The following is a 133907-nucleotide window of genomic DNA, read 5'->3' as shown; positions in this document are numbered from 1 at the left end:
TCACACACACACTCACACCTCACACACACACACCTCACACACACACACACCTCACACACACACACTCACACCTCACACACACACACACACTCACACCTCACACACACACACACTCACACACACACTCACACCTCACACACACACACACACAATTTCACACACACTCACACCTCACACACTCACACACACCTCACACACACACACTCACACCTCACACACACACACACTCACACACACACACTCACACCTCACACACACACACACACAATTTCACACACACACTCACACCTCACACACACACACACCTCACACACACGCACTCACACCTCACACACACACACTCACACCTCACACACACACACACACACACACACTCACACCTCACACACACACACCTCACAGACACACACACTTCACACATACTTCACACACACACACTCACACCTCACACACACACACACACTCACACTTCACACACACTTCACAGACACACACACACACACCTCACAGACACACACACACTTCACAGACATACACACTCACACCTGACACACACACACACCTCATACACACACACACACTTCACACACACACACACCTCACAGACACACACTCACATTTCACAGACACACACACACTTCACAGACACACACACCTCACACCTCATGCACACCTCACAGACACACACACTCACACACACACACCTCATACACACCTCACAGACATACACACTCACACCTCACACACACACACACACACCTCATACACACCTCACAGACACACACACACACACTCACACACACACACACTCACACACACACACACACACACACTCCACAGAAACACACACACATTCTACAGACACGCCAGGACACCCCTGTTCCCCCGTCTGAGGGAGTGTGGAGGAGTTTCCTGGACCATTTCTAAGAAGCCCAGAGGGCCGCCCTGAAGAGAGAGGTGGAGAGAAGAGCCAGAGGAAAACTCCCCGATGCTGGCTGCACCGCCCTCTGCCCCGCCCCCCCCCCCCCCCCCCCCCCCCCACTCTTCCAGAGCCTGGATCTCCTGGCGCCCTCCACCCCAGGGGCGGGGTGAGCACAGAGCAGAGGACTCGATGAGTTACTGCATGTAACGTGTGTAACCATGCCACGCCTGTGCCGAGTCCTCAAAGACTATTGACTCTTACTGCTATACGGGCCAGTTACTTTCCGAGGGAGGATTCCCAATATCTTGCCACCACAAGCCACAGGCTCTGTGGAATTCCGGAGCCAAGGACAGGACCCCAAGTCTTTCTTCAGCAAACCCACCCTAATCCTTACTGCCAAGAAGCTTTCCTTAGTGGGACCTGGGGCCTGGAGGCTCCAACAAGGCCCTTGGGCTGTGGCAGGACCTCCGTTCACTGCCCTCACCAGTGCTCAGGCCTGGCCTGAGGGCAGTGCTGGGTCCGAGTCTGCAGGTCCCACCATTTCCTGGGCAGTGTGTGAAGTGTGTGTGTGAAGTGTGTGTGTGTGTGTGTGTGAGTGTGCCTCTGGGAGAGGCACGGAGCTGGGAACAGTCCAACGCAGCTGGACCTAGGCCGCCTGTGCCCGAAGGTTTGGGCTTGTCAGGCCAACAAGAGGAGACGACAGGGGTCATTGGACCCAGGGAAGTCCCAAGGGGACGCTGACGTGGGTGGGAGAATGGGTTGCTGGGTGGGAAGAGGAAGGGGGCATCAGTTCAGCCACAAATGGCCCGCGAGCCCCTGAGGGGAGGAAGGTGGCTCTGGCTGCACAGGCCTCCCCTCTGAGGACAGGCACCTCCAGGAGGCGGGGTAAGGGCAAAGGTCAGGGCCTAGTGTGTGTGGGGGGGGGGGGCAGCCCTCCTCCTGTGACCTTGGGCAAGCTACTTGACCTCTGGGCTCCTGCCTCCCCTTCTGCATGGCCCTACCTCAGGTCCGTGTGCGAGGCACAGAACAGGTGCTCAGGACCCTTAGCTCTGCTGTTCCTGCTCTTCTTGGGGGTCAGCTCGAGGGAGGGAGAATAGGGGAGACCCCTGCTCTGGCCCCTGAGACCCTAGTCCTCGGGGGGCTCGGGCTCCCTTCTGGACAGCCCTCTCTGTAGCTGTCCCCCTCCTTTTCCTCATTCAGATTTCTCTCAGATGCTGGCCCCAGCTGGGCTCTGTTTAGTTTAGACCTCGTCCTTCCTCCCCTCCCCATAAGCTCCTCCTTATTCCAGAGGAAGGACCACCCCGGGGGCCAGCAGGGTAGGACCGGAGATTCAGAGTGATCTCGGCAATGTGGCCTCCCCTCCTCTCCCTCCTCCTCCAGGTTCTTGTCCGGGGTCCACTGCTGGCGACAGCGGGAGTCAGTCCCCTGCATTGTAGGTGGGAGGCTGTCCTCGGGAAGGGATGCAAGCAGCTTGTGGTCCCTCTGCGGGAGGCCGTGAGGGCAGGGTGTCCCGGGCCCCCAGCCGCATGGCTGCCTGGGGAGCTGTCAGCCAGCCTGACCTATCCCGTCAGAGACTCAGCCACCCCAGCCCCCGCCTGGACTCCCCCTCCCTGTGAGCAGCCCCTTCCCTCTGCCCTCCTGCCCTCTACCCTCCATTATCTCCACTCTCCTCAAGAGGCAGAGTCTGCTGCAAGGTCTGGAGGTCATTTTTAAAAACCATTCTTATTGATTTTTTTTTTTTTTTTTTTTTTAGAGAGAGGAAGGGAGGAGATGGAGAGGGAGAGAGAAAGAGGAGAGAGAGAGAGAGAGAGAGAGAGAGATCTGAGAGCGAAACATCGATTGGCCGTCTCCTGAACGCCCCCTACTGGGGATCGAGGCCTCAACCTGGGCCTGTGCTTTCAGTGCCCAGGACGATGGCCAACCAACTGAGCCACACCGGCCAGGGCTGGGGATCATGTTTTCAACAGCTTTATTGAAATATGATCCACATGCCATACAGCTCACAAATGTAATGGTTTTCGTACATTTTTGTACCACCATCACCACAATCAATGTTAGAACATTTTCATTCTCCCCCCAGAAGAAGCCCGTACCCTTTAGCCATCCACCCCCAACTCCTCCCTTCTCCTAAGTCCTCAGCAACCCCTCATCGACTTTCTATATAGTTTGGCCTATTCGGGGCACTTTATATTGTTGGAATCGTACAATGTACGATCTTTGTGAATGCTTTCTGCACTGAGCATCATGGTTTCAAGGTTCATCCATGCTGTAGCACGTGTCAATGCTTCATTTATTTTTGTTGCAAAGTAAATGTTGGAAAATATTCCATTGTAGGTATATTCCATACATCCGCTGGTGGGCATGTGGGTTTTTTGCCCCCTGCTTTTTGGCTATTGTAAATATTGCTGCTAGGAACATTTGTGTACAGGGTTTTGAATGGACATGTGTTCTTATTTCATATGAAATTGCTGGGTCCTGTGGGGATTCTATGTTTGACTGCCTGGGGAGCCTCCAGACCAGTGGTTCTCAACCTTCTGGCCCTTTAAATACAGTTCCTCATGTTGTGACCCAACCATAAAATTATTTTCGTTGCTACTTCGTAACTGTCATGTTGCTACTGTTATGAATCGTCATGTAAATATCTGATATGCAGGATGGTTTTAGGCGACCCCTGTGAAAGGGTTGTTCAACCACCAAAGGGGTCGAGACCCACAGGTTGAGAACCGCTGCTTCAGACTGTTTTCCGAAGTGGCAGCACCATTTGTGGCGTTCCGGCCAGCAGTGTACGAGGGCCCCAGTGTCTCCACCTCCTGGCCAACCCTTGTCATTGTCAGCCTTTGTCTACAGCCATCCTCGGGTGTGAGGTGGTCTATCATTGATGTGCATCTGTCTGGTGACTAAAGAGGTTGAGCATTTTTTTTTCATGTGATTATTGGCCATTTATATATCTTCTCCCGAAGAATATCGATGGAGATCTTTTGTCCGTGTTTTTAACGGGGTTATTTGTCTTTCTATGATCAAGTGGATTCGGCGTTCATCAGTAAGGGGATGGCGGCTCACATCAGCCACAACAGACTCAAGGCCACGGGCGTGGGCCAGCACAACAACGCCCACAACTACAGAAACCAGAGCTTTGAGGACCTGCGAGAGCTCTGTCTGAGGAGGGGGGAACTGTTCAAGGACCCCGTATTTCCTGCCGAACCCACCTCTCTGGGCTTCAAGGACCTGGGCCCCAACTCCAAAAACGTGCAGAACATCAGCTGGCGGCGACCCAGTGTGGGCACTGGGAGGGGAGCAGGGGCGCCTGGGGCGGGTGGAGTGCAGTGATGCCCTGTCCCCCCGATCCTCTCCAGTCCCCCCCTGCCCTCTGCTGGCCCTGGCATGAGGCTCCAGCTCCATCAGGGTGGGGACAGTTCTGCACGTGCCTAACCTCTCAGTAACCCCCAGGAAAGTCCTCGCCAACCTTCACCATCGCAACCTACAACTGTGCCAAGCGGGTCCTGTCCCTCCCCGGCCCCTACCCACGTTTCCCCCTAGACCTTGGAGGTGGGGACCCTTCCCCAGGAACGTCGTTGGGAGGGAGGAGGGAGGGGGGTGTCCTGGGCTCCCTGACGCCTTCATTCCTTCACTGCAGGAAATCACAAGCAATCCTCACTTCATTATGAACGGGGTCAGCCCCACGGACATCTGCCAGGGGGTGCTCGGTGAGTGGGGAGCAGGGAGGCTTGTGTCCCCTGGAGGCGGGGATGAACTGGGGAGGAGTGAGGAGGTGGGGGTGCCAAAGTGTCTTTTTAAAAAATATATATTTTTATTGATTTCGGAGAGGAAGGGAGAGGGAGAGAGAAACATCAATGATGAGAGAGAATCATGGATTGGCTGCCTCCTGCACGCCCCCTACTGGGGATCGAGCCCGCAACCCAGGCGTGTGTCTGACTGAGAATCGAACCGTGACCTCCTGGTTCATAGGTCAATGCTCAGCCACTGAGCCACGCTGCCTGGGCCCAAAGTGTCTTTCGAGGCTGGGGAACTGGGAGCCCGTAGGTTCAGACAACACCTTCCGTTTCCCTGTCACCCCCTCTGAGGAGATGGCAGTGAGAGTGCCAGGTGGTCTTCCTGCTGCCCCTCACCTGGGTCCCGCCCTCCCCGCCACCCTCTGGGTCAGGGGGTAGGCTGGGGGGGAGGTGGTATATTTGCTATTGGACACAACACAATGAATCACCTAAGGCTCAGTGACTTACAGCCCACAGATATGCTGTCACCTGAAGTCTCTGTGGGGCAGGAGCTCGAAAGCAGCACCGCTGGGGGGTGGGGGCGGCTGGCGCAGGGTCCTCGGGAGGCTGCTGCAGTCAGCACGCCAGTCGGGGGTGCGGTCACCTGAAGGTTGGACGGGGCTGATGGATCCGCGTCCACGATGGTAGCCAGCTTCCCTGGTGTGAGTGATCCGAGAGAGACAAGGGGGAAGCTGTGATGTCTTACCACCTATTCTCAGGAGAACACACGCGTGCACACACACACACAACACACACACACCACATACACGCGCACACACACACACACACACAACACACACATACACATATACACACACTCACACATACACACACGCACATACACGCGTGCACACATGCACACACACAACACACACATACACATATACACACACTCACACACTCACACACACATACACGCGCACACGCACACACGTACACACACGCACGCACACATACATATAACACACTCACACACAACACACATACACACAACACACACATACACACACACACACACACAGCATGAAGTCCCGCCCACCCTGAAGGGGAGGGGAGGAGGCCCCACCTCCTGAGGGGAGAGGAGTCATATCTTGGAGCCAAGCAGGTGTCAGAGCTTCCCCGTTGGCCTCTCAGGTACAGAGCGTGGCCCCTCGGCCCCTCTCCCTCAGGCTCCCGTGCACAGTCCCGAGAGAGATTGTCCTCCCTAAACCTGGTCCTTTTCCATGGTTTCCTCCAAACGCATCCTTGCATCTTCAGGGATAAGGCCAGGGCGGGTTCCCTCCGGGGCTGAGTTCCCTCCGACCTGTGGCTGCGGGAAGAGCAGGGTGTGGGCAGGGCAGAGGCCAAGGAGTCCTCGGCCCAGTGCTTGCGCTTGCGCTGGAGCAGCCCTGGGCTACTGGAGAAGAAAACTGGAGAAGAAAAAGGGCACCCTCCCTGGGTGCCCTTTGGCAACGGAGGATTGAGGTGTCCTTAACTTCCCTTCCCCACCCTCTGCCTCCCTCCCGGGCACCTCACAGCCTGGAGGCCGTGGGTCATCCCAGACGTGGGCCCAGGGCCCTCAGCCTCCACCTGGCCCAGGTACTCACCACATGGGCACCACCTGCCCCCCAGCCCCAGCCCACGGGGTCTGAGATCCCAGGAGACAGATGGCAATGGATGGCCTCAGCCCGGGCACACTGCCCAACACCTGGCCCCAGAGACCTGGGGTACAGCTGAGCCCCTTGGGTCTCCAATATTATGTGGGTGACATCAGGGAGAGATGTCTGGCTGCAGTGTAACCATGGGGTAGAGGTGGGGGCCCTGGGAGATGATTGGCTCTCTCCCAAAGGAGGCAGGTCCCGGAGGGAGGAGCTACATCCAGGCCAAAAATGCCTCCTCCCCAAATCTCTCGCCTAAAAGAACGGAGGGGGGGTGGGGTGTTCTTACTGGACCCGCACCGCAGAGGCTGTCCCTCCTGCCCTGCTCCCCCGCCTCCCATTAGCTTCCTTAGTGGGAGGGCCGGCTGGGGAGGGGCCACAGAACCAGCTCCTGCTCCTCAGTGGCTCGGATTTGGACCCCCACACTATGGGAGCGCTCAGGGGGAGCCCCTGCCTGTCTTTGCAGGGGACTGCTGGCTGCTGGCTGCCATCGGCTCCCTTACCACGTGCCCCAAGCTGCTGTACCGCGTGGTGCCCAAGGGACAGAGCTTCAAGAAAAACTATGCAGGCATCTTCCATTTTCAGGTGAAGGGCGATGGGCAGGCAGAGCGGCTTTTGGGGGGGGGGGAGTATGGAGGGAGGGAGAGAAAGAATGACTATGTGCTTTGAAGTTTACCTTTTTTCTTCTCTTTTTGAAAAATGACATTTATGCCTCGGCCAGTGTGGAGCATTGTTCCATTCACTGAAAGGTCAAGAGTTTGGTCCCGGTCAGGACTTATACTAGGTTTTGGGTTCAAATCCTGACCCCAGTTCCGGGCATGTGCAGAAGGCAGCCTATTGACGTTTCTCACATCGATGTCTCTCTCCCTCTCTCTCTCTCTCTCTCTCGATCTCTCTCTCTCTCTCTCACACACACACACACACACACACATACATACATATACATATATGTGTGTATGTATGATATTGGGAGTCTCATCACAATTGCTCTTCAAATTTAGCAACATGTGGATAAATTCACCATGTCATAAAAACATATCTGAGAATCACAAGAATTTTTAAGACTTAAGACCTCAGGAATCCTAAAGTCCAGCCAAGGTCAGAAGATGGGCTGGGTACCCCTGGAGGCCATGGCAGGACCTGCGGATGGGGCTGGTGGTGAAATTCAGGCTTCTCATCCTCTTTCAGCCTCTATTCAGCCATTCTGCGGGAGTCACATCTTTGACACTGGCGTGTCACCGAATCTGGCCACCAGGGGGCGCTGGTGTAACAGAGTTTTCCCATGCGCGCGCGCGCGCGCGCGCGTGTGTGTGTGTGTGTGCGCGCGCGCGCGCGCGCAGACCGAAGCCAGATGCCTCAGGCCCACTGAGGCCCACCTTGCTGCCCACAGATCTGGCAGTTTGGGCAGTGGGTCAACGTGGTGGTGGATGACCGGCTACCCACAAAGAACGGCAAGCTGTTGTTTGTGCACTCGGGCGAGCGTGCTGAGTTCTGGAGTGCCCTCCTGGAGAAGGCGTACGCCAAGTGAGTGCCCTGAGCCAAGGAACTGGGCTTGCTCCAAACCTGCCCACCCGCTGGCAGCGATGGGGCAGCTGGAATCAAGGGGAAAGGCAGAGAGAGGGGTGGCCGGGCACCCTCCCCTCCCCTCGCCTTACCCCCTGGTGTCCAAGCTCGCAGCTCTATCCCGGAGCCCACGGCGCCCTCGCTGTGCCCACAGGCTGAGCGGGTCCTACGAGGCCCTGTCGGGGGGCAACACGATGGAGGGCTTTGAGGACTTCACGGGGGGCGTGACCCACAGCTTCGAGCTCCAGCGGCCCCCGAAGAACCTGCTGAGGATGCTCAGGAAGGCCGTCGACCGCTCTTCTCTCATGGGTTGCTCCATCGAAGTAAGTCACGCGTGGTCCTGCCTCGCGACCTTCCCCCAGATACCTGCACAGCTCGCGCCTTCCCGTGCACACTTCAGCTCAAATGCCCCTTCCTCAGGCGAGCCCTCCTGCCTCCCAATCTAGTAGCATCTCCGGCCCCCATTGAAATGACAATACACAATTCTTCTGTGTATTTATTCACAGCCTCGTCTCTTCTCCCGTCAGTTTTCACTTTCCATGAAGGCATTGACTTCTTGGTCCCATTCACTGCCTGATCCTGGGCCTTAGGATGGCACTTGGTATGCAATAGCTACTCAGCAATCACTTGCTCAGCTGAGCGAACGCGCCTGGAGTGCTACCGTATGACTCGGCAATTGCGTTCTGTGCATTTACCCCGGAGAAGTAAAGACATGTTCACACAAAAGCCTGAACACAAATGTGTGTAGAAACTTTATTTATAATAGCCAGACACTGGAAACAACCTAGATGTCCTTCGAAGGGTGGACAGTTAAACAGTGGCGCACATACCACGGAGCACACTGCTCAGCAATAAAAAGGGAAAATGAACTAGCCCTGGCCAGGTGGCTCAGTTGGTTGGAGCATCGTCCCATGTACCAAAAGGTTGTAAGTTTGATTCCTGGTCAGGACACATACCTAGGTTTCAAGTTCAATCCCTGATCGGGGTGCATGGGAGAGGCAACCTATCAATGTTCCTCTCACATTGATGTTTCTCTCCCTTCTTCTCCCTCTAAAAAAAAACAACAAAAAAGATATCCTCAGGTGAGGATTTTAAAAAATGAACTATTGGCATGTGCAACAACTTAGGCAAATTTCAAAGGAGTTATGTTGAATAAAAAAAAAAATCTGCCTGGCCAGCATGGCTCAATGGTTAAGCACCGACCTATGAACCAGAAGGTCAGGGTTTGATTCCTGGTCAGGACACATGCCCGGGCTGTGGGCTCGATTCCCAGTGCGGGAGGCAGCTGATCCATGATTCTATTTTTTTAAATATTTTTTTTATTGATTTCAGAGAGGAAGGGAGAGGGAGAGGGAGATAGAAACATCAATGATGAGAGAGAATCATTGATTGGCTGCCTCTGCATGCCCCACACTGGGGATCGAGCCTGCAACCTGGGCATGTGCCCTGACCCAGAATCAAACCGTGATCTGCTGGTTCATAGGTCAACGCTCAACCACTGAGCTACGCCATTCAGGCTAATCCATGATTCTTTCTCATCATTGATGTTTCTATCTCTCTCTTCCTTTCTGAAATCAATAAAAATATATTTTTAAAAAAACAATCCCAAAAGGTTCCATGCTGTATGATTCTATTATATGACAGTCTTGAAATGACAAATGAAAAATGGAGAACAGATTAGAGCAGTGGTTCTCAACCTGTGGGTCGCGACCCCTTTGGGGTTGAACGACCCGTTCACAGGGGTTGCCTAAGACCATCGGAAAACACATATATAATTACATATTGTTTTTGTGATTAATCACTATGCTTTAACTATGTTCAATTTGTAACAATGAAATTGGGGTCACCACAACATGAGGAACTGTATTAAAGGGTCGCGGCATGAGGAAGGTTGAGAACCACTGGATTAGCAGTTGTCAGAGGTTATGGAGGAGGGTAGCAAGAAGAGGTCATAGAGGACAACAAGAGAGGTTTTTGGGGGACGGAGATCTATCACGACTGGTGGTAGATACACAAAACTACACGTGTGATACAACTCTTTAGAACGCACACATGAAGACTGGTAAAAACGAGGGCGTCTGTATAAAAGTGGTCAATTGCATCCACACCCACATCCTGGCCTTGACATTGAGCAATGGCTCTGTGAGAGGTTCCAAGCCGGGGAAACTGGCTGCGGGCGCACGAGATCTCTCTGAGTTCTGTCTTACAGCTGCATGTGCATCTTCAGTTCTGTGGAAATGCAAAGTATAATCTTCAAGGACCCCTGCCTTCAGCCCCCGATCCCTCTGCCCGGATCCTGAATCCCTTTCCTTCCTCTCTGTGCCGCAGATCACCAGCGAGAGCCAGCTGGAATCCGTGACCCAGAGGATGCTGGTGAGAGGACATGCCTACTCAGTGACCGGCCTGCGGGATGTGAGTCCGTCCACTGCGCCTTACCTGGGGGGCACGTGAGGAGACCACTTCCTCCTGCCCCACGCCCCTGACCTGGACCCACTCCCCCACCCAGGTCTCCTACCGCGGCAACATGGAAACCCTCATTCGGATCCGGAATCCCTGGGGCCGACTGGAGTGGAATGGAGCCTGGAGTGACAAGTAGGTGCCCTGGACCAGTGCTCTCCGGTAAGGGGCAGAGCACACAGCAGGCCATGAGCAAGGCCATGCCACAGAGGGACCCACGGGCCCACCCAGGTGCAACCCTCCCCTCTAGATTCTCCATGTAACTCGGGACCCCCAGTAGGCAGGCACTCAGGGGTGAGGGCATGTCTGGGAGAAAAGGAGGTACCTCCTGCCCCCCTCACTGCCTGTCTCTGCTCCAGTGCCAAGGAGTGGGAAGAGGTGTCCCCAGACACTCAGAAGCAGCTGCTGCACAAGAAGGAGGATGGGGAGTTCTGGTCAGTGCAGTCTGTTGGGCTTTTCCTCCCCCAAGCCCCTGCTTCCTCCCTGGCTCCCACTTGGTGGTGGATGTGGGGGTCCTGGGAAGGGGGGTCCCATGGGTGTGGGTGCGCCGATGATGGGCTCTTGCATCCACCCCTCCACCACAGGATGTCCTACCAAGACTTCATGAGGAATTTCACTTCCCTGGAGATCTGCAGCCTGATGCCGGATGCGCTCTTGGGGGACTACAAGAGCTGTTGGCACACCACCTTCTACGAGGGCAGCTGGCGGCGGGGCAGCACGGCGGGCGGCTGCAGGAACCACCTCGGTGGGTGCAGGGGGCCCGGGAGGGGCCGCCGACTCACCACACAGCCCCCCCTGGGGCCCAGGGGCCCAGGGCCCCAGGGGTCAGGGTCCACCACGAGGCCAGGGGCCCCGTCAGACCTGTTGAGGAGGCGGGCGTGTGGCTGGGAAGCCAGGGCACCCTGGGAAGGGCAGAGCCATCCTGACCTGCTTCCTCCACAGACACATTCTGGACCAACCCCCAGTTTAGGATCTCTCTCCTCAAGGAGGACGACGACCTAGAGGAGGATGAAGTCATCTGCACCTGCCTGGTCGCTCTGATGCAGAAGAACTGGCGGCAGGCGCGGCCCCAGGGGGCCCAGCTGCTCACCATCGGCTTCGTCCTCTACAAGGTGGGCCCCCATCCACTCTGTTCCCCCTCCCGGGCCTCATCCGGGAGGGGCCCCTCCCCCACAGGCTCCGCAGCCCTGCCTCTGTCTGGAGCTGGTGCATTGTGTTTTGAGGCGGGGCCAGCTGTTTCCTTCTGACAGATTATTTTATCTGAAACACTTAGGTAGCACTTCCTCTGTGCCAGGCATCCTTCCAAAGGCCCTTGTGAATAGTAGCGCCTTTTATGAAGAGGAAGGAAGCTATGACGGCCAGAGGAGTGAGGCCACTTGCCCCAGCTCACACCTCCACGCAGCAGCCGCAGAACCTGTGTCCCGGTTCCCAGACACTTGGAGACGTCGGCACAAGCCCCCCAAGCCTCCCCCAGGTGCCCCAGCAGGAGCACTGACTCCAGCGACCAAGAGAAATCCCTGACAAGTGTCTCCCCAAACCACTCTTTGCAAAATCCTAGACACGGCCGTTTATTTGTTCACTCACTCACGGAGTCGGCCAGGCCCCCAGTCCAGCCTCCAGTGGTTCAACCGCGAGGAAAACAGGACACAAGCCAGGGCGTCCTCTAGGCCGAGTCTGTCAGGTTAACAGACTCACCTGGAGTCAAGGCACTTCCAAGGTCAGAGGCAGTCCTCCAGGGGAAAGGCCGTTCCCTCCCACCGCCAGGCTACAGCGCCATCAGCATAGCCAAGTTCTGGCCATCCCAGCTGGAGAGCAGCCTGTCTGTCTTGGTTTATCGCACCTTTTCGCAAACATATCGGGGTGCCACGCTCAGTGTCATGGCCGCACCGGCCTGCTGCAGGACAGCAGGAGCTGCTCGAGGTGAAAAAAATGCTCTCTAGGGCAGCGGTTCTCAACCTGTGGGTCGTGACCCCTTTGGGGGTCGCACGACCCTTTCACAGGGGTCACCTCAGACCATCGGAAAACACATATATAATTACCTATTGTTTTGTGATTAATCACTATGCTTTAATTATGTTCAATTTGTAACAATGGGGGTCACCACAACATGAGGAACTGTATTAAAGGGTCACGGCACGAGGAAGGTTGAGAACCGCTGCTCTAGACTTTCACCCCAGCTCTTCCAAGTCTCAGCAGTGTGCACTGGGCACGTCACCTCACCTCTTGGGGGCTGCTTCCTGTCCACAACCTGCAGTGGTAAAACCCTCCCCTTGGCAAACTGTGTAAACTGTACTCTGCCGGCCGAAGCTGAGTGATTGTAAACGCTAGGACTTTTAACAGAGCCAGGCCTCACCCCATCACCAGTCCCCGGTGCCCTTAACACACCCCTGCCAGCGCGTGCACGCGCGCACACACACCCTGCACACTGTGCACACCTCTCACATGGCTTCCACAGGCTGGAACCCCTTCACCATCCTGGGGACCTGACCCTCCTCTCTCTTCCTTTCCCAGGTGCCAAAGGAGGTACAGAAGACGTGGGCTTGATCCTGGCCAGGACGCGTGTGGATGGGCCAAGGGTGGAATTTGGCAAAGGGCTCTGGGGGCCACTGGGTTAGGATTCCAGCCCCCTCGGGCCCTGGGTGGAAGCCAGGGAGAAAAGAGGTCACACCAGGGTCACTACCAGGTGGGTGGTGTCCAGAACCGGTCAGTCGGTGGGGATGTCTCCCCGAAACCCTGCCCAGCCAGGCTTCTCCTTGGAGGCCCCTCTCTCCCAGGCCCCCGCAGGCCAGCCCTGTACCCACCTCCAGGGCACATATAGTTGCAGGACACCCAGGATATTCACCTGAAGAAGGAGTTCTTCCTGAAGTATCCGGACCATGGCTTCTCAGAGATCTACACCACCTCGCGGGAGGTGAGCAGCCACCTCCAGCTGCCCCCGGGGGAATACATCATCATCCCCTCCACCTTCGAGCAGCACAAGGACGCCGACTTCCTGCTTCGGGTCTTCACGGAGAAGCACAGCGAGTCCTGGTGAGGGGTCTGCCTTGCTGCTCCAAGGCCACCTGCTCAAGAGCTGTGAGATAGCCGCCCTGGCTGGTGCCGCTCAATGGTTAGGGCATTGGCTCGTGAACCAAAGGGTTGCGGGTTTGATCCCTGGCCCCCGTCAGGGCTGGGAGTGGGGAGGGGCAATCAATTGATGTCTCTCTCACATTGATGTCTCTCTCTCTGCTCCCCTTCCCTCCCTTCCTTTCACTCTTTCTAAAGATCAATGAAAAAATATCCTTAAGATTAACCAAAAAGAGAGAGAGAGAGAGAGAGAGAGAGAGAGAGAGAGAGAGAGATGTAAGATCTCAAGCTCAGGGAGCAGTCACCTGGTCCCCCCAACCTTGTCCCTGTTTTACAGTCAGGGAGACTGAGGCACAGGAGGGGAAGCCCCAGTTAGTGGCAGAAGCAGGACCAGAACCCAGCTGCCATGTGCCCATTCCATATTGCTTCAGATGTATGAGCTGCTGCCCTCCCACCGCCCACCCCACAGACATCCCTGTCTCCCTGACCCCTGGTAACCCCGAGCTTCCTTCACTCTTGCCCAGGGAACTGGATGAAGCCAACTGTGCCGAGATACTCCAAGAGGTGAGGGGGAGTAGGATGAGGGGGCGGGGGGGGGGGGGGGGGGGGGGCGCCAGCCGGCGTGGCTCAGTGGTTGAGCATTGACCTATGAACCAGGAAGTCACGGTTCAATTCCTGGTCAGGGCACATGCCCGGGTTTCAGGCTCGACCCCCAGTGGGGGGCGTTCAAGAGGCAACCAATCAATGATTCTCTCTTATCATGAATGCTTCTATCTCTCTCTCCCTTTCCCTTCTTCTCTGAAATCAATAAAAATGTCTTTTTTTTTTAAAAAAAAAAAAGAGAGATGAGGGGGGCTCTGGGGTGGGGGGATCGGAGGAAGCCTCTGGCGGGTATGAAGGAACTTTCTGGACTGGGTTCCTTTCCCGTTCCCCTTCCTCCAGGAGGTCATCTCAGAGAGTGACATAGACCCGGACTTCAAGCGTCTGTTTGAGATAGTGGCAGGAGAGGTGAGGGCTGAGGGCCGGGGGCTCGGGGCTCAGTGGGCTGCTCAGGGGTGACAGTCCCCCTTCCTAGGACAAGGAGATCGGCGCGTACGCGCTCCAAAGGCTGCTCAACAAGGTGGTCTCCAAACGTGAGTCTTCCAGCCCCACCACTCCCGGCCACTCCCCTACGGCCACACCCCTACGGCCACTCCCCTACGGCCACTCCCCTACGGCACGGCCCCACCTGGACCACTGTCTGCGCCCCCACACCCCCCACTCACTCCTTCCCCTCCTGCCCTCCCCCCTCACAGTCAAAAACTTCAAGAGCAAGGGCTTTGGCGTGGACGTGTGCCGCTGCATGATCAACATCATGGACGTATCCTCCTGCCCGGTGGGCGGTCCTGTCCAGTGCTCTCCTGCCCCTGTCCCCCTACCCCTCAGCCTGGTCCCCATGTGGCCGCCTCTCGGGCCAGCCATGCCCTCCCTCCTGATGGGGAGCAGGCTCTGGGGTAGCAAATGACGCCAGCTCTCCTGGCTCTTACCACAGTTACCATTAAGACTCCCCTGGTCTTATGCCTCCCCTACCCCCTGAGTCCCTCCGCTTCCCTGGCCCCAGGATGCCCCCCCAACTCCCTTCTCAGATATCCTTGACCACCCCCCAGAAAGATGGCTCTGGCAAGCTAGGGCTTCTGGAGTTCCAGATCCTGTGGAGAAAAATCAAGAAATGGACGGTAACGGGCATGGAGGGGGCACCTCATGGGGGTGAGAGAGGGAGGGCCTCAAGAGGGATGGGGACTAATAATGATGAAGCGAGAACGGGAGCTTCTGACTAGACACACACATGCACACACGCTCATGCATGGACACACATGCACACTCAACAGGCCAGGCTCTGCCGAAGCGTTGGTGTCAAACATGCAGAGAGCCCTGGCAGGGTGCCAAGCCCCCTGCCAGGCCTGGAATTCACCCCATAGTCACCAGCAGACAGGAATCGTGGGCACTCAGGGGATGAGCCAGGGCAGGGAGCCCCGAGGGTCCCGGGTAGCAGCTGTGAGCCAACCACACCGAAGTAACTATTGCCACCGCCTTGCTGCGCACACGGCCCACCTAATCTGGGGGTCCTTTCAGGACATCTTCCAAGAATGTGACCAGGACAACTCGGGCACCTTGAACTCCTACGAGATGCGCTTGGCAATTGAGAAAGCAGGTGGCCAGGGGCCCAGAGGGGGCTTTGGGGCTGGGAGGAGGGAGGCAGTGGACAGAGGACCGGACTCTCCTCTGCTCCCCTCTCTCGCCCAGGCATCAAGGTGAACAACAAGGTGACGCAGGTGCTGGTGGCCAGGTATGCAAATGACGACATGCTCATGGATTTTGACAGCTTCGTCAGTTGTTTCCTGAGGCTGAAGGCCATGTTCAGTGAGTCAGGCACCTGCCCACTCCCCCTCCGTCCCCGACCCCAGGTGGAACCACTGGCCTTCTCCCACATACTCACATGCGGAAAGCTGTTCCAAAGCCCCAGCCCCTTACAGGGCACAGCCAGTCTGGTTTCAAATCCCAGCTTCCCCTCTGGCTGGCTCTGTGCCTTGAGCGAGTCACTTTCTCTCTGTGCCTCCATTGCCTTTCCTGTAAAATGGGAGTAATAATGGCTCTGCCCTCACAGGATGAGAGTACCGATGAGTTGGTGTATGTATGGAGATCACTCAGAACGGGGCCTGGCTCAGAGCAAGGCACTATGAGCTGCTGTCATGAATCCCCTGCTGGGCTGGGGGTAGGCAGGGACAGCTGCTTGCACCCTCCTTGGTTGGGAGTGGTTTCTCAGATACAGCCACTGACTCCGCTAACCCTCTCCCCACGCCCCCTCCCCCAAACAGCATACTTTCTAACTATGGACCCCAAGAACACTGGCCATATCCATCTGGACCTGGACCAGGTACATGGGAGGGATGTTCCGGCACCCCCGCCCCTGGCTCCCCCTGCCCTCTGCTCTCCCCAGCTGTCCTGCCCCACCTCCACCCTCACACCTGCTTCTTCTCTCGCCACAGTGGCTGCAGATAACCATGTGGGGATAGAGGGACTGCAGGAGCCTGGCTACCTACCACCACCACCACCACCACCACCACCACCAACAACAACAACAACCGCCCAGAGGGGCGGGTACTTTTCACACTCTCAACTCTGCGATCTCTGCTGATGGGATGGGCAGCTGGGTCCCGGAGGCCATGCCTACTCCATCCTCGCACCTCCATCCCCAGCGCCCAGCTCCCAGCTCAGTGTTTCTGTTTTTCCCCAGCCAGGCTCCTGGATTCACCCCACGGCCTCTCCCTCTCAGCACCCTTTATTAAAGGCTAAGTGAGACTTCCCCAGGACTCCTGGTGGGGAGGCTCTCCACACTTTGTCCTGCCCACCCCTGCCCGCTGCCCACCCCTCCTGGCATGGCCTCTCTCTCCCGCTCAGGGGCATTAATATAATAAGCAACACGTGGTTCCCGCTTCCGTGTCTCTGTTTCCACGCCAGGGAAAGACTGGCGGGAGCGGGAGTCACTCCCCCAGTGACTAAAGAGGGGTCCCGGTAGCTTTCAGTTGGGGGGGTACCACCCGCCTCCAGCGAGCATTTGAAATGTGTGGTTGTCACCAAAGCCAGAGGGCGCTGTCAGCATTTATGAGCAATGCCAGGGATGCTTTCCGCGCAGCAGGCCCTGGGAACTGTTTGGAGCCTGTGAGTACCAGGGAGCGTCCGAGCCAGGGGCCAACCAAGCCTCCCACTGGAGCTGCGTGGGGGCCCTGAGCCTCCTCTCTCATCTTAGGGGTCCCCAGGGCCCTGAGCCTCCTCTCACCCCTCAAACTGAGATCTCAGGAGGTGGCATGGCAGGTGCCTCAAAGGTAAAAAAAAAAAATCCAGCAGCTGCAAAAGCCAGCAGGTCAGAAATGAACTGACTCCCTGAGTTGGAGGCTGGAAGGGGTGAGAAGTGTGGCCACAGGTCAGTTCACTCCTGCCCTAAAGGTGCTCAGGTTCGCATCATCATAATTGGTAGAAAACTGCTCCTGCCAGACTAGTGCCCTCACAGGAAGCATCAAGAAATCCTAGTGCTACAGAATTTACCAGGCAACCCAAGAATACGCAGGAGTACCGGAGTTACAGGAAAACCCATTTATTTTCAGATGTGTCGCATGTGCCGGTACAGTGACTCAGGGGAGACGGTTCTCTCCAAACCCTGAGCCAACCAATATGGAGGAAGCTCTCCCTTTATACCCTTTTGGTTTCTTTGTCCCCCAAATATGGATGACACTTCCGGACCTTTCACGGGCTTCCCCGTGTGTTGGTGTTGGGATGGGGACCGTGAGACCAAGCCTAAAGGCCTGGCCTGGCGCCAGCACTGATAACCCTGTCTGGGGGTTGTGTATTGCTCATGGTTTATGGCCTCTATAAAGTGGGAGTAGTACTTAGGTAAACAGGTCTTGCAAGATCAGATCAGTAAGGAAGTGGCAGTGACGAGACTATAGGCTAACAGGAATGTGCATTAGATTACTGGCACACATTCAGATTGCAAGCCCCCCAAACTGTCTTATTTTCCCCCTCACTAGGTCCACCAGTTCTTCACGTTGAAGCCTGCCCTAGATGCCCTACCTCCCCTCCCCACCCCACCCCCACCCCAGCCTCCTCCTGCCGGGAGCCCACAGAGACCGCCCGCTGAAGCCTCCAGGGCACTTCAGTCCTCCATCTCTCCATGGTTCCCGAGTCTGGTCTCTCCAGCCCGGCATGGGGCCTGGGCATGAGGGCTTTGTAGCCACTTGGATAGGGACAGCCTCCAAATTCCCTTCAATCAGGGACCTGTCAACCCCAAATGAGCCCCCCTCCGTCCTGGTGGGTGCTCACTTCCAGCTTCCCGGGTAGCTGGCTTCCTGCTCCACTGGCTCTGACCCACCACCTCTCAGGCTTAGTGGGGTGTGGGGTTCTGATCTCCCTTGATCTGGTGACTGACTAGGCATCAGCCTCCCCCCACCCCTCCGCCCGCTCCCTACCCCCAACTGACTTCAAAGACTAAACCGAATCTGCTGCCCCTCCCACCATTGCCGCCCCCACTGCCTCCCGAAGAATCATTTCCTGCCCTGCCACCCCCACCACTCTCCCTCCCTCTGCCCCCTGCTGTCTTGTCTGAGAGAGAAGGTCACACTCTGTGAAGGAGTCTCTTAAAGACTGATTTCCCCCACCCCTACCTTCTGCCACCCTTTCCCACAGAGCGGCCCTGGTGGAAACAATGATCCTTTGAGCAGGTCCTCTGAGCCCCTGAGAGGCCCCGACAATCCCTGTTGGTTCTGGGGAGCCTGGCGATCGTTCCTGGCCCTAGGCGAGATGCTGGCTGGGTGGCCTTGGACAGGTTCGTTTCCTCATCTGTCAGTTAAGGGTGGCAATGCCTATCTCGGAGGTGGGGGTGGGGTTGAAAGGGCGAGGGCTAGGTTGCCCCAGGGTAGGGGGCCACATCCTACTCTGCTAGCCACACCCAGGCGGCAGAGCACAGTTCTTTCTCCTCCCCTTTCTCCAACCCCCCCCCTATATAACCGGTCTTCGGGCGGGGTTGGGGCGCTCAGCCATTTGGTTTTGCCTTGATATGGATGGGGGGCCCAAGCTAGCTAGCTTGAATACAGATTCTTATGTTTTTACATCGAATTGGCTCCCTGATGTGGTTTCTTGGGAATCTTGAAATCTGGGCACAACATTTGGGGGCTCGCCCGGGGTTCCCAAGACTATGTAGGGACTTCCCCAATTCGTAGAATCTGCATGACCGCGGTAAGTGTCTGTATTATGTTTGTCTGTTCTGTGTGAGCTCACTTCTGAAATCTGTATTCGCCCACATTGACCGTGGACGCACATGGAGGTCAAAGGGCGGGAGGAGTCGGGGGACGCCTCGATCCTCCATCTGTATTGGTAGCTTTGCTCCCGAGGTCGGGGGATCTGTAGGCGAGTAGCTTCGCCATCTGTATTGGTAGCTTTGCTCCCGAGGTCGGGGGATCTGTAGGCGAGTAGCTTCGCCATCTGTATTGGTAGCTTTGCTCCCGAGGTCGAGGGGTCTGTAGAAATCCCAATCTGAAAAGGTTTGGCATAATGCCGCCGTCTGTTTCTTCCATGGAATTGGAAGGCTGTTTCGAGCCCTGTTTGTCTGTCTGTGTTTTTGTTTTCTGTGGACTCTTTTGGGTATTGTGATTGATCATTTCAAGGAGATTGCGGGAGGCTTTAGAGCTCCCTCAGAAATTGGGAAATTGTTAGAAATTGAATGGATTGTTTGAACTCTGAGTAAATATCTGGTGAAAATATGTGAATGTGGAAGCAGGGGAGAGGTCCCTGCCTGCCCGCGCGCCTCCCAGGCAGGGAGGGTGATCGGGTGTCACTGTGCCTGGGGCCCCGGGAGCCGCTTGCTCTGCAGCCGGGGGCAGGCGTGCGGGAGCGGCGCGCGGCTGCCCCGGAGCCCGGCCACGCCGCGGGCCGGGTGGCTCGGCTGCGGCGCCGGCGGCCCTGGAGGCTCGGCCTCCGGCCCGGTCGGCGGCAGGCGCTGGGCCGGAGCCAGAGCCCGAGCGGCGTGGCCTGGAAGAGGCCGGAGGCCGGGAGAGGCGGCGGCAGCCCGGGCAGCCCGAGCCCCGCAGCCTGCGCTCAGCACCTTGAGCGGTGGCGCGCCTTCGGGGGGCGGCCCTGGAGGCTCGGGCCGGGCGCGGACAAGCTCGTGCGGTGGCGGCGGCAGGGTGTTGACCCCTGGGGGCTTGTGTCGAGCGAGTGGAGCTGGGCGGAGCACAGGGGAGCAAGGCCGGCGGGTCGCTTGCGGGATGCCGGAGCAGCGAGGCCCCCGGCAGCGTCGGGTCCGGGGGAAGGTCTGGGAAGGGTCCCCCGCGGAGCCTGAGGGCCGGACACCTAGCGGCGGCGGCGGCCGCGCGAGCTGGCCTCTTCCCATGGAGATCGCCCCAGCTAGAAATGTAAAAGTTTTAAAATGCATCCGGGATTTCTGTGCACGTGTAAAGGGAGAAGGGCCAGTTTAAAAACGAATGAGCATAGTTTTGGGCTGGGCCGGACTTTTGCTGTATGCAGAGTAGAGGCCCAGGACTATTTTGGTCTTGAAGGGATGGTCCTGGGGAATGTAATCAATTTACATCTGAAAGAAGGGAAAAAAAAAAAAGACCAGAGGGGCCAGAGTCTGTTTACGGGACTCGAATGTGGTTTTCCAGAGCCCATTGGAGATAAAGAAATGGTTTGCTCTAGTTTACCTGATGAAAAATCTAAAGAACTGAATGTTTAACTTACCAGCTAAAAGTTTAAAATCTTTTTTAAGTCTGAAGTTACACCTTTTTTTGGTGAAGAGCAGGGCAGACACGCCCTTTCCCTAGCATGCAGGTGGTCCAATTCCGCCTGCAGTCATCTTTAGAAATGTTAATTTGCATTTCAATGGCTACACCTCTTGCCAACCAACATTCAAGCGGCCAAGAGGTGGCTCCTTTGAAATCAGCTTTCTACTAGTATTGCTATCAGAGAACAGTTTAGAAGCTGCATAACTTGGCTGCCGCCATGTTGGCCACATGGATTGCCGTGCCCCTGGGGGCCGCCATCTTGAAACAGCAAAGGCCCCGCCCTCTGATTTAGTCGGGGGTGGAGCTTTAAGGCAAAGTTTTCTAAGGCTGCAAGCGTGCTTGCTTCGCGGATTTATTTTTAAACTAATCTCTTAAATCTAGAAAACCCTGCTTTCCTTAAACTAAAGACAATTAAAGGTTATAGCCAAGTCTTTAAAAGGAACTGATAGCAGTAATCCAATTTCTAAAGTACAATTATTTCAGGTAGAAAAGGTAAATTCTGATAAAATGCTGACATTAGTCCTGGATGTCGATGCGTTTTCCATTCTGAGGCTGCACCAAGTGACCTGGCCTGAGGCAGCCAAGGAGCAACACAAGAGGGTGCTGGTCGGAATAGGAAGCTGGTTGGCTATGTAACCTGGTATATTTTGGATATCAGATGAAATGGGGAAAAAAATGGCAAAAATGGCTCCCAGGCGTTTATTTCCTGGGTACCGCTAATTTCATGGGCATGCCTAACAATGCTAACTGGAGCTTAGGGCTTATTTTCGCTTTATTACAGATGGACTTTATCTTTAAACATTGCATTTTGAAAATTTCTATGTCTCTTACATAAAACCTAAAAATTAAGGCCAAGAGTTCTAACTGGAAGGCATGGCTTTAATATAAATAAATGATAAACCAATGAGCTGGGACTGGTCACTGGTGGATTGTGAGAAGGACTGGACACTGCCTAACTTCTCCTTCCTTGGTACCCCTAAAACATCAGAGGGTACTTCTGGCCTTGATTTTCTTGGTTTTGGATTTGTTTGTTTGTTTGTGATAAATACCATTTCTATCTAAATAAGACATAAGTCAAGAATCCTGTCCTGAGATGTGGGAAAGAGAAGACCCTCACATCTGTTCCTGTCAGGCCCCCAATCAGGGGACTCGGGTGGTGTTCCTGTTATCTGCTCAAGAGCCCAAGGCTGTAAAAATACTTATTCACTAAAAAGGTGTAAGTGTAAATGTTTATTTAATGTTTATAAGCATCTCTGTTGTTTACTGGGAACTTTGATTTTCTATGTGATATTCTGTGCTGGGTTAAGATTTTAGAATTCTGGGGTAATTTAAAAGGTATTTTGTGGCTTTTCTAATAACATTTAAGGATGGAGCTCAGTTCCCCGAGGCAGAGACTTAATGGGCCTTAAAATCTATAAAGATAAGCGGGAATGAAGCTGATAAAAGGTTTGGTCCTAGCGCACTCCCTTGAAAGAGGCCTGGTTGCTGAACCTGGTGAGGGCCATGGAGTAAAACCCTCGCGAGGTCTGAGAGTCACTGGAGCAGCCGGCCACCATGGGGCCCTGGGGAGAACCAGAGCTCCTGGTGTGTCGCCCAGAGGCAGTAGCCTCGGCTCCCCCACTGCCTGTGGGCCTGGAGGTGAAATTAGGGGCCCTGGTGCTCCTGCTGGTGCTCATGCTCATCTGCAGTCTGGTGCCCATCTGTGTGCTGCGCCGACCGGGAGCCAGCCCGGAAGCCTCAGCCTTCTGCCAGAAAGTCCTGAGCCTGGTAAGCTGCTTTGTCAGAGGTGTGTTTCTGGCCACCTGTCTCCTGGACCTGCTGCCTGACTAACTGTCTGCCATAGACGAGGCCCTGGCAGCCCTGCATGTGCGACCTGGGTCCATCACACCCACGTCCGGTCAGCGGACCCATCCATGATCCGGAAAGACTTCATTACCAAATGGAGCATCGATCGAGATCAACGCAACCTGCTATGGCATGCTCGACCTGCCCGATGCTAGTAACATTGAATAGACTTAGATAATGCCTGCATCTTCATGGACATGGCTCCAAAGAGACAAGGACAATTCATAGGAAGGTCAAAAAATAGACTTTAGTATCACATATTTAGTAGCAGAAGATGTGGCTGCCTAAAGCGGCCATGATGCCTATATTATGTTTCATTGTATTGATGTGTTATATTGACCTTTAATTCTCTTGCAGGTTTGAATGTATGTTGGCTGTCCTGGAAGGATACTATGTGGGGTGAACCCCAAAAAGTAAAAGGTGCCTAGCTGCCAAGAGGGCAGGTGCCCACCTGGGCAGGGAACAGTGCCCATCAGGTTTTGGTCTCTGTTGAGAGACAGCTAACAGTTGGCAGCCTGTATACTGCTTGCAGGCCTTTATAACCATGCCCATGTCAGGGGTAGTCTGAAAAACAGCCTGTTTAGAATAGAAGGTCTAAGGCATGGTTACGCATAGAAAGAAAATTTAATGCCAACAATTAAAAGGAATTAGCAAGGAAAGTCAGCAAATCTTAGAGTAGATCATTATGTCTTTCTTCTTATGTAATTCCTCCGAAAGTTGGCAATGCTAACATGGCAATACATTTCTTTGCATAAATTCAATAAGACCGGTTCCTAATAGTGATTTTATTAACGGAAAACTTTGACTGGAGTATCATGTTTTAAAGAGCCCTGTCTGAGCTCTAAAGACTTGAAACCAGTAAGAATGCCACGAAGAAAGCCTGGTATCCTGCTTGGAAGCCCTGAAGATGGCTGGCGCTGGAGTGTCAGGCCAATGCCCTACCATCACTGGCGGTTGGTAAGAAGGGGAGCAGTAGGAATGCCTCTACATTCCTGCAAAACCCCCACACACTCTGGACCGCAATGGGTAGGAGAGCTACTGAAATGGACCTTAAAGCCTGGAGCGTGGGCTCAGGTGGAATACAGGTGAAGAATTCACCTAACTCAGCAGATACTGCAGGCGGGCCTGATGGCAGCTGGATGGCGTGGCTTCCTGGCCCTACGGGGCACATTAAGATTCAACCATGAGATTCCAGCAAAGGTAGTCAATCACCATTCTTGTTGTGTTTATGCAAACATCAGGACAGTAAATAATCTTGATTTGGCTTTTTAATAGCCATGAAGGAATTTTAAGAAGAAAAATCCTATTTCAATAGAAATTGTTAAAGCTAAAATGGTTTCTTTCCCCTCCACCAGACCATTTGTTAAAATATGCCCAGTACGGGCCTCTAGCAACGGTGGAATCAGTCCGTCTCATGATTGAGCCGGAAGTTCCAAGACAAAGGGGGGAATGAAAGGGCGAGGGCTAGGTTGCCCCAGGGTAGGGGGCCACATCCTACTCTGCTAGCCACACCCAGGCGGCAGAGCACAGTTCTTTCTCCTCCCCTTTCTCCAACCCCCCCCTATATAACCGGTCTTCGGGCGGGGTTGGGGCGCTCAGCCATTTGGTTTTGCCTTGATATGGATGGGGGGCCCAAGCTAGCTAGCTTGAATACAGATTCTTATGTTTTTACATCGAATTGGCTCCCTGATGTGGTTTCTTGGGAATCTTGAAATCTGGGCACAACAGGGTGGGAGGAACAACTGAGATAAGGAAAGTGAAGCAGCGTGCTCAGTGCTTGGCACTGAGGATGGGGAAAGGGCCACATGTTAAACCTGACAAGCTCAATGAAGGCCTGCATGGCGCCGAATTCTGCTGGGGGAGGGCACGACACCACTCAGACGGCACCTGGCCCAACTCACGCTGGGGTGACTCAACGGAGGCCACCTGGCAATTCAGATTCCATCTCTGACAAACTGCCATTCTCCACAGCTGCTGCTCCCACTTCCTCCCGGTCCCTCTCCACAGCCTCCAATTTCTCTGCAAAGATGAGGCCACAACAGAGGAACAGCTCAGCGCGCCTTCTCGGTCGGGCAGAATACACCCACAGCTTCATCCTCTGGTCTCTGAGAAAAGTGGGGTCTAAGATGTGCTAAAAATCTTGCCACTTGCAACAACATGGATAAAAGGCAGAGTGAAATAAGTCAGACACAAAAATAAATACCATATGCTCTCCCTTATCTGTGAAATCCAAACAAAAACAACACACACACACACACACACACACAGAACAAACTGGTGGTTGCCAGAGGCAGGGGTGGAGGGAAATGGGTGAATGTGGCCAAAAGATACAAACTCCCAGTTATAAAATAAGTCATGGGAATGTCATGTACAGCGCGGTGACTATAGTTAACAATACTGTACTGCATATTTGAAAGTTGCCAGGGGAATAGATCTTAAAAGCTCTGCGGACGAAAAGGGGCCACAAGCTAACCTGACAAGCTCAGGGAAGGCCTGTGTGGAGGACTTGCAAATTCAGAGACCTACAGTAACCACAAAGGACGGTCTGAAATGAAAACTTTTTAAGCAAAAGCAGTTGATGGTGGGAGTGATGTCCTAGGCCAGCATTTCCCCCGACAAAGGTCGATCTTTACCCTCACTGAGCCTGTCCATTGTCTTTTCGCATCTACGATAACATATCATTAGAATGTCAAAGTAATTTTCCTTTCTCCAGACCCCTCAAAGCACAGGCACCGCTCACTGTTATTGAGTTAATTGCTAACTATCCCATAGCCACCTCAGTAAAAGAAGCATGTGTCTATCATTTCACTTTTTATCCAATCCCAGAGGTCCCCCTCCCCCGCTTTGCTTTCTCCCGCCTCCCTAATCTATCACCAGTGGATTTCATGTAACCCACTTACGCCTCCTCTTTGTATTGTAATGTATAAAGCAAGGTGCAAAACTGCCATTCTCTAAAGCATTATCTCAGAGGTAATGCTTCCTGGCAGTTGTCGACACTTTGGCTCAAATAAACTCACAAAAATTTTTCACAGATTTGAATGTTTCTCCCATTGACAGTTCATATCGAAAGATAAAAAAAAAATGTGACCATGTGTGGTGATGAATGGTAACTAGACTTATTGTGGTGATCATTTCTCAAAACATATAAATACTGAAGCATTCTAGGGCCAACGTATCTTGCTGTGGCCCCAACAGGTTCTCAAACCTCCCACCCGAATATGTGGTCATGCTGACCAAAAGGACTTTGGCATCAGCTTGGCACTCCCTTCCCTTGTTCAATATTAGGTTTTGATTTGCCCCTTGACATTGTTTCCAAAGATCAAGAAATGTCAACAATATTTTAAAGGACTAGCAAGGAACTCTTGTTAAGGAAGCCATGTTTCCTGGCAGCACACTGTTCTACTAAAGGGAAAACCCCTGGGCTCTGTTTTGATGTAATTTGTTTATTGGGCTGACTTGGCTTTTTCCTTTTTTATAGACATACATCCTTCCCTCTCGTGTTACTAAATTTCTATTTTTGAGAAGTTGAGCCTCAACGTGTAAAAACATAAGCCTTCATTCATAAAGTAGATGTTGTAAGCTTGGCAGTGGTTGTGAAAGTGATGTAACTTTTACCATTCTTCATCTAACATCCTTATTTAAAATTTTTTATTTTTATTTTTAGAGAGAGAGGAAGGGAGAGAGCGAGAGAAGCATCAATTTGTTGTTCCACTTATTTATGCATTCATTGGTTAATTCTTGTATGTGCCCTGACTGGGGATCAAACCTGCAACCTTGGTATATCAAGACAACACTCTGACCAACTGAGCTATCTGGCTAGGGTATCATCTTAACCATTTGTAAGTGTATGCTTCCATGACATTAGCACATACACAGTTGTGTAACCACAACCACCACTACTTGAGTAATGCTGCTATGAACATTGGTGTACAAATTTTTGTGGGAACATACAATTTTTATTCTCCTGGTAGATTTGTATACATCTTTCTAGAGTTTTTTGATGCAAATACAAATATATATCTATTGAGTGGCCAGATTATTATGACCACCTGACGTTTGTAGGCAAAGACTTTTGCAAGTTTTTGAAAAGGGGGTAAAATGATTGGGTTGTAAGGTTCAGAATTCAAAACTAGATAAAGTTCAGGCCAGTATTGACTGAACGTAGTGACTCAATATGTGGGCCACAGTCTGGGGCAGAATTGAGAGTATTTAGAAACTTTTAAAGACATTTGACAGAATAATTATATATTTGTTGTATACAAAAATAAAATCTCATAACCTGAAAATCCAATCATTTTACCCCCTTTTCAAAAACTTGCAAAAGTCTTTGGCCTGACTTTCAAAACCTGCCCAAGTGTCCCCAACGTACTTGTATCAAATAGTATTGAGATGTAGTTTATATACAACCAGCTACATACATGTAAGGTGCATCAGAAAAACTAGGCCATATAAAACCTAGATTTATAGTCAAAATATACCCATGCAATGACCACTTACCACTACCTTCAGAGCCAACACTGCAGCCAAGCTACTGTCATCTTTCCCCTGAACCATCCACGGGCTGTAACTGCTTTGCCTGGTGTCCTGTCTTCCTTCTTCTGCAGGCAGAACAAGCCTTTCAAAATCTAAGTCCCATCCTCTCGCACACCCTCCAACAAGTTTGCCTCTCACCGAGGCTAGAAGCCCAAGGTCTTACTCTGTCCTGGCAAGCCCCGTGTGATCCAGCTCCTCCCCTGTGACTTCACCGTCAGCATCTTCCCTCTCACTCAGATCTAGTGGTCCCTCAAACTTCCCACGCACTCTCCTGGCTTTCTGCTTGCTCTTCCTCAGATTTCCATGCTGCTTACTCTCATTTCTTATGGTCTCAACTCTCCTATTGGGCCTTTTCTCACCATCCATCTCTTTTTTTATTTTTAGGATTTTTTTATTGATGTTAAAGAAGAGAGGAAGGGGGAGAAAGTGAACCATCGATGTGAGAAACTTTGATCAGCTGCCTCCTGCACGTCCCCTGCTGGGGATGGAGCCTGCAACCGGGGCATGTGCCCGGGCAGGGAATGGAACCTATACACTTTTAGGACATGAGTCAACGCCCAACCAACTGAGCCACACTGGCCAGGGAGCTCACTACCAACCATCCTAACATAGTAACACCATCACGCTTTATCCCTTATCCTTCTTGATATAGTATTTCGAACAAACTCAAAAAAGGTCTGGAGGCTTTGGCTAGAAATAAATGATAGATATTCAAGGGTCATAGGGTTTGCAAACCTAAAACTTAGCAGGCAAAAACCCAGAAGTGGTCCTAAAAAGAAAGAAAAGTTAAGAGTCCTTCTAGTAACAAACTATAAAACTGGCCCTTGAATATACAGTCTGAAGAGTCCTTATAGCAAAAAGTGCCTTCTTGAATTCTCTGCCCCTGAGTATGGGATACGCACAGTGACCTCCTTCCAAAGAGGACAATATGGAAAGTGGGGGGAACAAGCAACTTTATGGTGGAGAAACATGACAAACACCACTTCAGGAAGGTGATCCAGATCAACCTAAGAGCCCTGGCCAGGTAGATCAGTTGGTTAGAGTGTCATCCCCATATGCCAAGGCCTCGGGTTCAATCCCTGGTCAGGGCACTTATAAGAATAAACCAATGAATGCACAAATAAGTAGAACAACAAATCTCTCTCTCTCTCTCTCTCTCTCTCTCTCTCTCTTTCATCATTCAATAAAAAATCTTTAAAAAGAAATCAACATCAATAGTGATGAGTCATGTCGACAGAATGTGCCCTTGACGTGATGTGGGGAGTACGGCATTTACCTCTATGGTTTCCTTCTCCAAAACCCCAGTCTAATTATGAGGGAAAACATGAGACAGATTTCACTTGAAAAACATTTTACAAAACACCTGGTCAGTACTCAAAACTGACAAGATCCACCAAAAACAAGGAAAGTCCGAGAACGGCCCCAGCCCAGAGGAGCCTGAGGAGATGGAGCGCTAAGTGTGGTGTGTTGTCCAGGGGGAAGCCCTGGGCCAGAAAAGGGACATTACGGGAAAATGAGGGGGATCTGAATGACATATGGACTTTAGTTCACACTAATGGATCAATATTGGTTCCTTAACTGTAACAAATATACTTTACTAAGGCACGGTGCTGATTACAGGGAAAATTGGATATGGGGTATACAGAAATTCTCTGTACTATCGTCACAATTTTTCTGTAAATCTGAAACTATTCTAAAATATAAGTAATTAGAATATATATCTTGAAGATATTTTTCTACTAGTATATAGCGAGCTTCCTTATGATTTTTATAGCTGTATAGTTTTCCACTGTAGTGAAGTTTCATCATTTATTTATTATTTATTGAGGGTTCTTTTTTCTTTTTTTAAATATATGTTTATTGATTTCAGAGAGGAGGGAGAGGGAGAGATGAAAACATCAATGATGACAGGGAATCACCGATCGGCTGCCTTCTGCATGCTCCCCACTGGGGATGGAGCCTGAAATCTGGGCATGTGCCCTTGATCAGAATCGAACCGGGACCCTTCAGTCCGCAGGCTGACACTCTATCCACTGGTCAAAACCAGCTAGGGTTATTGAGGGTTCTTTTAAGTTTTTTCACTACTATAAACAATACTATAATGAATAACACTATGCATGTGTCATTTTATACAGGACAAATATTTCCATAGGATACATTTCTAAAAGTAGGATATTAAGCTAAAGAGTATACAGATAAGTAATTCAGATAAATGTTAAATTTCCCTCCATAAAGGTGGCACCAATTTATTCTCCCCCCGGCAATATCAGAGAGTACAGATTTCCCCACAGTCTCATCAATAGGGTGTGTGGTCAAACTTTTGGATATTTCTATTCTGAGAGAAGGAAAATGCTTTCTCGGTGTCCATATAGTTTGCATTTCTCTTATGGCAAGTGAAATTGAGCAAATATTCATTTTTAATATATTTTTATTGATGTCAGAGAGGAAGAGAGAGGGAGAGAGAGATAGAAACATCAATGATGAGAGAGAATCATTGATCAGCTGCCTCCTGCACACCCCCTACTGGGGATCGAGCCCACAACCCAGGCATGTGCCCTTGACTGGAATCAAACCCGGGACCCTTTGGTCCACAAGCCGACACCCTATCCACTGAGCCAAATTGGCTAGGGCCAAATATTCATGTTTTGCTTACATTTCATTTCCTGTGAACTCTATATTCATGGCCCATTTCTACACAGGCCTTGTGTGTTTTATCCTATAAAATTCTAGGAGCTGTTTATACTTCTTTTTTTTTAAGCTGTTTATACTTTAAGAAAACTTGACCTTTGCATTGAAGCTGCAAATATTTTTGTTTGTCGTTTGTCCTTCCACTAGGTTTTCGATGCCTGCCACGTGGACTCTGCCCCTTCCCTCCAGAGAACTGCCCTCTCCAGGCCTCCTGACCCCTCTTAAAGCCACACTCCGAAGCCCTGCTAGTTCCCCACTCTTCCTGGGGACTCCTCTTGTGTGTAAATAACATTTATTATGACCTCGTCTGATTTTAGGGGTCACACATTCTAATTAGAATGTGGGGTGGGGGGGGGGGACGACAGAAAAGCACACACAAAAAAAGAAATAAAAACAAGCCTCACCCTTTTATTCCACCTCCCAGGACAACCACTTCTTGTTTATCCGTGGCTATGTGTGTTTGCATGTGTGTGTGGTTTTTTTAAAAATAAATTTCTTACTTGTACCCAGTCCCTTTGGAAGTCAAGTCTGTAACTCCACGTTCCCAGCTCTTGGATGGCTCTGTGCTGCTTCTGCCTCCACCAGGAGGTCAACTCACGGTGCTGCTGCGAGCAGGAAGCTTTCCCGCCTGCCCATCCCCCAGCAGCCTCAGCGTCCCTCCAGGACCCTGTCCTCATTTCTCCTGCCACTCCTCCCCCAGCCCCTTTTAAGCCCACACTTCTGCCGGAGACGTCAGACTCACTGTCTCAAGTCTTCAGAGCCACGTTGTTGGAAACCTGGGTTCATCATCTCCCCCCTGCACCCCCGCCCCCATGATCCTGGTTTCCTGCCTTTAGTGACACCAGCCAGGAAGAATGTCCAAGGCTCACCCAGCATTGTTTTTGGCCGGTGCCTACATGCACCACACAGTTCCTGAATTCATTCCCGTTTTTATTCATGCTCTTCCTCATCTGGACTCTGCCCCCCATTCTACAGCAGGTCTCCCCACAGCTGTGTGTCACACAGATGTCTAGCCTCTGCCCCCAGCACATCCTCTTCCTCAGAGTCCTCCTGCCTTCCTGGCCACTCCTCCCTCAGACCTCAGCTTAAGCTCTGCCCTCCAGGAGGCCTTCTCTGACAAGTGCACAGACACAGCCCCCGGGGCCCGTGCCGGCTGGGCACCCGGGGACTCCCCTAGTACCAGGCCCTCTCCCTGGCAGAGCACGTATCTCTGTATTGTCTTTTCCTGTTTGCTCCTAGCTCCCCTACTGACCGTATACCGGCGCTGGGCTTTCTCATTGACGCACATATGAACATTAATTTTGTTGACTGAGGAAATGAATGGCTCTCCCAACTGATGTAAACGCTCCCCGCACTCTGAACCTTTAAAGCTCTCTGACGAGAACACCTCCCCCAGGGCCAAAGTGTCCCTGCTGGAAATGGAACCCTCTTGGGTCCAATATGCAAACTCCTCTACCTCAGCGGTCTTCCTTCCACCCTCTCCGACTGCCACCCAGGTCCTCTCTGAACCTCAGTGTTTTCATCTGTCTAGAGACGAGAACACTCAGGGGGCAGTTATAAGGACCAAATGAGTCATATACTTTGTGTCAGTGGGATAAATGAAGTAGTATTTGGTCTGAGAGCTGCCCTCTTCAATTGATTGATTGATGATCAATTGATGGGGTTGTGTGACCTCTCCCCGCATGATTCTAACTCCAATGGTAATTTTGTAGGTGGATTTTTGTGTAGACAACCATTTATTTATCCCAAGAATGAAGATATGTTCAACATGTAGCTCTTTAGAAAGAACCATGCCCACATTTTCTGCTATTCAACACTTACATTATGAGATTCAAAGAGGATGCTCATCAGTTGAACTAAACAGAGAAGTTTAACAGCATCTGTTTTTTTATAAATTGACAGGGACTTATGGCCAGTGGTCTTGATGGATGTGTGTCCCCCAAACCCACCAGATCCTCCAAACACTCTTAGGATGAGGTGTCCAGTCCCTTCCCTCTCACTTTCAGAATTTCCTCACGAGAGAGAGAGGGGGTGAGGGGAAGGGGAAGAGGACAGCCTGGGTGGGGTCTCCACTTGGGTTCACAAAGGGCAGGAGAAGAGAGATAAGTGGAGGTTTGAAGGGCACCTCCTGGTCTGTGGCTCAGGGAGCAGCCTGTGATCCCCTGTGGCAAAGTCACCTTCACATAGGTAGAGTCCCCTGCCCTCCCATCTTTGCCTGTCCTGTTCCCATATGGGGTGGGAGAAGGGAGGGTGGGCAGAAGGAGGCTAGCTCTGGACACCCAAGGAGAGACTGAGGGTATAAAGGAGGATGTTCCCCAAGAGATAACTAGAAGCAAGGAGCCTGCCTCCCAGCACCACACTCCCTACCTGCCAGACCACACTGCCTTTACTGCTGGGGGTCAGACACTTGTGGGAGGCAGGAAGGAAAAGATGACAGAGTTAGGAAAGTCCGGAGGAAAAGGGTAAGAGGTCAGGGAGACCAACACATATTCAACTATTAAAGAATGATGTGCAGAATAATAATAAAATACAAAGAAAGGCAGGAAATAATATAACAATACTGCCAGGTACTCACCACCAAGATTAAACAGTGTTAATATTTTGCCGTATTTCCTTTAGCTTTCTTCATTTTCTTTAACGGGGTAATACATTACAGACACAGCTATAATCCCTCCCCACTGGTGAACCATCATTTCCTCTGTATTTCTCCCTTACAGGAAGCCATTCTCTGAAGTCACATCTGTGTTTCTTCTTTCACTACGTGGGTAGGCACCCACAGGTATATGTACTATTGTGCATGTGTTTTACATTTGTACATAAAGAGTATCATTTGGCTCATATTCTTTTGCCACTTAATTATATGTTACTCAACATCATGACTTTTTTTTTTTTTTTAAATATATTTTATTGATTTTTTACAGAGAGGAAGGGAGAGAGATAGAGAGCTAGAAACATTGATGAGAGAGAAACATCGATCAGCTGCCTCCTGCACATCTCCTACTGGGGATGTGCCCGCAACCCAGGTACATGCCCTTGACCGGAATCGAACCTGGGACCTTTCAGTCCGCAAGCCGACGCTCTATCCACTGAGCCAAACCGGTTTCGGCAACATCATGACTTTTTAAAAAAAGATGTTTTTATTGATTTGAGAGAGAGGAAGGGAGAGAGAGAGAAACATCAATGACTGAGAACCCTGGATTAGCTGCCTCCTGCACACCCCCTACTAGGGATTGAACCTGCAACTCGGGCATGTGCCCTCACCGGGAATCAAACCTGTGACCTCTTGGTTCCTGGGTCAACACTCAACCCCTGAGCTGCTGAGCCACACCAGCCGGGCAACAGTAGCTCTTTCTAGACATTGTACATACCTCCCCATACGTTAGTGTGGATGACTAACTTTGCACAGTTATGGGCCACTCCTGTATCCTCCTTAAGAGGTAACCTGTTCATATGCTTCATTGATTTTGGGGTGTTTTTGTTGTCCTTATTGATTATAAAAATACGTTATTTATGATTGGTACTATATCTTTTTCAGTTATACGGATTGCAAATATCTTCTCCCAGTCTGTGAGGGACTCTTTTTTCATTTGTAGTATCTTTTGTCAATTGAAAGTTTTTGAGGAATTATTGAAGGTGAGCGATTGATACATGGGGGCTTGTTACACCATGATCTTTATTTTTGGGTAATTTTGAAAATTACCATAACAAAAAGTTGTAAAAATTTATAAAACGAATAATTCTCTACCATCCCACATTCCTAAAGTTCGGCTCCTATATTTCATAGTTTTTCCTTCCAAACTCGGATCTCTAATGCCGCTGGAATTTATTCCTGTAGTTGGCCTGTCAGGATCATATCCTCCCCTCGTGGATGGCCAGCTGTCCCAGCCCCATGTCTCATCCCGGGAGTTCTTCCTCCTCTAACCAGAAATTCCACCCGTGCCCCATATGTTCTTGCATTTGTTTCTAAACTCTATCTTATTCCGTCGTCACTATGTCTATTCTTGCCACACTGCTGTCATTGCCTTATGACCAGACTCACCAGATGGATGTCTGTAGAGCCAGATTCCTGTCCCTCTTCTTTTTCTTCTTCAGACCGACTGAGCCCGTCTTGGTCCTTCTTTTCCTTCCATATAAATTTTGTGCTCAGTTTACCCAATTCCAGAAAGGAAGAAAACCAACCGTTGGGTTCTTAATTGGAATCTCATTGAATTTCCAGATTAATTTGAGGGGAAAACGAACATCTTTATAACATGATGCTTTCCTGACCATTACTTGGGCACATCCGTCCAACATTTAGGTCTTCTTTTCTGTAGACATTGTTTGTTTTCTCCATGAGGGTCTTGCTCAACCTTTGTTAGGTTTATTCCTAGGGCCTGTGGGTTTTGCTGCTCTCCCTCCCCACATCAAATATGCCAGGCATGTCCTTCCTTACTGCCACTCCAGCCCCTCGGCCGGTGCCCCTCCCTCCCACTATCCAGGGAGCAGCTGTCTCACTCCCACAGCTGACCGTCCCTGAGCGGCCTTGCCAGAAGGGTTGGGCACACACTCCCACCTTGTGTCGTGTCAGCTGAGTGTGGGGAGAGGGACAGTTGTTTCATGGGGACAATGGACTACATTCTATACAGCTCCCTCTCTGGCCACAGCAACTGTTTCTATGGATAGGGTCAGCCACCTGTCAGCTCTGTGACGCTTTCAGGCCACATCTAAGTAAGTCCCTGACCCACTTTCTCTGTGTCCTACCAGGTGTCTGATGGGTGTCGTGCTGCCCAGTTGCCTGTTCATGGGCCTATCACGGGGTAGGCAGTTAGATAGACGTGAGCAGAGCAAGGTCACCAGGGTGGAAAGCCCCAGGTGCCTAGCAAAGGACGATTTTAGGGTGGGACCTCACCCCCAACTCTCCCCCCCAGCATATCGATGGTCATGTGGTTTGGACCCCTTACCTTTTCTCCCTAGGGATAACATTTAGGCCTCAGTTGTATTTCAGCTCCAGGCCCTGAAAAGCAGCAAAACCAGACAAGCATGCCACAACGAAGGCTGACCTCAGGACCAGCTGCACTGAATAATGACCCCCTTCCTGCATTAACCAATCGATCGGTAGTGACCTAGACCAGCGGTCACCGACCGGTGGTCTGACCACTGGTGGTCCGTGAGGTCCGAAAGGTTGGTGACTGCTGACCTAGCCACTGAAAGGACACAGCTGGAAAGCCGCTGAATATTCTGCTGAGATCTTCCCTTGGAACGTCCTCCTTAAAACCCTTAGGAGAGAGGACCCAGTGAGCTGTCCCTCCCTGGAGCGGGCCAGCGCCTTTCCTCCCTCCCACCCCCTCCCCACCCCCCCGCCCCACTCCCACGCTCCTAGAGCCCTTCCTTTGCCTCTCTCCGTATTTTGTTTCCTCAGCCCATTTTGTCTGCAAATTAATCCTTCTACCTCTGTGATTTTCGAAATAAATGTTCTCTTGTAGCTTGAGTCTTGGCTCTGAATTCTTTCCTAGCCAGCACTCAAGTACTGATGTTGCGGAACCCAGGTCAGGTCTGACCCCGCGGGTCTAACACCTGGTGCTGGTCCCACCACCCACACCAGGTAGAGGAGCGGTGGTCATGGGTTAAGGGACCATCCCTCCCGCGCACATAACCTCTTACCTTCAGGAGCTGGAGTTCACACAGTGTTCCCGTAGCTGTCACCACATCTGGGCCTCAGATCCTCCCAACAGCCCCACTCAGGTCAATGGTTTCAGAACTACTGTCACAGGCGGGGAAGCGCTGTCGCAGCAGCAGGGCTGACCTCCCAGTCCCGGCTGGTATTTTGCTCTTCTCGACCCTTCATACCTGACCGGCCTCCACACCTCCTCCTGGGCACCTGTGCTTCTCAGCACTCCCTGCCTCCGTGGAGCCTCCCCGCACTTTCCCAGAACTCCTTCTTTGGGGGTCAGCGCTGCCCTCAACCTCCCACAACCAGGAAGGGCTCAGGCCAGTGAGGATGCCCTGGCGGGGACAACAGGACTTGAAACACGGCAGAGCCAGGGGCCAGGCCTCGAGGGGACCCAAGCCTCCGCTGATCCTTCAAGCATTAGCTGAGCCCAGTGTCCACTCTCCGTGGCTCCTCAGGAGGTCAGGATGCCGCCTGGAGGCCTTCAAGGAGCAGCCCCTGGGCTGGCCTCAGACAGAGAATATACTGGGAGGGAACCCCAAAAAGATGGAAGGAAGGAAACGCTTGTTTATTGGACACCTTCTGGGAGCCAAGCTCTGGACCTGCTGTTCTCCCATCCTTGGTGCTGTCCGAGGCAGGTGTTACGATCATTGCCTTTTAGGGAAGAGGACCTCGCACAGCACAGCCCCAGAGGGTCGTTCCCGCATTGGGTTGTGTGGTGTACAGTCTGCTCAGGCAGCCAGAGCAGCCCTGAGACAGGGTCCCAAGCCAGCAGGTGAGTCCAGATCTGAGTGAAAGGCCCATAAGCACCCTCAGCCTCCCAGTGCAGGCGGTAGCAGAGGCGGTGGCCAGCTTGTAGAGTGGTTCGGACCCCTAGATGGGGACCAGCAGGAAGGGGCTAAGAGCGGGAGGCCCAGTACTCCCAGGTCTTGAAAGAACCCATTAGCTCTATCACAACTCTCACCACCCCATCCCGGGTTCCCCCATCGCTGGCTTGTCTCTCTGCTGACTCTGGGTGTGTCTGTGCTGGGCCCTTGGCACCTTGTGCAGGCCTGGCACACAGTAGGCACTCGGTGCTTCTTGTTGACATGAATGACCCAATTAACTGATGTCTATGTACGGCGGGCAGGATGCTTCTAAATGACCCTGCGGATCTGGGGGGGAGGACCAGGGAGGAGGATCCCAGAGGCCAAATTCTCCCAGCCCATGGGCCTCCACTTCACAAGTTGGCACCCAGATACATGTTTTATCCTCATCTGAGGGGATATGCTCATTGATGAGAGAAAGAGAGAGAGAGAGATCAATCGGTTGCCTCCTGCAAGCTCCCTGATCAGGGATCAAACCCACAACCTTTGTATGTGCCCTGACTGAGAATCAAACCTGCAAACCTTTGGTGTATGGGAACGACCTACTTGAGTCACCTGGGGCCGGGGCCTTTTTAATTGACTTGTAAAAACAAGAGGGTTGGTCAATTTCCTCAAAGTTGCCTGGCAGCAGAAGATGAGGGGTAAAGGTCAGGGCAGTGGGGGCCAGACCCATTGCACAGGCAAAATCAGGAACTAGAAGGAGCTGCCTCTGGCCACTTGGTTGTCTTTCCAGGAAAGCTGAGGGGATCTTTAGCAGAGCCCTTGGTTTTCTGTCTTGGAGAAAATGGGGCAGGCTGGGGCCGCGGCTGGGGGGAAGGGTTATCTCAGCTGAGGGTGGAAAGGAGGTGAAAAGGGGAGTTCATCTCAGGAGGGGGTGGGGTGGAGATTAAACTATGACTAGATCCCTGTCATGGACCAGCCGCTGCCCCTCTGCACCTCCCTCCCCACCTCCTCCAGGGCTCCCCGTTGTTACCAGAGACAACATGCTGTTTCCTTTACTTGCCTCACCCTGCCAGGTCCCTGGAGCCCCTCATTCTGCTTACAGGGGGGCAGGGATGGTTCAGGCATCTGGCCCCAGGCCAGGTCCAAGGTTCTCACCACTGGAAGACCTCACAGCTGTGGAGGCGAGGCTGGGAGGGATGGGGTGTGACTTACCCAGGATCACAGCAACTACAGGTGTGGGCTAGCGCTTGGTCAGGTTCCACGGTACCCTGGAAATTACACAATTTGGAGGTTCCCTGAGAGGCTCGAGGCCTGGCTTCCCTTTTTTTGGCTCAGTATGCTCAGTTCCTCCCCTCCAAGCGCTCTCCCCAGCTGTGTGTGGCCTGCAGGGTTCTCACACATATCCTAGACGTATGTTCAGATCAATGTAGCTCTGGGGCTTAGAGGCACAGGCTCTGGGGCAAGCAGGCCTGGATTTGATCCTGTCACAGAACTTTCATTTATTTGTCCTTTTTTAAAATCTTTTTCCCCAAAATATATTTTTATTGATTTCAGAGAGGAAGGGAATGGGAAAGATAGAAACATCAATGATGAGAGAGAATCATTGATTGGCTATCTCCTGCATGCCCCACCCTGAGGATCAAGCCTGCAACCCGGGCAAATGCCCTGACCAAGAATCGAACCACGATCTCCTGGTTTATAGACTGGTGCTCAACCACTGAGCCACATTAGCTGGGCTTATTTATTTATTCTTACATCAAATGTTTACTACCAGGCACTGGGGACACAGCAGCTGACGAAACAGATGTAAGTCCCTACTCTCATGGAGTGTACATCCTAGTGGGGGAGGCAGAGAGCAATAAGATAGGAAGTAAAAGAAAATATATAGCATGTCAGACAATGATTTGTTATGGAGACAGAGGGAGGGATGGAGAGAAGGCAACAGGAGATGGGGAGGAAGGAGTGCACTTTTAAATTGGACGGATAGCCTGACCAGCGTGGTCCAGTGGTTGACCTATGAACCAGGAGGTCATGGTTTGATTTCTCATCAGGGCATGTGCCATGGTTACAGGCTCGATCCCCAGTGTGGGGTCTGCAGGAGGAGGCCAATTGATGATTCTCTCTCATCATTGATGTTTCTATCTCTCTTTCCCATACCCTTCCTCTCTGAAATCAATAAAAATATCTTTAAAAAAAAACACACTAAATAAATGAACAAACAAAAACCTCATAAATACAGAGAACAAACTGATAGTTGCCAGGAGGTTGAGTAGTGGGCAGATGGGCAAAACAGTGAAGGGGATTAAAAGATACAAACTTATAAATAAATAAGTCACAGAGATGTAAAATACAGCAGGAAAAATACAGCCAATATCTCAATACCTTTGTATGGTTACAGATGGTTACCAGACCATCTATCTGGTTAGGAATATAAATGTCAAATCACTATGTTTACACCTGAAATTAATATAATATGGCATGTCAACTATCCTATCTAATAAAAGCCCAGCGATCATAATGGCAGACCACTCACCCGTCACTATGAGGTGCACTGACCACCTCTCAGTCCCTTTTCCCCAGCTGACAGGCTCCCAACGCCTGATGGCAAACAGGGACCTGGGGGATGGGTGGCATGGGATGCGGGTGGTGTCAGGCCAAGGCCTCCGCCCTATCAGTCGCCCTACACACAGAGAGTGACCCACGATGGGGGCAGGGCCACAAGCGGGTAGGACCAGCTCACCTCTTAGTCCTCCCCCTCCCCCCCCCCCCCTGCCCCAAGGCCGTCAGGCTCCGATCGCCCAATGGCAAACTGGGAACCTGGGTTGGGGGCGGTGGGGGGCAGGGCTGGCTGTCAGCAGCTGGGGAAGATGGCTTTGATCACAGGCTAGGCCTAGGGACCATACCTGTGCATGAATTTTGTGCGCCCAGCCTCTAGCACATTAATAAAAAGACCTTTATATTCCAGAATAGAAGAAAGTAGAGCCACCTGGATTTTTGAATGTGGATAGTGAACTGTGACAGGAAGAGAGAAGTTGAGGATTTTGGCCAGGGTAACTAGAAAGGTACAGCTGCCACTTACAGAGATGGGAAAGCCTTAGGGAGGGGCAGGTTTGGGAGGGAGAGCAGCCGTCCATCTGCGGTGTGATTCTAGGTAAGTTGCTTAAGCACGCTGAACCTCAGTTTCCTCATCAATGAGTATAATAATCGCTCCCTTGCAGAGTGGTGGTGAGAATTGAGAGAGATCATGAACTCACAGCTTGGCTCACATGTGTACCCAATACCCATCCCACCCTTGGCCCAGGACTGACACATGGCCATCACAAATCTTCAAGAAGACACTGGAAGGAGAGGAATACAGGCCTATAAAGCTACACTCTAGCTCCTGCTTCCTCCAGATAGAAATGGAACAGGCCCTTGAGATGGTTAAGTTTTCTTTCTTCAAGGTCTTTGAGGATTTTGGAAATGTGGTGCTGCCAGCGGAGGCTGGTGGTGAAGCAATGATAAATGGTCATATTCCCAAGGCTAGGTTAAGGTTTATGAAACACTTTCACAAACTATTATCTCACCTGAGTCCAAGAAGGCAGAAATTATGTCCATTTTATGAAGAGAATGAGGTACACATTTTAAAACAAAACAAACCCAGGCTATCTCTAGATCTTGCTACCATGTGGAATTTAATTTAATCTTGGGGTTGGGGTTGTGGGGGAATAGGTAGAGAAGAGGGTCCTGAAGTGGGTATTCCTCTTCCTGTTCCTCAGCTGGAGTGCCACCCAGCTCTTCCCAACTGGGCCCAGCTGTGAGATGGACGGTGGGCCCAGCTGTGAGATGGACGGTGGGCCCAGCTGTGAGATGGACGGTGACCCATGGGAGGGCCCACAAGTGCCTGCCGAGGTCCTGTTCTAGCCCACCCTGAGCCTGGTGTGTTTGGGCTGCTGCAGTATTACTGCTTCTGAGATTTGGGCAAGTGGGTCTCAGACACAGTCCCGTTCCAGTTACTCCTCCCAGGTCGTCCTCCACCTCCCACCCCCTCAACCCCCGCCCAGGTACTGAGGTAACTGAGGAGGGAGCCGGAAGAATCAGCATGCACACAGCCACATCATTACAAAGTGCAGTCTGGGTTCTGTCTCTGAGGTCTGAACCCAGCCAGGAGAATTCCTGCATCTGTTCCTTCCACTTCTTGCAGGACAGCTGCCCCCTCCCCTCCAGATACCAGGTGCCAGCACACAGCTGTCTCTTCCTTGCTCTCCCCACCCTGGCAAGCTGTCCTGGGTTGGGCTGAGCTGGGTGGGGCAGCCCTGTGTACTGAGTGTCCTGGGAGGCTGTGTCCCCACAAGCAAATTCAGCCAGAGCAGTGGTCCTGACTGGTAAGAGTTGCTGCCCCTGGGGTGGGGGTTTGGGAGGGTAAGGAGTGTCAGGTCGGGCTGGATCAAGGGCCCACAAAAGGAAAGTTAGAATTGCCTGGGGAGGAACTTCTGCTGGATTGAGGGAGAAGGAATGGAGAATGTCCAGAGGGTGTGTGCAAGAGGAGAGGATGACTAGGGAAGGGAGGGGTGCAGGGAACTATGGGAGCCCTGGAGGCTGGGAATGGCAGGCCCTGGTCCCAGCTTTCCCCTACAGGGAGAACCCTCCTGCCCCAGCTACCTCGCCAACAGAAAGGGCTTCAGGAAAGCAAAAGGGACCCATGAACCCATGAACGCATGAATCCATGAATTGAGGTCTGGGGAGTGTGATGGTGGAAACTGGAGGGGGTGGGAATTCTGCCCAGCACCCCATGTCTTTGCAGGTGAGGAGGGAGCAGGAGAGGCAAGCCCAGACTCTGGATTGCCTTCCAAGTCACTGAACCGACCATGCCCGCCCCGCTGCTCCCGCTCCTGCTTCGAATGCTGCTGTCCCGCCTGCTGCTGCCCGCCGCCCGCCTGGCCCGCCAGCACCTCCTGCCCCTGCTGCGTCGATTGGCCCGCCGCCTGGGCTCCCAGGACTTGCGTGAGGCTTTGCTGAGCTGCCTGTTGTTCATCCTCAGCCAGAGACACCAGCCAGACACCGGAGAGGCCTCCAGAGTGGCCCGCCCTGAGAGGAGGGAGAGGCTAGCCCCGCAAAAATGAGGCCCCGAGTCCTGCTAGCATCAGGGACGAACTGCTTTCTTGTGGAATACGACGGTCCTGGCACCATCACTGACCGAGGCCTGCCCAGTGGGCATTAGCCGGGGTTCGGGACTGAGCATGAGAGGGCTCTGAACAAGCCTTGCCTCCCGGCCCCAGCAGGAATGACTGGAACCAGGCCCCGCATCTAGCAGAAAACTGGTCTTCATCTCCTGCCTGCATCCTTCAGGGCCTCTCCTCAACACCGGGGCCTCTGCAGGGCAAGGAACGACTCTCCCCACCTCCTTACCCGAGACAAATGCGGGCGTGGCGTCCGGGCAGGGACACTGTTTAACCAGGGACAACTGACCATTTAGTGGAAAGGCAAGATTTTAACTCAGACTGTCTTCCCGGCTGAGGATTTACCTTAAGAGCATGAGACCTTGATTCCACAGAGACTCAGTCCCGCCCCCAAAGCCCAGCATGCAGCAGGTGCTCAGTAAATATTTTTGAATTCCCGGGGTGCCTTTGACATTCTTATCAGCCACACTCCCGGCCTGTGCCTGTGCTGCTAGACAGTCTCACCTGGCGGGAGGGGGGTGGGGGGTGGCTGAGGGTGAGGAACAGCTCCAGGCTTCCTCCCACCCGACTCCATGGAGCCTGTGGGGCCTCACCTCCCGGAAGCTGTTCCTCTTGTCTCACCGCAGTGGGCCCCAGGCCGGCCGCAGTCCTGGCCTCTCGTGGCGACAGTGTGGTTGTGCAGCTCAGGGTGAGGAGGACAATGTCCTTGACTGCGTTCGGAGCCGCTCTCAGCTCCTGGTGGCGGAAGAGGGAGGTTTGTTGGCTGAGGGGCCCTGTGGGCCGCCGCTGAGGGCAGCAGTGCAGAATGCAGCTCCTGAGGGGCACTGGGCCGGCAGAGGAGGTGCTGCTGGGGCGGGGGTGGGGGGACCCGAGGAACTCACCGCTTCATTTCCTCCTCCCCAAGGGGACGTCGGTCAGCGGTCAAATGAGAGCTGTCAGATGTACTAGTATTTGCATCTCAGCCTCCGGATCATTTGTTTAGGGTCCTCCAGCAAGAATCCTCCCTCCCTCCTCCTTCCACAAGCTCTAGGGCCAGAGGGGCAGAGCAAGGAATAGAGGCATCTTACAGGACCCCCTCGTGTCCCCACACCCGTCAGGAGCCAGGGCCAGGGGAAGGCCTGAGGCCAGCGCTGAGCCTCATTCCTGCCCTGCGGGCTCCCCGCCAGGGCCCTGGGCTTCCTTCTGGCGTCCTCCAAAGCCAGCGCACGTGCTCGCCCCCCTCGGGCAGGCGGCCTGCGGGGAGGAGCGGGGTGCAGGGGGCAAGAGCCCCTTGTCCCCTAACCTGTTCCCCTCCGGGGCCACGGGAGCCTTTTTTTTTTTCTCCTATTTTCTGCGTCGGGCCTTGCTGCCGGCCTCCCCCGAGCGCTCCCGGCTCCCGAGCTGCGCGGGCGGGGACAGAGCCGGGAGCTGGGGCGGCCTCGGATCTCGGGTCGCAGCCCCTGTCCCGCCCGGGCGGAGACCGGTCAGACCCGGCGCGGGCTGCGGTTTCCGGCTGCGGCCCCTCTCCCGAGATGAGGAGGCCAGGAGGGCGACCAGGGTCCTGCGGGCCCAAGGATTTCCTGCCCATCCCTCCGCAACTCCGGACGCCCCTCCCAGGTCCCCGCAGGTGTGCGGGGAGCAGAGGCAGGGCGGGCGGGGTCTGCGCTGGTCCCGGGCCCCGGAGGCGGAGGGTGTGCGTGTAGGTTCCTGGTGGAGGTGGGACAGCCATGGGTGGGAATCTGCGGTGTCTGGCGGAGGGCATACCTTTCTGGGACTTTGCCCCAAACACAGACTGACCACGCAAGGTCAGAAACCCACCCAGGGCAGAGGAAGGGGCAAAGGTGTGAGAAATTAGAAATTAGGCCAGAAGGGCACGCCCAGGCCCCTGTCCACTCTCAAGGAAGGTGAGGCAAGTCGGACCCTGCGAGGGCCAGATCCCGTCTTTATTTTAAATGTTGATGTTTTGTTCATGGATGTTTTTCATTTACTAGGATTTTTAAAAAGTATTTCATGACAATATTATTCATCTTGATTCCTGAATTTTGGGGCAGCACCGCCCCCCCCCCCCCCCTTTAAATTTTGCATCTCAGGCAAGTACCTCCCTGGCCTTGCCCTAGTCCCAGCCCAGCCATGGAGATGTAGTCACAAACACAACTGAGGACGCTCACAGTCATGAGGCATGTGCTGGGGACAGAACGCTGGGCCCAGCCAGCATATTTCCAGCAAACAAGGCTGGAGGGAGGCCGTCTGGGGTGAGGCAGGCTTGGATGGAGTCTGGGACAAGCCACAATTTCAAATAGGGTCCCAACCCACACCTAAACCAGGGACCTGAAGGAGCCCAGAAAGGGGCTTGAAATACTCCAGGCGCAGGCTAGGTGAGGTGGGCTCTGAGGCTGTCCAGCAGAGGGCCTTGGCACCCAGCAATCATCTCTGCCCAGAGAAGTGGCTCTGGAGGGCTACTGGTGCTGGCAGGGGGCCCAGGCAGGGCGAGTGCCAGATGGGCTTGTGTCCAGCAATAACAGCCCTGGCTGTTGCCATCTAAGGAACAGGCCAGGCTTGGAGGGGGCGAGGGGCGTGGGGGGATGAAGAGAGGAACCAGCCCTTCCCGGTCTGGCCTAGAACCCTCACCACTTCCCTCCAATTTCTTTCCAACTCCAGCTTCCTTTGCACACAACTGCAGCCATTGGCCACCAGCCTAGCCATGCCTGGCAGATCTGTCTGACCACTAAGACCTGCCACCCCCACAGGTCCAAAGCTGGTCAACAGAGGTGGGGAAAGAGACAGGGGCCAAGAAAGAGGGGAGAGGCGGGCCTGGAGAGGAAGAGAGAGATGCAGTGTCGATCCCCATTAAGCCATGGTGCAGTGCCTAGAAAAATACCACCAATGCCCCTCTTCCTGCTCTCTGTTTGGTTAAGACTGGGGGATGATGGTGTGTCATGTCTCTGGGACAAGCAGCTCAAAGGCTGGCAACACCCTTCTGGAGTGGTCTGGAAATGTCCACTGATCCTTGAGTGGCAAAGCTACTCCTCCCCTGGGGCCCAGTTTGATCTGGGGAGAGGGTGTGACTCTCCCATCCCTAAGATATCAGTACTCCTAATTGTTAATTAGTGTCTGTGGCTTCTCCAGCAGACAGGCCTCTTGGGTCCAGGGAGCAAGGTTGGGGACTGCATTGGATTTTCTCTCTTCAGCACCTCTCTGCCTTTGGATTGTCCTCCAGCACTGAGAGCTGCTGTAGTGGCAGCGATTCCCCTTCCCCCAGATTTACTAACCTGCAAAACTGGAGGGGACCCCCTGCCCCTCCCTTGGAGGTACTAGGACCGACCACTCCTCAGCACGACCACCCCCTCTTCCTCTGGTGGTGGAGGATGTGGGTCTCAGCAAGCTTCCGCCCCTGCCTCTGTCAGGAAGTAGGATTCCTCAGGATGTAAGGCTGTTCCCGGCTTTTTCTCTCCCCAACCCCTACTGTGCCTCCGTCTTTCCAAAGATCTGAATTTAGAAAGGGTGAATCATGAGGGGGCCGCAGGGCAGCCTCCACCCATCACCGCACACACAGAGCCCACATCCCTCTCCGAGGCAGAGCTGTGGGTGGCGTGTCTGTGTGGATGTGGTCTGCGTGTGTTAGCGGGGGAAACCCACCACGCAGGTCCCTGATTATGCCCATGTTGTCGGAGGCATCCCAGGGCTGAGTGGGGTCGAGGGTGGAAGAGCAAAGACCAGGTCAGGTGTGAAAGGAAGAAAGTGGCGCTGAAAGGAGGGGTCCTGGAAGGAAAAGGGTGCAGTGTGGATGCGAGTGGCTGGGAGGGGCTTGGGGAGCGATAAGGGCACCGCCAGGCGCAAGCAGATAGTGTGGAGCTGGGGGCGCCCGGGCCTGTCTGGCAGGTTTGTCGGTGGGAGAGCCCTGAGGGCAGTTGTGTAGGATGCGTGTAGCCCCAGCACCGGGGAGGTAGGGGACCCCCTGTGGGACTGCACCCTCCAACGCCGCGGGCCCCTGGCTGGGCAGGGTTTGGTGCAGCCGGGCCAGAGAGGTCCTAGCCCCGGAATAAGGCGAGGTGTGGGTCAGCGGCCCTGGGGGCGAAGATCTCCGGGCGGGGGCCCGTTCGGATCGGGAACCTCTGCGGGTCTGGCCGGGGCCGTCCGGGGCGTGGCCGCGCGGAGACCGGGGGCGGGGAGAGCGGCGAGGGGGGCGGAGGGGGCGGGCGGGGCGGGGCGGGGGAGCGCTCGGGGCGGGCGGGGCGGGGCGGGGGAGCGCTCGGGGCGGGCCCAGAGGACGGAGGGTTTGAATGCGTAGCGGCGGGCGCGGGAAGCGGCGACAGAGCGCCGGGATCTCTGCGCGGGAGGACCCCTTAACTGCAGGTGCTGCCGGGGGCCGGGGGCCGGGAACTGGGGGGCCGGGGACCGGCGGAGCGGAAGGCACCGCTGTCCGCCGGCCACGAGGGCAGGTAGGCGGGGGCTGGCAACTCCGCGGCGAGCAGCGGGGATGTCCTGTGGGGCCCCAGGCGCACTGTGTGTCGAGCCGCGCAGCACGTGGCGAGCCAGAGGGGTGCCGGAGGGCAGGAAAGGGGTGCCGCGTGGCAGAGGGACCCGAGCAGGGCGGGGGGACCTGGCTCCTGGGCCTGAAGCCAGCTGTCGCGGAGCTGACCTCCGCAAAGGGCGGGCGGGCCCCGATCATCTCCATGAATCTGGTGGGTAGAGGGGGCCGCCGGGCCGCTGGCACCACCGGATGCGGAGAGAGGGGCTGCGGGCGCGCGGGGCAGAGGCGCGCTCTCTAGCCACCGCCTGTCATTGACCGGCTCGTGTCCCCGGGGTCCCCTTGCGGGATGCGTCCTCATTCACTCCCAGAGAGAGGACCCTTCCTTCCTCGGGGGAAAGACACGGACACGCACCCTCCAGGCCTTCTTCCCAGCGGAGAGCTGGCCCCATCCTGCCCCTCGCCCCTCCTGGGCAGCCCCTCTGCCCATTTCCCTGGTAACCTTTAGAGTCTATGTGGGCAGGGGAGGGGCTGCCCCTGGAGTTGAATGGTACCCAGGACTGGGGTGGGTTTACTGAGAACCGAAAGCAGAGGTGTTGCTGAGGGAGAAGGCAGCGGTTCTCAACCTTCCTCATGCCGCGGCCCTTTAATACAGCTCCTCGTGTGGTGGTGACCCCCAACCATAAAATTATTTTCGTTGCTACTTCATAACTGTAATGTTGCTACTGTTATGAATTTTAATGTAAATATCTGATATGCAGGATGGTCTTAGGCGACCCCTGTGAAAGGGTCGTTCGACCGCCAAAGGGGTGGCGACCCACAGGTTGAGAACCGCTGCTTTAGACCCTCCCTCTACGACAGGATGTGTGTGTAATGGAAGAGGGGTGCCTTACACTTGACACTCATGTCAGCCTGGAGGTGACCTTGGCCGCCACTTTATGTCCCCCCTTATTTGGATGGAGCACCCCCACCTCCCCGTATACAGGGCCAGCTGGGAAGCAGGCTTTATACCTGGAGTTTGAATTCCAGCTCGCCCCTTCACTTGCTCTGTGACTGCAGGCAGGAGACTCAACCTCTTTGAACATTAGCTGCCCCGCTCTGTTCAGAGGAGACCATCTAGAACCAGCTGTGGTGGTGATAAGGGAAAGGGGAGCTGTCTGCAGGCTGGCCCCATACAGGATCCTGGGGAGTGGAGAATTTGATGCCACCACAGAGGTGTGTCTGGAAGCTGGGGTGCATGAGAGGTGCTGGGAACCCGAGTTTGGCGGCTGCTGTCAGGGCCCCATGTGGGCAGGCCACGGCACGGCCAGGGGTACACCAGATGCTCTGAGCTGGTATCAAATCCCTGTTTGCTGCTGGGCAAAGGCAGACAAGAATAGAACACCTGGCCTGGCCTGGCCTGGCCTGCTGAATGTCAGGATGTGGGCAGGGGAGGGGCTGCCCCTGGAGTTGAATTGTACCCAGGACTGGGGTGGGTTTACTGAGAACAGAAAGCAGGGGTGTAGCTGAGGGAGAAGGCAGAAATGAACACTCCTCTGAGCCTAAGGCCCGTTTCACTAAGAACACCGGGCTCTGGCCTGCTTTGAAACTTCACTGCCAGGAATCTTGCCTGGGGGCATGGAGAGGGACAAAGGGTGTGCTGAGGTGAGAAGCTGGGGTTTCCCCTCCCTGGTCCCTACAGAAAACGAGTCCTGAGCCTTCTCTGTCCATTGCCTCCTCCCTCCTCTTGCCCTCATCCCTCTAGAACAGTGACGGCGAACCTTTTGAGCTCAGCGTGTCAGCATTTTGAAAAACCCTAACTTAACTCTGGTGCCGTGTCACATATAGAAATTTTTTTATATTTGCAACCATAGTAAAACAAAGATTTATATTTTTGATATTTATTTTATATATTTAAATGCCATTTAAGAAAAATCAACCAAAAAAATGAGTTCGCGTGTCAGAGGTTCGACATCACTGCTCTAGAAGATGTAAAAAGTTGTTCACCGCTCTGCCCCCAAGGCCTAGAACAGAGCCTGGCTAGCCTGCAAAGCCCTTGGTAAATATTTGTTGAAAGGGTTAACGAAAAAAGCCCTCCGCCTCCAGATGGAGATGTGCCGGTCTGCTCCTCCCCTGCCTGTCCTATGACCCAGGTGCTGGTGACTTCCTGGGATGGGGAGGAAAGCCAGTGGAGAGGATGGGGTCCCTGAGGTGTCTGTCTGGGGCTGGGACCTGGAGCACTGGCTGTACCTGTGAGTGGACCCACTCCCTCCGCCCTCCTGCTGAGACCGTTGGGTGGTTATCTCCCCAGCTGCAGGATGGTTTTTTATCTCCCTGGTTGAGGGGGGGTGAGGCTTCTCAGAACGGGGCAGCTTTCTTTCACAGCAAGACCAGGGGGGTTCTCTCCCCATATGCCCGGGGGCACTGTCTTCATTCTGGACCTTACCCAGGAGCCCATGGACAAGGCCTGCCTGAGCGCCAGCTAGGACCACCTCCCAGGGACGCCCGGCCTCCGCGGCTCTGACCCTTCTGGCAAGCCTGGGCGTCTGGTGAGTGCAGGCCCCGTGGGTGAGGGAAGCCGGTCCTCCTGGCTCTAAAGTGAGGCCCTCCCTTTTGGGGGGCGGGAGGGGGGGGTGTGTGCACCAGCACATTTTATCTGCTGGTGCCAAAGAGGTCCTACCTAAGGAAGTAACACCAGGGGGAGCAGGAGAGGGACACTGAGGGGCGGGTAGGCGCTTTGGGACTATGCAGTTAGTCAGGCCTGTGCCCCCACCCCCCAGTCTTCCCTGCTCTGAGAAAGGGGAAGAGTGCAGGGGCCTGGGAGTGAGAGGAACCAGCGGGGGATGGGGTGACTGGGGCCAGGACTAGGGGGGTCAGGGGAGGGGGTCAGGCTAGGTTGTGGAAACGGCTGTGTCCCACACCCATCGGAAAGGGTTTTCCTGGAAAACTGACCAGGAACTAGGAAGTCCCTGGGCAGTGGCTGGAAAGGAAGGTTCAGGTGCCACCAGCAGAGAGGCTGGAGTCTGGGGCGCCTCCGGGAGGGGACAGGTCCTCCAGAGCCACCCTAGGCGGGAATCTAGGGGCTTCCCGGGAGGGGGGAGGGCAGGCCTCCCTCCCGTTCATCCCGCCGGCTGCTGCTCTTGCAGATGTTAGTTTGGTGCCCCCCTCCCCCTCTCCACTCTGTCTCCTTTCTGTTTCCCTCCTCCTGTGCCTCCTTCCATTGTCGTCACTGTCCCTGACCCCTCTCATCCTCTTCCCTGCCTTTGCCTGTCTTTTCTCTCCCTCTCAATCAGGCGTCCTCCTCCTTCCCTCCTGCTCTCCACCCTCCGGTTTGCCAGCTTACACACGGCTTTGCTGCTGGGTAAAAATAGCGGTGACAGCGGCCAGGCCAGGCCTGCTGCCAGGTGGAGCCTGAGCCGGCAGGGGGGCCCAGCGGGACTGGCCAGAGGGGTCAGACTGAGCAGTCCTGAGAGGCAGGGCCAGGAGGGGATCCTGCTGGGATCTGGGTTTGCAAGCTCTGTCTGCCCTGTCCCCTCTTCTACCCCCAAGAGCCTGAAGAGGCCTGTGGGGAAACAGGACGAGACAAGGCCTCACACTGCTTCTGCCCCAAGCGAGCCTCAGAGGGAGAGAGCAGTCAGCCAGGCAAAACCAAGACCGTCGTCACCATGACAACCAGTCACCAGCCTCAGGACAGGTACTGGGAGACCTGGGCTGGGGACCAAAGGGTGTGGAAATGGGTCTCTAGGGGGCTGGGTGGCGTGACCTTTGGAATTTGGAGTTGTCACTGCTGACTGGCCTTCCAGCCAGGTCACTATGAGACAGGTCTGCGTCAGGGGTGAGGGCCATGCCTGCCCTGGCTGGGTGCTGACAGGGGTGTCTGTGGGAGAGTCACGGTGGGTGAGTGGCAGCTCCTCCCTGGCCTGTCAGTTTTTCCACTGTTGCTCTCCAGCCAGCCAGCAGCTTCCGGCCCTCCCGCCACCAGCAGCACCCCTCATTCCAGACAGAGCACATCTGGCAGAACTGCCCCTTCCTCAGGGCTGCTTCTCTCTCACATGACCTTGATGCACCCGGTCCTTGCTCTGACCTTCCTCTCCCTTCTGCACCTCTGGAGCCTGTGGCTCCCTCAAGTTAGACCCGCATATGTGTTTTGGGGGAAGAGGCTATCGCTTGGCTCAGCTTCTCCAAGGAGTCGGGGACCCAAGAAAGTTGATGAAGTCATGCCTCAGGTCCAAAGCTCTTCACCCCTTCACCTCTCCCGCCCGTTCTGTCTCCCTCCCTGTGCCAAAAGCCACAGAACTAGACTATTTCTGGCTGTGGGTCCTTGGACACTTACCTTCCTGGGACCATTTCCCACCTGTGAAATAGAGGTGAGGTTTATTTGGATGGGCGAGAATTTAAGGAGACAGTAAGTCCAGGCCCCAGGTTGGTGCCCTCCCTCATCCCTACTCCCAGGCTGCTTGCCTGCCCCTTCCCAGCCTCACCACTCCCATCTCCATCACCTGTTGCACTCATCCCCCCACCCCCTTTCCTGTGTGACCTTGACTGGGAGTTTCTCCCTTCATCCTGGGTCTCTGAACCAAGCCCTTGGCTCTCTATTTCAAGGGTATATGAGGGAGTTGGGGGCTGCAGTTATCATGACTCAGACCTGCCCAGTTGGGGCGCTCACCCAGGCCCTCCCTGTGTGAGGCCAGGCACTGTGCTCTGGCCAGACCTGTCTTCGCTGCCTTGGGCTTTGTCCCTGCCATCTCTGTGAAGAGAGCAGCTGTTGGCTGTCGGGAGGGCTTGGCAGCCACATCTGGAGACCGTAGTGGGAGCACCCAGGGCTGCCTGGGGGAAGCTGGCCCATCCCAGACAGGCCCTGAGGTGTAGGACTTGGGGTTGGCCTGGCAAAAGCAGGGGTGGCACTTATTTACACTCCGGGGCCCAGGTGACGTTCAGTGGCCAGATACCTCCTGGCCTACCCTGGGTGGTGTGACCTACAAAGCCGGTTCTGTCCGGGCCTGGAGAAAACAGCTCCCTCATTTCCCGCTGCCCTCAGGCACCTTGCCTGCCCCACGAGGTCCAGAATGGTCTGGGAGTTTCGTGCCCTCAGAATTCTCTTTGGGTAGCCGCATGCTTCCTGGCCAGGCTGCATCGGTCACTTCCAGCAGCTGCGGGAGGGCGGGCGGGGGAGGGAGACACTGCTGTTTGCTTCTCGCTCACCCGCCACCCCCAGCCTGCAGAGCAGGATTTCCTAAACCACCTCCAGATGTGTGGGTCACACTGGTTCCCAAGCCTGGAGGGTCCCCTGAGTCTTCAGGGCTGAGAACCACCGTCCTGTGGCCATGTCCTTCAGCCTTGTGTCCCCCCCTCCATCTCCTCCTCCTCCTCCTCCTCCTCCTCTGGACACAGCTGGGCCCTGCTCCCTATCCCTGGACACCTCCCCCTCCACTTACACTCGTAGGGGGACGCATGTACTTGGGCACAAACACAGATGCCCTGTGCCCTGGGATGGCTGGAGAGACTGAAGGGCAGCAGGGACAGGCTTCCCTGCATTTGATCAGGGAAGGGGGTGGGATGGTGGGTCACTTGGCTCCTCTTTCCTCTCCCATCCCCAGGTACAAAGCCGTCTGGCTTATCTTCTTCATGCTGGGTCTGGGGACCCTGCTCCCCTGGAATTTCTTCATGACAGCCACTCTGGTGAGCCGGGGGGACTGGGCTCCAGGGGGCAAGTCCACAGGGCAGGCAGGGCCTGGACCTGTACTCGTGGGCACAGGGAGAGAGGCGCTAACGCTCCTCCCTGCATCCTCCACAGTATTTCAAAAGCCGCCTGGGCCAGCCCCAGAACGCGTCCTTGGGCACTGCTAACCTGAGCAGGGACATCCAGGCCTCGGCCACCCCCATGGTACCCTCTCCGGATCAGAGTTATCTGAGTGCCATCTTCAACAATGTCATGACCTTGTGTGCCATGCTACCCCTGCTGATCTTCGCCTGCCTCAACTCCTTCTTGCATCAGAGGTGAGCGCCCAGGCACAGCCTGACCCCTGGCTGCCTCCTGCGCACCCTGGGCTGAGCCCCTGCCTTACCCACGCCTCTCCGCCACCTCGGCCTCCCCCGCAGGATCCCCCAGTCCGTTCGGATCTTGGGCAGCCTGGTGGCCATCCTGCTGGTGTTCCTGATCACCGCTATCCTGGTGAGGGTGCCCCTGGACGCCCTGCCCTTCTTCGTCATCACCATGATCAAGATCATGCTCATTAATTGTAAGCGGGGCTGGGAGGGGACCTGGGCAGAGATCTTCCCACGTCTCCCCCCCTTCCTTCAGACCCACAGCCAGCCAGAGAAGAGCTCATTCCGACCCGCAGAGGAAATGGATGCTGTAGGCAGTGAGGGCTCAGATGCCTGAGCAGCAGGGACAGGGCTTCGAGTGAGGGGCGGAGAGAAGGGCCACTGGGCAGCAAGACCCACTGGCAGTAAAGCAGGAGTTACAGGAACCTGTTTCCCCATGAGCCCCAACAGCCCCCAGCGGAAGTGAGCCCCACCCTGCCCGCACCCCTGCTGATGCCCATCCTGTTCCCCCAGCATTCGGTGCCATCCTGCAGGGCAGCCTGTTTGGTCTGGCCGGCCTCCTGCCTGCCCACTACACGGCCCCCATCATGAGTGGCCAGGGCCTGGCAGGCATCTTCGCCGCAGTGGCCATGATCTGCGCCATCGCCAGTAAGTCTTGCTGTCTATCTTATCTGCCCGTCTGTGTGCCATGAGACGGCGGTGGGCCCTGCCTCACTGCTGACACCCTCCACCCCAGGTGGCTCAGAGCTGTCAGAAAGCGCCTTCGGCTATTTTATCACAGCCTGCGGGGTCATCATTTTGACCATCATTTGTTACCTGGGACTGCCCCGGCTGGTGAGCAAAAGGAGAAAGGGCGGGTTTGGGGTCTGGGGAGCCCAGGGCGCTGGACCACGGGTGCTCTGAGGCTGACGCCTGGGGGAGGCGGAGATTCTGGAGATCCCGTTTCTGAGTCCACCTTTGTCTTCCTCACTTGATAGGAATTCTACCGCTACTACCAGCAGCTCAAGCTGGAAGGGCCCGGAGAGCAGGAGACCAAGCTGGACCTCATTAGTAAAGGTCTGCATAGCCCGAGGAAGCCGGGATGGAGGAGGGCCTCCTGGCAGGGGGCAGCTGAGCACAGAGGGCAGGGATGGGTGCCCTGTATTTACTGGCAGAGATGAGGCAGAGGGATCAGGGGTGGGGCGAGGGGACACTGGGAAATAAGAGCTGTGAGAACTACAATAGGGGGAGGTCCTGGGTGACCGTGGGAAGCACTGTGAGGAGGTCTGCGCTAGGTGTTAGGTTGCCGTGGGCACTGTGAAAAGAGGTGCCACCCCTACCTAACCCCAGCCCTTTTGGGGAATGTTTATGTCATTTCCTGTTGCTGTCTTTCCTACAATTTGGAAATCCTTCCACAACCTGTCACCCCAGGAGAGGCGTCAAGAGCAGGCAAAGAGGAGTTTGGAGTTTCAGCCCCCAATTCTCAGCCCACCACCAATAGCCCCTCAATCCGGGCCATCCTCAAAAATGTGAGTGCCCTCTACCCCTCACCCTTTCTCTGCTCACTCCTCACCCACCCACCCACCCTCCCCGACACAGTCCATCCCATCCCTTTCTGGCCACTCTCCTAAATTTGTGTGTGTGTGTGTATGTTTCTGTAATGCATGGCTGCCCTGAAGACTGGGCCTGGGTGTGTGCGTGTGCGTGTGCGTGTGCGTGCGTGTGTGTGCGTGTGTGTGTGTGTCTTTCTGTAATGCATGGCTGCCATGAAGACTGGGCCTAGGTGTGTGTGTGCGTGCGTGCGTGTGCGTGTGTGTGTGTGCGTGTGCGTGTGGTTCTGTAATGCATGGCTGCCATGCAGACTGGACCTGGGTCCTTTCCTCCAGATTTTAGTCCCAGCTCTCTCCGTCTGCTTCATTTTCACGATCACCATTGGGGTGTTTCCTGCTGTTACCGCTGATGCCAAGTCCAGCATTGCAGGCAGTGGCGCCTGGGGTGAGGACACCAGGGGCTCCCAGGATGGGGATGGACGGGCTCTGGCAGGACTGGGAGTGGGGAAAGGAGACCTGGGCTGCGCTCTCCCCGCTAGTCTCTCCTGGTCCACTTGCCCTTCCCTGGGGACACTCAGGCCCAGGGAGGGTCAAGGTGGCTAAGTCTGCCTCCAGACCTAGTCACCGTCCCCTAATGGATTCTTCCTTCCAAGGACACTACTTCATTCCTGTGTCCTGCTTCTTGACTTTCAATGTCTTTGACTGGCTGGGCCGGAGCCTCACAACCATAACCATGTGGGTAAGTGGAAGCAGAGGGCACCAAGCCCTGGTGAGAGGGAAGAGTCCACCCTGACACCATAAAGGGCACCAAGAAAGTATGGTGACAAGGGGACCAGGCTTTTTAAAAAACCAAGACATTATGTATAGTGAGGTGTACAAGCCTTCAGTGTATAGCTTAATGTCCATATATACATCCCCCGTATAATCACCACTCAGGTCAAGATGGAGAACATTTCCAGCATTCCAGAAGGTTCCACTCTGCCCCCTCCCCATCAGTACCCATAGGGGTAACCCGGCTTTGAGGTTTCAGTGCAGATCCCGAGGGGCCCCTGGGGCCCTGGGTGTGCCTGGGAGCCGGCCCGGCTGAGGCACTGCCTGGCCCCCACAGCCTGGGAAGGACAGCCGCTGGCTGCCGATCCTGGTGGTGGCCCGGCTGGTGTTCGTGCCCCTGCTGCTGCTGTGCAACATCCATCCCCGCAAAGGTCACCTGGCTGTGATCTTTAAGCACGACGCGTGGTACATCATCTTCATGGCCGCCTTCGCCTTCTCCAATGGCTACCTCGCCAGTCTCTGCATGTGCTTTGGGCCCAAGTGAGTGTCGGGCAGGGCCTAGCGCTCCAGTGGGGGGGAGGGCACTCCACAGAGGGGGAGAGGACAAGGGAGACTCCCTGATCCTGGCGCTTAAGGTTTCCAGGCTGAGGGGCCACGCAGGGAGGGTCCCCTGGTCCTGGTCGGGAGTGCAGGGTGGGGGTGCCCAGGCTCACTTAGGTGGGGGTGGGGGTGGGGGAGGGGACTCTCAGGTAAGGAGGAAGACAGCCCCCAGATTGGGGTTGGGAAGGTAGGATGGGTTGGTCAGCAGAACTGGGTGTTCAGGCAAGTCTCCCCACCCTGATGCCCTGGGTGGGGCTGGAGTAGGGGCCATCCTAAGGTGGCCTTGCCTTCCTCCTTTAGGAAAGTGAAGCCGGCTGAGGCTGAGACAGCTGGAGCCATCATGGCCTTCTTTCTGTCTCTGGGCCTGGCGCTAGGGGCTGTCTTCTCCTTCCTGTTCCGGGCAATTGTGTGACCCAGATGGACAGAGGACTGCACTGGCCGCCAGTTCTTGCCCCTTCCTTGTCCTTCAGGGATGGGCAGGGGTGAGCCGGAGGTTTTCTCTTCTAGCTGAATTCTGCTTTCTCATGGCCTGTGCTGGGCCCGGTGTCCAGGCCCCAAGGAGGGGGCCTCTGGGTGGACAGTGGGGACATTGTGGGCATGCAGGTCAGAGTTGAGGGAGGGACACAGTCTCTGCATATGCTCGAATCCGCCCACATCTGGCTCTGATTCCTACTTGAGCAGACAGAAGAGGCTCCCAGGCTCAGAGTGTGTGTGTCTATGTGTCTGTATGTTTGTCTGTCTGTACCAGGGGTGGCTAGGGGCCAGGACTGTCTGTTCTAAGGTCCAGTGTGATATTGCACCCCTCCCTTCTCCCTGTACCTCCTCCCCCAACCTCCCTGTCCCTCCCCTGCTCCCCCTGCCTTGTGTCTATCATGTATCCTGTACAGTTGCTATTTTACTGCCTTTTTTTATACTCAACAGAAACCAGGTGCCTTCAGAGGCTCTCTGATTAAATAAATATTTTTTATCCCCCATGGCTCTGTGTCCTCCAGCCATGGCTTCATGCCCTGGAGAGGGTAGAGGGATGGCAGCCTGCGTCTGTGGGGATAAGCATGAGCCAGCTGGGTCTTGGCCAACACCAGGCCTGGCCCAAGGTTGGGGGGTGGGGTAGGGTTAGTCCTCCTAACCTCAGAGGGGCGGCAGTGTCCCCTGCTGGGGCCACAGAGGAGGGACAGGCCTGGAGCCAGGACACCCACACTGTTGGCTGAGACCAAGAAAGGCCATTTTTCTTTGCTACTTCATTCCTTCTTCCATAAGACGGGATGGAGACAGCACCCACCTTTTTTGTTATCTTCACTATCACACCCTCCACTCTGACCTCACTGCTCAGTCCCAGGAATGAGTTCTGCAAAACTGGCCAGCTGGCCCCCCGCAGGCTCCCCCGACCCGGCTCCTGGTTGTGCTCCCACACCTCCCAGCAAGAACAGGCTGCGCCTGAGGGCTCTCCCCTGCCTGGCACCCTGCCCTGACGTCAAAGCTCAGACTTCCTGGGGAACAAGGGGTCTGTGTGTCCTTTCGTTGGAGCTGGGCGCTCCCCTTCTCTTCTCACACTCTGGCCTAAGGAGGGAGGGGTGGGATGGGGTGGGACCATGAGAATGTCCCAGCGGAGGGGGCCATACCGCTGGGTCCCCCTTCTCAAAAATGGCTCTTCCTGACAACGTGAGGCCAGAGCTCTGGCCACGGTGGACCCTCCTTCCCGCCTCACTGGCCCTGGCCCTCAGCACATGTCTCAGACTTCCCAGAAGGGCAGGAGGTCTTCCTGCACAGCCCAGCCTGCTCACTGATCCCTGACCAGCAGGTGCTACCGAGTTGGCACCTCTGCCCGGGCTTCCTTTCTCAGTGTAATTGAGTTGAGGTTTCAGGCCTCATTAAAGAGCAATTAAGTGTTGTACTGTCCGGGGCACTGGAATCCATGTACTCCGTGTGAAACCAGGGAGCGTATCTGAGGTTGGTGGAAAGCAAGGTATTTCTTTCCTACCAGGTTCAAAAGGGAGGAGTTCCCCGAGGACTCCCCAGTCTTTGCAATGCCCTTTGGCAACGGTGAGATAAACCTGCGCTCTTCTCACCCTCCGTCTCTCCCGGTTTCCCCATCGTACCCCGAACCGGAGCGTCCCATTGGCTCCTTCCTCAGCACCATCAGCCTTTCAGGGGCGCTGTGTTTGTTCCCTGGGTCCCCTCACCACCTCACGCCTGGCTTCTCAGGACTCCTGCCCACGTCTCCTTCTAACCCATCCCACACGTGGCCACAGGATAATCTGAAAACAAGTTTGGTTCTATGCTGGTCCCTCTCCCTGGAGCGTGCCAAGCATTTCCAGATCTTCCACCGCCACCAGCAACAGCCAGATTATGTAATTCCTTCCCCCTCTGCATCTCAGGACTGTTGTAATTTTGTGACATATCTTTTTTTTTATTATTGATTTCAGAGAGGAAGGGAAAGGGAGAGATAGAAATCAATGATGAGAGAGAATCATTGATCAGCTGCCTCCTGCACACCCCACACTGGGGATCGAGCCCACAACCCAGGCATGTGCCCCCGACTGGAATCGAACCTGGGACCCTTCAGTCCGCAGGTCGATGCTCTGTCCACTGAGCCAAGCCAGCCAGAGCACGACATACCTTTTATCATGTCCTTATCTTATCCCGCACCAGACTATCATGTTTGTCAGGTGAGAGTCTTCTATTCAAGCACAGGACCTGGCTCCCAGAGGTACTCGGAAATGTTTGCCGGGTGCATCTGCTGATTCCTCTCACACGGTCTCCACACACCAGACTCCAGCTGGGGTTGCGCTCATTTCACTGCGTGTGCCCATGGGGTAGAGCTGGGTGTTAAGCAGGCTCCTCAAGCCCAGCAGCGGTTTGAGGGGGGAAAGACCTTTAGGTGAGTCATTCCCCTCTTCGGGTACTTATGTTGATGTTGAAGAAAATTACTAGAATATTTTTCCAAAAAAATACGTCTCAGACCCCTCCCAGGAGGGCAGAGGTTTTCTAATGCAAATGACAAGAAGTTTGCATGGTCACTCATTTCCATTCCCCTGACCTCAGTGTTTTCACCTGTCAAACGAGCAGGAGTTAGAAAAAGCAACTCCCAGGCCTCCTGCCTGCTCCACTGCAGTGATGGCTCCTACCACAAGTAGGCGCTCTGCATGCAACACTGTGTGGGATTTAAAAAAAATTTTTTTTAATTTATTATCTTTGTTGTTGAAAGTATTACAGATTTCCCTCCCCTCCTCCCCACTCCTGCCCATCCTGTGGGACTTTATTGGGTTTCATCACTTTCCTCCTCGAACTTTGCTTCCTGTGAGGTGGGGAGGTCAGGGCGTGAGAATCTGCCAAGTATTCCTGGTTCCACCATGACTTGTGCTGGTCCTCACCTTCCAGGTGGCATGTCTGCCAGAAGTATCCGTCTGTATTCAGCTGCTGTCCTCCCCGGGGTGGCTGCCATTCCAACACAGCCATTTCCCTCTAGTTTAAGCTTACATGGTGAATTGGGGAGGGAGGGGGTCTTTAAACTTTTAAAAAGCCAGGACTCCCAGTAAAACGAGCAGTCAGCCTCAAGTATAACTGATGAATGTATCTGCGTATCTATTCTTTGAAGTGAGTATGGAAAGAGGATGGTGAGGGCAGTATAATGGGGGGGGGGGGCGCTTGACAGGAAAATAATTACTGGGAATAAATTATTAGAACGTTAAACTATGACAGTGATCCAAAATGGATGTAAGTAGAGAAATGCGGTCACTTTAAAGAGAGCCCTGCTCCCTGGCCAGCAGGCCCTGCCTGAAAGAAACATCTCGAGATGGGGAGAGTGGAGGTCTGAGGGAGGTCAGCCAGACAGCAGATCTGACAGAGGCCAGGCTGGCAGCGAGGCCCGTCTGGTTCCCGAGGCAAGTTGGCAGCGAGTGTGGTGACGGGCACCTCAGACAGGCAGAGCTCATGCCCACCCCCCCAACCCATCTGTGTCCTAGCTGAGCTCCGTCTCCAGTGACCTGGCTCCCTACTGGGTCCCCTCTGAGCCCTCTGCAGCCTTGGCAGTCCTGGTGCCCCCTGGCGATGAGCCAGCTGGCATTCGGGCTCGGGCCTGCAGGGCGAGTGCTAAATGAGTCAGCAGGACCCCGCAAATGTGGAGCATCTGCCCGTGGCAGCTGCCTTCTCCCCGGCCTTTCTATGGGGTGGTGGGGTGGTTTGGCTTCCCAGCCTAGGTACCAGCTGCGCCCCAGCTCCTCGTTCTTAAAAGGGGGTGACAGCCCCCCCCCCCCCCCCGCCCCCTCGCCACCTCCCGTGTGGCTCTGGTTGAGCGTGGACCCATGAACCAACAGTTCACCAGTTTGATTCCAGGTCAGGGCACAGGCCAGGTTGTGGGCTTCATCTCCAGGAGGGGGCGCGCAGGAGGCAGCAGGATCGATGTTTCCGTCCCTCTCCCTTCCTCTCTAAAATCAATGTAAAAGCGTTTAAGACGGGGCGACGTGCCCGTGGACTTGCTAAGGGGACTCAGGGAGGCTGCGGGAGAGCCCGGGCACAGAGCGGGGGCCCCGGAGACGCGCCGCCCACCTAAGCGGCTCCCTGCGCCTCCCCACGCGCCGTGGGTCCTGCAACCCCGCACCTCCAGCTCCAGGAAGCTTCCACAACCAGGCCTCATTTCCCTACCGCAGCCATTCCCAGCTCGAATCACGACTGGGGTCCAGGCCTGGCGCGGGACAGCTGGGCCCGAGCCGGGCTGGACGCCGGGGTCCCGCTCGACCCCGCCCCGCGGGGAGGAGGAGGGTGGCGTCACCGGTCTGCGCGCCCCCTGGCGGGAGCTCGGTCCCCACCCACGCGGCCCTCCGCGCCTGACCCCGGGCCAAGCAGACCAGACGGTGTCACCGGCCCACTCCATTCACTGCCCCTCAGATCGGAGTGGCCTTGAGCCAGGCACCTACACCCATCTGCAAAGCAGGGGAGTCACACGCCCTCTCGGGTTGAGAAACGCCTTTGAGATAATAACTTTCACCTGTCACTGTGTCTTAATCGTACCTTATCTCCTACAGTCTACCAACCCTCTGAAATGCCGACTATTGCTATGCCCATTTTACTCCAGAAAATCGAGGCTGAATAGGTTAAAGACGGAAAAATGCTTTGTAAACTGCAAAGCACCAAATAAATATGTCTCTGCCACTCTGTCTCTTAATCTCTCTTACACACACACACACACACACACACACACACACACAGGTGGGAGAGTTCCCAGGCAGTGGGGAGATGGAAAGACACAAGGCCTCATGTGATCCTGTGGCACGCAAAGTAGGCTTGCTGCACCTTCCCCTGCCTCCAAAAACTCCCGGAAGCATCGTCTCTTCACATCCCCAGCGAACGAGAATCCTGAACTCCCATGTCATCCTTCCCAGGTGAGACCAGCAAAGTCCTTCCTGACACCTAACCTCAGTCCCTCCCAGTAGCACTGCTAGACCCTTATCTGGGTGCAGGTGGCAGGCAGGCACCGGGCCCAGGGAATGACTCAGAAATCCAGTCAGTTTAGACTTGCACGTGGGGGAGTGACTTGTGTGGTACTGAACAGGTGCAGAGAGAGCAGTTAAGGTCAGGGTTGTTTGTGGTGCTTCCCCTGCCTAGAACCTGCTCTGGGCTGAACCGATTTGGGGTTAAATTTGACTTTCTTCATCGAAGGGGGCCTGGAACACCAAACAACACCCAAGACAAAAAGGGACCCTGGTGGGCATGATGGCAGGGAGAGGACAGACACGGGCTGGGCTGACAGGGGCAGGACTGAGTCACACTCCTTAGGCCACTGATACTACACCCTTGAAAAGTCAAGGCACAGTCATATGTGTATTAATAGAGCCAACCGAAGATACTCCATTTACAATTCCAGAATGGTTTAGGTCACAATCTCTAGCCTCACCACACTTCCTTGAGTGCCCATGACGTTAGCCATCAGCCTCTGCCTCCTGGACTTCTCTCCTTGGTGCCCCACAAGGTGCCCCAAAACAGACTTCCTGACCCCTCCAACCTAGAGTGGCACCCCTTCCCTCCTCTCAGCCCCCACATTCTATCATTCTATCCCACCCCTCCTCCCCACTCTGTCTGATCTCCCCCACTTCAGACTCTCCTTTCTCCACACTATGCCCATGGAGTCTCTAAGTGGTTTTTTGTTTGTTTTGAACAGCACAATTATCTGGTTTGACTTAATAGATTTAACATATTTAGACCTTTACTCAATAAAATAATATATATTGTTCTCAAGCATGCATGGGGCATTTATAACTATTTTCCACATTCTAGCTTACAAAAACAGTCTCAAACACAAAAGAGCCAGTATTGTGCACCCCACATTGTATGTCTACAACACAATTAAAGGATAATATTTAAAAATTTGAACATTCTCAGTCTGAGAAGCAGTGGGAGGCCTCTGCCCAGGTTGAGCCTCTATACTCCCTCCAAGACCTCTAAGCTTTAGCTAGATCGGGGGTCTGTAAAAGTGTAAAACACTTTCAAGTGATCAAGAAGATAACATAAGGAGAATTAAAAAATTCTTAAAACTTGCCAAAACCGGTTTGGCTCAGTGGATAGAGCGTCGGCCTGTGGACTGAAAGGTTCCAGGTTCGATTCCGGTCAAGGGCATGTACTTGGGTTGCGGGCACATCCCCGGGGGATGTGCAGGAGGCGGCTGATCGATGTTTCTGACTCTCTATCTCTCTCCTTTCCTCTCTGTAAAAAAATCAATAAAATATATTTTAAAAAAAATTCTTAAAACTGAATTATAATAAAAACATTATAAAATGAAACTTGTGGGATATAGCTAAAATAGTAATTGAGAAATTTGCAGCCTTAATTCCTTATATTGGAAAAAGGGAAAGGCTGAGTATGCTAAGTATTAAAATTAAGAAAGTAGAAAAAGAACAGGTTGACCCAAAGAAAGTAGAAATAAAATGGCAGAAATTTTAAAAATAAGTAAATAAAAAATGTAAATTACCAGACAAGAAGAAGCTAAAGGAGTTCATTACCACCAGACCAGTATTATAACAATTCTTAAAAGGCCTTTAAGAAGAAGGGGAGCCCAGCTGGAGTGGCTCAGTTGGTTGAGCGTCGCCCTGTGCACCAAAAGGTTGCCAGTTTGATTCCTGGTCAGTGCATATACCTGGGTTATGGGTTCGACCCCCGAGTCAGGGCACGTACAGAAGGCAACCAATTGATGTTTCTCTCTCACAGTGATATTCCTCTCTCTCTCTCCCTCTCCTTTCCTCTGTCTAAGTATGCCCTCAGGTGATGGTTTAAATAAATACATAAATAAAATAAAGTCTTAATTTTTAAAAAAGAAAGGGAAAAAGGATTTTTAAATATGAATAATAAAATGGCAATAACTAAATATTGATAATTGCTCTAAATGTAAATGGATTAAATGCTCCAACCAGAAGGTGGCTGAGTGGATAAGAAAATAAGACCCTTACATATGCTATCTACAAGAGACTCACCTCAGATCAAAAGACACACGCAGACTGAAAGTAAAGTGATGGAAAAAGATATTTCATAAAAATGGAGATTAAAAAAACTAGGATATTAATACTTATATCAGACAAAATAGATTTTCAAGAGACAAGGACCCAGAAATTCCACTTCTGGGTATTTATCTGAAGAAGCCCAAAACACTAATTTGAAAAGACATAGGCATGCCTATATTCATTGCAGCATTATTTGTAATAGCCAAGAAACAGAAGCAACTTCAGCGTCCATTGATATAACAAATGGATAAAGAAGAGATGGTACATATAAACAATGGGATATTACTCAGCCATAAATAAGAATGAAATCTTGCCATCTGTGACAACATGGATGGACCTAGAGGGTATTATGCTAAGTGAAATAAGTCAGACAGAGAAAGACAAATAACATGATTTTAAAAACAACACACTAAACAAACAAAACAGAAACAAACTCATAGATACAAAGAACATTTTGATGGTTGCCAGATGGAAGGGGGGGTTGAGGCGATGAGTGAAAAGGGGGAAGGGATTAAGACGTGCAAATTACCATTATAAAAAATAGCCATGGGGATGTAAAGTTCAGCACAGGGAATACAGCCAGTAATATTGGAATAAGTATGTATGGTGTGAGATGGGTACTATATTTATCGGGTCATCACTCTGTAGTTTATATAAATGTATAATCATGATACTGCAGTTGTTTTCTATCCATTCAGCTGCTAGTGGATATTTGGGTTGTTTCCAGTTTTCGGCTATTACAAATAAAGCTGCTGTGAATAAAAAAAAAAATTATAATCACTATGTTGTACACCTGAAACTAATATAAAATTGTATGCCAACTGTAATTGAAAAATTAAAAAGTAGCCCTGGCTGAGTAGCTCAGGTAGTTAGAGAATCATCCCAATGTGCCAAGGCTGCAGTTTCCAGCTCCCGTCAGGGCACATACAAGAACCAACCAATGAACGCATAAGTAAGAGGAACAAGTCTTTCTCTCTCCTTATGTCCCAGCAGAATATAGAAAAGGAGGCAAAGAAACGGGGCCCAGGATGACCATGCTCAATTGTCTAATGTATCTGAACGTCAAGTCTATTTATGGGCTTGTGAGAATGTCAGTTCAGGTATTCCCGGTGAAAGTCAGAGATGTAGGCCCCGTGGAACTGGGAAGCACCAGAACTGAAACATCTGGCAGGAGCTGAGCGCGGGAGGCTGCTTGTTCCAGACGTTAAGGATTCAGAGCTACTTCCCACGATTATATTATTCTTGTGGTCCCAATGCCCCTGGATGCTTTGTTCATGCATTGCCCTTATCAAAGTGCCCCTCCGTGGCCTCCCTGGCCACCCCCTGAAAGGCATGGGTGCTCCCCAACTAGATCTCCCAGTCCAAACAGCAGCAGGAGGCCTCTGCCCAGGCCGAGTCTCTATGCTCCCTCCAAGACCTTACCTAGCGTCAGCTAGATCAGGGGTCTGCAAACCTTTTCTGAAAAAGGTAAGAGTAAATATGTATATATATTATAATAATTACTATCATTTTATTTAATTCAGAGAGGAAGTTGAGAGAGAAAGAGAAATAGAAACATCAACGATGAGAGAGAATCATTGATTGGCTGCCTCCTGTACGCCTCCTAATGGGGATCGAGCCCGCAACCCGGGCATGTGCCCTTGACCGGAATCGAACCTGGGACCTTTCAGTCCACAGGCCGACACTCTATCCACTGAGCCAAACCAGACACAGCAAGAGTAAATATTTTAGACTTTGCAAGCTGTATTGTCTCTGTCACAACTACCAACCATGCCATTACAGCATGAAAGCAGTCAAAGACAACATGTAAACAAGTGAGTTTGAGTGTGGCTGTGTTTCAGTAAAACTTCATGGACACAAATTCAACGTGAATACTTTTCACATGCCAAAATATCTTTCAAAAAAATGTTTTCCCCAACCATTAAAAAAATGTAGAAAGTATTCTTACCCACAGACCATACAAAAACAAACAACAGGCCTATCAGCTGCAGGCGACAGCTTATCTTACTTCCATCTGGCTGCCCTCCAATAGTGAAAGGTTGGGCTGGGTCTTTGAGGCCAGGAATAATGGGTATCTTGGGAACATCAAGCATTGCAAGTGCTACTGAGGATAGGGTTCAGGAGATGGGGGGGGGGGGGGTGTTTAAGCCGTCTTTAATAGCCTTCAGTGGCTTCTCTCACTCCAAGTTAGGGTCAGAACCTCGAAGCCTGGCATTTGTGGCCCTCTGTGACTTGACCCCTGCCTGCAGGGCCACTTTCAGCTCCTCCTGTCTGCCTCAGGGGGTCCTGATCCTTGCCAGGCTTTCCTCTCTCCTGGGAGTAGACCTATGCTGTGGCCTGGCTAGCAATAGCCCTAAGCCTGCTCCTCCCTTAGGCTGAGCTGGGAGTCTCCTGTCTTCTCCCACGCTGCTCTGATTCACCCTCAGCCTGCAGCAGCCCCCATGGGCTGAGGACTCTCTGTCCTTATGCATCTCTGCACCCCATGCTCACGGTGGGGGCTTAGTGAGTGTCAGTGAGTGGGAGAAGTCATCTTGGAAGGCTTCCAGAGAGAAGGCAGAATTTCTGTGCCGGTGCAAGATTTAAGATTTTCCCATTAGGAATTCCCAGAGGGGGCACTGGTCCTGACACTGATCCACAGGACTGTTTCCTGCTCTGCTTTGGACTTGGGTCATGAGAAGAAAAACAGCATTCCCACTGCATTTCTGGAGCAGGGAGTAAGGGAGTTAGTGGAGCAAAGGCTGTGAGCTGCCCCACCTGGAGCCTTTCTTTCCCAGTCCATAAAATGTGCAGACTTACTTTGACCTCTTCACGGGACTCTGAGATGCTGTGAAGGCTCTTTGTGAGCTAGGGGCAGATTAAAAAAAAAAATTATTTCAGAGAGGAAGGGAGAGGAAGAGTGAGATAGAGATATCAATGATGAGAGAGAATCATTGATCAGCTGCCTCCTGCACACCCCCCACTGGGGATTGAGCCCACAACCTAGCCATGTGCCCTTGTCCAGAATCGAACCTGGGACCTTTCAGTCTGCAGGCTGATGCTCTATTCACGGAGCCAAACCAGCTAGGTCAAGGGGCAAATTTTTAATTAGCTAGGCCCTCCTTCCCAGAGAAAGAGAGGGTGTGTTGAGGGATGATATCATGCTCCTAGTTTGAGATTTCCATCAGAAACAGAGCATCTGGCCCTAGCTGGTTTGGCTCGATGGATAGAGCGTCAGCCTGACGACTGAAGGTCCCAAGTTCGATTCCAGACAAGGGCACATTCCGAGTTTCGGGCTCGATCCCCAGTAGGGGGCGTGCAGGAGGCAGCCAATCAATGATTCTCTCATCATTGATGTTTCTCTCTCCCTCTCCCTCTCCCTTCCTCTTTGAAATCAATAAAAAATATTACAAACAAGACAAAAACCTGTTTAAAATAAAAAACAGAAACAGCAGCATGGGGCCTTCCTGGCAGCAGCACCAAGCCCCTTCCCACACTCATTGACATCTCTCAACCTCAGGCTGCTCACAGACCATAAGGAAGTAGATGGGTAAGGAGAGATGAAATTGGGGTGGTGGTGGCAGGAGTGATAAGGTCTGAAGTGTGGGGCAAGGAAAGCAAGGGCCCTTAGTCCTTTAGAACGCAACACATGAACACAGAAAATATGAAGACAGAAGACTGGGCACCAAGGCTAGCGAAGGGCTGCGGGTGGCAGTGGGGGAAGCCCTCCCCCGCATTCCAGGATCGGACAGAGTGTGCCTGGAGGAGAGTTTGATGAACGTCTACAGAGCAGGGAGTGGCCATTCTCTTCTAGAGAGGCTGTGGGTCCTGCTAGCTTCCAACAAGAGGTCTTGGGAAGGCAAGGACAGCTTGTCAGCTGGAGGGCAGGAAAAATGGCAGAGCCTGGAGCGTGTTAGGGTCGCCGAAGGAGGAACACACAAGGCTGAAGGGGGTAAAGAATTATAAATTTACTACAGGGCCGATGCACAAAATTCGTGCAAGGGGCTCCGCCCTGGCAGCCCCAGCTTTGTCCGGAAGGTCGGAAGGTCGTCCGGCTGTCCGGTCTAATTAGCATATTACACTTTTATTATTATAGATTATGTCATCTGGAAAACCAGATGGGCTGAGCCCCCAAATGGCGCCAGCACAGGGACAGGGAGTCAGAGATTTTAAAGGACTCAAGGTGGGCTTTCTTGGGTGGAGAATTCTCTGGGTGGGTCCGGAGCTTGGGAAGGTCTGGAAGAGAAGGATGATGGTTTTTGCAAGAGGAATGTGGTCTAAGCGAAAGGGAATGTCGATTGTGATCTAAAGGTCAGTTCCCAGGGGAGGGGTTGTTGATTCAATTATTTGATCAGACCCAACAGAGAGGGATGGCGTCTTGCAGCGGCTGGGCAGGCGCAGGCCTGGGGCTCAGGCGCCACAGCTGGAGAAAGAAAGCACTCGGTCCTGGCACCTGCAGCGGGCACTCTCCCAGAGGCCCTGCCGACCCTGCCGGGCCCAGCTCCAAGCAGCTGCAGAGAGACCACGACGAAAAGAAAGAAACCAGCTCCATGTGCTCACATAGGAAGACCGCAGTCTCGGGTGCAGCAGAGCCTGGGGAGGGTCCCTCCGTCTCCGCTCGCTGCAGGCGGCGCCCGCAGAGCCGGACACGGCGTGATTGATGGGGAGAGGAAGGGGCCGGCATTAACTTTACGCTCCATCCCACCCCCGCGAGGAGCTAGGCTGGCTGCGCCCGCCGAGTGGCGAAGAGGGTCCACCCGGGCTCCCTAGAGTCCAGGGGAAGGGGACGCTGGCGCGGGGCGGAGCCACGGCAGAGACACGGCCCAGGCCGCAGCGGGAGGGGCGGGGCCTTGGGAGGGCGGGGCGGGGCCTTTGGGGGGCGGGGCGGGGCGGAATCGCCGAGTCGGGTCTGGAAACTGCTGGAAACAATCGCAGCACCGCCGTCGTTGCCCCTTCCGCCGCACGCGGCAAAGAGTCCCCCCCCACCCCCGCCCCCTCAAGCCCAGGCCGGTTGCCACCCCCCAGCCGAGGCCACGCCCCGCGGCGAAAGGCTGGCCCTTCCCCCAGCTTTGGAGCCGGGATCCGGGGGCTGCCAGGGGTTGGGTCTGGCGTTCCGCACGCTCCCTGCAGGAAGACGCCTTACCCTTACAGGGCGTAGGAACGTGTAGGGTAGACTATAGGAGGTAGACTTGGGAGCGAAGGTCGGAGTGACGTGCCGCCTCCCCATGCCCCTCTTTTAAGTGTCCCACGAGGCTGGGACTCATGCGTGGAGGCCCCTGACCCACAGGTTTTTAGGGAGGCCAGAGAGATCCTGGCTTCTCTGTCCACTGCTATGTCATCTGAGCATCCCCAATTTCTCCTCCTGGTGGGGTCATGCCTGCAAGTGCGCAGAGGGAGCAACTAAACGAGCGTGTCCGCCCCGCACGCCGGCCCCTCGCCTAGTTGGGCCATGACGTCACGGTGGGCGGGCGGCGGCAGGTGCGGGGCGGGCGGACATGCTCCTTTAAGGCGGATGGATCCGTGGGCGGGCAGCTGGGTGTGCTTCGCCTTATATAGGGCGGTTGGGGGCACTCAGCCCCTCTCTTGAGTCACCCCCGCACGCACGCCGCTTGCGGTTTGGAACCCGACTGCAACCCCTCCTGTGCTTGGATTTCTTTCTCTTCAAGGTAAAGCCACAAGCCGAGCTCTCCTTCGGGCGTTCCTGTCTCGAGAGCCTTCAGCGTTGCTTTCGTCTCTTCTTTGCAAAGCCCGGGTTTTGTTGTGCCGAGCAGCCTGCCCGGGAGGGGGGTGGAAGTGGGCTCCCGGTGGCAGCTCGCTTTTCCCTCTGTGCTTAGGCGGCGGGGTTTGCCCCTTTCGGCGACCAGCCCTGGCCGAGGTGGGCCGCAGTGTGGGCTGGGGTTAGTGGGCAGTTGCACGTGGTGACCGCGCCAGTCTGGGACGCTGCCATCTTTCCCGTCCATTTCCAGACGCGGCCCGGGGCGCTGGAGGGTCCGCAGGGAGGGGGTGGGCGTGCGCGCCCGGGTGACTCGGCACAGCCCGCCGGTGTCCCGGCTGAGCCCCGCTCCCGCCCGACGCGTTTCCCAAGTGCGTGAGGAGTGTCCGCGGCGGGGAGCGCTTTAGGCCTCCGTTGGCCTCCATTGGCCCAGCGTCATCCTTCCAGATCTTTCCTGCGCCCGGATGGAGGAGGGGAGGGGGCGGGCCCTGGCATATTCATGGGCTCCCCACCCTCCCCCCTCCCTGGGAGCTGAGATTGTTCTGGAAGCTTCTGGAGCCCAACGCCCCGCCCAGGTGCCCGGATGCTCGGGCGCGCAGGGAGGCTGCGCGGTGGCGCCCCCTGCCCGCGTGTTCCCGGCGGCGGTTGTCCGGCGGTGGGGAGGGTCGGCCTGCGGACCCGGCCTCCATCTTGGCTGTGCGGTTTGGCCCCGCGTTTCAGTGGCGTGTGCTGAAAGGTCACGAGCGGGCTTTTGCTTTATGGCTCTTTGTTGTAGTGTCTCAGGTTCTCCTCCCCGGTGAGGTGGCACATCCCAGCGGGGGCGGGGGAGTTTCAGGTCGTCGCCGTTTACGTTAAACCAGTGACCTTGGGGTTTTCCTCCCCTGGTGCCGGGAAAGCTAATGGAGCGGGAGTGGGTGGTCCCCACCGTTAAAGGCGCATTTGAGTCCCTGGGCTCGTGTTCGAGATGTGCGATCCTAACGAGCTGCCAGGTGATGCTGAGGCCTCCAGAACCCTGACCTTACGTTTTGTTAGGACCGTGTCCGTTCCGACTGACCTTACGGCCCGAAATCTTTGAGGAAAAGGCCCAGCTCGAAGCAGTTTGAAGGAACTATCCCCATGTCTTCCCTGCGATGGGGTGGACTTTCGGTCTGACATTGGGCTCCTCTGTAATTCCTGTTTTAGATGCCGGAGGAAGTGGTGCACCATGGAGAGGAGGACGTGGAGACCTTTGCCTTTCAGGCAGAAATTGCTCAACTAATGTCTCTCATCATCAATACTTTCTACTCCAACAAGGAAATTTTCCTTCGGGAGCTGATCAGTAATGCTTCTGACGTGAGTGCTTGAGGGTCTGCATGGGTGGTGTGTGGGTTTTTTTTTTTATTTTTTGTGTTATTTGGGGTGGGGCATATTTGTGAGATCTATTGAAGGGGATAAACCTCAAAAACGTTTGTCTTTGCTCTACGTGGGTAGATGGGATATTGGACCCACCTGTGTACCTTTTTATTTAATGTTCACCCAGGATATGCTTATTAATATTAGTGGAAGTGGGGGTCAGAGGAAAAACGTGAGAGAGAACATAGAACCACAACCTCTTGGTGTACAGAGCGACACTCCAACTGAGCCACACTGGCCAGGGCTGCATGCGGTTTTTAAACCTCAAGTTAAGGGGTTATCAGAATTGAGGCTAATATGGGAGTAAAAAACAAAAAAGTGTTTTGGATTTTAGGTGAAGGGATGGAGTTGAATAAATTGTAATTTGTGTTTTCAGGCCTTGGACAAGATACGCTATGAGAGCCTGACTGACCCTTCCAAGTTGGACAGTGGTAAAGAGCTGAAAATTGACATCATCCCCAACCCCCAGGAACGTACCCTCACTCTGGTGGACACAGGCATTGGCATGACAAAAGCTGATCTCATAAATAATCTGGGAACCATTGCCAAGTCTGGTACAAAGGCATTTATGGAGGCTCTTCAGGTATGTGGTATTTTAGCTAGGCGCACGCCATGTGTATTTTTGTCCATATTCTTTGGCTTGTTATTTTTAAAAACTTTTTAAAAACTTTTTGGCAGGCTGGTGCAGACATCTCCATGATTGGACAATTTGGTGTTGGCTTTTACTCTGCCTACCTGGTGGCAGAGAAAGTGGTTGTGATCACAAAGCACAATGATGATGAGCAGTATGCCTGGGAGTCTTCTGCCGGGGGCTCCTTCACTGTGCGGGCTGACCACGGTAGGTGGGCTTTCCTGTAAAGGTTACTGCGTCAGCATTCTGGGGAAGGCGGTACTAGACATGTTGAGTGTCCTGTCTGTAAAGCAGTTGCCTTTCTCTACAGTTCTGCGCTTAGTTTCATTTTTTTCTATACTCCATTGTGATTGCCTTTTTCTAGGTGAGCCCATTGGCCGGGGCACCAAAGTGATCCTCCACCTTAAAGAAGACCAGACAGAGTACTTGGAGGAGAGGCGGGTCAAAGAAGTGGTGAAGAAGCACTCGCAGTTCATAGGCTATCCCATCACTCTTTATGTGAGTATGGGCTGGAAACCCTCACATGCATGGTGCCTACTGCTTTGGAGAATTGCATGGTGCCTGTTTTTTTTTCCCTTTCCTTGATGTTCTGTCTCTAAAACTATTGTATTTGGTACTTTCAGTTGGAGAAGGAACGAGAGAAAGAAATCAGTGATGATGAAGCAGAGGAAGAGAAAGGGGAGAAAGAGGAGGAAGATAAAGATGATGAGGAGAAACCCAAGATTGAAGATGTGGGCTCAGATGAGGAGGATGATAGTGCTAAGGATAAGAAAAAGAAAACAAAGAAGATTAAGGAGAAATATATTGACCATGAAGAACTGAACAAGACCAAGCCCATCTGGACCAGAAACCCTGATGACATCACCCAGGAGGAATATGGAGAGTTCTATAAGAGTCTTACCAATGACTGGGAAGACCACTTGGCAGTCAAGGTGAGGAAACCCTGTATGCTGGCCCAATAGGAGGAGCAGGTAGAAGGGTGTGGGCTGATTAGACAAATGGAACTTGCCCAACTTGTTGGTAGCTGGGAACTGTGAGTGCCATGAGCAACATGAGTTTACTTACTGGTGACACTTCTAGGGTGCAGAAATTGCATCCTTTCCAATGACCTGTGTGTCCATGGTAGCCTTACACATCCTGAGTTCGGACCTGACTATTCTCTAGATTCATTTAGGATATTAGGGCTTAATTCTCTTAACAGCTGCCCCATGAGTATGCTCTAGTGCTTGGGAAAGATCTTTGTTCCGGGCATTTTGATAGCATGGGTTGGGTCTAAAATTTATGCTTAACCTTGAAATGTGCTGTTGGCTTGTTTTGAATTTCAGCACTTCTCTGTAGAAGGTCAATTGGAATTCAGGGCATTGCTGTTCATCCCCCGTCGGGCTCCCTTTGACCTCTTTGAGAACAAGAAGAAGAAGAACAACATCAAACTCTATGTCCGCCGTGTGTTCATAATGGACAGCTGTGATGAGCTGATACCAGAGTATCTCAGTGAGTACCCTCTTGCCCTAATGGAGTTGGTTGGGCAAGTCCTTATAAAGCCTTCAGCGTTCTCAGGGGGACTAAAGTCTTAGATAATTAAGGATTTTTTTATAACAGCAAGTGAAGATTCAGTGAGGAAAAATGGATTTTTTTTTCTTAACTGAGCTTTCTTCCCTTTTGTGATTGCAGACTTTATCCGAGGTGTGGTTGACTCTGAGGACCTGCCCCTGAACATTTCCCGAGAAATGCTCCAGCAGAGTAAAATTTTGAAGGTCATTCGTAAAAATATTGTTAAGAAGTGCCTTGAGCTCTTCTCTGAGCTGGCGGAAGATAAGGAGAACTATAAGAAATTCTACGAGGCGTTCTCTAAAAACCTAAAGGTAAAGAGGCAGCAAATGCTTACATTCTTTATAATTACCATGTGGGTTTTTTTTCATTCACATGAAGAATAAGAGGTTAGTTCCAACTAAGATTATTTTTTGTTCTTTCCACCCTTACAGCTTGGAATCCACGAGGACTCGACTAATCGGCGACGCCTTTCTGAGCTTTTGCGCTATCACACCTCCCAGTCTGGAGATGAAATGACCTCTCTCTCAGAATATGTCTCTCGCATGAAGGAGACCCAGAAATCCATCTATTATATCACTGGTGCGTTAGAGCCTGGGCCCGATGATGGCCTCCTTAGTAGAGGTGTAGGGATTGGGGGAGACATTTAGGGGAGGCCTGGGAACTGGTATGAAGCATTTTGGTCTTTGACTCACATTCAGTAATAACCCTACAGGTGAGAGCAAAGAGCAAGTTGCTAACTCTGCTTTTGTGGAGCGAGTGCGGAAGCGGGGCTTCGAGGTAGTATATATGACCGAGCCTATCGATGAGTACTGTGTGCAGCAGCTCAAGGAGTTTGATGGGAAAAGCTTGGTCTCAGTTACCAAAGAGGGCCTGGAGCTACCTGAGGATGAAGAGGAGAAAAAGAAAATGGAAGAGAGCAAGGCCAAGTTTGAGAACCTCTGCAAACTTATGAAAGAAATCTTGGATAAGAAGGTTGAGAAGGTAAGCCAATTCTGGGACTGATGTATTTTGTAATAAATGCCTTCAAGGCTGTTTCCCTCAGAATCTTGTGTTGCTACACAATTAGTAATTTTAAGCAACTTAATTTAGTCATCGTACCTCTTGCTCTCTTAAGCAGGTTTAAGGCTGCTATTTACTTAAAATTTGGCAAAGATTGAGCATTTTTTTCTGATGATAAAACTTAAAATACGCGTAACTTTTACCTTAAAGTGGTAATGCAATTTAATATAAACCCAAGGTTTTTGTGACTGTCCATAGGTGACAATCTCCAATAGGCTTGTGTCTTCACCCTGCTGCATTGTGACCAGCACCTATGGCTGGACAGCTAACATGGAACGTATCATGAAAGCCCAGGCACTTAGGGATAACTCTACAATGGGCTACATGATGGCCAAAAAGCACCTGGAGATCAACCCTGACCACCCCATTGTGGAGACTCTGCGCCAGAAGGCAGAGGCAGACAAGAATGACAAAGCTGTCAAGGACCTTGTGGTGTTGCTGTTTGAAACTGCACTGCTCTCTTCTGGCTTCTCACTTGAGGATCCCCAGACCCACTCCAACCGCATCTACCGCATGATCAAGCTAGGCCTAGGTGAGTACCACTATTGGGGAACGGCTCTTATATGGACAGATTTGACTTGGTTGCTACTTGGGTCAAATCTCTTGTGACATTCTTTCCCACTGTAGGCATTGATGAAGATGAAGTGACAGCAGAAGAACCCAGTGCTGCTGTTCCTGATGAGATCCCCCCCCTTGAGGGTGATGAGGATGCCTCTCGCATGGAAGAAGTAGACTAGGAGTTTCTACCTGCAGACCTTGCGTCCTCTGTGTAGTCTTCATGGCTCCCCCAGAAGCCCTGAGTGGCCCTAGCCCACCTGGTTTCCTCTGATGTTTAGTGGCTTTTCCCCTCTCCTGTCTTTTCCTTAAGGCAGGTTACAGTGGCCTCAAGCCCTCTTCTCATATTTGACATAGTTTTGGATGTGTTATGTATTGTGGTTTTTTTTTATTTTGTTCTGAAATTAAAGTATGCAAAATAAAGAAGATGCCATTTTATACAGTTTTGCTCCTTTTGAGTTCCCTTAGCTGCTCTATCCCAAGTCTCCCTTGTCATCAGAAGTACGGGTTATATGAGAAGAGAACTATGTTAACTCCACCAAAATATAGGACCAAGTCCATTGCAGCAGTTTAATTTAATAAAAATAAAATTATGAGCAGAAAGTTACATTTTCAAAGTACCAAAACCTGCAACTGGCTCTGAGCAGAGCCATGGGATCCAGGAGCAGAGGGTGGTGTTGCTGGCAGGGCTCTCCCCTCCCCTAGCACAGCACCACCTGTCATTTATCCTAGGAAAGCAGCACTCTGCTTAACAATCACTAGAGTAAGAAATGCAGGCATCGGGGAGGAATCTATAAGGATATTCAGGGTTGGGGACAAGCACTGGTGAGGTTGGTGGCAGAGCTAACAGCAAGACTTCAGGGAATTTCTGGAAGATACCTTTGCCCCTCTCCAAACAGAACTCTACTCGGGCTCAAGAGTCATACCAGAGGACTGGTGGCTTAAGGCAAAAGGGAAGGTGGCCTTCTGGCCTCCCCACCCCTAACTGCAGAGCTGGTTTGTGATACTGAGGAAAGCTTGCATTTTGCCCTTGAGCCAGCCACCTGTGAGAAGCTACACACTAGGAGAGGAAACCGGTATGGTAAAAGGATCTTTGTTCACTTTGCCAGTCAGGTCCCTCAAACCTGCACAGGGGACTCGATGGGCACAGCCTTCTTTCCCCGTTGCTTTAAGCGGCCCCGGGCATAGACTCTGAGCAGGAGGGCAGCAAAGACCACAGCCACCCCTAGGCCCCCCACCACCGTGATGGTATGGCCATAGAGGAGGCAGGAGAGGAGAATGGCAAAGGCCTGGCGGAGGGTCATGATGATGGTGAAGACTGCGGCCCCAAACTGTCCAATGGTGTAGAAGATGAAGAGCTGGCCACATGCAGAGCACACTGAGAGCAGCAGGGCGTGTGCAGCAAACTCACTGTGTCTCCCCATGAAGCGGGTCCCCTCCAGGAGGGCCCCCTGCTCTAGCAGGGAGCCCACTGTGAAGAGGCAGGAGAAGAAGTTGACCCCAAGCATCATCTGCACTGATGACATCTTATAGGCAAATAGGGCATCCTGCCAGTTCGAGGTGAAGCTGTCAAAGGCAATGTAGCCTCCCAATAGGATCAGGCCTGAGAGTGTGGTGGCCTGTGAACTTCGGGGCTCTGGTCCGCTGGACAGGAGAAACATGCTGACCCCAATGGAGATGAGGCCTGCTGTCAGGTACTCCCAGTGTTCGTAGCTGCGCCGAGACACCAACTTTCCCATTAGCATGACAGGGATCACCTTAGAGGCCTTGGCCAGCACCTGAGTGGGGAAGCTGACAAACTTGAGAGCTTCATACTGACACCAGCTGCTAAGCACATTGGACAGGCTGGCAAAGGAGTACTGGTACATGGGTGCCCCATGTCGGGGCTGTTTGCAGAAGAGGCAGTAGAGGCCAGCCACAATAAATGCCAGCACTCGGTTCATTAGCACCAGAAACTGCGAGTCTGTGAAGCGCTCACCTGCCCATGTGGCTGTGGCCCCATAGCTGCGGGTCATCACTCTTTCCTGCAGCACTCCCCAAGTCAGGTAAGACACCTGGATGGGGGAGGGTGGAGATTAAAAAGATAAATAAGGAAAAGGTTGCCAAAGGATTTCATCAACTTCCCTCTTCCTCAGAAGGCTGTTTAAAGCAGCAGTCGCCAGCCTTTCCGACCTCACGGACCACCCGTTGGCGACCGCTAGTTTAAAGGACAGCACACATAATTTGGTTCCTCTGTGTAGTAACTAGGAAGTTTCCCTTTCCCTCTCAAGCCTGGATTTATCTTGTAGGGAATCAAGTGTGTGTGAAACAACAAATGCTTTATAACTGCCCAGACCCTGTCTGTCCCACATGAGGGTTTGTTAGAGCTGACTCCATCCCAAATATTTTCTATTTCCAACCAATTCAGGCAGGCAAGAATTGGACGTCTATCAGTTTGACATGTTATATGAGGTGGGACTAGTAGTGTCCACTCAAAAATGCCATGAGGTCAGCATCTTAGCATCCCTTCTCACATGCAGTGTGGGAGAAGGCTGAATGGCTTCCCCCCAAAACTTTTATCAGTGGGTTTACAGTACAGTATATGAAACACATCATTGCGGAAGAAAGTGTAATAGGACAGTAGAAATCACCGGGGGGTGGGGGGGGTGGGGGGGGAGACATTTTCTCCGATCACTTCTAAGAAGATGGTGGTACAGTGTGCCCCTAGGAGAGGGACACATAACCAACTAAAACACTGTTGGGACGAAGGGTGAAAACTTTGGTTCCAGAGCCCCTGCCCACCATGACCGGAAGAGAAGCAGAGCCTGCCCGCCTGCCCGCCTACCTGGAGTCCCACCGCACAGAAGAGCAGCTTCAGGGCCTGCCACGTAGGAGTGGTCTCCGCCGGCTCTGTCCGGGGAGCCAGGGGAACCTCGTCGGAGGCCTTGGGCTCATTGCCGAACACACACACTTTCACCAGAGGGAAGCAGAGACCCCTGCCTGCAGAAGGCACGCAAAGTCAAGCCCCAGTCTTCTCCCCAGCACCTCATGGTCTTCTCCAGAGCAGCCAGCTGCCCTGCTGCTCTCCTCCCTCCCTCCCTCGCCAAGCCACATCCCTGCTTGGACAGCTGGCCAGCACTTTTCCTGTGCACCGAGCACACTTCCCCACCCTTGGCCCACACACCTGTCTCAAGGTAGTTCTTCCGCCTGAAGTACCGCACCAGCAGGTAGCCAGGGAGCATGAAGCTGGCGTAGCCAGCAGCATTCACCAAAAAGCGGAAGAACCATTGCTGGGTCCAGGACTCCGGAGGGGCTTCGGGGGTCTCCCCACCTGCCCCCAGGGAGGGGATGGCAACCAGCACCACCACTGCCCACCACCTGCGGGGGCAGCGGACAGAAGGTTAGGGAGCAGTTAGTTCATCACCCACTGGGTCTCCCAGAGGGGTCCGCACTGGAGAAGGGCCCGGAGTCACCTCCCCGCCCCCCTCAGCTGCAGCCCAGCGGGACAAAGAGCCTCTCTCTCTCCGTGGGGGGCCGGCGCCGTCCAGGCAGGGCTCCCTCCCTCCCCGGGGACGGACCCGCCCCTCCGGGCACACAGGTTCCTTCTGTTTCCCTCCAGCGCTCGCCCGCTGCTCCGGCCGGAGGCGGCGCCCCCTCCTTACACCCCGCCCTCCAGGCTCCCGGAGCGCCGGGGTTCCCCAACTCCTCCGCCTGACGCTCCCCGACTCCCCCAAAGAGCACAAGCCCCCGCCACGCCCGCGCCGGCCTGGCCGTCTCCGCCGAGCGTCCGACGAGCCCACCGCCCCGGCGGCTGGGAACCACCCCGGCCCACCCGGCGGCGCAGCGGTCACGTGGCCCGGCTCCGTCACGTGGCCTCGCCGCCCCTCGCCCCCCACCTGGCAACCATGGTCCGCGCCGCGTGGGGCGGAGGGGGGCCGGGGAATGCGAAGCCCCGGGCCGCGCACTCCCTCCGCTCCCGCCGTCGCCTCCTGGAGCTGCCAGCGAGCCAGCGGCCAGCGGAAGTGCCGCGATCTTCCCGCCTCCCTCTGCCCGCGGCCGCCCCCCGCCACGACCACGCAGCGCCCCAGGCCGCCGCCGGCCACAGCGCCCCCGCGCGGCCCGGAGGGAGACGGGCTCGCCGCCCGGGTGTTGGCTGCGCCGCGCGGAGAAGGTGGGGAGTCGGAGGCCCCGGCCTCCCCCGCTTCGTCATCGCCTCCCCCTGGGCCTCACCACCAGCCCGGGAGGCAACGCCGTCTTAGGGGCGGGACATGGAGGCTCTGACCCGAGCACTTCCCCTTATGTTACCGTCTTCTGGCCGGAAGATGTCTCCTTTTTTGGAGGGGCCAGCAGTCCTGACCTTCAAGGCTCTGCATGGCCTGGCCCCGTCTGCGTCGCCCACTCACCTTCCCCGGTGGAGCCACGCTGGCCAGCTCAGTTCCTCTCCTTCGCCTCCCCCCATCCCTTCACTCCTCCTTCTGTCGGGGTTGAGATGACACTCAGAGGCCTCCCCTGACCGCCCACAGTATGGCCCTCACCCTCGCCATTGTGCTCCTTCCCAGGGCTTGTTCCTTCATAGCACCCACTGTAACTTGTGATTACATATTACATGGAAATACACACTGATGATCCTAAGGGCTGCCTCACTCACTAGACCAGTGATGGTGAACCTATGACACGCGTGTCAGAGGTGACACTCAAACTCATTTTTTGGTTGATTTTTCTTTGTTAAATGGCATTTAAATATATAAAATAAATCTCAAAAATATAAGTCTTTGTTTTACTATGGTTGCAAATATCAAAAAATTTCTATATGTGACACGGCACCAGAGTTAAGTTAGGGTTTTTCAAAATGCTGACATGCCGAGCTCAAAAGGTTTGCCATCACTGCACTAGACTATATGCTCCAAGTGGCCGGGGACTGTGTTGATTTGTTCCCATATTCTTCACCCCAGCAAAGGCCTGACCTAACAGGTCCCTCAAACATGTGTGGAATATGGAGAAGGAAAAAACACAACACAGGAAAAGCCATAGCTCCCTTGTGTCCCCCTCCCGAGGCCGGCCCTTGTCCCCACAACCTCCGAGGAAGTGAGTGGTGAGGCCCCCTTATTTCTACCTCCTTACTTCTCCTTTCCTCCACCCTCTGCATTTCCACAGAAAGGGCCAGGATCTGTGCTGGACAGAGGCCGGAGGACTGTCAGCCCTCCCCGCCCCCCCAGTATGGTCCTCCCCTGCTAAGGTGATCCTCTCCGCTCTGCCTCCACCACAAGGTCACAGGACCGGCCCGTGTAAAAACCCCCAGTGCACACAGACATGCATTGGCGCAAAACAACTCTAGGGGGGAAAACCTTTTTAAAGTCTCTGCCGTTTTAGTGTCATGTTTTTGAAACTTCCCCTTCCCCAAGGCTCAGTCCGGGGCCTTCTGAGTGTCAAGTCTTTAAACAACAGTTCTCAATAGCAGTGAGATGGGAGCTCTGAGGGCTCTGCTTGCTCGTATTTCAGTTTCTCTCCTCGCTCAGGAGAGTCCTCGTTTTCCTATTGGTTGGCAGTTTTAGGGTGACCCGGCGTGGGTGGGAACAAGAGCCCCTGCCATCTTCCAGAGAGGTCAACAGGCTTCACCCAGGATACCGGGGGCTTCGGGGTGGGAGGGGTCTTCCAAGAATCTCCATCCACCTGGGAAGCTCTTCTTTCCGGACTGGCTCGCCCTTACTTGTGATCCCTCCTCTCAGCTCAGGACTGCTGGCCCAGCCGTCCCCAGGACTCCGGGAGGGCACGCTGTCTGGGCCCAAACTGCAGCAACTGTGGCTCTAGCTTCCAGGAGGGAAGACGGGAAGCCTCCAGGGCCCCAGACCCTGCCCTGGCTTCAGTCGGCGCACATCAGTGGCTTTCCAGAGATCTTCAGGTCATCGAAGGGCAAAAGAGCAAAGGGCTGAGAAAGAGAATGGAGAGAAGCAAGATCAGGGTCCGGGGGGGAAAGGCAGTGGTGGGGGAAGGGAGCTGGGGAGACCTATTGGGTCGTTTGCTCCCCATCAACTGACTCTTGGACAGGAGGGAACAAATCTCCCTACTACTCTCCCAAATGGTAATCCCTCTGGGCTAGCAAGAGTCTGGAGGCCTTAGGCAAGCCCTCCCTCTCAGATAAGAAGGACCCAGGAGGTGATCCAGCCCAAGGGTCTAGTTTCTGGGGGGTTGGGGTGGGGGAAGGGTATTCACAAAATATTTTTAATATTTTTTTTACATTGAACACTTAAAAATGGAGACTATACAGAAAATCTAGGTTTCATCTCCCTTAAAACATTCCCAAGACCTGGAAATGCTGGTCCCTATTCCCCCTCTGCAACTATCTGCTGAAGCTGAATGGAGTGACCCTCGGTCAGAGACTCTCTGGCCTCCCACAGGTCTCGCCACCCACTGTACTACATCTGGCCTGCTTCCCTGATCCACGTTAGCTATAGTCCAAGTTTGGGCTGAGAGAGGGGCAGAAGCTTGCCCAGGATCCCACAGTTGGTGAGTGGCAGGATCATGGATTGCCCCCCAGGATCCTTACTCTGTGGTCGGCAAACCGCGGCTCGAGAGCCACATGCGGCTCTTTGGCCCCTGGAGTGTGGCTCTTCCACAAAATACCACGTGGGGGCGCGCACATACAGCGCGATTGAAACTTCGTGGCCCATGCACAGAAGTCGGTATTTTGTAGAAGAGCTGGTATTTTGTGGAAGAGCCACACTCCAGGGGCCAAAGAGCCGCATGTGGCTCGCGAGCCACGGTTTGCCAAGCCGCAGTTTGCCGACCACTGTCCTAACTCCTTGGTGATTTTAGCCATCACAGCTCCTGTCTCTGCTAAGGGTGTGGGAAGGACTGGAGAGCAGAGCTGAGTGTGTGCCTCTTACATCCTCAGCCAGGTCCTGGGGCGTCACATCCTCAGCCAGGTCCTGGGGCGTCTCGTCCTCCACGTTCCTCAGCAGAGAGTCGGCACCTGCTTCTCGCAGGGTGGACGAGATGCTCTTGAGGCCGCGGCCTGCAGCAAGGTGCAGGGGTGTGCACCCATTGAGCATACGGGCGTCTACCCGGGCCCCGGCCTGGAGCAGGAACTGTACCAGACTCCGCTCCTGAGTCTCCACAGCCAGGTGCAGCGCTGTCTTCCCACTCGTGCCCTCCTGGAGGAAAATAAGGGTGTCTTCCAAGGCCCTCAAGAGGAAGCATGCTGGGTCCCGGCCCCGGGGAAGGTGTGTGCCACCACTTCTGACACTGGGAGTGGACCTGAGGGCTGGACCAGGTGACGGGGCAGACACCGGGCCAGGCAGCACCCTGATTGGCCACCTCACCTGCACATCAATGTCCGCTCCATTTTCAAGAAGCAGTTTCATGAGTGGCTGGTTCCTCTGCAGAGTGGCGATGTGGAGACAGGCCAGACCTAGGATGGAGTGAATGTGGAGGCTGCTAATCTGCATCCACCAACTCTCTCTCCCCCACTCTTCAGGGACCTCCCTAGCCCTCGGCCCCAAGGGACCCACTGCCCACTCAATACCTCTGATCACAGGGCTGTTAAAACCCAAACCCAAAAACCCCCTCAAAAGTCTGAGGGGAAAGGAACGTAAAGTTTCCACCTTTTCAGAGTCATGTTATTGAAACTTTCATGCTTCAGGGGTCAGGTTGCTGAGTGACACCCCCATACAGGCACCCTCCCCTAACATCCCCCCTCCCGCATTCTCTCTAACTCTAACTGCCTGCTTAGAAACCCTGGCCACAGCCACCTTCTTCAGAGGTCTCTGGGATCCTCATGCCCCAACCCCTCCCCAGGGCCACTTCCTCCCATGCGCTTCCCTCCCTTTTTTTCTGGCTCCTCTGCTTAAAGAACTAGATTCAGATTCACACGTCTGCTCAAAGGTCCCTGCTCCACGAGGCTTTCCCTGACCACTATTCAATCACATGTAATCACACAGCCCCACCCACCCCCACATTCCAGTTCTTCTCACTCTGTTCTTCTTTCCCGAAGCACCGACTGCCTTTTAACCTACTAGAGAATCCACTTCCTATATTTATTGTCTATCTCAATCATTCTGTTTTGTTCACAGGTGCAGTCCCAGCTCCTAGAATAGTGTCTGGCACAAAGAGACCCTCAGTACATTTTGTTGAATGAATTAATGATCTCTGTTCAACTGAATATCTTTTTTTTTTTTTTTATATTTTATTGATTTTTTACAGAGAGGAAGGGAGAGGGATAGACAGTTAGAAACACTGATGAGAGAGAAACATTAATCAGCTGCCTGCTGCACGCCCCCAACTGGGAATGTGCCCGCAACCAAGGTACATGTCCTTGACCGGAATCGAACCTGGGACCTTTCAGATCGCAGGCCGACGCTCCATCCACGGAGCCAAACCGGTCAGGGCTAACTGATTATCTTGAGGGCGAGATTTAGGTCTCTGTTTAGCACACAGCAGGTTCTAAGTGAATTCTAAATCAAATTCATTCATCCAGCAAAGATGTACTGAGTATCTATGTACTTAGACCTGGAGGTGCATCAATGGACAAGCTATGGTATGAACCCCCCTCCCTTCCCCTCCCCTCCCCTGAGAGTAGGGTCCTGTCCTCTTGTCCTCTTTTTAACCTATGTGCTCTATGGCTGCCCGTACCTTGCCAATTTTGCAGCTGGAGGTCCAGGGAGTGAGGTGGTCCTCTGCCTGACTCTGGCTGTCCTTCCAGCAGGCAACGGGCACAGGTTAGGTGCTGGCGCTGGCAGGCCACATGCAGGGCTGTGTCACCATGTCGGTCCTGTAGCATGCGGCTGGCCCCTTTCAGCACTAGGGCCTGGACTGTACCTGGTTGGTCCAGATGTACAGCCAGGTGCAGTGCTGTCTGTAGGCACAAACAGAGGGTTGCAGGGCCACTGCAGCATGCTCCCACCTCTGGGGACATGCTCGGGTGGGCACAGGAATTGACAACGGCCAGCACCAGCCTTGAGGGCAGCTTACAGAGGCTACGGCCCTGCTCTTCCAAGGCCACATTACCAAGCCCTTCCCTCTGTCGCCCCCCACCAAGCTCTTGGGACCCCAATCCTGGAGGCAGGGTGAGGGAAGTGGCCCCCTGCTCTTCTTGAAGGTTCTCTTAGCCCCTGGAGAAAGCACAGATGGAGTCAGGGTCTACCTTCTCATCCTCTAGGTGCCGTGGTGGGCAAACTGCGGCTCAGGAGCCACATGCGGCTCTTTGGCCCCTTGAGTGTGGCTCTTCCTAAGCCTTAGGAGTACCCTAATTAAGTTAATAACAATGTACCTACCTATATACTTTAAGTTTAAAAAATTTGGCTCTCAAAAGAAATTTTAATCGTTGTACTGTTGATATTTGGCTCTGTTGACTAATGAGTTTGCCGACCACTGGCTAGGGAAACCTCTGTTATCCCCAAGCGCTAGGTGACAGAGAGGGGCTGGGAAGAAGAAAGAGGCACCACGTAGGCTCCACCTGGCACACTCCTCTTTAAGGCTCCATGCAGATGCCGCCTCCGTATTAACCCTTCCCTGGCTGCCCCCCACACACAGTGGATCCCACAGAGCTGGAAGGTGCCTCCATCACAGCTCTTGTCACCATGCTGTGTAATTATGTGTTGACATGAGTCCCTAGTCCAGGCTCTAGCATCCTGTGGGCAGAGGCTGTGTCTTACTCATGTCTGTATCCTCAGCCTCTAGCTCAGTGTCTTGCATATGGTTTCCTGAGGAAGCAGCCTAAGGTCACCCGTGTGGCTGCTCAGGGTGGCTGCCAGGGCAGACGTGGGTATCTGGACACAGCCTACCCTTTCCACCCACCTGGTAAAGGTTGTTCTGAATGTCCAGGACCTCCTGGGGCAGCAAAGTCAGGCAACAGAGCAGCACAGCTGGGGCCTCATGAATCACCGCCAGGTGGACCAGCCTGGAGGGCAGGGCAGGGGTTAGTGTCAGGACCCAGGTCAGGGGAGTGGGCTGGGGTCCTGGGATTAGAAGGAACACATCTCTAAGAAGCCACCCACAGGGTAGGTGCAGGAAGTGAGCATTTGGGCCAGGAAGTGAGGGTTGGTGTGGGAAACCAGATTCCTGGGGGTGGAGGCTCCAAGTGCCCATCTCTGGCCTTCAAGAAGGGCCTTGGCTCAGTGGGAGTGTGGGCAGGGTGCCCACGGGCCCAGGAGCTTCCTGTCCCACACCCCACTCCCCTCCTGCCCCAGGGCCCCACCAGACCAGCTGCAGCTCCAAAGCCAAACTGAAAGCTGCTGGGGTCGTGCAGAGGTGGTTTCCAGACTGAGCTCCCCACATACCCCCAGCCCAACAGGGAGTACAGAGACGGCAGGAGTGGGGGCACCTCTCCCCCCCAACTCAATGTCGCACATGCCAAGGGAGAGTAAACAGAAGCTCTTGAATGAGGAGCAAGGAGTGCAACATCCTGTGCTGCTCTCCCCTGCCGCCCCCTCCCGGGGAGTGAGTCTAGAGGGCCCCTCTTCAGACAGCCAGACTGGCCGGGTCTGGCCAGAGCCCTCCACTCTGTGTGCACCTCCAAGGCGAGGTCTGTGCAGCGTAGAAAGTGTGTGTTTGTTGGGGGACAAAGAGCCTTAACCTAGGGGTGGGAGGACAGCTGGGAGGGGAAGTTCCAGTCCTGGGGTTTCCCCACATCAGGTGGGGAAAATGAAAGCCAGAGCTGGAGGGTCTCGGCCAGGACAGCTGCCTTGGGACGCCAGTGACTGGGGGAGCTTGGCTAGAAGGCCTGTCTGGGCTGGGGAGGGGGCTGTGCGGGCAGGAGCGGGGCAGGCTTGGCTTCGGCAGGCGGCAGGAGAGAGTGACGAGGGAGGGAGGAACCGCTCTGGAAATCCCCTCGGCCAGGACCAGCTCTCTGGGTCACATTCCTGCAGCCACCTCCCTCTCTCCCTCAGTCTCCCCTCCTCCCACTTCCTCTTCCCACTTCCATTTGCCCCACACCCCAGACACTTCCGAGGGAAGAGACTCCGCTGGGGAGTCCTGCCACCTCCCCCTGCCCATTCTAGACACACCTGTCTCCAACCAGAGGAGGGAAAGGCTGGGCTGAGAGGCTCACAAAGGAGGGCAGCACCAGAAGTCCCACCCCCTGGGTCAAAGGTCAGCCATAGGTATTCCACCTGGAGCTCCCACTCCCTGGGTCAAAGGTCAGCCATAGGTATTGCACACGGAGTCCCCAAAATCTTGGCTCTGGGCCGGAGGGCTGATGATTTGGGCACAGAAGGCACACAGTACAAAAGGCCTGGGTCACACCTCTCCTGCCCACTGGTTCTCTTTGTCAAAGGTCACCTAGGATTATGACCCTTGCATTTCCATAAAGCAGGTAAGGACAGACATTTCCTGCTCCTTCCACATCCTTCCTACCCTGTTCAACATCCCTGATCTGGGAATCCAGCTCCCTCCACTCTGTTTCTAACCCCCAAATCCCAGCCACCCCCTCTCCTAGCAGTGTTTTTTCTTCCTGAGGGGCAAGTCCTCAACTGGCCTGACTTTTTGCACGGCTGCCTCTTACTTCAACTGCTTCCTACCCAGTCCCCGCAAGATCCACCTGGGCCTGGGGAGAAATGGACAGGCAAGGGGGTCAGGCAAGACAGCAAGGAGGACTGGGGGGACTTTGGGAGATGGAAGGTGTCGGTAAGGCTGACTCCAACCCTCACTTCCCCTTTCTCAGCAGAGGAGGAAGTAAGCTGCAGCAGCCAGCCGCTTATCAGTCTGTTGGGGCAAAGGTGCCCAACCTGGCTCACCCCCTCCTCCTCAGGGCCAGCCTTAGCTCTGTACCCTGGCCATACCCCCACCCCTAGCTTCCTGGCCTCCATTGGCAACCTGTAACTGGCATCTCTTGTTCCTTGAGACAGGGCATTCTGAGGTCAGGGGCTGGGAATTCCAGATATTGCGCAAGCAAGGATGCCCTCTCCCCCAGCAAGAAAAAAACAAAAAAAAAACCTGGACTGGTCAGGGGAATTTTCTCTTCCTGGCGGTGGGTTATTGGTAGGTTTCCAAGATTCTAGGTCCTGGTATGGGCCCTGCCAGCTCTGCCCACCTCCAAAACGGAGGGCAGAGAGGTGATTCCCGGTCCTCCGGTCTGGGCCTGGCTGGAGCTCAAAAGCGAGCAAAGAGTTAAGTTTGGAGTTTGGACGAGAGAGTGGAGAATGCCACTTCCAGGGCAGGTGCCGTGAGGGATCATGACAGCGGGGGTGCTCCTGGGGAGGCCCCGAGTTCGCATCGGGACGGGGTGCAGCCCCAGCCTCGCCCCCGTACTCACGTGTCTCCGTCCTCCGAGATGTAAGTGAGCGCTTCCAGCTGCTGCGGGCTCAGCGGCCCAGCTGCGGGGAGCGGCGAGCCTGGGGGTGGGTTCTCGGCCTCGGGGCCCCCCCAAAAGGTCAAAGGCTCGGTGAGCGACGAGGAGCCATAGGTGGAGTCAGCCCGCTCCCCATCTGCGTCTTCCTTGTCCTGCGGCTCTTTGGCGGTTCCCGGAGGATGGGTCCAGGGCTGGGGGCCTGCGCCGCCCGGGGACCGGGAGGCGGAGGCCGGGGCGGTCTCGGGCAGGGAGCGCAGGGAGCGCAGGGACTCGATGCCCGAGTCGCACTGGCTCTCGTCCGACTCGTCCGTCCCCTTGCGCGCCTCCGACATGCCCGCGGCACCGGCCCGCGGGGGCCCCGTCCCGGCAGGAGCTGGCTGCGGGCGCCGCCGCGCCGCCTTTCCGGGTTGCAGGTCCGTCTTGCGGAGCGGGCTCCCGGCCTGAAGCGGCCTCCTTCCCGGGCTGCTGGGGTCCGAGGAGTCGGCGAGAAGCGTGGGAGAGGCTCGGAGCGCCGGTGGGTCCGCCGCAGAGGTTACTCAGGAAGCCGGGATGCCCAGTCTGACGCGCTCTCCCGCCCCGCCCCTCAGGCCCCGCCCCCGACAGGCGCTTCCGGGCACAGGCCCCGCCCTCCGGAATCCCCCGTACCCCGCCCTCTGCGTTGGCTCCGAGTCCCGGGTTACCCGGTCCTGACTCACTGGTGCGTTAATTCACCCATTCATCATCCTTCCTTCCATCCATCCGTCCGTCCATCCATCCATCCATCCATCCACCCATCCATCCACCAATCCAATCACCTCTCCGTCCATTCATTCATTCATTCACTTTCCCGCTTTCCTTCTTTTCCATTCATGATCCCATGCATTCTTTCCTTTCTTCGCTTCCTCCATTCCTTCACTCATTGTTTCCATTCATTCGTTTATTCATTCGTGTGTTGTTAAAGAAATATTTATCAATTGTACAAACTAGACATCTTGTGGGGGCGGGCATGTGGCTGGTGGGATGGGGTGCACTGCTTCCTATCTCCTACCTATTTCCATTTCTCTTGCTTTCTCATTTACCAGTGCCCAGGAGTTTGGGTAGGGAAAGGGGATATCCATTGTCTTTATTTTATTTATTTTTAAAAAATATATATTTTATTGATTTTTTACAGAGAGGAAGGGAGAGGGATAGAGAGTTAGAAACATCGATCAGCTCAGCTGCTTCCTGCACACCTTCTACTGAGGATGTGCCCGCAACCAAGGTACATCCCTTGACCTGACTGGAATCGAACCTGGGACCTTTCAGTCTGCAGGCCAACTCTCTATCCACCGAGCCAAACTGGTTAGGCCTCCATTGTCTTTAAAGGAATGGTCCTCCCTTTGGGTCCTGGGTAGAGGGTCTCCTGTGTCAGCTCCCCAGATCACATAGAATTGGGCATGAGGATGTGCTTTTCAAAACTGGGGTTTTTCAGGCAGACTGTTGTCTAAATGAAGGAGGTTGGTCATGCTTTTTTGTTGTCTAAAAGAGCAAAGTGCACCCACTGGTGTGGCTCAGTAGTTGAGCATCGACCTATGAACCAGGAGATGATGGTTCGATTCCTGGTCGGGGCACATGCCTGGGTTGCAGGCTCATGCAGGAAGGAGGCAGCCGATCAGTGATTCTCTCTCATCATGGATGTTTCTATCTCCCTCTCCCTCTCCCTTCCTCTCTGAAATCAATAAAAAATATATTAAAAAGCAGAGTGGTCATTCTTCACAGGGTGAAACACTGGCCTCTGTGGTTACGACATCTGGTTACCCCCATCTATCAGGGAAGATTACTTCCTCGTGGTGGGGCCAGGATGGGGAGGCCCCAGACACATTGGGCCACTCTCTGCCCGGGTGGCCGCCCCAGCTCCAGCCCCAGTGCCAACACATCTTTCCTCCTTCCCTATCCCTGCTTTCCCTGGGCCCAGGGAGGCCTTAGGCAAACCACACCCACACGTTGAGGTGCAAACCAGTGCCTCCTGATTTACCCCCTACCCCAAGCGCCATCAGCCATGGACCAACAATGCCTTTTGAAGATCATCCACAAAGGAGCATCTTTTCTGTCTCTGGCATTGGGGGAAGAATGCTGGGCTGCGTGTAGACAGCTACTAACCAGCTTCCCTCCTGCCCTCACACATACAACCTCATTTTATTCATCCATTTGACAAACATGTGGAGCTTCTCCTACATGTATGACACTGTTCTCTCTGCTGGAAGCAAAACTGAGTATCACAGTAACTAATTCATATCCACCAACCACCAACCCCACCGAGCCCCCTGGCAATTACAACACAGTGACTGTGCTAAGACAGGAAGAGGGTGGTGTGGGGGCACACAGTGGGGAGAGGGGCAGGGAAGTTTCCATTTGAACTGGAAATGGGAAGGAAGGGGGTCTGGGGAGGAGGGAAGTACCTAGTCTCTGGGAGGAGGGGATTAGTAAGGAGAGAGAAGAGGGGGGAGAGCAGATGAGAGGAGATGACCTACTCCTCTCCGTCCCCCTGGAGGACCAGAGAGGGAGAATGTGCTGAGTATGAGGCTGTAAGAAGCCATGAGGGAGAAGCCCAAGGAAATTAAGGCATCTCCTTCCATGGGGTCAGTGCAATTTCAGATGTTTCCAACTTCTTCCCCTGACCCTTTCCTCTCCCATCCTCAAAAGCTGGAGTAAAAGTATAGTCATAAACCCCAGACCCAGACCACTTGGGTTCAAAATCTGGAACTATCCCCGTTTTAAAGTTGGGAAGCCGGGGCCCAGAGGGGTGAGTTGTTGACTTTCCTAAGATCAAACGAAGTGCAGAGCCAGGCTCTCCTGCCCCTAATCCAAAACTTAAAATTGTTTCCAGTGAAATTTTTTACCTTTTCTAATTTTTTTCCTTTATAAATGCCTACAGGGCTTGGGGCATATGAGCCCTTTGCAAGAACAGGAGAACTCGGGAATGTTCAGTGGCCCCATCCCTCATTCATACAGAGGTTGAATTTAAGGAAAAACCTACTCCTTTTCAGCCCCACGTCTGGCTCTGAACCATAACAGGTGTCTGGCAGTTCCTTTTCTGGCCACATGAGGTCAGCTTTGAGTCGCTCACTGCTTCCAGCATCTAGCCTACACTCTGGCAGGAAGCCCTTCTGGGGAAACTTGAGGAATGGGGAGAAGGACCATGCAGTACCATCTGGAAAGATGGCCAAGGGACTTTGACTGTGGACAGGGCCCTGACTTTGTTTCCTCAGCTCCAGTGTTCGAGGCTGGGCCCCTCTGATCCTCTTCTCTTTATCTGTTGGTGTTTTCTAGTTCTCTTAGTTGTTCTCCCACTCCCAGCCTCCACCCACTCCAGCCCTGCTCATCTTCAGGAAGCAGCCCCAGTTGCCATGGTGACCAGCTGGTCAGCTGGCTCCTTCTGTGCCCCCTCCATTCACCCCTCTTTTCCCTGGTCTTTCAAGGAAAAGTGATGTGTGTGAATGGATGGGGGGGGGGGGGGGCCGTGTTTTTTAAAATCTCTTAGGAGCTCTGGGTTTGGCCAAAAGGAGTTGGGCTATCTCTCTTTCACAGCCCCCCACCCCGCCTCCCGTGAGGAAGGGAAGGCTACGGAGGTGGAGGACAGGAGGAGGGGTATAACAACTAACTGGGGAGGGGGAGGTTTTGATCTGGGTTAGGAAAGGTCAGGGTCAGGACCTCTGCTCTGCCTACAGCGAGGATGGAACGAGGTGGAAGGGGATGAAACCAGAAGTGGAAGGGTCAAAGTTAGCTGTGAGGCAGGACTTTCTAAAAAGCCTGGGCGGGAGACATGGGAATGAGTCGCCAGGTGAGATTTCTCCTCTGCCACTGGAGGGAAGGAGAACCCTGCCACTTCAGGGCACACCCTTCGCTGTGTGGGCAGGGAGGATGGGCTCACTGACGAGGAGGATCGTGCAGGCTGGGTAGTTCTGAAGCAATTGGCTGACAGAGAGCCACCTCCACCTCGGTAAGGCAACAGTAGGAAAATGGAGGCAGGACCAGGAGTGGGGGTGAGTGTGTAGAGAGTGGAGGCAGTGCCCCTTCTGCCCCAGCTAATGGTGGGACCACCCCAGAGATCAGTGTGCTTGTCCTCTATCCCCAAAGATCAGATATCCGGGCTTTGCCTCAAGCTAACTTCCTACTCCCAGATACCCCCACGGACTTTGAATGGGGAAGATCCAGATTCGAGCTCTGTGACTATTACCTTGAGTAAGTCACTCACCTTCCCTCTGCCTCAGTTCCTAAAAGGTAAGCGGGGAAACAGCTACTATATGTCAGACTCCAATATAGCACATGACAGACAGGAGGATTCCACAGTGACTGCACACAGATTGATCGTGTTCTGTCATGATGATGGGTTTCCAGGTCCCCCCTTCCCTTTAGACTGTGCTCCTGGAGGGCAGGACACTGTGTGTTTCACATCTGAAAGGGCGCACAGTAGGTACCTAATGCCTGTTTATTGAATGGGTGCACTCAGAAATGAATGGATGTCAGTTTCCTTTCTTCCTGTCCCAGGTGTGGCGGGGGAAAAGAAGTGTGGGTGGGTGGTATGGGGGGGTAGGCTGCCTGCAGTCACTCAGCCTGGTCTATGGTCTGTGATTTTGCCTCCTACGCCCAGAGAAGGTCAGAGCCTTAGAGACTGTCGGGTCAAATTCCTCACTGCACAGACGAGGAAACAAAGGCTCAGAGAAGGGAAGGCACTTGCCCAAGGTCATACAACTTGTTAGTGGGAAAGCCAGGGTTAAGAATTAGAACTCTGGCCCTGGCCGGTGCTCAGTGGTTAGAGCAACAGCCCATGGACCACAGGGCTGCAGGTTCAATTCCTGGTCAAGGGCAGGTACTTGGGTTGCAGGCTCCATCCCCACCATGATTGGGGTACATGCGTGCAGGAGGCAACCAGTCGATGTGTCTCTCTCACATAGATGTTTCTCTCTCTCCTCTCCCTCCCTTTCACTCTCTCTGAAAAAAAATCAATGGAGCCCTAACCGGCTTGGCTCAGTGGATAGAGCGTCAGCCTGTGGATTCAAGGGTCCCAGGTTCGATTCCGGTCAAGAGCATATACCATGGTTGTGGGCACATCCCCAGTAGGGGGTGTGCAGGAGGCAGCTGATTGATGTTTCTTTCTCATCGATATTTCTAACTCTACCCCTCTCCCTTCCTCTCTGTAAAAAAATCAATAAAATATATATATATATTTTAAAAATCAATGGAAAGGATATCCTTGGGTGAGGATTTTAAAAAAATTAGAACTCTGGTGTCCTGATCTCCAGCACAGGACAACGTACACACTTCTTTGCTTCTCTGGGGCTGTGCTTCTAGGGAAGGAACGTGGTCCGTGTAGGCTGGTCCCAGTGTCCTCTCTGCCCTCTGCTAGTCCTTTCTCGCGTACAGCTCCAAGCCTTGCCCTTCTGCCCTACTCCATCCAGGTTCAGTTGGGTCCGGCTCCTGCCTTATCCTTTACCACCCAACTGGGAATAAGAATCTTCCTAGGGTTCCATAGATCTTCCCAGGATGGTGTGTGTGTGTGTGCGTGTGTGTGTGTGTGTGTGTGTGTGTACACACACGCGCGCCCCGGAGCATGGTTAGTAGAGCTAGGAGTGGGGAAGGGGTGTGCGGGGAGCCCCTGTTGCTTCTCCTCTTTGGGGGGTGGTTATTCGGTAGGCTTGGGGAAGGCGGAGTTTGGGGGGCTGGGGGCGGGGCTCCTGCGCTGGGAGGAAGAGGGGGGGCGCGCTGGCTTCAGCTCGGCTCAGACAAAAGGCGGCGGCGGGAGCGGGCGGGAGGCGGAGCGGCGCCGCGCGGGCCTCAAGGTGACACCCGCCCCCGGCCCCGGCCCCCCCAGCCCGGCCCCGCAGCCCGCCTGCCCACCCCGAGCCCCTAGACCCTTACCCCCGGTGCCCTTTACAGGTCCCCTCCCCCCGTGCGGGGGGTGGGGAGCAGCGAGGGCCCCGCCCCCTCCCACCCCCTCCCTAGGGCCCTCGCAGGATGCCCCCGGCCCCCGGCAGCCCCCCGGGAGGCCCTGAGCTCGACGCGCCCCCTCTACGCCATGTCCCCCCCCTGGCTCGGCCGCGGGAGAGAGCGCCGGCGGCGGCGGCGGCGGTGGCGGCCCCGGGGTCCCGGAGGAGCTCACGGCGGCGGCGGCGGCGGACGAGGGCCCCGCCCGAGAGGAGGTGAGAGACCGAGGAGCCCCTGCCCCGGGCGCGGCCGCAGCCTGGCCCCCCATCCCCCGCCGCGCGGCCCCCGCCGGTTCCGCCGCAGCGCGGCCAGCGCCCCGCACCCCGAGCCGAGCCGGCCGCGGCAGCCGCAGTCCCGCGTAGCTGTCCGCACCCGGCGGGCGGGAGCTGTCCGTGGTGGCGGGGAAGGGGCCGCGCCAGGGGCGGGGCTCGGGGGTCCTGGGCAGGGGGCGGGGCCTGGGGCGGAGCCTCGCGGACCCCGGGCAGATCCGGGTGGGGACAGTGGCCGGGATCCTGGATCAGCGAGGGGATGCTCTCTCGAAGGCCAGGAAGGGCGACTTGTGGGGGCTACAGAGGCAGGAGACTGCCAGGGGGAAGGAGTGGCATCATCTGAGCTGGGGTCCTAAGAAGGTCAAATGTGTAGAGAGGCGACACCCACCTTCCCCCCATGCCTTCCCCCAGCCGTCACTAGGAGTGTGTGTGTGTGTGTGTGTGTGTGTGTGTGTGCACCTCTCTCTGCCACTGTTCATGCAGTCCCCCGCCCCGGGGGCCCTGAGACCAGGGCCCCTTCACAGGCTGGGACTAAGCACATCCCTACTTGGAGGCCTTCCTCTTCAGTCCTCTGAACCTGGAGACAAAGAGACTAAGGAGAGTACCAGGAGCACCCCATCTCCCGTGCACACACACGCACACTGTACCGGGCAGAAGCACAGGCAGACGGGCCTGCAGGGAGGGCCCCTGTCAGGTGCGCTCTCACTGGGACAAGTGCACACCCAGGAGGGTACACAGATGCACCCCCCCCCCCCCCCCAAGGACAAGGCTCCCCGAAAGGTTCATGGACCTTAATCTGGTTTGTTTATGCTGTGTGCTAGTTCCTAGCCCTCTACACTTCCAGATCTTTCCTTTGATTTCACACCAAGTCCAGGGCCCACTTTTCCGTCCCTTTCTCCCTTGCCCTGGCTAGCCTTCAGGTCAGGCTCTGGGAACTGAAGGAATCAGTCAGGATCTCAGCAGGAGGGTGTGTGTGAGGTTCCTACAGCTAGACAGCAGGGGGGAGGGGTGGGAAAGCCAACTCAATACCTATCTATTAAGTGGCTGTTGGGTGCCAACACCATGGTAGGCAGCCAGGATGCAAAGAGACAGGGCCCTGCCCTCAGGAATACCCAGTCTAGTGGCAGGGCCAGACATGTAAACAAGTCAGTGGGTTGACTGTCGGACAGAACTCACCGAGCGCTTTAACAATCGAACAGGCCCCGGAGAGGACGGAAAACCATTCTCTCTTGACAAATGACTGAGCTGCAAATGTCCTCCTTCCTACCCCCAGCCCCGGCTTTACATCCCCTGGCCTCCCCCTCCCCCCACCCCCCCATGCCTCTGCCCTTCTAGATATCTCCTCCTGGACTGCTTTTTGCTCAGGAACAGCAGCCTCCTCCCTCCCATCTGAGAACAGGGGAAGGATGCTAGGGTATAAGAGGGAGACTCACAGAGGGCCTGGGGTGCAGAGCATGGGGAAGGATACCGGGCCTGAGGTTTCCTGGGGGCCCCCCTCCAAAGGAGGTGTGAGGCTAATTGTCTGTGAGGGACTTGGAGGTGGATGGGCCAAAGAGGAGTGGCCTCCAGATCGTCGGACTGAACGTCTGGAAGTGAGGGCCCCACCTGTTAAGTGGGAAGGTGGTGTCAGTGAAGCATCTGGAAGGGGTCTGGGCTGGGGACCTGCCTTCGCTGATGCCTGTCTGTCCTCCCCTGTCCTCCCCTCCACTTTCTCCCGTTCCATTGCCGCCTTTGCGTCTGTCCTTGGACTCTGTTTCTCTGGGTGCCACCCTATCCATCTGTGTTTGCCACCTGGGCCTCCTCCCTCCCTCTCTGGCGCTGATCTCTTCCTGCTTCTTGGGGTGTCTGTCTCTTTGCACTTCCCTGTATTGGCATTCTGTTCCCTTTTCCTGTCTCCACGGCTCACTCTGGGTCACTTCCATGTTTATCTCTGGTCCTTGGCTCCCCTCTCGGTCATACATGTTCTCTCCACATCCCTCCCGGTCTCTGCTTGTCATCTCTGATGCTGGCCTCTGCCCCGCCATCCCTGCATCCATCTCTGTTCTGGGTCCTGCCACTGTCCCACTTCCTTCTCATCGTGGCCCCTCTTCCTGTCCCTCTGAGTAGCAGCGTCCCATCCAGCCCTCTTTCACCAAGTCCCTCTGCCGGGAGTCCCACTGGAAGTGCCTGCTGCTCTCCCTGCTCATGTACGGCTGCCTGGGGGCCGTGGCCTGGTGCCACGTCACCACGGTGACCCGCCTCACCTTCAGCAGCGCCTATCAGGGCAACAGCCTCATGTACCATGACAGCCCCTGCTCCAACGGCTATGTCTACATCCCCCTGGCCTTCCTGCTCATGCTGTATGCTGTCTATCTGGTGGAGTGCTGGCACTGCCAAGCCCGCCATGAGCTGCAGCACCGTGTTGATGTAACCAGTGTCCGGGAGCGTGTGGGCCGCATGCAGCAGGCCACACCCTGCATCTGGTGGAAGGCCATCAGCTACCACTATGTCCGCCGCACACGCCAAGTCACTCGATACCGCAACGGAGACGCCTACACCACCACCCAGGTGAGGGGCTGGAGGGGAGCACTGGTCAGTTCCGATGGGAGGAGGGTGCACACCTGCTCCAACTGTGCCTGACTGTCCCCAGGGGGAGGAGCAGAGGCAGCGGTGAGCTCTGGTGGGCACTGCAACAGGAGGGCAGTAACAACAACCATAATAATAACAGCAAACACCAGCAGGCAGGCTGCTCTAAGTACTTTACAAACAGCAAATTATTTAACCCTCTTGATGACCCGATGAGGTAGTTAACTATTATCCCCATTTTACAGATGAGGAAACCGAGGCTTGGCTAGGTTATGTAACTTGCCCAAAGTCAAACAGCTAGTATGTGATGGAGCTGGGGTTTCAACCCAGGCAGTCTGGCTCCAGGGTCTATACTGTTTATTGCTTAATGGTGGAGGCAGCTTCATATGCACAGTCTCACAGCATGCCCTCACCTGTTCAGTGAGGTGGTTGCTACCAAGTCTTCTTGCACAGGTAAGGAGACCTTAGCTCAGGGAGTTGACTAAGGTCTGCAGCTTCTAAGTGGTAACGCTAGGCTCAAGCCCAGGGCCCTAGGTCCCAAGTCCAAGTCTCTCAGAGGTGGAGGTAGACATGGGAGGCCACATGGAGAGTGGTGGAGGTGGGGATAATCAATCAGCACTTCCCAGGCCCTCCAGGATTAGACATATTAAGAGCCCTGGACACCCCCTCTCCCCCGCCCGGGCGGGGCTCAGTGGTTGAGCGTTGACCTATGAACCAGGAGGTCACTGTTTCATTCCCATCAGGGCACATGCCCAGGTTGGGGGCTCAATCACCAATGTGGGGTGTGCAGGAGGCAGCTGATCAATGATTCACTCTCATTATTGATGTTTCTATTGCTCTCTCCCTCTCCCTTCCTCTCTGAAATCAATAAAAACATTTTTTTTAAAGAGACTTGGAGGAAGAGGAGCATGAGATTTTCCCAGATGAGGGTGATCTCAGTCTCACTACTGGGATGCGAAGCAGAGGCAGCCTGGGGCCTTAAGAATCAGGAGGGGGGCCACGTGATTGCTAAGGTGTGAACAGGGAGACCGGAGTCAAAGGCCTTGGACAGGGAGCTCCGCTGGGGCCCACTGGGAAACACACTTGTAAAAGGGAGGACAGGCAGGCTGGAGGCCAGGGCGTGACCCCCAAAGGAAGCAGAGTTTAGTTAAAATCAGAACGCATACTGGTAGGGATGAGTTTGAGTCCTGCCCTCATCTCGAACTCACTGATTAAACTGCAGGCCTCCGTTTCTCTATAAGACAGAAGAGAAGATCCTACCCGGCTCCCACCGGGATCAAAACCCCGATAGGCGTAGGGTCTGACCAGGCAACAAGAGCAGTGATGGGGGCGGGCGAGGATGAGCAGACAAAGTGACTCCCATCTCCTTCCCCCGCGGCGCCCCAGGTCTATCACGAGCGCGTCAACACGCACGTGGCGGAGGCGGAGTTCGACTACGCGCGCTGCGGGGTCCGCGACGTCTCCAAGGCGCTGGTGGGGCTGGAGGGCGCGCCGGCCACGCGGCTGCGCTTCACCAAGTGCTTCAGCTTCGCCAGCGTGGAGGCCGAGAACGCCTACCTGTGCCAGCGCGCGCGCTTCTTCGCCGAGAACGAGGGCCTGGATGACTACATGGAGGCGCGCGAGGGCATGCACCTCAAGAACGTGGACTTCCGCGAGTTCATGGTGGCCTTCCCGGACCCGGCGCGGCCGCCGTGGTACGCCTGCTCCTCGGCCTTCTGGGCGGCGGCGCTGCTGACGCTGTCGTGGCCGCTGCGCGTGCTGGCCGAGTACCGCACGGCCTACGCGCACTATCACGTGGAGAAGCTCTTCGGCCTGGAGGGCCCGGGCTCCGCCAGCAGCGCGGGCGGCGGCCTGAGCCCCAGCGACGAGCTGCTGCCCCCGCTCACCCACCGCCTGCCGCGGGTCAACACGGTGGACAGCACGGAGCTGGAGTGGCACATCCGCTCCAACCAGCAGCTCGTGCCCAGCTACTCGGAGGCGGTGCTCATGGACCTGGCGGGGCTGGCGGCGCGCGGCGCCGGGGGCGCGGCCGGCGGCTACGCGCCCTCCTGCCGCTACGGCGGGGTGGGCGGCCCGGGCGCGGCGGGCGTGGCCCCCTACCGGCGCAGCTGCGAGCACTGCCAGCGCGCCGTCAGCAGCTCGTCCATCTTCTCGCGCAGCGCCCTGAGCATCTGCGCCAGCCCGCGGGCCGGCCCGGGGCCCGGCGGAGGCCCGGGCTGCGGGGGCAGCCGCTTCTCGCTCGGGCGCCTCTACGGCTCGCGGCGCAGCTGCCTGTGGCGCAGCCGGAGCGGGAGCGTCAACGAGGCGAGCTGCCCCACCGAGCAGACGCGGCTGTCCAGCCAGGCCAGCATGGGGGACGACGAGGACGACGAGGAGGAGGCCGGGCCGCCGCCGCCCTACCACGACGCCCTCTACTTTCCGGTTCTCATCGTGCACCGGCAGGAGGGGTGCCTGGGCCACAGCCACCGGCCGCTGCACCGCCACGGCTCCTGCGTGGAGACCTCACTGTGACCAATGGCTCTCGACAAGCCCGCTGGCCTCCCTGCTGCCCCTTGCCGGACTGTGTCCCTGCCTGTAGCAGGGGGTCCCGATGATGGCAGGCTGTGCTGAGCACGGAGGGGGTGGACGGAGGCAAGGTTGAGCGGGAAGACCCCATGGGGCTGAGACCCCAGCCTTCCCTGTACATAACGAGAAAGATGGGTGGGAGGGGTCGGCAGAGAATTCCACTGGGGCGGAGTCGGCTCCTTCCAGCCCCGCCCCCGAGTTCCTAAGGGGACCCCTTCCTCCCTACACGCACACTCCAGGTTCCCGCCCAGCCTTCTACGATCTTCTGACTGTTAGGTGGCGACTGTGCTGTGGGACCCGCACTGGGCCTCGTCTCGAGTGAGAGGCGTTTGCTGTGCGGCTGGGGAGGTTCAGAGGCGGCGGGGAAGGGAAATTGGGGCTCTCCCTCTTTCACTGCCTGGCTCCCCAGCCCCACTCTCTACCGAGGGGCCGTGGACTGGCGAACAGCCCGGCTGGCTTCCAACCAGCTAATGAATTCAGTGGGTCTGAGGCCGGGCCCGGTGTCAGCCCCCATCTCAAAACCTTGGACATGTTGCTACCCTCCTCCTGGCGTGTGCCCCAGAGACCGGGATTTCCTTTCTACCACTCCCACCTCTGTTGTTTATCTCACTGGGTCCCTGGAGTTTGGGTCCCAGGGAGACCGTGCCCCACACAGATGTCCCTCCCGTCCCTCCCCTCTTGCTCCCTGGCGCTGAGAGCTGCTGCCAGGGGGCCAGGGGCAGGACAGTGTCCCCCGGTCCTTTCTGAGGCCTCTGGGCAGCAGCCGCCTCCCCTGGCTTCTGGGAGGGCACTCCCTGCAGAGGGGGTGGGATCCCAGCCACGGGAGAGGGACCTGAGTGACCAGGCGCTCTGGAAGCAGATGGGAGTCAGAGGAGAGGGCAGTGGAGGGCAGAGTGAAAGGGGGTGGCCCACACATTGCCCCTGCAGGGCTGAGGACATTGTGACAAGTCCCCGTTGGAGAAACACTCAATTCCCGTGGCGGGTCAGAGCCAGGAATTCTCTAAATCTTGCCCGACCCCTTCCCCCTCCCCTATCCCGTGAGCTGAAGCGGCCCTGCTGTGTCCCAGGTTCTTCAAAGGGGCGTCCTGCCATCACCACCACAGGGCCCTGGCCCCACATCTGGTTCCCCCAGAGCTCTGATGTCGCCTTCACCCCCCACACTCTCACCCTTACGTGCTTCAGTGTGCATGTCGGTGTTCAGTCCTCCCACCCCAACCCTCCCAACTCTCCTGGCTAAAGTTTTCACAGCCGACTTAGAGCCTAGGGGTGGAGCTCATATTTCAAGCTGGAGAGGATAACCCTTGGGCCGCCTGACATTGCTCAGCCCCGATGCTTCTCAGTTCTCCGGAGCCATCCATCAGAGCTTCCTCCCTCCCCTCCGGCAGCCTCCCCCATCTCCCTCCAGCCAGGCTGGGCCTGCAGCCTCCAAGGCATGGCCTGCACCTATGCAACATCTCTGGCTCCTCTGCCCTCCTTTTCTGGGGGGAGCTCGGGAGGCACAGATTGTGGGGCCACCACACACTGTGGCCCATTGCGGTTGGGCTTTATTTCCCCGTGGAGATGGCTGAATGGGAAGGGAGAGGAGGCCGAAGGGGAGGCTTGGGCAGGAGGGAACAGCTGCCATTATAATTCCCTGGGCAGCAGTGCCTGCCTGCCTGCCAGCACTGAGCCCGCCTGGACCCTGAGTCTGTGCTCCTCGGGGGCCTGGCGGTCGGAGCACCCCTTTCTCCTCTGAGCAGACATCTGTGAGGTACAGATGGTGAGCTGTGGCCTCAGGCCCCAGTCCTCGGCCAGCTGGCCTGTCTTGCCCTTGTGTGGCGGCAGCCTGGCCCCCTCCTGGCTCCAAGGAGGGAGGAACTCAGCTCCTCCTCCCTCGGGCTCGTTTCTGAGACAGAGTCAAAGCTGGGAGGAGGGAAAGGGAGGCCCTATTACTACTTTTGCCTGGACTGACCATTTCTGCCCAGGTCTCACACAGACAGCCTCACCTCCCACACACGCACAGACTTAGACACCAAGTCTTTGGTCTATTTCCTTGGTAGCTTTATTGATTACCAGGGAAAAGGAAAACCAGAAAATTAATTACTCTCTAAAATTAAACTTTACACTGAATGTTCTTGTTTCTCTAATTAGAACCTCTGCTAGCAGCTGTGGCTATGTACACACACACACACACACACACACACACACACTCACCCTCACACCTACGCATTTGCACTCTGGAACTGTCAGAGGGTGTCAGGCACAGACAGACTCTAGGTTGCCCGGACAGGCACACATGTGCAGTCACTCCCAAGCCCCCTTTGGTGCTCTGCTCAGCGCCTGCTTGTTGGAAGGAGTCCCCAGAGAGCAGGCACCCTGAGGTTTTGAAAATAGATCTGGAGGTTCTGGAGTCCCTCAGCCTGAGGAGGATGGGAGATGGGGCTCAGCCTGGAGCCATCAGTCAGGTCCTCTCGTGGCCGCCTGGGTGGATGTGGTTTCTGTGGGTGTGGCTCCCGGAGGGGGGGGGGCAGCCACAGAGGGATGGGGTCTCCTGGAGGGCACCTGGAAGGCTTCATGTGTCCTGGGCACAAGGGCTTGTGGGGTGGGCGTGGCCTGGCTGGGGAGACAGGTCTCTGTCAATTGGGTGCATCACACTGTGGCCTTTCTGTCATGGATTTCCAAGCGCAAAGATTGTACAAATCAAACCGGTGGAAAATAAAGTTTCGGATGACTCACTGACTTCCCCTCCCAGCGTGGCACTTCCCCCACCGTCTCCCTCTCCCAGGAGAAGCTCTCTGGGGAGGCCCAGTTGAGTCCCTCCTGTCGCCTCTGTTTCCCCTTCCCAGGTTGTGGGGAAAGTTAGGGGATGCCGTGGCCTGTGAAACTGGGTTACTTAAGCAGAGTCAGGCAGTAGGGAGGTAGGATCTGCAGGGGCGAGGGTGGAAGAGCCAGGCCAAAGTTCTGTTGTAGCAGGATTTGGGGGAGAGAGGGAGGGAAGGAGGGAGGGAGGGAGGGAGAGAGAGAGAGAGAGAGAGAACGTTGAAAGATCAAAAATCTGTTCAGTAAAGAGGAAGATGTGGGGATGAGGGTCAGGGTCATGGGTGGCCCCTTGGGGAGTCTGGGCAGGCACAGTCCCTCAGAGTTCTCTCTGCCTCTCCTTATACCTGGGAAAAGTCATTTATTTCAGGGGTTCTAGTAATACCTTCTCCCTGGGTTGTGGTCTGGGTCCTTTTCAATACTCCTTCTCCCCCTACCCTAGGTCTGTCCCCCTCCTCACATCTTCATGCACTCAACCCTTTAAAATATATATATATATATATATATATATATATATATATATATATATATATATATATATTTCAGAGAGGAAGGGAGAGGGAGAGAGAGATAGAAACATCAATGATGAGAGATAATCATTGATCAGCTGCCTCCTGCACACCCCACACTGGGGATCGAACCCACAACCTGGGCATGTGGCCTGACCAGGAATTGATGCTCAACCACTGAGCCATGCCAGCTGTGCACTGTTCAGATTCTTGATGAAAATTTATTATTCTATATAGAATGGGGAACTTACATCCTGGCAATCATAATCCTAATAGGACACATTATGTATACATGCACTCAACCCTTGATCACACCCCAAGGATCTTCATGGTCTCCCCCACTCCCTGTGTTCCCGTGTGACACTCTGCAGCAGGCACGAGGGGGCATGACCTGGGGGGTGGGGGTAGGGCAGTGGCCCAGGCGTGGTTACTGCCCCAGCCCTGTCCCCTCTCCTATCCCACAGGGTTCTCGGGGCCCTTGGCAGTGAGTGGTGCCGAGAAGTGGCTGGGATTCAAGGCCCGCTGGCGGGCTTCTTCGCGGTTGGCACAGAGGGCCTGGCCAATGAGGTATTCGCTCTCCTGGGCTACATCGGACAGGCGCAGGTCAAACTCCAGGAGCGTCTTGTTGTCTGACATGCCTTCCAGGAGCTGCTTCCCGCCGTCCTGGGAGAGGAGCACAGGGAAAGGGTTGTGTTTTTACATCACTACCCAGGACCACACACACTCATCTACATATTTATAGAGAGATGTGACTGGAACAGAAGTTCCACAGAACAGTGCTTAGCCTGTTTGTGCAGCACGCTGACATTTTCTCCATTCTGTCCTCTGTGAGCTGCAGCAGCCGTCCTGGGGCCACACGAGGAGCCCAGGGAGGCCACGGCAGGTGGCTGGGATGGCAGAGCAGGGGCTGGCACCGAGTCAAGGAATTTCCAACCCCAGGATCCCCAACCCTGGGGCTTCTGATAATGGGACATAATGAATAGTCCTCTTGTTGAAGTCAATTGCTGCCTAAGGTCTCTGTTACTTGCAGCCAAGAGCACCCCCTCTGGAGACAGTGAGTGTGAGCAAGACTATTCTTTGGGGGGGGGGGGGGCAGGGTAGAAGATGCAGGGCCCTAAGTGGAGTACACAGAGGGCCCTGCTCACTACTCCTCACAGCTTCAGCCTCTTCCGGGGTGGGTGGGCTAGGCCCAATGTGAAAGAATTTCATATTGGGAGGAAGAATGCTGCTCTTCTATGGTTGTGACCCAATAGTGTGTTTATTGCAAAGTCGATGTAATACAGAAGCATTTATAAAAAAAAAAAAAAAATGAGGTAGATGATAAAGGAAAACATCAGCAGATATACTAAGCAGTAACAGTAAACTTCAAGTATATTATGTTCCTGTATATGTTCACCAGCTGTTCATGTAAACTGCATTTCTTACTCTGAGACTTGATTAAGGAAATTTGAGAGACATTTGTCTATTGGAAAGAACCCCAGCTTTTGATCAGTCCTGGGTTTAATCACAGCTTTGCCACCTCCTACTGATTGGATGCTCTCAGGCAACTCACTAACGTCTCTGAGACTCAATTTTCCATCTGTAAAGTGAGGTTAAGAATACGCATTTTACCAGATAACAGTGAGGGTGAGAGGAAAACAATGGACAGTGGATACCAAGCATAGTCTATAACCCTGAGTAACAGATAGCAATTACTAAAGACCTAGCCAGTACCTGCAATGGTTAATTGCTTTACAGTATAACTAATTTAATCCTCTCAGTACACTCTGAGGTAGATACTGTTATTATCCCCATTTTACAGATGAGAAAATGAAGGCCCAAAGTGCTAAATGGCAGGGCTGGGATTTGAACTAGGTACGGCTGTGATCTTAACGATCACCTGGTAAGTACCCCATGACAGTTGGGTTCTACCCCCACCCCCAAGGCCCAGGGCCTCCCCGTGGCCCTCCCTTCCCCAGGAGCTGTGGCTCACCGGTCCTATGTGGTTGCAGGACAGGTTGATTTTGGTGAGTGTGGTGTTGACGGAGAGCACCTGGGAGAGGAGTGTGGCTGTAGGCTCCGACAGCTCGTTCCCACCAAGGTGCAGCGTGGTGAGGCACTTATTGGTCTGCAAGGCGTGGGCAAGTGCCTGGCCGCCCTCATCCTCAATGCAGTTAAGGCGCAGGTTGAGGGAGAGGAGGTTGGTGTTGTGTGCCAGGGCGTGAGCCAGCGACTGGGCACCAGGCGCACGCACCTGGTTGTTGGCCAGGTTGAGCACACGCAGGCGGCTGTGGCTCAGCAGCTTGGCGGCCGCACGTGCACCACGGTCCCCGATGCAGTTGTGTGACAGGTCCAGCTTCTCAAGGGCCGGGTGGTCCAGGAGGCTGCGAATTAGGATGCGTGCCTTGTTGTCATCCACCTTGCTTCGGGTCAGCCTGAAGACCTGTGGGCAGAAAAAAAAAAGATCTGTGGGCAGGTAAAGGGTCCATAGCACCTGGTAGCCAGGGATCATCTGCCTGCCTGCATACCTTCTGCAGGTAGAAGAGGGAGCCAGAGGGAGGCCTGAGGTTCTGCTCACCTTGTGTTGGCTACCTCGCTGGCCTACCTAACATGGCAGAGTGTGCAGAACTGCTGGCAGCTGGTAGGGGGGAAAGGCTACCATTTCTTGAGAAATGACTATGCGCTGGGCATGCTGCTAGAACATGTCATAACCATTATCTCTCAGCCTCAGCATCCCAGTGAAGTCGAATGAATTCTCTCCACTTTATAGACAGGAAATAGAGGCAGAGGGTGGACATATCATTTGCCCAGTCACACAGTGATTGAGCTGTGGAGGCAGGTTTTGAATCCAGGCCTGTTTGCCCCAGCAACCCCTTGCTGGACCCTCCTCAGCTGGCCAAGATCCACCGTGGCAGGGAGAGGAACTCAGGGTAAGAACCAGGAGAAAGTGGGAAGGGTGAGAACCAGGAAATGGATGGGATGAAGTAAAGAGATAAAAGAAAGGGCGTAGGGTTAGCATTATGAACATGGGAGATGGGAGCCCCCATCCCTTTCCTCCTCACTGACTTGTCCCACTCCTCCCTCTTACTTGGGACCTCGGAGTGGCTGGTCTGTTCACTCCCTCCCTAGCCATTAGTCCTCTCCTTTCTTCACACCCCTCTTAGCCAGTGGAGCGTCTTTTGTTTCTCACCTTTTCATGGCATCTACCTTGCAAAGCTCCAAGCTGGGTCCAGCCCACTCTCTTATTTTCTGCATGTCTGTGCCCAGGCAACTGACATGATGGAAAATGTCTTGTGACAGCCCTAACAGGTTTGGCTCAGTGGATAGAGCGTTGGCTTGCGGACTGAAGGGTCCCAGGTTCGATTCCGGTCAAGAGCATGTACCTTGGTTGTGGGCACATCCCCACAGGAGGCAGCTGATCAATGTTTCTCTCTCATCGATGTTTGTAACTCTCTATCCCTCTCCCTTTCTCTCTGTAAAAAATCAATAAAATATATTTTTAAAAGAAAGACAGAAAGAAAGAAAGAAAGAAAGAAAGAAAGAAAGGAAGGAAGGAAGGAAAGAAAATGTCCTGTGACAGAACTGATTGGTTTCGCTGGAACCACCAATAACCCTCAATGCTGTGTGCTCACTCAATTCTGTTTCTCTGGCCAACATGTCCTCTCATAATCTACAACACTTTCAACCTTCTCCAGCCTCCTCAAACTTCAGGGGTCACCCTGAAGCCTCCTCTCAGCAGGTAAATGTCCTCCTGCCTCCCCAGCCATTGAATGGGAACCCCTCATCTTCCTATACCGAACACAACATCCCACCACACCCGCTCTTCCCTCTGCCCAGGGCCAACCGCCCCATCTCAGTCCTGGATCCCACCCTCCTGCCTTCTCAGGAACCTTCCATGGTCAATGAACCTGTACCCTCTGTCCTGGACTCAACCCATTTCTTGCAATTGGATGGAAATTTTCATTGGTTTTAAACACATGCAAGTTTCTTCTTAAGAAAACCCACCCCATCCCCCATCAGCTATTTCTACTCTACCTTCTTCCCCTTTCACAGCCAAGTTCTTGAAAAAGTTGATCACTGACATCCAGTTTCCTCACTTTCCACTCTCTCCATAAACCACTCCAGCACGCCGATCTGGCCTCTGCTCCTGGCACCCCACTGACAGAGCTACCCCCTCCCCCCAAGTAACCTCCACATTTGCTAAGTCCAGGCCTCAGCTGCACTCCACCCCATTGCTGGTCACCCGCTCTTCTTACTTTTTTAAAAAATATATTTTTATTGATTTCAAAGAGGAAGTGAGAGGGAGGGAGAGAGAGAGAAACATCAATGATGAGAGAGAATCATCGATTGGCTGCCTCCTGCATGCCCCCCCCCCCCCCCGCCCACTGGGGATTGAGGCCACAACTGGAGCATGTGCCCTTGACAGGAATTGAACCTGAGAATCTTCAGTTCGCAGGCTGACACTCTATCCACTGAGCCAAACCAGCTAGGGCTCATGCTCTCTCCTCCTCCTCCTCCTCCTCCTCCTCCTCCTCCTCCTCCTCTTCCTCTTTCTCCTCCTCCTCCTTTTTGTTACTCCTCACCAGAGGAGATTTTCCCATTGATTAATAGAGATAGTGGAAAGGAGGGAGAGAGACAGAAACATGATGTGAAAGAGACACATGGATTGGTTGCTCCTGCATGTGCCCTGACCAGGGCCGGGGATCAAGCCGCAACCGGTATGTGCCCTTGACTGGATTCAAACCCAGGACCCATCAGTCCACAGGCCGATGCTCTATCCACTGAGCCAAACCAGCCAGGGCACCCTCTCTTCTTGAGACGCACTCCTCCCTGAGCTCATACAACCCGGTGTCCCCTTTTCTTCCTTCTCTGATTTCCTGGCAGGCTCTCCCTCTTCCAACCAGAATATTTGGGACATATTTATACTGAAAAATCATTCAATATATATCTGGAATTCAAATTTAACTGGACGCCCTTTTTTTTGTAGTGTTTTTTTTTTTTCTTCTTCTTCTTCTAAATCTGGCAAATATCCTAGTTGCAGTTTTACATTCACATGATTGCTGATTAGTGTCTTTCATCGCACTAGACGTTAACTCTAGAGGGCACAAGTGGTATGATTCTGCTCAATGCGGAATCTTCAGCACCTAGGACAGGGCCCGGAGCGCAGATGTTTGTCGAAGGAATAAATAGCGGGTGAGCTGGGAGGGCAGTGCCTCCCTCATCTCTGCATCCCCAGAACCCGGCTGGGTGCAGGGTGCATTAAAGGACACTCGCGCCCTAACCGGTTTGGCTCAGTGGATGGAGCGTCGGCCTGCGGACTGAAGGGTCCCAGGTTCGATTCCAGTCAAGGGCATATACCTTGGTTGTGGGCACATCCCCAGTAGGAGGTGTGCAGGAGGCAGCTGATCGATGTTTCTAATTGTCTAACCCTCCCCCTTCCTCTCTGTAAAAAATCAAATATATTTATATATTTTAAAGGACACTGGATCAGTGACTAAGAAAAGGAGAGGAGGAAGATGAGGAGAGCTGGGGCACAGAAGGTGAGAGGGGGTCAGAGAGACGCCAAGACGGGAAGCGGGGCAAGGCCGAGGGGCAGGTGGTACCTTCAGGGTGTGGCAGGCCTTAATGGTCGCCGCCAGGGACTGGCAGTCGCGGTAAGTGAAGAGGAAGAGGTTCCACTCGAAGTTCATGCCACAGTCCTTGATGCCGTACACCAGGTCCAGCTCCTCCAGCTGGCTCAGGCCCGCCACCAGCTCGCCCAGCCGGTAGTGGTCCATGGAGGGCTCCTCCGTCTCCCCCTCGCTGCCGGAGTCCGACTGGTCCCCGTTGTGCGGCGGGGGCCGCAGCTGCACGGGCGGGAGGAACTGGTCCACGCGGATCCTGCGCACGTAGTTCCTGCAGAGCGGCAGCAGGTCCAGGATCACGGCGGGGTCCGTGGAGTCCGGGATGAAGTGCTTGATCAGGTTCTCCAGGTGCCGCTCGAAGAACAGGCGTTTCCAGCTGCCGCCGTGGCAGTCCAGGTGGCACACGGGCCAGCGCTGCTCGCAGCAGCGGTGCCAGTAGTTCTCGTCGTCGATCAGGTTGGCGGTCACGGCCAGCGGCAGGTCCGGGGGCAGCTGGCGCAGGACCTTCTGCTGGTGCTCGGGGAGCAGCTGCGTCAGGATCGGGTTGTCTTCGGGGACCGAGGGAGGAAAGCCGGAGTCACGGTGTTGGGGACACACCCCCCCCCCCCCCCCCCGCGTGGGGCCCTGGGCTGGGCCTGCCTGGGGGCACTGCGGGAAGGGCAGCCCCTCCCCTGCCCTCAGGGAGCCCGGGAAAGGGAATCAGACTTGACTCCCAGGGAGGCTTCCATCTGCGGGGCAGACACAGCCTCTGGCTTCGGGGCCTGCCTTCCCTGAACGTTGACAGCGCAGCATCTGGCCGCAGGGAGCTCCCGGTCTGAGGAAGAATCTCAGGCCCAGCCCTCAGTCATCACTTAGTCTGACGGAGGGACAAGTCCTGACTTCAGAGGCTCCCAATCTGATTTGCTTCATTCATTTCAAAATTTAAAAAAATTTTTTTGAAGGATTAAAAATGGCAGCAGATTTGTAAAATCGGGACTAGAGCAGTGAACTCGCTTCCTTCACCGCCTCCCTCTGTCTTCTGCATCCAGCAAAACAAAATAGGGGGAGAGGTGGGGAGGCATGGGGCAGGAGTTGGCTGAAGACAATCACCCCTGTCTTGACTTTTCCAAACAAGTCTGAGCCCTGGGTGTTTCACTGGAATCTTTATGCTTAGTCTTCAGACATCCTCGCTTAAAGGACACTGCAGACGCATGTGTCTTCTCAAGGATGCTTACCCGACTGATAGTATCTAATAGTTAATTTTAGTTCAAGCTGTTGTTACAATAAAAGCCTAAGGAGGCAGGCAAATGGGGATGTTTGGTTCCTCTAGCCAAGCAGTCCCTTAGCCCTCTCTTTCATAATAAAATTAAAATAAATAAATAAATTTTTGTGAGCACCTACTATGTGCCAGACACTATTCTAAGTGCTGAGGGTTCAAGAGTGAATGAAATGAAGGAAGCCGCTTCTTCTTATGAGGGGAGGCAGACAATAAACAAGTCAAAGGAATATATTGTAGGTCAGGTAGTGATAGATGCTGTAGAAAAAAAGATGGCCCTGTCCTCAGAGAGCTCCCCATCCAACTTGTCTTTGAAAAGGATGAATATTTACAGTGCACAGAGGACAGAAAAAAACCAAGAACCTATACATGCCACAAAGACTCCAAGAGCGTAAATAAAGGTCAGTCAACCAGGGAGGGCTTTCCGGAGGAGGAGGTCACTAGGGCTGGGTTTTGTTGGAGAGAGTGGGAAAGGTGAGGAGAGGGCATAGGCATGGAGGGCATGTTGCGGGCGGGAGTCTAGTGGGGCCTGGAAGTGGGGACAGCAGGAGACACTGTCCTGGCTGCAGGGGTCAAAGGGAAGTGCTGTGTGGGAGGGGAGGGGCTGCCCAGGACCCAGCCTCTGAGACCTCTCCTCCAGGCTGTCCCCACCCACCCTGCTCCTGGCCTCTCCCTCCTGCTCCTGGCAGAACAGACTCACTCCGGAAGTTCTTGACAATGTGTCGAATGCAGAGATCTGTGAGCAGGGGGACGATGGCCAGTGACCACTCGGCATCCTCGGCGATGATCCTGCGCATCAAACGCACATTGGGCCCCTGATTTGGACCCCTGGACTTCCAGGTGGCTGAGAAGCTCTTTGTGAACTTCGAGCCTGAGCTCGGGGGTTGGCCTGCAGCTTGAGGCGAGGTTGACGCTGTTGTTAGGGTTTCCTGCATGCTCATGACTGGCAACCCAGGGGCAGGTGACCCTGTGGGGATGGCCTTGTGACAGGAAGTTTCTCACACTGGCAGGTCCTTGATGCTGGTGGGAACCTGGGGCCAGAGGAGAGGGTAGAGGTATTACTTTGGAGGGTCTTGGTGGGCATTTATCGAGAGAGAGAGAGAGAGCACAGAGTGGTTCTTAAGGGTCAGTCTCTGGAGGAGAGCAGATCCAGGTGCAAACCCCGTTGACTAGCTGTGTGGCTTTGGGCAAGTTACTGAACCTCTCTGAGTTTCAGGTGCCTTCTCGGTGAAATGAGGATGACAGTTACCGATAAGATGATTGGGAAGAGGGAATGCACCCAGAGAGGCATAGTATATGTCGACATACGAAACTGTAGCAAGGAACAGCCCCGTATTTTAGATACTGATAACTATATGGCCAGTACAAGCAGTTGCTGTATGCTGAACACTCTTCTTAGTATGCATATTAACTCATGTAATCCTGGCAATAGCCTTTTTGAGATAAGCACTTGTATTATTCCCATTTTTCTGATGTGAAACTAAAACACAGAGAGGTTAACTGACTTGCCCAATGTCACACAGCTTAAAACTAACAAGAATGGGCCCTAGCTGGTTGAGAGCGGCACCCCATGCACCTAAAGGTCATTGGTCAGATGGATGTTTCTCTCGCATTGATGTTTCTTTTTCTCCTTCTCTTTCTAAAATCAATAAAAACATATTTAAAAACAAACAAACAAACAAACAAACAAGAAAGGACCTAAACTCAGTCTATCAAGTTCACATTCTTACCCCTACATTGTACTGCCTCTCTGAGGGTGAGCGATGGGCGTGTGTATAGCCAAAAGATCGAGGTATAATAAAGAACCATTTAGTTCAAAACAGCTCCCTGCAGTAAGTATTTACAGAACAGCAACTTCCTGGCCAATAAATGTAATGCAAGCCACACATACCACTTGAAACTTTTTAGTCGCCACATTAAAAAGGCAGAGAGAAACAGGTGAAATTAATTTTATACTTAACCCAATATGTCCAAAATATTATCGTTTAAATATGTCATCTATCTAAAAGTTATTGCGATATTTTATATTTATTGTTTCATATCTGAGTTTGTTTCCTTCTAAATCGGAAGTAGCTGGTGGCTACTGTTTTGGACAGTGCCGCTGAGAGTAAGGAGAGGGGGCACTGGGCCCACTCTCTGTCCAGGGTGCCAGCACCTTCTTTTCCTCCTCCCCTCTGAGGGCTCCAGCTCTGGGCTCCCTCCCTTCAACCCCCACCCCAGTCTTCCTTCTAGTTCTCCAGCCTCCCAGCACTCCAGATGGCAGCAGGAAGTCGTGGGAGGTGGAAAGGCAGCTAAATCTGGGGCTGAAGACAGAAGATAGAGGATGTATCTGGGGCTGGGGAACCCTCCCCCCATTTGTGCACGCCTCCCCGCTGCCCTGAGACTGCAGACGGAAAAGGGGCTGCCCAGCACACAGCAACTCCTCCAGGCGGCCTCCCCTCAGCTCTGCTCCCCGACCTGGGGCCCTGAGGAGTGATGGGTGGGAAGGAACACTCTGAACCAGCGAAGGTTTCCTCGGCAGATGGAGGAGACCAGATGGCGCTCCCCAGCCCGCCAGGCATCTCGAGGAGGAAGAGCCTGGCTGTGTGTGTACGTGAGTGAGACAGAGAAAAAGAGGAGGAGAAAGAAGGGGGGCTCTCGGGGAGATAGCTCTGTATTTGTGACACCCTTATGCAAATCAAATGCAAAGTCACAGATTGGGTCCGGAATGGTGGAGTAACCAGCTGGGGCTTTCTGCGTAAGGGCCCCTCAGAGGGTGTGGCCAGGAGGGGTGCTGCTGAGAGGCAGCACATGACTTTGCTTTTCTGGCTTTGCCGGTGATGTGACCTTTGGCCAAGTTACTTAACCTGTCTGAGTTTCAGTCTCCTTATCTTCCTATGCAGGCATTGTGGGGATTGGTCTAAAACATTTGACAAGTGTGGATAATATTGGAAAAGACTCTAGAGGGCGTGTGTGGAGGGCGAAGGCACGAGGAAGGCAGGGTCCTACGCTGCGGAGAGGACACCCTGCACACCCGAGAGGGGACCCTGGAGTGCGGCCCTTCCCTATCTCCAGGTGGCAGTGGCTGTGTTCAGGGCTGGATGGAAGGACAGGGAGCCAGAGAGGAGGACGACAGCAGACCGGCCCTGTTCCTGCTAGCTCCGCCTCTGGGCTCCCTGAAGCACTTCTGCATTCCCCTCAGGCCAGTGCATCCCTGGCAGCACCCCCACGGGAGCGGGAGCGGGACCCAGCCGGGCAGGGGAAGCCCCAGGGACCGGAGGGCGTTGCCCTGGAGCTGGCTCTCCAGGCGTTACTCACTGTACCATCAGGCCTCGCCGTCCTGGGAGGCCACGTGTTGGGCAACCCCACCCGGGCCCGGGCGGGCACCCTGAGGAACTGGGTGGGCCCAGCCGCACGGACTAACGCCTCGCTGTCTCAGGCCCCGGCCTTTCTTCCTGAGGTCTGGCCCTAACCTCTCTCACTGCGGTTTGGAGCCTGCAGCCCCCCCTGGGCAGGACACTGCAGGAGGCGTCCCAGGGTGGGTCCCAGGGTGGGTCCCAGAGCCCGGAGCCCCCGCCAGAAAGGAAAGGGCAGAGCAGCCTCCAGGGGCTCCGCACCCATGGCTGGGGTGAAACAGCGCCCCCACCGTCCCGTGATGTTCACAGAAACCTCCGTATTCCACCGCGTCTGATGTCACTTGAAAGGCAAATGTGGAAACCACTGACCTCATAGTAAGGTCAGAGTTGATTGTTTTCACTTAGTAACTTCTTGATTTTTCAAAAAAAAGATATTACAAAAATATTTTTGGCAAGCAAATTACTTCCCAACACTGAGGATTCTTCTAAGGAGAGTTTTAGTTCCAGATGATTTTTTAAAAATCTACTGTTAAAAATGAATAAAATATAAAACAAAGTATCTTTAAAAAGATATGAGCAAACTCCTTGCCTCCTTGTTATTAATGTTACAAAGATGAAATAAGGTGTGGCCTCTCCCTGGCAGGTCGTGACCTTGACCCCTGCCCTCTCAACCACCACAAGGCTGCCACCTCTTGGCTCCCCTCCCACCTCTCTCTCTCTCTCTCTCTCCCTTTTTTTAAAAATATATTTCATTGATTTTTTACAGAGAGGAAGGGAGAGGGATAGAGAGTTAGAAACATCGACCAGCTGCCTCCTGCACCCCCCCCCCCCGCCCCCCGCCACACACACACTGGGGATGTGCCCGCCACCAAGGCGCATGCCCCCGACCAGAATCGAACCCGGGACCCTTCAGTCCGCAGGCCAACGCTCCATCCACTGAGCCAAACCGGTTAGGGCCCACCTCTCTCTTCATTCTTTCCCAACGTCTCCGGTGCAGGCTCCCTCCTCTGCCCACTCCTGGGTGAGGTTCCTCAGGGTTCTGCCTAGTCGCCCTGCCTCACTCCTGTTGATGGGTCGCAGGCCCACTGGCCTGCCTCCCAGCTCCCTCAAACTCAACTGCCCCCCAAGAGAAGTCGGTGCCTCCTCCAAACCAATCCTCCTCCTGGCACCCTATCTCGCCATCCAGATGCCTGAACCGGAAGCCGGGAGTCGCCACTCTTCTCCTGCCCCCGACACCTGGTTACTGTTGGAGCCCCTCGCGCTGCCTCCCAACCTAGCATCCATAATCTCCCTCCTGCTGCTGCCTCAGCCCGGACCTCGGACCTCGCTGCCTGCCTGGATGGCAGCTTCAGCTGCCCAGCATCTGGGTCTGCATCCAGGGTGGTCCCCTCACATGTGGCCTCCCCACAGCGGCCAATGCAGGCCTCCCCACTGCGCGCTGGTGCAGCTCAGCTTCCTCAGCTCAGCAGAGGAGGCACTCTGCCACTGGACGCTCTCTGCATCTGGCACACATCAGCTCGTTCATGCTGCCCGGCCTTTGCTCATGCTGTTCCTTCTGCTTGGAATGCCTTTCCCCCGCCCTCCCCCCCATTTCAGCTCAGGAAGCAGGGGTGCTTTGGGGCCTGAGCTCAAGCACCTCTTCCTCTGACGCCTTTCAGCCTTTCTTGTCGCTTCCTTTATTATCAGACTCCCAGCACCTGTGTCACTTCAACGATCTGATTGACCCCTTTCCCCCCACAGCCACACTGGACTGGGAGCCCCTCAGGGGGCAGGGATTGCTCGCTACTCATTTTGATCCCTGGTCCCTAGCCAGTGTGAGGTCTGCAGTAGGTGAGGTAGCTCTAGCCCTTCTGATAATAGATTCTGGCCCATAGGAGTATTCTATATCGGTCAGAGCGATTGGCTCAGGGTGGCCACCTGCTGCAAGCCAATCAGAGTCCTCCTTGGGTTTGTCCAAGTGGAAGTAGACAGAAAGACATAGGGATCCCTTACTGAAGGCAGCTATTTCCCTTCCCGAGGAAAGGACCTGTCTGCAGCAGGGGAAGGAGGCCAGGTGGAGACCAGCAGGAGTGAGCGGTGACAGACAGCACCTGGCTACCTTCAGTCTCCAGTCCTAATCCCAGAGGCCCCAGAACTGCCTGATTCTTTAACGGTTCCTTCAATTCTGGGACCTAACTCAGTGTCTTCTGACAAGTCCTTTTTGCTGAAGATGGGAGTTGGGTTTCTGCCCCTTTATGGGCAAAGGGTCCTGGTTCTGACCATTTAGATAGGTGTCACCATTTGGTGAATTAAATTATGGTAAAAATCCTAAATCAGTAGATGAAATATTTCAATGGGATGGCCGAAAAGGGCCAAAGGCCCCCAGTTTATTATACACAGGGCCTGACATCTAACGCCTGTGGCCTTTCCCCTTGAAAGTCCTGAGCCTCCAGTCTTACCGCCTATCTCTCCAGCCATAGGACAGTATCGGCAACTAACAGCTGCTGGGCACTTCACAGCTACCAGCTCCTTTCAGAGCTCTTCTCTCGCCTGAGTCTTACAAGCACTCTACATGGAGGCAGGGCAGGCTTCGTGGCCCCATTCTGCTGATGAGTAAACTGAGGACCAGACCTGGAAACGACTGGCCCTGGGACATCCTGGAGGGCTGGAGCCAGGGCCTGAGGGCAGGCTGCTGCCTCTAAGCACAGGCACTGCTCTTTCACAGTCACCTGCTGTGTCCCCTCCCCCACACTTTCCTCCTCTCTGCTCAGAAAGGAGGAGGCACATTCACTGGGAAGTAGGGCCCCTACCTTCACTCAGTGAGCAGCTGTCGGGAGGGCCTCCCAGGCGGGGAGAGCAACCAGGCCGTGGCACCCTACTGTGGGAATTTCAGGCCCCTAATTTAAGGCTCTCATCCCTGTTACATTAAAATGCACTTCCCCCCTCAATGAAATGAAATCTTAATGTTACATACCTGTGTGTATATTCATATGCTAACCTTGTGCTGCCTTTTAAAAATGTACTTCAGCCAAAACCGGTTTGGCTCAGTGGATGGAGCGTCGGCCTGCAGACTGAAAGGTCCCAGGTTCGATTCCGGTCAAGGGCATGTAGCTGGGTTGCGGGCACGTACCTGGGTTGTGGGCACATCCCCAGTAGGAGATGTGCAGGAGGCGGCTGATCGATGTTTCTCTCTCATCGATGTTTCTAACTCTCTATCTCTCTCCCTTCCTCTCTGTAAAAAATCAATAAAATACATATTTTAAAAAAATGTACTTCATCATTTTAGGTCAAACATGGTAAATTATGAAACATATACTGACACTAATGTTGCGAATGTTAAAAAATGTCACTTGATATATTATCCAGACAGTTTAAGTGTACAGAAATTATTTATCCTCTTATCAGTTATCCAGGCCTCAGTGTGAGTGAGTTTCAGACCCAAAAACAAAGTTAGGACGTGGAGAAGGGAAATGTACCGCTGAGAGGGCAAAAGGTGGGGAGGGCTCACAGGACGAGACGCAGGAGACCTGAGATAACTCCACCGACCTCACAGGGTGGCCTTTATCGGGCCTGGGCACACCAGTGTGCAGCTGAGAGTGGTGGTAGGTGGCACTGTCTTCCCTGGAAGCTTGCAGGGATGGGTAGACATGCATTAGCCAGGAGCCCCCAAGGGCCCACAGAGGATAGCCCCAGCCCAGGCGTGGCTCAATGACTGAGCATCAACCTATGAACCAGGAGGTCATGGTTCAATTCCTGGTCAGGGCACATGTCCGGGCTTCAGGCTCCATCCCCAGTAGGGGGTGTGCAGGCGGCAGCCTACCAATGATTCCCTCTCATCATTGATGTTTCTCTCTCTCTTCTTCTTCTCCCTTCCTCTCTCTATATAAATTTTAAAGAGAGGATAGCCCCAGAGGATAGTCACCTTACTCTGGAGCAGGGGTCCTCAAACTACGGCCCACGGGCCACATGCAAATACAAATATTGTATTTGTTCCTGTTTTGTTTTTTTACTTCAAAATAAGATATGTGCAGTGTGCATAGGAATTTGTTCATAGTTTTTTTTTTAAACTATAGTCCGGCCCTCCAATGGTCTGAGGGACCGTGAACTGGCTCCCTGTTTAAAAAGTTTGAGGACCCCTGCTCTGGAGCCTTCTACCCTGGGAACCCACAGGCAGACAGAGAACCCCAGTTTGAAGGCTGGAAGCGTGTTCAAGACCCTGGTCCTTCTCCGGGGCAGGAATCCTCTCTGACTTTCCAGAGAAGGTTGGACCACCAACCCTGAGTGCCTCTTGTGCCACCATCGGGCGTCCTCATCTAAGGGCACACCCTGCCCTTGGGTGAAGAGAGTGGGGACATCCCAGTGACCTTTCATCTCCTGGAGCCTGTTTCATGGGCCTGTTGGGCTTCCCATGCTACGCCTCTAGCATCCATCCAACCCAGCCCAGGACCACAATCCCTGGAGAAAGGCTAATCCTCCTCCCCCCAGGCCCCCACCCTGGAACCACATGCAGGCCATAACTCAAAGAGTTAGATGTTAAGATCAGCCTTCTACAGGTAATGTAAGTGATGAGATGCCCCGGTTTGGCCAGGGTTGTCCTTATTTTTGATGGCTGTTTGGCGGACAAGCGTTCTGGGAACCATGTCCTTGCCGATACAGACAAGGACTTGCAGGCTCTCAGTAGCATGCGCACAGCAGGAGGCAGTGTAGCGGCTGGCCAAGGACTCAGGAGTTACACCGACTAAGGTCAAACATCCACTCTGCCCCCCAGCACCTGAGAGACCTTGGGCAAGTCACTTTACCCCACCAAGCCCCCATTTCTTTCCCTATCAATGGGGATGGTAATTCCTACTTCACAGGATTATCCAGAGGATGAGGCATTTCATATAGTGCTGGCCTTAGAGCCAGCCCTCAAGATACATGTTAGATATTAAAGTGAAGATGTTCGATGTCTTACCCTAATTTACTGAATCTTCACATTTATTGTTGAGGATTATTATTGTTGTTATAACATCATTAGCCCCATTTCACACGGGAGGACACAGACACTTAGAAAGATTAAGTAACTTGCTACACTTCACACAGCTAGTGAGCAGAGAAGCTAAGGTTTGCGTTGATGTCTGTTTGAAACGAAGCTCTTTTACTTCCATGAACAAACGCGTAACAGATAGTGAGATGTTGGGGCAGCTTCGTAAGTGCCCCAGGCTGGTCGTACACAGCTTAGGGGCTGAAGGGTGCAGGGCAGCGATCCAGTTCTGTGGAAAGAGCCTGTGCCTGAAGTGATGTAGGCGGTGAGGGAAACTGGGCCGTTCAGGTCAGCACCAGAAGGGGAACCCCACCCTCCACGCTGGTGACAAGATGAGGGAGCTCATAGCCAGGGAAAGTGGGAAGTCCGCATGACAGTGCTGTGGATGACCGACCTGGGGCACTGCGGAAGCCAGCCCACGAATTCTACAAGAATCCGGCAGCACTGTGCTCTCCTGCCCACAGCTCACGCTGCCGGGACATTCTTCACAGACCCCGGATCCACAGCTTGACTCTCTAGCACATTCCCTTTCTCAGAGGCGGTCTCGGACCTTCTCCATCCTTCTGAAGTCCCCAGTTAAATCTAACCTCTTGGGCAGAGGCTCCTCCCACCTGCCCACACGGGCAAGTTGCAGATCCCCTTCCTGCTCCTCACCCCCTGGTCCTCAGCTGTCCTCCCCTCCCTTCCTCTGAGCAGCTGCAGCCTCTGGCCCTCTGCAGGCCCATGAGCACCTCTGTGCCCTGGACACTGTTCCGAACACTCTGATGGGCTACCTGTCACAGCCCGCCGTTGGGCCCCCAGTGCTCCTCCCACTGCTCTTGTGCTTCTTGTGCCATCAAACCCAGCCTCTCCTGCGGCCCCGGTGGCTGTTCTCAGGGCCCTGGGCTTTTGTCTACATTTCCCCGATCTTTTCCATGCCCACCACTCAGACCCTATCGCAGGCCAGGTCACTCCCAAATTCCTGTTTGAGAATCCCCAATTAGTGGTGCCACAAAAGAGGGCAAAAGGTTCCTCTGACAGAGCGCAGGCCCAGCCTGCTTGTCTCTGGCCAGTGAAACAGCACACTGATCACCCCCCTGGGCCTGCAGCCTCTTTCACTCCTGCCACTTAGGTCTGTAGTCTTAAAAAGAACCCAGTGGTTTCTCTCCCCTCCCCACATCCCTACAGGCGGCTCAGACACCCCATGGGGTAGCTCAGCACCAAGGGTCAGAGAGGCCCTCCCCCAACCACCTAGGGTGCAGAGGCCCAGGTTTCCCCGAGGTAACCAAGGGAAACCAGCCCTGCTGTGGGAGGGAGGGGGGTGCGGAAGCTCCTGGACCTGCGGGGGGTGGGGGGTTGCAGCCCGCGGGAGCGGGGTGGAGGTCAGCCTCTCTGAGAAGACTGGGGTCCTTATGTCTGCTCTCCTCCGCGCCCTACCCGATGCCCCACTTTCCCCTTCCTCCTTCTCATGGTACCCCCCTCCCTTTACTTGCAAACCCTAAGCCTCTGGGCCAGCTTGCAGACGGAGACTGTGGTGGGGGAGGGGGCACGGGTCCCACCTCAAATGGGTGGGGGTAGGAGGTCTCCTGTAGTTACAGACCGGCCCTCCCCTGCCAAGCGAAATGTGGGAGCCCAGGCTGGGGCCGCCCGCGGGCTTTGGGCCCGGGTGGGCTGAGGGCGCCCCGCGGGCGAGAATGGGGGCAGGGAGAGTTCAGCCCGATGTGGGAGACCCGGGGTGGAGGGTCCTCTCTCCCGGAGGTCGCCTCACCGACTCCTGGTCCCCAGGCACTCGCAGTTCCGCAGGCTCCCGCGCGGTCTGCGCCGGTCGTTAGGGACGCCGCACGTCTCCAGGGGGCGGGTCCAGGGCCAGTGTGCACACGTGCGTGTCCCCCGCGCGCGCAGTCTCCACCGGGCGCCTGGCTGGCGCGCAGGGCTATCTTTTGCTGGTTGTCATTATGCGCCGAGGCACCGGGTTGACGCAAGGAGGTTTCTGGCTAATGCGCTGTGTGCGGCCACTGTGCGGGCAGAGGGAACTGTGGCCCTGCGGCATGCTCTGTGCTTCTGGGGGACATGTTTAGGAGCGGGTGGGCTTTTGTGGGGGAAGGTGAGGAGTGGGAGCCCCGGGCAGGGCTCCTGGACTGCAGTGCCCTTCCTTCTTGGTACCTTTTGTGTAGAAATGGGGTGGGGTAGCGGGAGTTAGGCAGGAGAAGCATCAGCAGTCAGAACCTTCTGGAAGATGAGAGTGAAGGGCACCCGCAGAGCTGTGGGCTGCAGCACCCTGCAGAGTGGCCCCTTCCACCTTCTCTAAGAGGGAACAGGCTGATGTCTGGCACCAGGCAGGAAGGTTCCAGCCGCCACAGCGCCCCTCACACAGCTCTAAGCCTGACTCCCCCCACCCCTCACCCACAGGATGTGGTGTCCTGAGGGGCATGGGCGACTAACTCCAGGGGGGTGGCTAGGAAGAGAAAGACATTGTCCTTCAGGAGCGGAGAGGCAACCAGGGTGGTGGGAAGTTTCACAGGGAGGTGGAGCTCTGCTTTAATTTCATGTCCTTTTTATTATTATTATTATTATTATTATTATTTGATTTCAGAGAGGGAGAGAGGAATAGAAACATCCATGATGAGAATCATTGCTCAATTGCCTCCTGCACCCCACTACTGGGGATCAAGCCCACAACCCAGGCACGTTACCGAACAATCGTGACCTCCAGGTTCATGGGTCTACGCTCAACCACTGAGCCACATGGGCCAGGTTAATTATGTCTTTTTGTTGTTAATCCTTACCCAAAGATAAGGATTAACAACATTGATTTTTAGAGAAAGTGGAAGGGAGCCCGCGGAGACACAGGGAGAGAAACATCGATGTGAGAGACACACATCGATGGGTTGCCTCCCCTGACGGGGGCTGGGGAATCAAGCCTGCAACTGAGGTACATGCCCTTGACGGGAATCGAACCTGAGACCCTTCAGTCCACTGGCCGACGCTCTATCCACTGAGCCAAACCAGCAAGGGCTGATTATGTCCTTTTGATGTGTGGCTGGGAGCCTGCACATGCTGAACTAAGTTATGCATGGATTTTCGACTGCATGGGTGGTTGGCACCCCATCCCCCATGTTGTTTGTTCAAGGGTCAACTGTACTAGTTGGTTACCCTGGATAAGTTTAACTTAGAAACTTGGTTAACACATCAATAAAGTGGGTACCACGCCTCACCCTGGCATCCACGTACAAAAAGCTGGGCCTTCCTGAGCACCACTCCTAACTGCTACAGTTGCCAAGATTTTGAGGGAAAGCTTTGTAACCCTAGAACTGAGGGATTCAGGTTCCTTTCAAGCCCCCATCGGTTAAGTCACCGGTGCCGCAAAAGGAGAGATCATGCAAGAAAAGAAGCTAGCGGCCCCCCTCTGCTCTAATAATTTTAAACATCCCCAGAACTTGGTAGTCAGGGAGCCCTTGATTTGAAGATGGGTTCCCTGAGGTCCAGTATATGACTTGGTCCTGGACAGAGTCATTCTGGTGGGGAGAGGGCTGCCCTCGTATCCCTTGGCTTCCTCCTGCTCGGAGCTGCCAATTTAAGCTTCAGCTCAGGTATGAGGTGGATGCTGTGTAGCTTAGAGGGTCACTCTGGTCCCCACTCTTTTGACCCCATCACCTGCCACTCTTCCAGCTTGCCGCCCCCCCTCCCTCTCCACAGGGACTCTGCATGGGCTGAGCGAACAGCCCGGACAGCTCTTCCCTCAGATGCACCTCAGTGAGGAAACACCACCCACCATCCTGATCCCAGTCCACTCCTTCAGACCTCACCACCGCTGACACCCTCTTTCTCTTTATTGCCCCTCGTTTCCCACTAGGAGTAAGCTCTGCAAGGACAGGAAGTTTTGTCTGTTTGGTTCTCACATTCTCAGCAACTGACCAGTACCTGTTACTCATTTTATCAACAAATCACCAGGGCCTTCCATAAGTTATTGTTAAAGAACTTAATGACACCAGAGAGGACTGCTCTGCCATAGTGACTTCCACATGACGGTTCTGGATCCTGTTGGTTGGGGAGGCCTTTCTGGGTGCCCAGGACAGGCTGGCATAGCCTGACCCAGCACGGTGGCGAGAAGGATGGTTCCGATATGGATGCCGGGTGGCCTTTCAGCCCAGTATGAGGAGTCAGACTGGGGATGGGGCACCCATATCAGGTTGCTGGGAGTGGAAAGTCTATTCTTTTTTAAGCAAAAGAACCTTCTGGAACTTCCTCTCCTCTGGGAAATACTTTTTTTAAAAATTTTTTTAATTGATTTTAGGGAAGAAGGGAATGGGAGAGATAGAAACATCAATGGGAGAGAATCATTGATCGGCTGCCTCCTGCACGTTCCATCCTGGGGACAGAGCCTGTAACCTGGGCATGTGCCCTGACCAGGAATCAAACTGTGCCCTCTTGGTTCATAGGTTGAAGTTCACCCCCTGAGCCACGCTGGGAGGGCTGGGAAATATTTTTTAATGAGCAGTCACAGCCAGGGCAGCCCGAGTTTCCGCATTCACCTAGTTTGGTGTGTCTCTGGGTTCACTTCTGCCTTCGCCAGCCCACATTTCCTGTGTCCAGGGTGGCCCTCTCAGCTCAGCTGCTGGGCCTCCAGTCTCCAGCCCTCCCCTCAGCCTCCAGGGAGGTTCTGCTGGTTCCTTTCGGGCTCCTCAGGAAGTTTCATCCGACTCTTGCCACATGTAGCTGTCTCTTTAGTCTACGTGAGTCCCTGGGTCAGAGCTGGTTGAGGGCATAGGCTCGGGCTGTACTGAGCGCAGCTTCCAGGTCAGCAGTGCTTCCGGTGCCCTGGGCCACCACTGGGGAGCCCCAGGCCTTGCCTCCCATGTGGCTGCACACAGCCAGCGCCCAGGCCTCTGCTGTGAAAGCTGGTGTGGCACTCTGGGGACGGAAACAGAAGGGGCAGCAATGCCGAGGGGCCCTCCCTGCCACCATCCACTCAATGTACCTTGAGAGTGAGTCACAGCGATTAGCTCTGCCTCCCCAGACAGTCTCATGGGGGGAATGGGGTGAAGACAGGTGAGGGTTGGGTTGGGAATGTGTGTGGAGGGGGAGTGAGGTGGTACCCTCTCTAGTGGGGATGTGTGGTCATTAGGGACAAGAAGATGGCCATATCTATGTCTTGGGGTGCCCTCATAGAGCACCTCTACCCAGCCCTGGCTCCCTGGTCTAAGAGGAACAAAAGGAGGGGAATCAGCGGCTGGACCAGGAGATGGGCGGGGTGGGGGCTGCTCTCCCACTTGGCTCACCTGGGCCACCTGGCAGGCACACAGCACATGCCCCAGGGGCTGGGGGCTGAGTAGTAGCACGGACGTGCTGGGCACCTGCTCACACAGCTGCCGGACCACCTTCACCAGCACCTGGGCAAGGGAGGGCAGGCAGTGACCCGTAGCCGCAGACTCCCAGCTACCTCCCTGTCAGGACACCCCCAACCCCAATACTCACTGAGAGGGACTCAGTGGAAACGGTGTCCACAATCAGGGACCCCTCTGGGTGCCGCTGCAGCAGCTCCTGTGCTTTCTGGGCAGCCTGGGGGGCGGGAGGGACAGTACAGGTCAGGCTGGAAGGCAACCAGCCCTTTCTAAACTGAACCCCCATCCAGAAGTCCCTTCCCTTCGCCCCGCCCTCTTCCCCCAGCAAAGGCTTTAGCTTTGAACAGAGGGGCCAGGGGTTCTGCCTGGAATGGCCTCCTTTTGGGTCCCACCTGTGTCCTTCCTCTCCTCCCTCACCTCCTCCCTTTCATCTGAGCTCCAGGCCCCGACAAATAGGTCGCTGAAGGTGAGAGGACTAAGGCTGGAGTACAGATGGAGAGGGGGCAGGGGGAAGGGGAATGCAGTCAAGGAGTAAGCAGGGCTGAATGGAGCAGTCAGTCAGCTTCCCGGAGGGAGAGCCTGTGCCAGGCTTGGGAGCTGGGGAGACCTGGCTTGGCAGAGAAGTGGGGGTCTGGTAACGGTGCCCAGCTGGCAGGAGAGGGAGCTGACACCACCCCCATGCCAGTTCATACTAGTGTCTCTGGCCCTTGTTGGGTGTGCCTGGAATCCGCCCTGATGGGTGCAGCCAAACCCCCTCCTACCTGCCTTATTTCCAGCTTTCGGATCGCAGTGTTGGCACGCCGCTGCAGCACCTTCAGTGTGGCCTGCAGCTCCCGCCGCTGCCACTGGGGCATCACAGCGGTGTCCACAGCCTACAGCCAGAAGCAGTACATCATCCTCCCCCTCCCTGAGCCACAGCCTCTGCAGCTGGGACCAGCAGGGCCAGGGAAGAGACAACCTCCCGCCCCCCCCCCTCCCCCCCCCCGCACCCCCGACTCCACCTTGCAGACAATCATCCAGGCGTTCCCCGGGAATGCTGGGGAGAGACTAGAAGGGTCCAGAAAGGCATGGGGAAGGGCATAGGGCAAGGACACGGGTAGGGATGGGGTGTGCACGGGCATGTGGGCAGCTCCATGGTGGGCATGACCCTCACATCAGTGAGTCGTCCCATGTCCTTGGACAGCTGCTGGGCCTCCACCACGTCCCGGCTGCCCCGACTCAGCCGCTCTGTGGCTGCTTCCACCTCCTGGGCCAGGCTTTGGCCCACTTCTCGGGCCTGCAGGGAGGGAACAGGATGGTCAGGCTGTTGGCTTACTTTCAAAGCTCTCAACCTATTGCTGCTCATGGCCAAATTAGAAATATTTAACCATCAGGACCAATCAAGGCACCAAATGATCACGCCAGCTGCCAGCTGCCAGCAGTGCACATGTAGGAGCACTGGTTCTGCTGCTGGGCATCCCCCAGCCTGAGCTGCGTGTCCCCTGCCCCATGCACACTCAGCCGCCTCCCGGGCCCTGCTGGCGTGCCCGACCTGCTGGGCCTGCTCCCCAGTGATGGCCAGCAGGCGGGTGGTGCCCTTGGTGAGCTGGCGCTCCCCAACGATGACCAGGTCTCCTACAGCCCCTGTGCGCAGCAAGTGCCTGTGGGCAGAGGGAGGGAGGAAGAAGTCAGGGGGATTATGGAAGAGAAGAGCAGCCTGAGCTCCAAACCAGGAGTTGGCAGCTCCAAAGACCAAGGGGGAGGACCCAGCTCCAGGCCAGGGCAGGCAGGCAGGGTGACTCACGTCCCACAGCACAGCTCCACAGAAGTCTGCAGTGCAGCTTGAGAAGCTGGGTCCAGTGCCTGGGCCACGGGCACCCCTACTGACACCACCCGCACTGGGTCTGGGTACACCTGTGGGTGGGAGGGGACAGGTATGCTAACTGGCCTGTGGGCGGGGGCGGAGGGGTGGCAGGAGAAGGTGATCTCCACCAAGGGAGCTCCCCCAACTCACCTCATCCAGGCAGCGCAGGCCAGGGACATGGGCAGTGTGTGCCAGGGCTACCTCCTCCATGTACACGGCCTCGTCCTGCCGCACAGCCTCCTGCACAGTGCTCTCCACTGCCTGGAGCTGCTTCGGGGTCAGCGGGGCCTGGTGGGGTGGGAGGGAAATGGACAGACCGACAGGCAGTCAGCCCCATGCCTGCAACTGATGCATGAGGCAGCCTTCACTGTCCATTGAACTACCTTACGCTCTAGAACAGTGGCTAGCACCTAATAGGTGCTCAATAAACATTCGTGGAGCAAACAATTCTTCTCCTTAGAAAGTTACCTGGGAGTCGGGCCTATTGAAAGCTGCAGGCCTTTCCCATTAGGCATTAAAAGTTGATGGAGCTCCAGCTAGATGGCTAGTTCGTTGGAGCATCATCCCATACACCACAAAGTCAGCGGGTTCGATTCCTGGTCAGGGCACATACCCATGTTTCGGGTTCCATCCCAGGTTGGGGCACATAGGGGAGGCAAATGATCGATGTTTCTCACATTGGTGTTTATTTCTCTCTCTCTTTTCCCTTTCCTCTCTCTAAAATCAATAAACATATCATCAAGTGAGGATTAAAACAGAAAATAGAGGCTCTGTACTCAAGGAGCTTATGACAAGAGGCAACCCAGTTGAAAAGAAGTATAGGATGGGGGAGATGCGGGAGCAAGGAGTAGTCAGTGGAATAGGATTTAGTCAGTGCCCGCTTCCTGGGGGGAGTATTGAGCCAGATATACAAGGAGAGGAGGGAACAGGGTGGCAGAGAAGGGAGAGAGCAGCGCCTGTGCAAGCATGGCTTGGGTGACAGCAGGAACAAGGGAGATGGGTGGCTGGGGTGCAGGGAGGACTCCACATCCCGTGTGCTGGAGGAGCCTGATGGGATGACACCCACTCAGGTTCCTATAGTGACTGAATGACAGGGAGACCAGGCCCTCGGACTGGCCAGACTCCCCACCCCACCAGCCTTTCTCACTCTGAGCCTGTCACCTCACTTGAAGCCTGTCTCTCTGTGCCCTGCTCACCTGGGTGGCCACGTCAAAGCGCAGCCGCTCGGGACTGAGATGGGAGCCTCGCTGCTCTGTGCCAGGGCCCAGGGCCTGCCGCAGCGCCCAGTTTAGCAGGTGGATGGCCGTGTGCTTCTCCATGCAGCCTAGACGCCAGGACTGAAACACTTTTGTCACCCGGCATCCGGGTGAGAGTGGGGGGTGGAGAGTAAAGGAGCTGCAGGATATCAAGAGCAGCAGGGGTGGGGTCCTTACCTTGTCCACGTGCAGCTGCACCGCATCCCCCACCTTCAGGCACTCAGGGGCCACAGCCTCATGCAGGATGAAGCCTCCGCAGACCTGGGCCCGGGCAACCGGGAACAGCACATCCTGGGGAAAGTCAGAGGCCAAGGGGCTAGAGTGACTGCCTGGAGCCTCTCCCCCCACCCCCTTGGCTCCCTTTCTGGCTCAGGTCTGCCTCCTGCAGAAGTTATCCTGTGTGTGTGTGTGTGGGGGGGGGGGAGAGGGGGCGGGGGGAGCTCACCTGCTGCCCCACCCGCACCAGGTAACCTCGGTCTGAAGCCTGACCCCCCTGTTCAGCGTAGAAGTTGGTTCTGTCTAAGAGGATGCCACAGCGCTGGCCTTCCCCGACAGAGGCCACTGCTGTTCCGTCCTCTGTATACAGCTGGAGCACCTGGGCCTCGCAGGTGCCAAACTCTGCCAGGGCAAAAAGTGGTTATCAGAGCTAGGCAGGGGTTTGAGACATACAGGTGGGTCTGTGCCTCACTTGAAGCCAACAGGCACCTAGTTGGAGGAGAGGGGTTGGGAATGGGGGATAGGGTCCAAGTCCTGCTCAGGGACACAGCGACCCCTGGTGGTCCCTGGGGAATGCACAGGGCAACCATCTGCCTGTCCCTCCCAATCAAGGTCAGGCAAGCCTTTGGCCACCGCTCAGCCCAGGCTCTCACCATAACCCCCACTGGGTCGAAGGCAGTAGTTGTACTTGGGGCTGTCATCAGTTGGGGGCAGCCCTCGACGCTGCAGCTCCCCCAGTGCATGGATGTTGAGCCGCAGTCCCTGCTCCTCAACTGGCTCAGCCTGCCGGGCCCGGTGCTGCAGGACAGGCATGGGTATGTGTATGGATAGAAGGGCTGCATGGAGAGTGTAATGGGACTTGAGCCTCCGAAGAGCCCTGTCCCTGCCATCCGCTCTGTGCACCCTGCGGCCCCCTCTGGAATAAGTGCTCAGGGCTTGGCTGGTGCTGGAGACCCTGGGTTGGCTGGTGAACCACCCATCCTGCGGGGTCTCAGGATCAGGCCTCCCTCACCGAATTCTGCACCTGTAGGCGCCTCCCAGGACATGTGCTGGCCTCCCTCCCCCCTCCCCTCCCCCGCTCCTGTTCAGCCCACTGCACTAGGGTGCCTTTCCAGGGGCTGGGGAGGGGCCCGAGGTGAAGGACAGTGCCTAGCTCAGCCTCCTCTTCCTTCAATAGCTGCAGCCCTCCCCAGGGACTCAGGGCTGACTGTCCCAACAGAACCCTGGTGGGGGTGCCCCAGCCCGTACCTGGGCCTCCTCCTCGGCCAGCCGCGCCAGCCCAGCAGAGTCCAGCTGCACCCCTTTCTCTTCCAGCATCAGCTCTACCAGGTCCAGTGGGAGCCCCAGGTCGCCAGACATTGACAAGGACCAGGCCACGTCGGCTTTTCGGAAGGAAGACGGGGTTTTGAGCGGGGAGGGGCAGGATAGAGGGAGGGGGAGAAGTGAGGGAGAAGGGCCAGGGCTTTTCCAATCACACCAGGTGCCAAGCACAAGTACCCTCTCCTCACACTGGGTTGGCCCAGGACACGGGTCACCTTCAGGCTTCGGGCTCCAAGGCCAGAGCTGGGTTCCCTTGGCAACCACCATGTCAGAGGAGGAGGGAGGCAGAGACTGAGGCAGGAGCAGCGGGGCAGTGAGGAAATGGAGAAATGAGGAGAAGCAGGGTGGTGCTCCCACCACAGAGAAGTCTGGGTGTTGGAAGGAGCACAGGCTGGGGGACATGGGAGGAGGAGGGGAAGATGCGAGGCACAGGCCTGGCCCAGAGCTCCCTTCTCGCCTGCCCCGGCCTCATGCCTTGGCGAGGCACCCCACTCACCAGGGAACACATCAGAAGGTCCCAGGCGCCGCAGGGTCCGATCGATGATCCGCCGACCCCGCTGCAGGGAGGCCAGGAAGGCTGCCTCGTCCTCCGACACCAGGTTGGCTATCTGAACGGCGGGCATGACAGAGATGGAGGGAGAGCCTCTCTACCACTCTCTGGTCGGCCCGGCCCTCCCCCACCCGAGTCCAGTACCTGGGCCGAGTTCTTCTGCAGCTCTGGGTAAGTGTCTCCCTGGAGGAGGTAACAGGGCTGAGGAAGTGTGAGAGGGAGAGGCACCCAGGCACCCTCCCCCTCCGCCCCTGGGCCTCCCTGAGGACACCTGTTCTAGAGGCTCAGACAGGCTGATGGACGGGGGAGGGACCCACATGGGGAGTCCGTTTCCCTGTGGGGTGGGGACACAGGCAGAGGGAGCCCCACGGTCAAAGGTTCAGCAGCCTGAAGGCTCCCTGCTTTTGTAAGCAACGGCAGCTTTCTCTGCTGCTGACAGGATGCTGGGGCGGCAGGCTCCCCGAGTGCCCGGGAGGCCCAGAGGAGTGAGGAAGCTGTGTCCTTACCAGTGTCTCCACCACTACCGGTACCAGGCTGCCCAGGAAGCCAGGTGGTGCCTGCAAGACCTCTGTAGAGAACCGCACAGCTCGACGGAGGATCCGACGAAGAACTAGCCTAGAGGGTTCAAAGCCAGATGTGACCCCCACAGCCCCTGGTCAGTGGTTTGGAGATTGGGGAGGGCCAGGCCCAGCGTGTGCTCCCACCCCAAATCCCTTCTCCGGCTCCTCCTGCCATCTCACCCTGACCCACCTCTGTTCCCTCCCTCCCCTGCAAGCCCCAGCTGCACCTGCCCCTCTGCAGTCCTTCCAGACTCACGGGGCGCCCGACATTCCGGGGGAGACGCCATCGGCGATGCAGACACTGAGTGTGCGAATGTGATCAGCCACCACGCGGTACGCCATATCTATGCGGCCCTCGTCTGCTGCCCCTACCCGGCCCGAGTAAGGAGGGGCCCCGCAACCCTGGAAAGCAGGAGAGGAGGCATGGCTGCTGCCCTGCCCGACCTGGCCCAGGTGGGATGCTCTTCATCACCCCTAAAGTGGACTACATCTGGAATAGCCAGGATGATGGAGCTTCCAAGATGAACGAGACTCAGACACTGGCCTCAAGGGGCCCACATTCGCACTAACAATAACCACAGGTGTGATCATTTACTGAATTTCTACCCAAACACCCTGTTCTGGGAGGTATTACTATCCTTGATGTCAGAGGAAACAGAGGCCCAGAGGACCTAAGCGCCACACAACTGACCAGGAGCAGCCCTGAGCTTTGAGCCAGGCCTGACCACAGGTGCTCTCCATGGCCCACACCTGCCTCTACGGGCTTTAGGGGGCAGGAGGGATGGTGGGAGCTGTGTGGACATGTGCTCCAGAGCAGAGTGCTAGATTCGTGCAGCACCAGACCCATGTCTTCCCCAAGCTGCCCTCCTCAATACACAGTCCTGCCGTTCACCTCATTGCTTGTCAAACACTTGGGAGCCAGCCTTTTCTTTCCCTCCCTATCCACTCCATCAGTGCGGCCTTAGCTGCTCCCTCCATGAGATCTCACAAATCAATCTACTTTCCTCCACTTTCATGATGACCAGCCTAAGCCATGCCCTACTCTCCCTTCCCTGGACTACGAAATCGCCTCCCAATTGGTTTCTCAGCTTCTACTTCTGCTTCCCTTCAGCTCATCCTCCACATAGAAACAGGAGTGGTCTTTTCAAAGTGTCAGTCAGAGCATGCTCCCCGCCTTAGAGCCCTGCTCACTACACTCAGAATAAAATCCCTACCTGGGACTTCTGGGTCCCGTGAGATTGGACTCTAGCTTTCCTCTCCGGGGTCATCTGTTTGCAAAAATGGCCACAATCCTTCCTTTTTCTGTGAGCATGCCACTTTGCAATGTGACTTTACAGTTGCTTCCCATCAAGACAGAGAGTCTGTTTCTCCATCTCTCGAATCTGGCCCCGCCAGAAGTATAGTGGCCCCGCCTCCTAACTGCCACCTTTTCACTTCCAGTCAGGGGTTTCCTCCTGCTTCCGCACCCCATTACCTGTGGTGCTGCATGAAGACCAGATTCCAAAAGCACTGGTGAGCAGGCCAGAAGCTTCTGGAAGGCAAGAGGCATGCTCACCTGGTGTATAGCGTTGAGCAGCGGGGAAAAGAGGTCAGTGTCGTAGGTGGAGCGTCTGCCTTGCAGCACAGCTACCAGCCTTTCCAGGCCCATTCCCGTGTCCACATGCCGCTGGGGCAGGGGCTGCAGACTTCCATCTGCCTCTCTGGCCAGGGAAGGTGAACAAGGTGAGGGTCCGCACAGGATTACAGACAGATGTGAGGCTCAAGTGGCACAGAGGAATGAGGAGGGGTCTAAGGGGGCTGAGAGAGGGAGGAACCAGATGCAGTATAACCCCCACCCCATCATAAACACAGACGATAATGGGATGATGGCCTTGGGTCCAGTCCCTTCTCATAAAGGGTGACCTTCACCCTCACCACTACCCCCTGACCCTTGGGCCCTGGCCTGGACCCCGACATTCCCTTTCTGGGACAGAATTATTTGCCCTTAGAAAGAGGCATTGTCAAGGCTGGAAGGAAATCTTAGAGATCATCAAGTGCCACTATCATGTGATAAGAGAGCAGAGGCCAGAGGGCAGCAGTGACTCGCTTAAACTGTTATGGGCCAAGACGAGGATTAAATCAGTTATTATCTAAAAAGTGTTTAGAAATGTGCCTGGCACGTAGTAAGTACCATTTAAGTGTGTGCTTTTATAAGAAACAGATCAGTCTCCTGACTGCCACTTTTCCACTTCCAGCCAGGGGTTTCCCTCCTGCTTCAGCACCCCATTACCTGTTATGCTGCATGAAGACCAGATTCCAAAGCTCCACCAGCTGGGGGGCACCCATCCCTCCAGCCAGGTCATAGTGGATCTCGGTACAGGGCCCACAAGGGCCAGTGTCCCCCATCTCCCAGAAGTTCTCTTGTGGCCCAAAGGAAAGCACACGGCTGGCAGGGACCCTGGAAAGAAAGCCAGGTGGGTGGTAGGGAGACAGACAAACCCCAAAGCTGGACCTTCTTTGCCATGAGCGCCTCTCCATCAAGCTCAGCAAGAGGAGGAACAGGACTGCCCCCAGGGTCTCCTGGGATATGTGGGGACTCGAAAGGCCTATGCGGACAGTCTCTATTTTCCAGGCCTCCTGCCCTCCAGGAGTGGACATGAGGGAGGGTGAACTTACCCTAAGCTGAGCCAGATGTCCCTGCTCTCCAGGTCTGGGTCCAGCCCTGCCTTGGGGTCACCACCAAAGTAGGAGACCCAGAGCCTGTCCTCAGGGATCCCATAGACCTGAGTGAGCAGTTCCCAGGCCATGCTGCAAGCCTCCTCCTGCAGTGGAAACCCACGGGGGGGGGGGGGGGGGGGGAGAGATGGGTGAGAAGAAAGCCCCACTAGAGCGTCAATCCAGCCACATGAGTGCAGCCCTCAGCTTGAGACAAAACCATTTCCACTGTCCACCTTGTTTCTAAAACAAGCCATGGCCAACGCTGAGTTTTTTCCTGCCCAGAAAGCTTCCAAATCCTCCTTTCTTTCAAGTCTCACCTTCTCCATGAAATCCTCTAACCACACTAGCCTGGGATGATTTGGAACTCACGCATTTTAGTGTTACTGTCTGTTTATTCATACAACAACCATTGATCAGCCATCACGCAGGGGGCACAGTCCTGGCCATCAAGGGGCTTACAATCCAATTAGAGAAATGAGACACAGTCCTCTTACGCATGTGCATGCCGCACTGTGCCTCTGTGTCTGGCATGAGGCCCTGCCTAAGCAGACTCCAGGAGTGGAGAGGGGACTAGCCTTCACCCCTTCTTGGTTGAATACTGACCCTTCCCGAACTCCAGGACGTCCTGGAGACTCACCTTAAAATATTCTCCCCCAAATGCCCAGTTGCCAAGCATCTCAAAGAAGGTGTGATGGGAAAGGTCTCGGCCCACATCCTCCAGGTCGTTGTGGCTTCCTCCGGCCCGCACACATTTCTGGCTGTTGGCCACACGTCGGAAGCCTGCCATCTCGCTCCGCGGGTCCACGGTGCCCAGGAAGATTGGCTTGAACTGGAACACGTGAAGAAGGGGGAGAGGGAGAGCCAAGTCCCTCATGAGAACAGAAACGTGGGGAGTGAGGACAGAGATGGCTGACTGTGTCCCTGAGAGTGCAGTGTGGTCTCGGCCAGGGGGGCAACCTGGGAGCCTAGGGGTACCCATCTCTTGTGTGTTATGTGTGTGTGTGTGTGTGTGGGGGGGGGGGTGGGCAAGGCAGACAAGGGGTAAATAAATCATGAAACAGAGATCTTCTGCTAGTAAAATAGTTCTTGCCTAAGGAGGAGGAATGTGTTGGTGGCTGGAAATGGGACAATGAATGGCTGCATCCTCCATCTCAGCTTCTTCAACCACAGCCAATAGCTTCCAGGGTACAAAACAGACCACAGGGCCCTGGGCATAGCCTCTAAAGCAGCAGTTCTCAACCTGTGGGTCGCGACCCCTTTGGGGGTCGAACGACCCTTTCACAGGGGTCGCCTAAGACCATAGGAAAACACATATATAATTACATATTGTTTTTGTGATTAATCACTATGCTTTAATTATGTTCAATTTGTAACAATGAAAATACATCCTGCATATCAGATATTTACATTACGATTCATAACAGTAGCAAAATTACAGTTATGAAGTAGCAACGAAAATAATTTTATGGTTGGGGGTCACCACCACATGAGGAACTGTATTAAAGGGTCGCGGCATTTAGGAAGGTTGAGAACCACTGGTCTAAAGTTAACCAACCCCCCTCCCCCCACCTCCCCCCATTTTACAGATGAGGACAAACAAGTCTGGGGAGGGTAAGCAGCGCTCAAGGTCACGGGCTTAGAGAACAGAGTCTAGCGCAGGGCACGTGCTCCACACCACATCCACGTAACGAATATTATCTTTATTGAAAGAATAAATGAAGCCAGACTTCCCGCACCATCTGCCCCCGTGGGACTCCACACCCACCGTTCCTGGGCCTAAAACTCAGTCCCAAACCACAAGTTCCCAGGTCGAGTCTTCCCCCAAACCCTAACTCGCGCCGGCGATCGCCCGGCCCACTCATGGTCCTCTCTCCCCAAGAGCTGAGCTCCGCCTCTTTCCCCTTTTGCCCAATCCCGTAGCGCCTTTCTCTCGCGGAAAAGCACAAGCCCCGCCCCAACCTGGTTCATGCCGGCGTTGACGAAGAGTAAGCTGGGGTCGCCGCGGGGCCGCACGGACGCGGACGGCACGAGTCGGTGGCCATGGCGGTCCCGGAAGAAGCTCAGGAAGGCGTCACGGACGGCCGACGCCTGGGCTGGAGGGGGCGCGGAGGAGAGCGGCCGGCGGCTGGGGCCGCGCCACGGGGGCGACCTTCGAATGGCCCGCCGCAGCCCTCCGACTGCAGCTGCCACCGACGCCGCCATCTTAACTCGGGGCAGAGGCTTCACGGGGTCAGAGGGCACCGCGGGGGTGGAAGGTGAAGTGGGAAGGAGGCTGGGCGTTTCCCATCCCACAGCGGCTCCTGGCGGTGGGAGGCCTCGAGGCAGCCGCTGCCGCCTTTGAGGAAATGGTTGTGAAGGGTTTGCTTGTAGGCCCCTATAATTCATTCGGCATTCAACAAATATTCGTCGGGAGCCAGTGATGTGCCGGGCATTGTTTTAGGCGCTTAAGGAACATTAGTAACAAAATTGAAAAAAATCCCTGCCCTCTAGAAATCTTTATTGTTAGCAATAATTGCTAATTTCATTACTTTTGCAAGGTTACATACAAATGGAGTTTCAGTGAACAGGCATGGATTGAACTGTGTGTGTGTGTGTGTTTCCAGGCTGAGAGAAGAAGGCAAGAGTGCCAAGGGAATTGATACCAGCATTCATTCTGGAGGCATTCAACAAATTTATTGTATACCTATTCTGTGGCAGGCATTGTTAATCTAGGCACTTTCTGGTTCCATGTCCTTGGCTTTGGAAATGGCTGTTTTGTCCTTAGGGACTGAAGCAGATCCTTTAGAACAGGAGTCTAGCTGAGAGACAGAAGCCAAACAGCATCTGCCTCATTATTAATTGATTAATGCCATTTGGTCTTTTAATTTATTTTCCTGGGGATTAGAGAGAATCCAGGTGGTCAGGGCAGGGCTAAGCTGTTGGCCAATAGCTGCAGAGATTTCTCTCTCCCTAAGCATCCCCAGTGCCCCTGGGGTTTTGTGTGTTTTGTTTTAGGGTAAGAGATACCTGTTCCACCTCCCCCTCTGTCTTTCTCTCCATGGTGACAGCCGTGACCACAGGCCCTTGTGGATGCAGCCCAGGGTCCTCATGGGGCTCCTCATAATACCCTCTGCTCTTGGTTTGAGAGATTAAACACGTTGAGAAGGTATTTTGCCACCATGAAAACCCAGTACAGGGAGACGAACTGAGGTCAGTGTGATCACTTACAAGGCCTCAGTCATCCAGATGGGTTCTTTGGCTGCCGTTTGTTGTGAGTTATGTTATTTAGGGACTTTTGAAACACAGCTCCCTTGGGAAATGCGTAGTCTTTTTTTGACTCGAGTTTCTCTAGTGATAGTGAATTCTTAACTTTGTCTTCTGACCTGCCCCGTGATCCTGTTTCTTCCCTTGCCCACGTAGATGAAAGGTGTTGTTTTGAAAGTGTGTTTTGCCTGTTTTGGTTTTTCCAGTGTTTTTGAAACAGGAACCTAAAGCCAGAAGGGGATTTCCATGAGATTGATGATTTTGAGACAAGACTGTGAAATTCTTCCCCAAACTAAGATGGGAGTGTTTTGCTAGGGAAATCTAGCTGGGGCCTCTACCTAGTACTGATGTCAACTTTTCCCCCCCTTCAGATTTTGCCCTAGATTGGGCCTGGAAAGGTTTTGCATTATAGTAGGAACTTCATGTTTTTAGACTAATGTGGATCTAGTGTGGAGCCATGGCCCCCCCCACCCCCCAAACAGCTTTATTTAAATATAATTCATAAACCATACAATTCACCCATTTAAAGTATATAGTTCGGTGGCTTTTAGTACATTTACAGAGTTGTCAACCATCACCTCAAATAATTCTAGAACATTTTCATTATTCCCCAAAGAACCCCCATACTTCTTAGCCATTAAACTAATCCTTCAACCCCTCCCTGCCCTAGGCAACCATTTAATCTACTCTCTGGCTCTATGGATTTGCCCTTTTTGAACACTTCATATAAATGCAGCCATTCAATATGTGGTCCTCTGTGACTGGCTTCTTTCACAGAGCATAATGTGTTCAGGATTCATCCATGTTGTAGTCTGTATCATGGATTTTTAGAAGTGTGTTTTTGAGTTTTCTGTTTGAAGAAGGGTTTTTTCCTCATCTTACTATCTCATCCTTGTCATTAAAAAATGATCATTTTATTTTCTTCGTGTTCTTTGGTAAGTCATTTTCTTCTTTCTAATATTTCCCAGGGAAGCCAACTGGGTCTTCTAGGACGGGAATGTGTCTATTTGATTTGCCGGTCATCTGATGAGGAAGTTAAACTCAAGGTCTGCAGTTTCCCAGGATAGATGGATGTGGAGAGAACTTACCAGACTGGGAAGTTACTGACCGGGAACTTCTCTCAGGAGTACTTACCCCCTGACTTAGTATTAGCAGGATTCTCATTTTGAGGTTTAAAATGCAAGTGAGGTCTATTTCCTGGGAGATGTTCAGATGGGTTTGGATGCTGCCTTCCCTGGGTCTGGGATTACCCTGATGTTGCCATTTGACTTAATTATTCTGCAGTTACAAGGTGCCTATTTGAACCCTCTCTGTACGTTATCCCTTACTCTGGGGATGGAAATTGTCCCTCCAGATTTCCCCATCGGCTTCAAGAGCAGGAACTTGAGGTCAGTGATGCATTGTGTCCTGGACTGATGGTCAGAGGAGACACCATGGAATTTTCACCCTTACTGAGCATAGAGAACTCAGCTTTGGGAACTTCCTCTTCTAAATCATAAGGGCTGTCTTTTAGTGTCTAGGTTAAAAGTTCAATCTAGCCCTAGCTGGTTTGGCTCGGTGGATAGAGTGTAGGCCTGTGGACTGAAGGATCCCGGGTTCGATTCCTGTCAGGGGCACATGCCCAGGTTGCCACTGGATCCCCAGTGGGCGGCG

The 133907-nt window shown here is 54.6% G+C and overlaps 9 protein-coding genes across 21 annotated transcripts; 5 read left to right on the top strand and 4 right to left on the bottom strand.

Annotated features, from left to right (window-relative positions):
* Nucleotides 1-3970: 3970 nt before the first annotated feature.
* Nucleotides 3971-16547, top strand: CAPN11 (calpain 11). Its single transcript, XM_070419121.1, has 21 exons — nucleotides 3971-4198; nucleotides 4557-4626; nucleotides 6796-6914; nucleotides 7720-7853; nucleotides 8047-8215; nucleotides 10221-10304; nucleotides 10399-10484; nucleotides 10709-10783; nucleotides 10934-11094; nucleotides 11292-11461; nucleotides 12861-12872; nucleotides 13168-13379; nucleotides 13940-13979; nucleotides 14358-14423; nucleotides 14491-14548; nucleotides 14711-14775; nucleotides 15062-15130; nucleotides 15528-15606; nucleotides 15699-15815; nucleotides 16271-16329; nucleotides 16442-16547. Exons 1-21 carry the CDS (start codon nucleotides 3971-3973, stop codon nucleotides 16466-16468), a joined length of 2100 nt encoding a protein of 699 aa, XP_070275222.1. The 3' UTR covers nucleotides 16469-16547.
* Nucleotides 16548-40573: 24026 nt separating this feature from the next.
* MYMX (myomixer, myoblast fusion factor) lies at nucleotides 40574-41352 on the top strand. 2 transcript variants are annotated; one of them, XM_070419382.1, is made up of 2 exons: nucleotides 40574-40614; nucleotides 41034-41352. In XM_070419382.1, the coding sequence occupies exon 2, from the start codon at nucleotides 41098-41100 to the stop codon at nucleotides 41350-41352; it is 255 nt and encodes an 84-aa protein (XP_070275483.1). In that variant the 5' UTR covers nucleotides 40574-40614; nucleotides 41034-41097. The 2 variants fall into 2 exon arrangements, 1 of the variants encoding a protein (XP_070275483.1); XR_011471942.1 differs by lacking the exon at nucleotides 40574-40614 and adding an exon at nucleotides 40735-40762 and having other exon boundaries at nucleotides 41034-41105.
* Nucleotides 41353-42143: 791 nt separating this feature from the next.
* SLC29A1 (solute carrier family 29 member 1 (Augustine blood group)) lies at nucleotides 42144-55756 on the top strand. 6 transcript variants are annotated; one of them, XM_070418507.1, is made up of 14 exons: nucleotides 42144-42163; nucleotides 48286-48384; nucleotides 49385-49529; nucleotides 51433-51514; nucleotides 51630-51832; nucleotides 51935-52074; nucleotides 52394-52528; nucleotides 52617-52714; nucleotides 52858-52936; nucleotides 53291-53388; nucleotides 53746-53854; nucleotides 54063-54148; nucleotides 54518-54720; nucleotides 55081-55756. In XM_070418507.1, exons 3-14 carry the CDS (start codon nucleotides 49501-49503, stop codon nucleotides 55190-55192), a joined length of 1374 nt encoding a protein of 457 aa, XP_070274608.1. In that variant the 5' UTR covers nucleotides 42144-42163; nucleotides 48286-48384; nucleotides 49385-49500; the 3' UTR covers nucleotides 55193-55756. The 6 variants fall into 6 exon arrangements, with proteins under 6 accessions (XP_070274608.1, XP_070274605.1, XP_070274609.1 ...); XM_070418504.1 differs by lacking the exon at nucleotides 42144-42163 and adding an exon at nucleotides 45662-45741; XM_070418506.1 differs by lacking the exon at nucleotides 42144-42163 and adding an exon at nucleotides 46573-47071.
* A 12053-nt stretch (nucleotides 55757-67809) lies between these two features.
* HSP90AB1 (heat shock protein 90 alpha family class B member 1) lies at nucleotides 67810-73582 on the top strand. Its single transcript, XM_070418500.1, has 12 exons — nucleotides 67810-67909; nucleotides 69139-69288; nucleotides 69725-69931; nucleotides 70027-70186; nucleotides 70344-70477; nucleotides 70603-70911; nucleotides 71305-71470; nucleotides 71651-71841; nucleotides 71962-72109; nucleotides 72243-72511; nucleotides 72788-73121; nucleotides 73217-73582. Exons 2-12 carry the CDS (start codon nucleotides 69139-69141, stop codon nucleotides 73324-73326), a joined length of 2178 nt encoding a protein of 725 aa, XP_070274601.1. The 5' UTR covers nucleotides 67810-67909; the 3' UTR covers nucleotides 73327-73582.
* Nucleotides 73583-73704: 122 nt separating this feature from the next.
* On the bottom strand, nucleotides 73705-77112 carry SLC35B2 (solute carrier family 35 member B2). 2 transcript variants are annotated; one of them, XM_070418501.1, is made up of 4 exons: nucleotides 77020-77112; nucleotides 76308-76501; nucleotides 75969-76123; nucleotides 73705-75198 (listed from the first exon to the last, which is right to left on the bottom strand). In XM_070418501.1, the coding sequence occupies exons 1-4, from the start codon at nucleotides 77028-77030 to the stop codon at nucleotides 74263-74265; spliced, it is 1296 nt and encodes a 431-aa protein (XP_070274602.1). In that variant the 5' UTR covers nucleotides 77031-77112; the 3' UTR covers nucleotides 73705-74262. The 2 variants fall into 2 exon arrangements, with proteins under 2 accessions (XP_070274602.1, XP_070274603.1); XM_070418502.1 differs by lacking the exons at nucleotides 75969-76123; nucleotides 77020-77112 and having other exon boundaries at nucleotides 76308-76751.
* A 1341-nt stretch (nucleotides 77113-78453) lies between these two features.
* NFKBIE (NFKB inhibitor epsilon) lies at nucleotides 78454-85934 on the bottom strand. The gene is made up of 6 exons (XM_070418498.1): nucleotides 85371-85934; nucleotides 82916-83018; nucleotides 81752-81974; nucleotides 80443-80531; nucleotides 80008-80274; nucleotides 78454-79049 (listed from the first exon to the last, which is right to left on the bottom strand). Exons 1-6 carry the CDS (start codon nucleotides 85736-85738, stop codon nucleotides 78984-78986), a joined length of 1116 nt encoding a protein of 371 aa, XP_070274599.1. The 5' UTR covers nucleotides 85739-85934; the 3' UTR covers nucleotides 78454-78983.
* Nucleotides 85935-89187: 3253 nt separating this feature from the next.
* Nucleotides 89188-99466, top strand: TMEM151B (transmembrane protein 151B). Its single transcript, XM_070419120.1, has 5 exons — nucleotides 89188-89205; nucleotides 89546-89645; nucleotides 91419-91564; nucleotides 93725-94165; nucleotides 95570-99466. Exons 1-5 carry the CDS (start codon nucleotides 89188-89190, stop codon nucleotides 96692-96694), a joined length of 1830 nt encoding a protein of 609 aa, XP_070275221.1. The 3' UTR covers nucleotides 96695-99466.
* A 665-nt stretch (nucleotides 99467-100131) lies between these two features.
* Nucleotides 100132-117044, bottom strand: TCTE1 (t-complex-associated-testis-expressed 1). Of its 3 annotated transcripts, XM_070419380.1 has the most exons (6): nucleotides 116996-117026; nucleotides 113200-113457; nucleotides 107612-107942; nucleotides 105636-106204; nucleotides 102026-102475; nucleotides 100132-100716 (listed from the first exon to the last, which is right to left on the bottom strand). In XM_070419380.1, exons 3-6 carry the CDS (start codon nucleotides 107850-107852, stop codon nucleotides 100507-100509), a joined length of 1470 nt encoding a protein of 489 aa, XP_070275481.1. In that variant the 5' UTR covers nucleotides 107853-107942; nucleotides 113200-113457; nucleotides 116996-117026; the 3' UTR covers nucleotides 100132-100506. The 3 variants fall into 3 exon arrangements, with proteins under 3 accessions (XP_070275481.1, XP_070275480.1, XP_070275482.1); XM_070419379.1 differs by lacking the exon at nucleotides 113200-113457 and having other exon boundaries at nucleotides 116996-117044; XM_070419381.1 differs by lacking the exons at nucleotides 113200-113457; nucleotides 116996-117026 and adding an exon at nucleotides 108488-108841.
* Nucleotides 117045-118776: 1732 nt separating this feature from the next.
* On the bottom strand, nucleotides 118777-131231 carry AARS2 (alanyl-tRNA synthetase 2, mitochondrial). Of its 4 annotated transcripts, none has more exons than XM_070418497.1 (22): nucleotides 130971-131231; nucleotides 129649-129840; nucleotides 128970-129115; nucleotides 128584-128751; nucleotides 127870-128014; nucleotides 126571-126716; nucleotides 126261-126369; nucleotides 125899-125937; nucleotides 125701-125812; nucleotides 125133-125266; nucleotides 124538-124682; nucleotides 124114-124286; nucleotides 123846-123959; nucleotides 123609-123749; nucleotides 122563-122700; nucleotides 122353-122462; nucleotides 122101-122209; nucleotides 121723-121845; nucleotides 121331-121441; nucleotides 120703-120786; nucleotides 120507-120617; nucleotides 118777-120138 (listed from the first exon to the last, which is right to left on the bottom strand). In XM_070418497.1, exons 1-22 carry the CDS (start codon nucleotides 131211-131213, stop codon nucleotides 119974-119976), a joined length of 2958 nt encoding a protein of 985 aa, XP_070274598.1. In that variant the 5' UTR covers nucleotides 131214-131231; the 3' UTR covers nucleotides 118777-119973. The 4 variants fall into 4 exon arrangements, with proteins under 4 accessions (XP_070274598.1, XP_070274595.1, XP_070274596.1 ...); XM_070418494.1 differs by having other exon boundaries at nucleotides 125899-125955; nucleotides 130971-131224; XM_070418495.1 differs by lacking the exon at nucleotides 123609-123749 and having other exon boundaries at nucleotides 125899-125955; nucleotides 130971-131224.
* Between the last annotated feature and the right edge of the window lie 2676 nt (nucleotides 131232-133907).

This window comes from Myotis yumanensis, unplaced genomic scaffold, assembly GCF_028538775.1.
Source record: "Myotis yumanensis isolate MYYU_CA2020_CCGP unplaced genomic scaffold, mMyoYum1.0.hap1 SCAF_6, whole genome shotgun sequence".
NCBI classification, from domain to species: Eukaryota; Metazoa; Chordata; class Mammalia; order Chiroptera; family Vespertilionidae; genus Myotis; species Myotis yumanensis.
This window is presented reverse-complemented; position numbering and strand designations above follow the sequence as displayed.

What these genes read in the sequence shown, in the direction of transcription:
- CAPN11 (XM_070419121.1), top strand. Translation starts at nt 3,971, where the DNA reads ATGGCGGCTCACATCAGCCACAACAGACTCAAGGCCACGGGCGTGGGC. An exon ending in CATCTGCCAGGGGGTGCTCG is followed by an intron (nt 4,627 to 6,795) that starts GTGAGTGGGGAG and finishes CTGTCTTTGCAG; the next exon opens with GGGACTGCTGGCTGCTGGCT. An exon ending in CAGTGACCGGCCTGCGGGAT is followed by an intron (nt 10,305 to 10,398) that starts GTGAGTCCGTCC and finishes TCCCCCACCCAG; the next exon opens with GTCTCCTACCGCGGCAACAT.
- MYMX (XM_070419382.1), top strand. Translation starts at nt 41,098, where the DNA reads ATGCCCGCCCCGCTGCTCCCGCTCCTGCTTCGAATGCTGCTGTCCCGC.
- SLC29A1 (XM_070418507.1), top strand. Translation starts at nt 49,501, where the DNA reads ATGACAACCAGTCACCAGCCTCAGGACAG. An exon ending in GCTGGACCTCATTAGTAAAG is followed by an intron (nt 52,937 to 53,290) that starts GTCTGCATAGCC and finishes CTGTCACCCCAG; the next exon opens with GAGAGGCGTCAAGAGCAGGC. An exon ending in TCACAACCATAACCATGTGG is followed by an intron (nt 54,149 to 54,517) that starts GTAAGTGGAAGC and finishes TGGCCCCCACAG; the next exon opens with CCTGGGAAGGACAGCCGCTG.
- HSP90AB1 (XM_070418500.1), top strand. Translation starts at nt 69,139, where the DNA reads ATGCCGGAGGAAGTGGTGCACCATGGAGAGGAGGACGTGGAGACCTTT. An exon ending in CACTGTGCGGGCTGACCACG is followed by an intron (nt 70,187 to 70,343) that starts GTAGGTGGGCTT and finishes GCCTTTTTCTAG; the next exon opens with GTGAGCCCATTGGCCGGGGC. An exon ending in ATCCATCTATTATATCACTG is followed by an intron (nt 72,110 to 72,242) that starts GTGCGTTAGAGC and finishes ATAACCCTACAG; the next exon opens with GTGAGAGCAAAGAGCAAGTT.
- SLC35B2 (XM_070418501.1), bottom strand. An exon ending in GAAGAACTACCTTGAGACAG is followed by an intron (nt 76,124 to 76,307) that starts GTGTGTGGGCCA and finishes TGCCTTCTGCAG; the next exon opens with GCAGGGGTCTCTGCTTCCCT. An exon ending in TCTGTGCGGTGGGACTCCAG is followed by an intron (nt 75,199 to 75,968) that starts GTAGGCGGGCAG and finishes TCCCCCATCCAG; the next exon opens with GTGTCTTACCTGACTTGGGG.
- NFKBIE (XM_070418498.1), bottom strand. Translation starts at nt 85,738, where the DNA reads ATGTCGGAGGCGCGCAAGGGGACGGACGAGTCGGACGAGAGCCAGTGC. An exon ending in ATCTCGGAGGACGGAGACAC is followed by an intron (nt 83,019 to 85,370) that starts GTGAGTACGGGG and finishes CCTGCCCTCCAG; the next exon opens with GCTGGTCCACCTGGCGGTGA. An exon ending in CCAGCTGCAAAATTGGCAAG is followed by an intron (nt 80,532 to 81,751) that starts GTACGGGCAGCC and finishes ACTCCATCCTAG; the next exon opens with GTCTGGCCTGTCTCCACATC.
- TMEM151B (XM_070419120.1), top strand. An exon ending in AGGGCCCCGCCCGAGAGGAG is followed by an intron (nt 91,565 to 93,724) that starts GTGAGAGACCGA and finishes CCCTCTGAGTAG; the next exon opens with CAGCGTCCCATCCAGCCCTC. An exon ending in ACGCCTACACCACCACCCAG is followed by an intron (nt 94,166 to 95,569) that starts GTGAGGGGCTGG and finishes GCGGCGCCCCAG; the next exon opens with GTCTATCACGAGCGCGTCAA.
- TCTE1 (XM_070419379.1), bottom strand. Translation starts at nt 107,852, where the DNA reads ATGAGCATGCAGGAAACCCTAACAACAGCGTCAACCTCGCCTCAAGCT. An exon ending in AGGCCTGCCACACCCTGAAG is followed by an intron (nt 102,476 to 105,635) that starts GTACCACCTGCC and finishes TTCTGCCCACAG; the next exon opens with GTCTTCAGGCTGACCCGAAG. An exon ending in CCTGCAACCACATAGGACCG is followed by an intron (nt 100,717 to 102,025) that starts GTGAGCCACAGC and finishes CTCCTCTCCCAG; the next exon opens with GACGGCGGGAAGCAGCTCCT.
- AARS2 (XM_070418494.1), bottom strand. Translation starts at nt 131,213, where the DNA reads ATGGCGGCGTCGGTGGCAGCTGCAGTCGGAGGGCTGCGGCGGGCCATT. An exon ending in TTGGGGGAGAATATTTTAAG is followed by an intron (nt 129,116 to 129,648) that starts GTGAGTCTCCAG and finishes TTTCCACTGCAG; the next exon opens with GAGGAGGCTTGCAGCATGGC. An exon ending in ACCTTCTGATGTGTTCCCTG is followed by an intron (nt 125,267 to 125,700) that starts GTGAGTGGGGTG and finishes CCTTCCGAAAAG; the next exon opens with CCGACGTGGCCTGGTCCTTG.